The 144,179-nt window shown below is 44.2% G+C and overlaps 2 protein-coding genes across 3 annotated transcripts; one reads left to right on the forward strand and one right to left on the reverse strand.

The window, feature by feature from the left end:
• Window positions 1-7,387: 7,387 nt before the first annotated feature.
• On the reverse strand, window positions 7,388-93,037 carry LOC135555423 (alpha-1,6-mannosylglycoprotein 6-beta-N-acetylglucosaminyltransferase B-like). Of its 2 annotated transcripts, XM_064987833.1 has the most exons (18): window positions 92,991-93,037; window positions 92,527-92,870; window positions 90,715-90,827; window positions 68,595-68,742; window positions 65,688-65,842; window positions 63,027-63,100; window positions 62,531-62,698; window positions 61,329-61,493; window positions 55,479-55,648; window positions 31,819-31,950; window positions 21,455-21,588; window positions 19,132-19,262; window positions 16,904-17,059; window positions 16,653-16,799; window positions 16,346-16,462; window positions 11,995-12,069; window positions 8,648-8,919; window positions 7,388-8,335 (listed from the first exon to the last, which is right to left on the reverse strand). In XM_064987833.1, the coding sequence occupies exons 2-18, from the start codon at window positions 92,592-92,594 to the stop codon at window positions 8,137-8,139; spliced, it is 2,424 nt and encodes an 807-aa protein (XP_064843905.1). In that variant the 5' UTR covers window positions 92,595-92,870; window positions 92,991-93,037; the 3' UTR covers window positions 7,388-8,136. The 2 variants fall into 2 exon arrangements, with proteins under 2 accessions (XP_064843905.1, XP_064843906.1); XM_064987834.1 differs by having other exon boundaries at window positions 65,733-65,842; window positions 92,527-93,029.
• Window positions 93,038-139,233: 46,196 nt separating this feature from the next.
• Window positions 139,234-143,636, forward strand: LOC135555424 (uncharacterized). Its single transcript, XM_064987835.1, has 4 exons — window positions 139,234-139,426; window positions 139,557-139,635; window positions 142,342-142,650; window positions 142,858-143,636. Exons 1-4 carry the CDS (start codon window positions 139,346-139,348, stop codon window positions 143,208-143,210), a joined length of 822 nt encoding a protein of 273 aa, XP_064843907.1. The 5' UTR covers window positions 139,234-139,345; the 3' UTR covers window positions 143,211-143,636.
• Window positions 143,637-144,179: the final 543 nt, after the last annotated feature.

The raw sequence follows: 144,179 nt of genomic DNA on the forward strand, positions 1-144,179 counted from the left end.
TAACTGTTCGTTTGAAACTTCCTCCAATTGGTTTCCATGGCCGTGCAGCCGCACACATGCCTGAGATCACCATGCGCAATACCAAGCGTCGGCTGGAGTGGTGTAAAGCTTGCCGCCATTGAACTCTGGAGCAGTGGAAACGTATTCTCTGGAGTGATGAATCAGGTGTGACGAGGGTGGCACGTGTGTTTTTGTTCTGTCTAGGGTTTTTTGTATATCTATGGAGTTTTGGTATTGTCTAGGTAAATGTAGGTCTATGGTGGCCTGAACTGGTCCCCAATCAGAGACAGCTGTTTATCGTTGTCTCTGATTGGGGATCCTATTCCTCCAATGGGTTTGCATGGCCGAGCAGCCGCACACAAGCCTGAGATCACCATGCGCAATGCCAAGCGTCGGCTGGAGTGGTGTAAAGCTTGCCGCCATTGAACTCTGGAGCAGTGGAAACGTATTCTCTGAAGTGATGAATCAGGTGTGACGAGGGTGGTATGTGTGTTTTTGTCCTGTCTAGGGTTTTTTTGTATATCTATGGAGTTTTGGTATTGTCTAGGTAAATAGGTCTATGGTGGCCTGAATTGGTTCCCAATCAGAGACAGCTGTTTATCGTTGTCTCTGATTGGGGATCCTATTTATGTTGCCATTTTCCATGTTGGTTTTGTGGGTTATTGTCTATGTATAGTTTCCTGTGTCAGCACTAGTGTTTATAGCCTCAATGTCCTTTTGTTAGTTTGTTTAAGTGTTCTTCCTTTAATGAAGAGGAATGTATTCGTATCACACTACGCCTTGGTCTCCTTGTTACAACGAATGTGACATGTGGCAAGGCTTGCAGACAATTACAGATTACAAAGGAAGACCCAACCATGAGTTGCCCAATGATGCCTCCTTCCCAGACGAGCTAAGTGCCTTATGGCTTGTGTTGTTTACCTCAAAGCGAACATAGGTGTGAGGGTTCCCACTGTTCCCGGGCGACTATGCCATCTAGCTCTCTATGGCTCAAGGGGGGTAAGACATTTAGAAGGGTTAACATTTGCAAGGCCAGGGACCAGACGCAATACCAGGGCATGTGCTCAGAGCATCCACGTCACACGCCCATCGGGGCTGTAGTGGAAGTTCCTTGGTGTACACATATCTTAGTGAATATGGTCCATACACACCCACACAGTCGTGAAGAGGGCACAAGAACACATTTTCTCCCTCCAGAGGCTGAAAAGGTTTGTCATTGGCCACCAGATCCCCAAGAGGACTTACAGCTGCACCACCGCTAGGCTCTATAGAGAGTGGAGCAGACGGCCCAGTTCATCACTGGGGCCGAGCTCCCTGCCATCCAGGACCTTTATACCAGGCAGTGTCTGAGGAAGAAATTTGCAAAAGACTTCAGCCACACAAGCCATGGACTGTTCTCTCTGCTACCTTCTGGCATGCAAGTGGTACCATAGCATGTTCCGAGACAGCTTCTGTCTCCAAGCAATAAGATTGCTGAACAGCCAATCAATGGCTATCCAGACTATCTGCACGGATTCAATGCGCACACTCACACTGACACACATGACACACACATATTGACACCACACACATAACACACACATAACACACACACACGATCACACATCATACACGCTGCTGCTACTTTTTACTCTTATTATTATCTATCCTGATGCCCAGTTACTTTACCCCTGCCTACATGTCCAAATCTACCTTAACTACCATGTATGCCTGCACATTTAAATGTTATTGGTACTCTTTGTACAGTGCATTTGGAAAGTATTCAGACTCCTTGACTTTTTCCACATTTAGTTACGTTACAGACGTATTAAAAAAAAGTCCCAATCTACACACAATATCCCATAATGACAAGCAAAAACAGTTTTTTAGACATTTGTGCAAATGTATTAAAAATAAAAACAGAAATAACTAACTTATTTGCTATGAGAATTGAAATTGAACTCAGGTGCATCCTGTTTCCATTGGTCATCCTTGAGATGTTTCTACAACTTGAGTCCACCTGTGGTAAATTAAGTTGATTGGACATGATTTGGAAAGGCACACACCTGTCTATATAAGGTCTGTTGAAAGTGCAGGTCAGAGCAAAAACCAAGCAATGAAGTCGAGGGAATCGTCCATCGAGCTCCGAGACTGGATTGTGTCGAGGCACAGATCTGAGGAAGGGTACCAAAACATTTCTGCAGCATTGAAGGTCCCCAACAACACAGTGGTCTCCATCATTCTTAAATTGAAGAAGTTTGGAACCACCGACACTCTTCCAAGAGCTGGCCACCCGGCCAAACTGAGCAATCGGGGAGAAGGGCCTTGGTCAGGGAGGTGACCAAGAACCTGGTGGTCACTCTGACAGAGCTCCAGAGTTCCTCTGTGGAGATGGGAGAATCTTCCAGAAGGACAACCATTTCTGCAGCACTCCACCAATTAAGACTTTCTGGTAGGGTGGCCAGATGGAAGGCACCTAACGACTCTCAGACCATGAGAAACCACATTCTTTGGTCTTATGAAACCAACATTGAACTATTTGGCCTGAATGCCAAACGTCACGTCTGGAGGAAACCTGGCACCATCCCTACGATAAAGCATACCACCATGCTTTATCGTAGTAGAATGGTAGATGGGGATGTTTTTCAGTGGCAGGACTGGGAGACTAGTCAGGATCGAGGGAATGATGAACAGAGCAAAGTACAGACAGATCCTTGATGAAAACCTGCTCCAGAGCACTCCACCCCAGTCTGAGGTCCTAAGGTTCACCTTCCAACAGGACAACAACCCTAAGCACACAGCCAAGACAACGCAGGTGTCACAATCATTGTTGTAAGAATTGGACCAAAATGCAGCGTGGTTTGGGTTCATCATCATCATTTAACGTGAACCTGCAAAAAACAATAAAGAAGAAAGAAACGAACGTGAAGCAATGTAGTGCTAACCAGCAACTACACACAAAACAAGATCCCACAACCAACAGGTGGGAAAAGGCTGCCTAAGTATGATCCCCAATCAGAGACAATGAAAGACAGCTGCATCTGACTGGGAACCATACCAGGCCAACCTAGAAATAAAGAAACTAGAATGCCCACCCTAGTCACACCCCGACCTAACCCAAAATAGAGAATAAAGGATCTCTAAGGTCAGGGCGTGACAGCAGGAGTGGTTTCGGGATACGTCTCTGAATGTCTTTGAGTGGCCCAGCCAGGCCCGGACCTGAACCCGATCTAACATCTCTGGAGAAACCTGAAAATAGTTGTGCAGCGACATTCCCCATCCAACCTGACAGAGCTTGAGAGGATCTGCAGAGAAGAACGTGAAAAACTCCCCAAATACAGGTGTGCCAAGCTTGTAGCGTCATACCCATGACGACTTGAGACTATAATCGCTGCCAAAGTTGCTTCAACAAAGTACTGAGTAAAGGGTCTGTATATTTATGTAAATGTGATATTTCAGTTTCTTGCATTATAAATTTGCAAACAATTCTAAAAACCTGTTTTGCTTTGTCATTTTGAGGCAATGTGTTTAGATTGACAAGGGGGAAAACTATTTAATCCATTTTAGATTAAGGCTGAACATTTAAAAAAAGTCAAGGGGTCTGAATACTTTCTGAATGCACTGTACAGTGGTAAGAAAAAGTATGTGAACCCTTTGGAATTACCTGAATTTCTGCATAAATTGGTCAGACAATTTGATCTGATCTTCATCTAGGTCACAACAATAGACAAAATATAGTGTGCTTAAACTAATACCACACATTGTATTGTATTTTTATTCACTATACTGAATACATCATTTAAATATTCAGTGTAGGTTGGAAAAAGTATGTGAACCCCTGGGCCAGTGACTTCTCCAAAAGCTAATTGGAGTCAGCTAACATGGAGTCCAATCAATGAGATGAGATTGGAGATGTTGGTTAGAACTGCCTTGCCCTATAAAAAACACTCACAGAATTTGAGTTTGCTATTTGCAAGAAGCATTGCCTGATGTGAACCATGCCTCAAACAAAGAGACTTCAGAAGACCTAAGATTAAACATTTTGACTTGCATAAAGCTGGAAACGGTTACAAAAGTATCTCTAAAAGTCTTGATGTTCATCAGTCCAGAGTAACACAAATTATCTATACATGGAGAAAGTTCAGCACTGTTGCTACTCTCCCTAGGAATGGCCTTCCTGCAAAGATGACTGCAAGAGCACAGAGCAGAATGCTCAATGAGGTTAAGAAGAATCCTAGAGTGTCAGTTAAAGACTTACAAAAATCTCTGGAACATGCTAACATCTCTGTTGACGAGTCTACGATACGTAAAACACTGAACAATAATGGTGTTCATGGGAGGACACCACAGAAGAAGCCCCTGCTGTCCAAAAAAACATTGCTGCACATCTGAAGTTTGCTAAAGTGCACCTGGATGTTCCACAGTCCTACTAGGAAAATATTCTGTGGACAGATGAAACTACAGTTGAGTTGTTTGGAAGGAACACAACACTGTGTGTAGAGGAAAAAAAGGCTTCAACAGAAGAAAATATGCCTTCTGGAGTGGTCCAACCTCAACACAATTGCGATGCTGTGGAATGACCTCAAGAGAGCAATTCACACCAGACATCCCAAGGATATTGCTGAACTGAAACAGTTTTGTGAAGAGAAATAATCCAAAATTCCTCCTGACCGCTGTGAAGGTCTGATCTGCAACTACTGAAAACTTTTGGTTGAGATTATTGGTTGAGATTATTGCTCCCAAAGGAGGGTCAAGTTCAAACCCTCGAGCTTGCAAGTTCAAACCCCCGAGCTGACAAGGTACAAATCTGTCGTTCTGCCCCTGAACAGGCAGTTAACCCACTGTTCCAAGGCCGTCATTGAAAATAAGAATGTGTTCTTAACTGACTTGCCTGGTTAAATAAAGGTAAAAAAAAAAAAAAAAAAAATAAGTTATTAAATCCAAGTGTTCACATACTTTTCCCACCCTGCACTGTGAGTTTACATGGTGTATTCAATAAAGACATGAAAAAGTATAATTGTGTGTTATTAGTTTTAGCAGACTGTGTTTGGTTACAGCAGACTGTGTTTGTCTATTGTTGTGACCTAAATGAAGATCAGATACATTTTTATGATCAATTTATGCAGAAATCCAGGTATTTCCAAAGGGTTCACATACTTTTTCTTGCCATTGTATGAAGCTTCATTCTTGTGTGTTTAATTTCTCATGTGTTTTTATTTTCTGTATTGTTGAGGAAGAGCTTGTAAGCATTTCACTGTGAGGTCTACCTGTTGTATTCAGTGCATATGACAAATACAATTTGTTTTGATAAGACCTGTACAGTAAGCTGAAGGAGTGAGTTAGGTGAGCCAGAACTACTGCATGGCATTTAAATGACCCTTTCTACGTTTGGTTCTTGACCATGACAGTTGAACACTCTCCAGAAAACAACACACGTATAAATTCAAAGACAGCCTCTTGAGAGTCAAGATGCTCCAACCTGTGCTGTTGGCTTTCTACAGTCTAATCCTCTTATCTCCTGACCAGCAGAGATGCACTGTAGCTTATGAGATAATAATACATTATAGACTCCTGCTTCTTCAGTCCACTTTCACCTCGCAAAGTCAGTTATACCGCTGCCTAACACATGGTGGAGTTACACCAGCTGGGGAATGTGAACTGGCTATTACCTGCAGCATTAGAGAAACACATATTGTCTGTAATATAGTTATGTCATTGGCAAAGGTAGTGTGAGAGGATGGGCTTTTTCTTTAGTGACTACAGTCAGGACCTCGGATTAACATTTCAATCAAAAGGACGGTTGGGCGAAGGGAGAGCCTCCCCACTGGGCACAGACGTCAGTCAGTCTAGTTGGGATTTACATTTGGTTAAACTAACACGAATTCAACGTGAACTCAACAAAAAATATCACCATGTCATTGAATTTAGGTTCAAAGTTAGGAACAGGAAAAGCTCATCGGCTCCCTCGCCCCTTTCCCATCTCTATCCTCTCCTCCTCGCCATCCGCCATCCTTCAGTTCTCACTCCTGTCTGTGCTTTTTCAAGCTAAAGTTCAACTTGAGTTCACAGACAGGAAAATGATGATTAGAATGGGCTTAAATGTGTCTCTCCATTAAACTCAGGTGACAATGGAGTATAAGCACCTTCATTAAGCTGGCAAATTCCAATCATCTTCTCTCAACATATCTCATTAAAACCTCTCTTATCTTGGCTAAGAGTGTTCAGCATTTCTGGAGCAGGTATGATGAGAATGTCTTTCACGTCATCTCAGCCATTCTGTGCATGTCAGGCTAGTGTGGAAGAAAAAGTTGCTGGATTAATTCTGGCACTATAAAATGTTGTCATTAAATCCCATTTCACCTAAATCATGTAACAAAAACATACCGTACAATATGCCACTCCAAGTCAACAAAGCAGTGTACTGTAGTTGTGATTCAAGTCAGTAATAGATATATCTACTGGACAAAACATTAAAGGAAGAAAGACCCAATTCGAAAAAGTTTCTCATTGCAGATTGAAATGCACTTCAGAATGCATATATTTCACCATTCCATTAAAAAATGTACACTGTTGGACAGAATGAGCCATTTTCCTTTTTAATATCTGGACGGACTGCCACAAAACACTTGTGCAGACATGACGTTGGCGATAAAAGTTATAAGCTCTCAGGACTATGGCCTGGTTCCCAACTCTGTATGGTAGACACCTGTTTGAAGTTAGAGCTTGCAGGTTTGCCAACCCTGTTGATTGCAAAGGGATAATTGAATGATTGTCTACAGTATATGGGCTTTCTCAACATCTACCTCCAGCTCAATCTCCCTCAGACAGACTGGGGCATGGACCGGCTCCCCTGCAAACTCACTTTACCGGGTCTCATCATGGTATTGGGGTATGTCAACTGTGGAGTATAAGTTTGTGTTTGATGGTTACTTCAGTAAATCATTGGTGTCTTCAAGACTGAAAATACTGAAGTCAGACAGACAAAAATAGCAAAGAACTGTAGAGCTGCTGGTTGTGGTGAGATGAGTGAGAGGTGGGATCTATTGCACCAAGAGCCATGGATAAGCCAACACTACTCTCCGTCCCAACAGAACTCACTAAGATCTGCACCATCTAAATGCAGCCTTCCACCCACTGGCAACCTTCTCACAAATTGTCTGTGGGTATTTAGGCACCACTCCATGAACTGAATGAGTCCAAGCCAACAGTGCCTGCAGAGAAATCACCAACTCTGAAAGAAGTCATTAGAACATTCTTTTCCATTTGGCTTTGTGAAATTGACCAAAAAAGATGGATGACAGCTTTACACTCAATTGCTTTTCTAAATCTACAGATTCATTTATGTCTCAAGACGTAACCTGGCTCTGTTTTAGAGTTGTACCAGAGAAGAGTTGTACCAGAATGTTTCAATTGTCTTTTTTATTAATCAACATGTATGTACAAATATACTAATGTATGAGACATGGAAAATATTACATCTAGTAGTGCATCTACTGTACAAATATCCCTACTGCATTATGATCATTTCACAGAACATTACATTCCATACAGTATCTGCATGTCACTTGAAGCAATGCAGATATTAGCAACTATAGCATTGCAGTACAATTATCAGGGATATCTTTTTGAATCCCCTCATTTCTGTGTTTCTCATAACTCCACCCCCTAACATTCCTGTTGTTGGACCCAATGTAGTCCATAAAGACTATTGTAAAACGTTCACCTTATAGCAGCGTCATCACTTTAGCAGGGTACAGTACAATCATGCATTTCCCTGAGATGCATTATGTCAGCCACATGTCTTGTTTGGCAGCCATTTTGTGGGTTTGGTGACCGGGTATTCTAGTAATTTCAGAATTGCCAATGCACTGAGCCTCCGGTCAGAGCAGCAGATAGGGAGTCTCATTGTAACATTATCCAGCTGTCCAGTTCCGTGAAGCATTCCCCCCTGTGCTATAATGATACCAGCAGTGATCTTTTGTACAGCTGCTCCTCTACCCCATGGCGACCGACCCTACTGGTACCTCTGTGTCACCCACAGTGACCTCCAGCAGGACCATCCTCCTCAGTGTCCCTCCCACCTATAAAAAGGGCCCCTGGGATGGCCAAGGCTGAGGGAGTGGTGGCAGGTCATCTTCCCCCAGGTGCTGGTCACAGTCATAAGCAGTCCCTGCATAGCGCCACCTGGCCCTTACGGTAGTCCCTGCAGGGACAGAGGCGGTGGTACTTGGTGTTGGCCCCGGCACAGCTGAACAGCAGAGGGTCTTTCTGGAGGCCACACTCACTACTCTCCTCTGAGAAGGCTGGGAAGATGTGGTTGATCTCAGCCTCCACCCCCTCACAGTGCACCTCCAGCCTGGGCGGAGACACCAGAGAGATATTTCTTTATATATCATTATTCATATTAGGTCATGTGATTTACATTATAATCAATGCTTTTTTAAAAAGGCTTCATAAATGACTATCAATATTCATTACACCAAAGCACATTGGGTAGTGCATTAGAATGAGAGAGAATATTCAGAAGAATTTAAGATGCTCATATTCATTGTTTGTTTCCTCAGTGATTGTGCTGTATAATATGCTGAATGTTAAATAACAAGATGAATGTTGTGTAACAGATGGTGGTGTGATCACATGGTGGTGGAGGGAGGCAGCAGCAGCTCACCCACTGAAGGCCTCTTTGATATTGACGAAGCGGTAGAAGGCGGGCTCACAGATCAGGCCTGCGCTCTGGCACGCATCTATACATGACTGGCCCTCCAGGGATGCCAGCAGCCTCAGGGCACTAAGCGGGGGCCAGGAGGAGGGAGTGCTGATGTTGGAGGCCCAGGCCAGGGCACTGGAGTTGGGTAGCAGGACAAAGGGGCTGGGGGGGCTGCCTGGCCAACTGCTGGAGGTATTCGCTGAGGGAAATGGAGCTTCGGGTGTACAGAATTCCTGCCGAGTACAATACAACAGAATAACTACACAATCTGGCTATTGTGTAGTTAGTTAATCTGGCTATTCAGCATTACATTCATCAATCAATTCTACTGTAGCCTACATTCAGCATTGAAGCGGCAGGTAGCCTCGTGGTTAGAGCATTGAGCCAGTAACCAAAATACCCAAGCCGACAAGGTGAAAAATCTGTCGGTGCCGTTGAGCAAAGCTTAACCCTAATTTGCTCCAGGTGGGCTGTACTAATATGACTGACCCTGTAAAACAACACATTTCACTGCACCTGTCCTGTGTGTAATTCAGCTGTGAACTATACATTAATTTATTTGCTATACACATTGCCTTCCAGCCTCCTGGAATAATATGAATATACAGTACCAGTCAAAAGTTTAGACACACCTACTCATTCAAAGGTTTCTTTATTTTTACTATTTTCTACACAAGTAAAATAATAGTGAAGACATCAAAACCAGGAAATAACACATATGGAATCATGCAGTAAACAAATCAAAATATATTTTATATTTGAGATTCTTCAAAGTAGCCACGCTTTGCCTTGACAGCTTTGAAAACTATTGGCATTCTCTCAACCAGCTCATGAGGTAGACACCTGGAATACATTTCAATTAACATGTGTGTTGTTAATTTGTGGAATTTCTTTCCTTCTTAATGAGTCAATCAGTTGTGTTGTGACAAGGTAGGGGTGGTATACAGAAGATGGCCTAATTTGGTAAAAGACCAAATCCATATTATGGCAAGAACAGCTCAAATAAGCAAAGAGAAATGACAGTCCATCATTACTTTAAGACATGAAGGTCAGTCAATACGTAAAATTAATAACTTTTAAAGTTTCTTTAGTGTAGTCGCAAAAACCATCAAGCACTATGATGAAACTGGCTCTCATGAGGACCGCCACAGGAAAGGAAGACCCAGAGTTACCTCTGCTGCATTAGAGTTAACTGCACCTCAGATTGCAGCCCAAATAAATGCTTCAGAGTTCAAGTAACAGACACATCTCAACAACTGTTCAGATGAGACTGCGTGAATCAGGCCATTGTCGAATTGCTGCAAAGAAACGACTACTAAAGGACACCAATAAGAAAAAGCGGCTTGCTTTGGCCAAGAAACCCTAGGTAGAGCATGGGTGAAAAAGGCAATGTGGTGCTCATGGGAATTTCCTTTATTTTTTCAGCTTTCAGACCAATGCCTATTCTCAATTAAAACCTTGTTTTTAAATTCCAGGGTTTTTACACTGGAAGGTGATTATGCAACATTATTATACAACATAATTAAGCAATAAAGCCCGGGAGGGTGTGGTATATGGCCAATATACCACAGCTAAGGGCTGTTCAACATCTCATCCACTATTTGTATCAGTTTGAATCAATATCAATGGGGGCATTTATTTTGAAGGTGAACCGCAAATTCCACTATTGTGGCTAGCTTCACACAGGTGTCCGAAACAGAGTTGAAAAATATCTAACACTTGGCAGAGTTGTTAGTTTGGCACTGTGTAAGAGTGTCCTGGAATGTATTATGGATATTAAAATGATGCGTTTCTCTGATGCTAGCAAACATGGATTTGCACCGCTTACATATTCTTTCAGAAATGCTACAAAAAGGTAGCATCTTTGGCACTTAACGGACAGAAATGAGCACATGAGAGCGATAAATGATAAATTGACAAAACACTGTTACACCTACAAAATGTAGACAATCTGGCATTTTTTAAATCCCGATGGTCGCTTTATGGACGCTATAGTCCCGTTTTAATCCGACGTCTAGAATTTTAGCTAGGTAGGCACAAGACATACTCTGTTATGTGGTTCTCAGTAACGGCTCATGACAAGAGGCGGGGAGTGTGTTGAGTGCCTCCAATCAAGTTGATTTGCGAATTTTCATTGAGATTGGTGTCATATTGGCTTAGATATGATGGTTGGGAGATTTGAATTTAACACTGAACTATCGTCATGTCTATAATACAGTTATGCCACCAATAATCAAATGAGTTTCAGGCAGGAATCAACCCTGGGAGAGCACCTCCCCCAGTCTGTCCTATTCATAAGGAACAGGTAATAATATTTCTGCGACATCTTCCTCTGACCTCCAGTCCAGTTCATTAAACAGGCTCCCAGCGCCCTGCTGCAATAACCAGACCTCCTCCACTCCACCACACCACAGCCCCCCCAGCCCTGGGCTACTGCTCAACAGGAAAACAGGGCGAGCGATCAGACACCTCATCCGGAATCTGTGTGTGTGTGTGTGTGTGTGTGTGTGTGTGTGTGTGTGTGTGTGTGTGTGTGTCATGAGAAAGCAGTATAAAAATTCTCAATAAAGAATCCGTGAGGATCATAGGGGTCAGTGCTGCCCACGGAGGAGGATAGAAGGGTTGTCGCTGATTGGGAGTCTGGTCTCGTACATGCCAGGCGGGCAGTCTCAGTCAGTCACAGCCCACTGAGCACACTACTCTGTGTGTGATGGACAGATGGGGGAGTGGATCAGAGCTGGGCATAGGCCACCCTATTTCCCCTTTTCTCCCACTGCCTTAACCAGACTGGCAGACAAGCCCCTCGGTGCACCGCACAAATCATCTCAGCATGATGAACGTACTGGAGCATGACAATGTGTGTAATTGTTCAAAAGAAATATTAAAAAGGCTTTTAGTGTGTGCGTGGTTGTGTGTGTGGACGTGTTTAACTATACTTGTGGGAAGCAGAAGTCCCCACAAGATTAATAAACAAAAACATTTGACCGACTGGGGACATTTTGTTCACAAGGTCAAATGCTATTTCTAGGTGGTTTGGGTTTAAGGTTAGAATTAGTGTTAGGTTTAGAATTAGGTTCAGGGTTTGGAGCTAGGGTTAGTTTTAGGGTTAGGGAAAATAACATTTTGAATTAACTGAATTATGTGTCCCCACAAGGTTAGTTAAACAGGACTGTGTGTGTGTACGGTCGCTCTTTTATATGTATACAGTACAGTGTGACTTCATCTTGCCTGTGCATAAATAAAGGTGGATGAGGTTGGCTGCACCATCTCCGGGGTAATGAAGGCTGGTGTATGCAACACAAACCCACCTGGTTCTGGATGTAAGCATGCACTCTCTCCAGCATCCCCTCACAGGTGTACTCATGGGGCAGATATGGCTCCACCTGCAGAAAGGAAATCACACACCATCGGCTTTAGACCTCCATCAACACCACAGCCATAATAGTACTGCAACGGTTTACCGTTAATCAAAGCTGACGTATTCATTAAGGTCACTGTGAACGGCTTCATTATGAGCTGCTTCATATTAGAATCAATGACCTCATACATCACAGGTGACAGCCTTTGACTTGATTTCATTACTCTATTAACATGGACTACATCAATATGACAAACAATGGATTAAGCTGACAATCGACCACAGGTTATGTACGAGCTGCTAAACCGAATGTTTGAATCTTTTTAACAACTCACTGGGAGGATGTGAGGATGTGATGACCATCCCACTTTTAACCTTTACCAGATGATGTGAAAACTTTCTCCAGAGCACAGTTCATAGAGTTACAGGTTAGAACGCATGTTACATACACGACAACTGCTGTGACACTGCAGTGAAAACAGCACAGAGAAGCATCTCTTTTCAATGCAGCAGTAAACACACGTTAGTCATCAGTGTCAAAGGATGAAGTCTGCAGGTCAATGCGTTCTATTTTGCTGTTATCCAAAGCCTATTTGGGTTAGATTACATAAATAAGTATGATGCATGTTGGAGTGGGAAATGTTCAATCAGTGTGATGGTACTGTAGTCCCATTCCACATCACCTAACCTAAGATGTCTGTGCCATTTAAAAGAGATCTCATTGTTTACCATCAGGCCTCTCAGAGGCACTTGGGCTTTTAAACTGATAAATGGTTCCTTTTAGCATTCACTTCCTTTTAGCGCTCACTTACTCGTTTATTTCATCTGAGTTTAATGAAATGTATCTGGCACCTCATCATCTATTCCAGAATGCAATTTGCCTTTTGGGCATCTTTATATAATGGAAAGAAAGGAACAGGAAAAAAACTGCTCTCCATGGAGTCTGAATTGAATTCAGCTTTAAAATACATTAACATCTCTAAACCGACCGCATTTACTGCATGCATACTCATCATGTCTGACCAGTACACCTGATTACAATATCACCAGTGGTGTAAAGTACTTAAGTAAAAATAATAGAAAGTATTACTTAAGTAGTTTTTTATGGGGTATCTGTACTTTAATTTACTATTTAAAGAAAATAAAATAATGTACTTTTTACTCCATACATTTTCCCTGATATTTTCCCTGACACCCGAAAGTACGAGTTACATTTCAAATGCTTAGCAGGACAGACATATTTGCCAATTCACACACTTATCATGAGAACAACCCTGGTTATCCCTACTGCTTCTGCCTCAGTAAACACAAATGCTTGGTTTATGAATTATGTCTGAGTGTTGAGGTGTGCCTCTGGCTATCTGTAAAATAATAAAACAAGAAAATCATGCCATTTGGTTTGCTTAATATAAGGAATGTGAAATGATATATAAGTATAATTAAAACCAAATCCTTTTAGACTTTTACTGGGTGACTTTCACTTTTACTAGTCATTTTCTATTTAAGTCTCTTTACTTTTACTCAAGTATGACAATTGGGTACTTTTTACACCAGTGAATACCACAGGGATTAGTATAGTTGTTCACCCGCATTGGATCAAAGAGGGGACATGTTTTTATCACCTTCAGTGTGTACTGTATAGCACAGTGGATTTGGAAAGTATTCAGACCCCTAGATTTTTTCCTCATTTTGATACAACCTTATTCTAAAATGTATTACATTAATTTTCCCCTAATCAATCTACACACAATACCCCATAATTTTTAGACATTTTTGCAAATATATAAAAAAAATTTGGGGGGGGGGAATATCACATTTACATAAGTATTCAGACCCTGTTTTACTCAGTACTTTGTTGAAGCATCTTTGGCAGTGATTACAGCCTTCTGTCTTCTTAGGTATGATGCTATAAGCTTGGCACACAAGTATTTGGGGAGTTTCTACCACTTCTCTGCAGATTCTCTCAAGCTCTGTCAGGTTGGTTGGGGAGCATCGCTGCATAGCTATTTTCAGGTCTCTCCAAAGATGTTTGATCGGGTTCATGTCCGGGCTCTGGCTGGGCCACTCAAGGACATTCAGAGACGTGTCCCGAAGCCACTCCTGCGTTGTCTTGGCTGTGTGCTTAGGGTCGTTGTACTGTTGGAAGGTGAACCTTCACCCCCAGTCTGAAGGTCCTGAGGGCTTTGGAGCAGGTCTTTGGAGCAAGGATCTCTCTGTACTTTTCTCTGTTCATCTTTCCCTCGATCCTGACTAGTCTCCCAGTCCCTGCTGCTGAAAAACATCCCCACAGCATGATGCTGCCATCACCGTGCTTCACCGTAGGGATGGTGCCAGGTTTCCTCCAGACTTGGCATTCAGGCCAAAGAATTCAATCTTGGTCTCATCAGACTAGAGAATCTTGTTTCCCATGGTCTGAGAGTCCTTTAGGTGCCTTTTGGCAGACTCTAAGCCAGCTGTCATTTGTCTTTTACTGAGGAGTGGCTTCCGTCTGACCACTCTACCACAAAGGCCTAATTGGCGGAGCACTCCAGAGATGGTTGGCCACTGTGTTCTTGGGGACCTTCAGTGCTACATCATTTTTTTGGTATCCTTCCCCAGATCTGTGCCTCGACACAATCCAGTCTTGGAGCTCTACAGACAATTCCTTTGACCTCAGGGCTTGATATTTGCTCTGACTTGCACTGTCAACTGTGGGACCTTACTGTATATAAACAGGTTTGTGCCTTTCCAAATCATGTCCAATCAATTTAATTTGCCACAGGTAGACTCCAATCACGTTGTAGAAACATCTCAAGGATGATCAATGGAAACAGGATGCACCTGAGTTCAAATTCAAGTCTCATAGCAAAGGGTCTGAATACTTGTAAATGTAAAATGTGACATGTTTTTATTTGTAATAAACTTGCTAACATAAAAAACTATTTTCACTTTGCCATTATGGGGTATTGTCTGTAGATTGATGAGGAAACTAATTTATTTAATACATTTTAGAATAAGGCTGTAATGTAACAAAATGTGGAAAAAGTCAAGGGGTCTGGAGCCTCCCAGGAGGCGCAAAGGTTACCCAAGGCGTCACTACCGACCCGGGTTCGATTCTAGGCTGTATCACAACCAGCCGTAAACGGGAGTCCCATAGGGCGGCGCACAATTGGCCCAGCGTTGTCCAGGTTAGGGAGGGTTTGACCGGGGGGAGTCTTACTTTGCTCATTGCACTCTAGTGACTTCTTGTGGCGGGCCATGTGCCTACAGCCTGACCTCGGTCATCAGTTGAACGGTGTTTCCTCCAACACATTGGTGTGGATGGCGTCCGGGTTTAGTGGGTGGGTGTTAAGGAGCGTGGTTTGGCGGCTCATGATTTGCCTCTCCCGAGCTCGTGGAGGAGTTGCAGCGATGAGACAAGATCGTAATGGGATATGACGAAAAAAGCGGGGTAAAAAATTCATATTACAAAAAATGTCAAAGTCAAGGGGTCTAAATACTTTCTGAATGCACTGTACATCAACATAATGAGAAGTGCTTGTGTCCTGTATTATTTTGTTGTTTTGTTTTCCTCCTGCCCCTCTCCTCCACTCCTAACCCATTACATGCACGTGTTCTACCACAGCATTACGTCAAGTAGATGCTCCGTTTTGGTTCCCTCAGCAGCAAGTCTGGGCTATATTTAACCTGCCATTATTCCCCGCGTGGTGGGGGATCGATTGGACGTACCTTGCATGTTGGCCTGGCGACAGATTGAGCACAGCATGATAGATTAATATCATCTCCAGTAGACAATGGTTAGTGCCTGGAGAAGACAGTATGGGTCCTCTGGAAGACTGCCATACTAACCCAGGTGTCTGCTGCCCAGTTTACCTACTAAGCAACTCCATCTCGGAGGCAATTAGGACTAAAGTCCTTGGAAAGAGCCAGCTATGCAGTTTGCAGTTACACTGGATCCTGTGACTAACAGTTCAATTAGCAATGTGAGAGAGAAGTGGGTCACAACTGGAAATACAGTCTGTGGGAGAGGAGATTATATACCTCCATGGCACCATTAATCATATGCGTAGGCAATGTTAATACTCAAGACTTTCTTTAACATGAGATGCAGTGAAGGTAATACATCTGAAAGGTCATTTGTCTCTAACAGCCACACTTATCTCTGTGGAAATCATGTGGTCCTCTGTAGCCAGAATAGTGGGTTTGATTCCCGGGACCATCCATACTTAAAATGTATACACACGACTAAGTCGCTTTGGATAAAAGCGTCTGCTAAATGGCATATATTATATTATCATCTCAAGTGAAATTAGCATACTAACTTTGGTCCTCATGATGTCCCGTATGGCAGACTCAAACTCTTGGGAGTTGTTGAAATCCACCGTGATGACATGTGGCCTGCCTATATAATGCTCAGCATATGGATGCTGTGAGGAGACCTGATGGAGGAATTAACACAATACTATATCAGTCAATACAGTCTCCATCCAGACAATACCTGGACACAGCCACGAGCAGAGAAGCACACGAGTCAGGTTGAGGCCTACCTTGCACTAATTCACAGACTAACATTCATTTTCTCGACAGTATGGAGACAGTCCACTGCCACCACAGAGACAACCTGCTCACCTGTCTGGAAGTGGGCTTCCCTTTGAAGAACTCATGGTTGAGGGAACTGTGAGACGGCTTAAACATGGGCTGCAGGAAGATGCAGCCGTTGGCTATGGCCTCTAAAGGGGCCGGCCCTTCGTATGGGAAGCCAAACCCAATGAAGAGCTTGTTTGAAAGAGGAAAAGAAAAAGATGAACCAAACTGCTGCTGTTTACTGGCAACATGTACTTGAAGTATATTATATAAAAAGATATTGAAACCCTCCATACCTTGGCCTTTCTGAGCAGCTGTTGCAGCTCTTGTTGGGGCAGCAGGCCGTGGTTTTTGACAAAAGCAGGCACCTCTGGAGGGCGCTGTGTCTCATAATAGACAGTCCCATGGATATCCATGTAGCGGTGCAGAATGGCCAGGAACCTTTCCTTACCCTATGAGTCAATGGAACAAATGGTTAGGACGGACTGGGCACACAGTATAACCTACCTGTTCCCCCCAAATTTGTAGAATGTAACTCCCCTTTTTAACCAATTCTGTAAGAGTTCAAAGTTCTTCTCAAACATAAAGTTATGTTCAGTGTGTTGGTTGCAGGCATAACTAAGACAGGGGCAGACATGTTATTCATGACATTGGCTGTCAGCCTCTTCTGCTTAGAGATTCCTCCATATTATCTGTGTCACCCTCCTGGGACTGAAAAGCAAGGAGAATGTGCTCAACCTGTGAAGACTACAGTAGCATGGAGGTCATCTCTCTAAAGAGTTTTTAAAAACCTTGACTGATAGGCCTCTCACCCTGGAGAGATTCTGATTGGTGCAGGCAGTGTGGACAGAAGCCTGTATGACTGACTGTTACTAGGATTAGTGGGGTGGCTACTGGGGCCTCTATAGACTGGCATAGCCAAGTAGAGGGGTGATCTGATTTCCTACACCAAGCTACAGCAGCACCAGGGGCAAATGACACGAGAATGGCCATAGAGTGTGAAGAGTAAGCATGGGTTTCACCTTGGCTACAGCAGCACACTGGTCGCTAATCATAGAGATGTATTGGGTGAGCATGATTTACATATAGTGGTGAGAATGTTGTACGTTTCAAATCTTCAGTGGCATACTTAGCCTAACATAGAACATTTGTACGGAACACAATAGAAATAAATATGCATGAGCTTTCCCTCTGTAGACTAAGAACCCTTCCACCAACAGTTGTAAATAGAACCACTGATGTCATTGCAGATGCTCCATATAAAAGAGCACACAACGTAAAACTATCATTAGTAGAGAGCTGACATTCTGAGTATTGATTAAAACTCCACCTTTTGTATTTTCCTAAACCTGTTATAGGGCAGCAGTTTATTGATCTGACAGGGGGTGACAGAAGATGCAGATAGACCAGGATGAACACATAACAAACCTCAGGCCTTTTTATAAAAACCCTTGTATCTTTATGGTAGATAAAGATGATTCACCTGAAACATCTTTCTGTGTCTGAAGAGCTAAAGCTGCTGACTCATTCCAAAATAATTGTAGTTAACTGTCTGGCACATTTACGCATTCATTGTGCATAAACAATATCAATCTCTATAATAGGAATCTGCAAGGAAACCAAACACCAGGGACAGTCCATACTACGGTTCAATGTAAAACAAAGTTTCAGAGGGTGTTCAAAATGTCAATCATTGACAGCAAGTGCAGGTATCCTTACTTGGAGCTGGAGATGATCCATCAACATGACATGAGCAGAATAGGAGGAAACCATGTGGGAAGGAGAAAAGACAAGAGAGAGTGAGTGGGAGAGATAAAATGATAGTCATTTTCTTTCTCCTTGTGGACATACAGCTGTAGTACAACACATAGCTGACAAGCATGTGAACCGGAGAGCTGAGGATGATGCCAGAAGCAGTGAGGGGTAGTCAGTGTCGAGGGAGAGCCAGACACAGATGGCATTCACACTCATAAATATTATACCTCGCATGCCGTACCTCAAACTGTTCAGATTGAGGGGAATTCAATAAGCATAGAGAGTGAGAGAACAAATGCAGCTGATTCAACTACGGGGAGGCGGCCAGACACATGAATAAGTGATGCCTTTTTCCTGTAGCTTGGAGGGAGAATTTACGCTAAACAAAAACAATTGCCGCTTCCACAACACTCACACCTCTCTGGGTGTACATACATATACCTAGTGGATTGAAGTGTCATGCTTGGCAGATAGGAGAGAATAACTTAGGCACGTTTCAGCTTGTCTCTGGAAGTGGGGTGCACTCCATTTATCACATCATGACAGAATACACTGCAGCGTATAACAGACTGCTGACTGTTGTGTAAATATGTTGAGACGCCACCTCAACTGGACTGCACATCTTAGTAGGGAAAAAGTCATTTGTTTGTTGATATCTTGTAGACAGGAGCAGGTGATACGCCCATTGGGGTGTCAGTCAAATGCACTGTCAGCAATATGGTTTTCTTTAGAGGTTGTAGAAATGGAACATTTATATCCATATGATCACCTTCCACATGCTGGCCTCTTTGCCGTACACCACTGCCATGCTGTCCACCTTGTTCCTCTGGATGCTCAGCCTCTCTGTGTCGTTCAGCTCCTCAGCCACAAAACCCATGAAGGAGTTGTCGGGAGTGTGTGCTGTGAGGGACAAACATAGCAAAGTGTCAAGCTCAATAAGTCAAAGTCAATGTAACGACGTGCTCTGAGAGTCGAGGAAGCAAGTGCAGGGAGTGAGTGTTTTAATAAAATAAACAGAACATAATACAAATACAAAACAAGAAAAACTAACCGCACACAGACATGAAACAGAAACAATAACGCCTGAAGAAAGTAACCAAAGGAAGTGACATACAGTTGAAGTCGGAAGTTTACATACACTTAGTTTGGAGTCATTAAAACTCAAACCACCCCACAAATGTCTTGTTAACAAACTATAGTTTTGGCAAGTCAGTTAGGACATCTTACTTTGACATGACACAAGTAATTTTTCCAACAATTGTTACAGACAGATTATTTCACTGTATCACAATTCCAGTGGGTCAGAAGTTTACATACACTAAGTTGACTGTGCCTTTAAACAGATTGGAAAACTCCAGAAAATTATATAATGACTTTAGAAGCTTCTGATAGGCTAATTGACATCATTTGAGTCAATTGGAGGTGTACCCGTGGATGTATTTCAAGGCCTACCTTCAAACTCAGTGCCTGTTTGCATGACACATGGGAAAATCAAAAGAACTCGGCCAAAAAAATTGTAGACCTCCACAATTCTGGTTCATCCTTGGGAGCAATTTCCAAACGCCTGAAGGTACCAAGTTCATCTGTGCAAACAATTATACCAAGTATAAACACCATGGGACCACGCAGCCGTCACATCACTTACGAAGGAGACGCGTTCTGTCTCCTAGAGATGAACATACTTTTGTGCGAAAAGTGCAAATCAATCCCAGAACAATAGTAAAGGACCTTGTGAAGATGCTGGAGGAAACAGGTACAAAAGTATTTATATTCACAGTAAAACGAGTCCTATATCGACACCTGAAAGTCCACTCAGCAAGGAAGAAGCCGCTGCTCCAAAACCGCCATTAAAAAGCCAGACAACGGTTTGCAACTGCACATGGGGACAAAGATCGTACTTTTTTGGAAAAATGTCCTCTGGTCTGATGAATCAAAAATAGGCCTGTTTGGCCATAATGACCATCGTTATGTTTGGAGGAAAAAGGGGGATGCTTGCAAGCTCAATAACACCGTCCCAACCGTGAAGCACGGGGGTGGCAGCATCATGTTGTGGGGTTGCTTTGCTGCAGGAGGGACTGGTGCACTTCACAAAATAGATGGCATCATGAGGCAGGAAAATTATGTGGATATATTGAAGCAACATCTCAAGACATCAGTCAGGAAGTTAAAGCTTGGTCACAAATGGGTCAAGCATACTTCCAAAGTTGTGGCAAAACTTCAACTGTATATAGGGCAGTTAATCAAGAAAGCGATGGAGTCCAGGTGAGTCTGAAGACCCGCAGGTGCGCGTAACGATGGTGACAGGTGTGCACCATAACGAGCAGCCTGGTGACCTAGAGGCCGGAAAGGGAGCACACGTGACAGCTAAACCCTAAACTAAATATTGACATTCAGTTTCAGATGAAAGTCAGAGGCATGTTGAGTAAGTTATAGGAATAAAGAGACAGTGGTTAAAGGAATTGATTGGGCCAGCTGGGACCACATCACCTAAGAGAAGGACAGTGGTCACTCTATAAACCAGGAAACAAAGCAGGGCCTGTGTATTCCCAGTAAACATAAAAAACTAAATAGCCATGAGAATTATATATATATATATATATAAAACGTGTTCCTATTTCAAACCCAATAGGAGTGTGGCTTGCAATTACAATGTGTATTTCCAAAACAGCAGTACTTCCACAGAAGCTATGCTCACTGAGTTAATTGGAAGACCACAAACACAGCTGAAGTCTCCTCTCCTTCCACTGATCCCAGCTGGATGTTTGAGCTCTGTGTGTGTGCCAGTGAGAGCCTATGGTGCTAAGTTTTAGTGTCTAGCTCTTGGCATCTGTTTGGCCACAACTGCTGTTACCCTCCCAGGCCCCTTCTCGTCTCTCTGACCCTGAGCTTCCACTATGAGAGGCCAGAGGCCCACACAAGTGCCCCACAACATCTGTGCCCACACACACACTCCAAAAGCCAAACCTCCACTAAAATCCCTATTACCCTTTCCCACTTTCTCTCTTTCTGAGGTTGATACCTGATAAACAAGCTCAACACCATTCCCCTCACATCCAGTGTCCGAAGAGAGATTATGCTTAGAGTTCACTCACGGAACATGGTCATGTACTGCCTGCAGTTGAGGTTCCAGTAGCCCCAGTTGGTCCTGTAGCCGTGCAGGGTGGCGTAGTCCTCATGGTTGTATGCCGGCTCTGTGCCAAATGTGTCAATCACACGGATGTGGCACCTGAGAGACAGAGGAAAGAGGTGGGAGAATGAATGGGTTCTGTATGTCAAAATAGCAGAACATAGATAGACATTGCCTCCTGTTGCGATGATAGAATATTTATCTGGTAAAAGCCCATAACAAGCAGTGGTATGGGAACCAAGCCCAGGAGACTTGAACCGTAAAGTAGTCAAAGGTGATGGATGTCACCGTGCCTCTCCTCTCCCTCAGTGTGCTGGGCTCAGCCTGCCCTCCAGGTGGGGGGAAATTGACTTCAAATCACAATCTGCTAGGCTACTATACACCACAGGGGAGATAAATGGAGAGCTCTTACTCACAGCAATGCAACCACCTCCAAACACCGTATATACCTCCCTTCTTTGGTGGGTCTCTGACATTGCTGGGGCATAATGTGTGAGGGGCTGCTTCCTAATAGTCAGCTCTTAATAATGGCTGGAACAGAGCAAATGGAATGGCATCAAACACTTTGGAAACTGCTCCAGCCATTATCATGTGGTCATCCTCCCCTATTAAGGTGCCACCATCTCCTGTGTTGGACAATGGATGAACATACTCCAAACTTTTAACATTTTTAAAATCCATCAGATATTGACTGAATTATAGCTCATAAAACAGTATAGCTTCCGTCCCTCTCCTCACTCCTCCCTGGGCTCGAACCAGGAACAGATCGACAACAGCCACCCTCGAAGCAGCGTTACCCATGCAGAGCAAGGGGAACAACTACTCAAACTCTCAGAGCGAATGACGTTTGAAACGCTATTAGTGCGCACCATTTCACATCGGTTACACCAGCCATTAGGCTGATAGGCTTGAAGTCATAAACAGCGCTGTGATTGCGAAGAAAGTGCTGTTTGAATGAACGCTTACGAGCCTGCTGCTGCCTACCATCGCTCAGTCAGACTGCTCTATCAAATCATAGACTTAGTTATAATATAATAACACACACAAATACGAGCCTTTGGTCATTAATATGGTCGAATCCAGAAACTATCATTTCGAAAACAAAACTTATTATTTCAGTGAAATACGGAACCCTTACGTATTTTATCTAAGGGTTGGCATCCATTAGTCTAAATATTCCTGTGACATTGCACAACCTTCAATGTTATGTCATAATTACGTAAAATTCTGGCAAATTAGTTCGCAATGAGCCAGGCTGCCCAAACTGTTGCATATACCCTGACTCTGCGTGCAATGAACGCAAGAGAAGTGACACAATTTCACCTGGTTTATATTGCCTGCTAACCTTTCTTTCAGCTAAATATGCAGGTTTAAAAATATATACTTCTGTGTATTGATCTGTGTAAGAAAGGCATTGTGGTTAGGTAAAGTCATACAATGATTGTGCTTTTTTCGCAAATGCGCTTTTGTTAAATCATCCCCCTGCGTTGCATCGATTATATGCAACGCAGGACACGCTAGATAAACTAGTAATATCATCAACCATGTGTAGTTAATTAACTAGTGATTATGATTGATTGATTGTTTTTTATAAGATACGTTTAAATGCTAGCTTGCAACTTACCTTGGCTTCTACTGCATTCGCATAACAGGCAGGCTCCTCATGAAGTGCAATGATAGGCAGGTGGTTAGAGCGTTGGACTAGTTAACTGTAAGGTTGCAAGATTGAGTCCCCCGAGCTGACAAGGTAAACATCTGCTGTTCTGCCCCTGAACAAGGCAGTTAAACCCACCGTTCCTAGGCCGTCATTGAAAATAAGAATGTGTTCTTAATGGACTTGCCTAGTTAAATAAAGGTGTAAAAAAAAAAAGAAAAAAATACAGATTTCGATTGTTATGAAAACTTGAAATCGGCCCTAATTAAAATCGGCCATTCCGATTAATCGGTCAACCTCTAATCCAGAGCATCCCAAACATGCTCAATTTGGTGACATGTCTGGTGAGTATGCAGGCCATGGAAGAACTGGGACATTTTCTTGGAAATGTGTAAAGATCCTTGTAACATGGGGCTGTGCATCATCATGCTGAAACATGAGAGGTGGATGAATGGCATGACAATGGGCCTCAGGATCTCGTCACGGTATCTCTGTCCATTCAAATTACAATTGATAAAATGCAATTGTGTTCTTTGTCCGTAGCTTATGCCTGCCCATACCATAACCCCATCGCCACCATGGGGCCCTCTGTTCACAATGTGAGCAGCAAACCGCTCGCCCTCATAACGCCATACACGTGGTCTGCGGTTGTGAAGCCGATTGGATGTGCTGCCAAATTCTCAAAAATGACTTTACATTTACATTTTACATTTAAGTCATTTAGCAGACGCTCTTATCCAGAGCGACTTACAAATTGGTGAATTCACCTTCTGACATCCAGTGGAACAGCCACTTTACAATAGTGCATCTAAATCATTAAGGGGGGGGGTGAGAAGGATTACTTATCCTATCCTAGGTATTCCTTGAAGAGGTGGGGTTTCAGGTGTCTCCGGAAGGTGGTGATTGACTCCGCTGTCCTGGCGTCGTGAGGGAGTTTGTTCCACCATTGGGGGGCCAGAGCAGCGAACAGTTTTGACTGGGCTGAGCGGGAACTGTACTTCCTCAGTGGTAGGGAGGCGAGCAGGCCAGAGGTGGATGAACGCAGTGCCCTTGTTTGGGTGTAGGGCCTGATCAGAGCCTGGAGGTACTGCGGTGCCGTTCCCCTCACAGCTCCGTAGGCAAGCACCATGGTCTTGTAGCGGATGCGAGCTTCAACTGGAAGCCAGTGGAGAGAGCGGAGGAGCGGGGTGACGTGAGAGAACTTGGGAAGGTTGAACACCAGACGGGCTGCGGCGTTCTGGATGAGTTGTAGGGGTTTAATGGCACAGGCAGGGAGCCCAGCCAACAGCGAGTTGCAGTAATCCAGACGGGAGATGACAAGTGCCTGGATTAGGACCTGCGCCGCTTCCTGTGTGAGGCAGGGTCGTACTCTGCGGATGTTGTAGAGCATGAACCTACAGGAACGGGCCACCGCCATGATGTTGGTTGAGAACGACAGGGTGTTGTCCAGGATCACGCCAAGGTTCTTAGCGCTCTGGGAGGAGGACACAATGGAGTTGTCAACCGTGATGGCGAGATCATGGAACGGGCAGTCCTTCCCCGGGAGGAAGAGCAGCTCCGTCTTGCCGAGGTTCAGCTTGAGGTGGTGATCCGTCATCCACACTGATATGTCTGCCAGACATGCAGAGATGCGATTCGCCACCTGGTCATCAGAAGGGGGAAAGGAGAAGATTAATTGTGTGTCGTCTGCATAGCAATGATAGGAGAGACCATGTGAGGTTATGACAGAGCCAAGTGACTTGGTGTATAGCGAGAATAGGAGAGGGCCTAGAACAGAGCCCTGGGGGACACCAGTGGTGAGAGCGCGTGGCGAGGAGACAGATTCTCGCCACGCCACCTGGTAGGAGCGACCTGTCAGGTAGGACGCAATCCAAGCGTGGGCCGCGCCGGAGATGCCCAACTCGGAGAGGGTGGAGAGGAGGATCTGATGGTTCACAGTATCAAAGGCAGCCGATAGGTCTAGAAGGATGAGAGCAGAGGAGAGAGAGTTAGCTTTAGCAGTGCGGAGCGCCTCCGTGATACAGAGAAGAGCAGTCTCAGTTGAATGACTAGTCTTGAAACCTGACTGATTTGGATCAAGAAGGTCATTCTGAGAGAGATAGCGGGAGAGCTGGCCAAGGACGGCACGTTCAAGAGTTTTGGAGAGAAAAGAAAGAAGGGATACTGGTCTGTAGTTGTTGACATCGGAGGGATCGAGTGTAGGTTTTTTCAGTAGGGGTGCAACTCTCGCTCTCTTGAAGATGGAAGGGACGTAGCCAGCGGTCAGGGATGAGTTGATGAGCGAGGTGAGGTAAGGGAGAAGGTCTCCGGAAATGGTCTGGAGAAGAGAGGAGGGGATAGGGTCAAGCAGGCAGGTTGTTGGGCGGCCGGCCGTCACAAGAAGCGAGATTTCATCTGGAGAGAGAGGAGAAAGAGGTCAGAGCACAGGGTAGGGCAGTGTGAGCAGAACCAGCGGTGTCGTTTGACTTAGCAAACGAGGATCGGATGTCGTCGACCTTCTTTTCAAAATGGTTGACGAAGTCATCTGCAGAGAGGAAGGGGGGGGGGGGGGAGGATTCAGGAGGGAGGAGAAGGTGGCAAAGAGCTTCCTAGGGTTAGAGGCAGATGCTTGGAATTTAGAGTGGTAGAAAGTGGCTTTAGCAGCAGAGACAGAGGAGGAAAATGTAGAGAGGAGGGAGTGAAAGGATGCCAGGTCCGCAGGGAGGCAGGTTTTCCTCCATTTCCGCTCGGCTGCCCGGAGCTCTGTTCTGTGAGCTCGCAATGAATCGTCGAGCCACGGAGCGGGAGGGGAGGACCGAGCCGGCCTGGAGGATAGGGGACATAGAGAGTCAAAGGATGCAGAAAGGGAAGAGAGGAGGGTTGAGGAGGCAGAATCAGGAGATAGGTTGGAGAAGGTATGAGCAGAGGGAAGAGATGATAGGATGGAAGAGGAGAGAGTAGCGGGGGAGAGAGAGCGAAGGTTGGGACGGCGCAATACCATCCGAGTAGGGGCAGTGTGGGAAGTGTTGGATGAGAGCGAGAGGGAAAAGGATACAAGGTAGTGGTCGGAGACTTGGAGGGGAGTTGCAATGAGATTAGTGGAAGAACAGCATCTAGTAAAGATGAGGTCGAGCGTATTGCCTGCCTTGTGAGTAGGGGGAAGGTGAGAGGGTGAGGTCAAAAGAGGAGAGGAGTGGAAAGAAGGAGGCAGAGAGGAATGAGTCAAAGGTAGACGTGGGGAGGTTAAAGTCGCCCAGGACTGTGAGAGGTGAGCCGTCCTCAGGAAAGGAGCTTATCAAGGCATCAAGCTCATTGATGAACTCTCCGAGGGAACCTGGAGGGCGATAAATGATAAGGATGTTAAGCTTGAAAGGGCTAGTAACTGTGACAGCATGGAATTCAAAGGAGGCGATAGACAGATGGGTAAGGGGAGAGAGAGAGAATGACCACTTGGGAGAGATGAGGAACCCGGTGCCACCACCCCGCTGACCAGAAGCTCTCGGGGTGTGCGAGAACACGTGGGCGGACGAAGAGAGAGCAGTAGGAGTAGCAGTGTTATCTGTGGTGATCCATGTTTCCGTCAGTGCCAAGAAGTCGAGGAACTGGAGGGAGGCATAGGCTGAGATGAACTCTGCCTTGTTGGCCGCAGATCGGCAGTTCCAGAGGCTACCGGAGACCTGGAACTCCACGTGGGTCGTGCGCGCTGGGACCACCAGGTTAGGGTGGCCGCGGCCACGCGGTGTGGAGCGTTTGTATGGTCTGTGCAGAGAGGAGAGAACAGGGATAGATAGACACATAGTTGGCAGGCTACAGAAGAGGCTACGCTAATGCAAAGGAGATTGGAATGACAAGTGGACTACACGTCTCGAATGTTCAGAAAGTTAAGCTTACGTAGCAAGAATCTTATTGACTAAAATGATTGAATTGATACAGTACTGCTGGAGTAGGCTAGCTGGTAGTGGCTGCGATGTTGACACTACACTAATCAAGTCATTCCATCGAGTGTAATAGTTTCTACAGTGCTGCTATTCGGGGGCTAGCTGGCTAGCTAGCAGTGTTGATTGCGTTACGTTACGTTAAAAGAACGACAATAGCTGGCTAGCTAACCTAGAAAATCGCTCTAGACTACACAATTGTCTTAGATACAAAGACGGCTATGTAGCTAGCTAGCTACGATCGAACAAATCAAACCGTTGTACTGTAATAGTTTCTACAGTGCTGCTATTCGGGGGCTAGCTGGCTAGCTAGCAGTGTTGATTGCAGTGTTGGAGGCAGCTTATGGTAGATAACATAAAAATGTATTCGGCAACAGCTCTGGTGGATATTCCTGCAGTCATTGCACGGTCCCTCAAAACTTGAGACACCTATGGCATGGCATTGTGTGACAAAACTGCACATTTTAGTGTGGCCTTTTATTGTCCCTAGCACAAGGTACACCCTGTGTAATGATCATGATATTTAATCAGCTTCGTAATATACCATAGCTGTCAGGTGGATGGAGTATATTTGCAAAGGAGAAATGCTAACTAACAGGGATTTAAACAAATTTGTGCAAAACATTTCAGAGAAATAAGCTTTTTGTGCGTATGGAAAATGTATGGGATCTTTAATTTCAGCTCATGAAACATTGGACCAACACTTTATATTTTTCTTCAGTGTATGAAGACATTAACATAAAAGGTGAGGAACAGGGCTGCAACCAAACACTTGCTCCGTCTACCCTACCTGCACTCACCTGCTCCGTCTACCCGACCTGCACTCACCTGCTCCGTCTACCCGACCTGCACTCACCTGCTCCGTCTACCCGACCTGCACTCACCTGCTCCGTCTACCCGACCTGCACTCAACTGCTCCGTCTACCCGACCTGCACTCACCTGCTCCGTCTACCCGACCTGCACTCACCTGCTCCGTCTACCCGACCTGCACTCACCTGCTCCGTCTACCCGACCTGCACTCACCTGCTCCGTCTACCCGACCTGCACTCACCTGCTCCGTCTACCGACCTGCACTCACCTGCTCCGTCTACCCGACCTGCACTCACCTGCCCCGCCTACCCTACCTGCACTCACCTGCCCCGCCTACCCTACCTGCACTCACCTGCCCCGCCTACCCTACCTGCACTCACCTGCCCCGCCTACCCTACCTGCACTCACCTGCCCCGTCTACCCTACCTGCACTCACCTGCTCCGTCTACGCTACCTGCACTCACCTGCTCAGTCTACCCTACCTGCACTCACCTGCTCCGTCTACCCTACCTGCACTCACCTGCTCCGTCTACCCTACCTGCACTCACCTGCTCCGTCTACCCTACCTGCACTCACCTGCGCTGTCTAGACTGCCTGATTAATAACGGTTGTTGTCACATTCTCTTGCATAATTCAGCAAGTGTGTCAATAGCAGGTTACTCTCGGATAAAAGGGTATCAACACGATTACACCTATCTAAACATCCTAGAAATTAAAAAATCCCTGTCTTCGGTCAATTAGGATGACCACTTTATTTTAAGAATGTGAAATGTCAGAATAATAAACTATTCTGACATTTCACATTCTTAAAATAAAGTGGTCATCCTAATTGACCGAAGACAGGGATTTTTTAATTTCTGTTTGCGAGATCAGACATAATATCACTATAATCCGAGTTCATTTTCAGAAATTGCATTCATTTCAGTGCATCTAATTTGTAAACATTTCAACTGTATTAAATTATAACTTTTTTCAATTCCACAAAAAAATGTACACCTATCAAAATAAAGTTATCTTCTCTTTCTTGTGAGACGAGTGTCAAGACGATACGTTCAATTCCAGATTAAGCTTTAGTGTTCTTCAACTAACAGCCAATGTATCCCATTGAGCCCATTTCAACCATTACCGGGGTGTGTTTGACATGTCTTTACAAACATTTCCGTTGTCGTAACATTAACGGGGAAAAAACGACAGGTGCAAGCAAGAGTATGAACAGTCACAAAAAGCAATCAGTCCACGGAGATTTATGTAACAAGTGGATTTTGCAGCCCTCAAACACAGGAAATAGATGGCTGAAAAAAAACAGATCCTCAGATGGGTGGGGCATGCTCTTCAATACTTTAGATTAGATGAAAAATATGAAAATAGGAAGGATAGGGAAAGGAAGGATAGGGAAAGGAAGAAGGGGGATAGGGAAAGGAAGGATAGGGAAAGGAAGAAGGGGGATAGGGAAAGGAAGAGGAAGGATAGGGAGAGGAAGGATAGGGAAAGGAAGGATAGGGAAAGGAAGAAGGGGGATAGGGAAAGGAAGAGGAAGGATAGGGAGAGGAAGGATAGGGAAAGGAAGAGGAAGGATAGGGAAAGGAAGAAGGGGGATAGGGAAAGGAAGGATAGGGAAAGGAAGAAGGGGGATAGGGAAAGGAAGGATAGGGAAAGGAAGAAGGGGGATAGGGAAAGGAAGGATAGGGAAAGGAAGAGGAAGGATAGGGAAAGGAAGGATAGGGAAAGGAAGAAGAGGGATAGGGAAAGGAAGGATAGGGAAAGGAAGGATAGGGAAAGGAAGAAGGGGGATAGGGAAAGGAAGGATAGGGAAAGGAAGAGGAAGGATAGGGAAAGGAAGGATAGGGAAAGGAAGAGGAAGGATAGGGAATGGAAGCCATTTGAGAATACTGAGAGGGTGAGTTGATCATGGAGCATTGTTTTATCTCCCAGCTTCCTCAGCTCTGCATATCCAGACTGAAGGAATCAAGGGATATTATCAGATCTGGTTGATTTATCAGTGTCCTGCATCTCTAAGCAGTCTGGGGGCCTGCAGGGGAAATTAAAGTATTAGCCTGGACAGTTGATACACATCGGCTAATCAAGTGACCTTGCGTGATCGCAAACAATAGTGTGCACACTACAAATATTGTGCTGTGTTTGCATGTCTCTATCACAGGAGGCTGCTGAGGGGAGAACGGCTCATAACAATGGCCGGGAAAAGGAGCAGATGGTTAGCAGGTGTATGATGCCATTCCATGTGTTTGATGCATTTGACACCATTCCACTCATTCCGCGCCAGTCATTACCACGAGCCCGTCCTCCCCAGTTAAGGTGCCACCAATCTCATGTGGTCTCTATAATAATATTAGTGTGTTTGCGTGTGTGTGTGTGTGTGGATGCAAATAGGGTAGGGCAGTACCCAGATTTGCACACCTTCATACCGTTCCTGTACCATACCGGGGTATACTGTGATACAGGCAGTGCACACAGTAGATGGAGCCCTGAGCTGGAGAAAATGTATTTGGCTCATCTTAGATAGTTAAAGGTAGACTGAGTGAAATTATGTTGCCACGAGCAGCATCGCAGATAATGCGATGAGCGAGATGCACGATTTTGCTTTCACACAGTCACACAACATGTGCACAGGTTCGCTTCCCACTTTTGTAATGTGGTAGCCACAGGACAAAAAAGGAGAAGTTGAGACTCACGCTTCAAAGCTCTTAGTTGTCATGGAAATTGACCACTATTCTGTATTCTTTCTGCATCTATGACATATTAATGTCTACTTTTAACTTATAGTTAGTTATAAGCAGTGGGGTAGCTTTAGGGTGCACATGCAAGTGTGCTGATGTTTGAGTGCATGCATGTGTATAATGAGCTAAATGGAGGTTGTGGAACAGGAAATTGAACATGCAGCTAGGGACAAAACAGACTGGAACACTACTCCACAGTATAACGTAACACTACTCCACAGTATAATGTAATAGAACAACAGATTTATCACACCCCTGACATATTAGTTTCTCTCCAACCAAGAAATGGAAACATTATCAGTTTCACTTTTACAATCCTATCACTTAAAATTGTCCTGCAATAACTAGGACCAATAATTACATGTTTTATTTGCTTAGTCGACACTTTGCAGGCCTCGGGCAAATTCCTGTACATTGCAAAGTTCAAAATGTATACAGAGAACTCAGGGGCTTTAAGCGGTGCCATTTCTCCACTGTGCTACTAAGCATTTCTATTACTCAATCTGGGACTCATTATTTACCCAAATGATCACTCTGTGTGGGCTGCTCTCATGCAGATTCCCCCTGGAAGTGCTATGGTGACTCACAGGGGACCAACCAGCTGACCAAATACCAGCCAATAAGGGCAGCAGGCCATTAAGCCTGTTTATTAACCAGCACAACAGAAATGCCAGCAACAAAGAAACACACAGACAGTTTAACTTACGCATCACATGGACAAGTCTGTTCCTCCCCCAGAAGAGGAGGGAGGAACATTCCATGCCTACACTCACAGTAAGCACACACCCACAAACACACATACAGTTGTGGTCAAATATTTTGGCACCCTTGCACGATTCACTAATTCTTCTAAAATAAGACACTTAAAAAAACGTTGGTGTTCACACGTGTATTTCTTTGATTTAGAACTGCACAGGACCAAGAAAGAAAAAAATCTAAACTGAAATTGAGATTTTTCTCTTCAAGTAAAAAAAATAAAATGGCCTGGACTAACTTATAAAATATTCTAATTAATTTTGTTGGAGGCGAGTGATTCTCGTTTTTGTGTAATCTATCTCACCTGTGGTGAGTTACAGGTGCCTACAGGGTAAAAATTGCCATTCAACCAGTTTTGAAAAGAGAAATCAGAACATTCTGCTCCATTGCACTGCATTGTAAAGTGCAGATTTTTGACCGCAACTGCATATAAAAAACATATTATAAAAACCCACTGACTTGTGCTTCCTCAGAGAGAGACCCATGTGCTGCCTCATCTGCTGCAGGCCATGGTAGTCTGTGTAGATGAGGTCAAAGGGCAGAGGTCCTGTCAGGGGGCAGCTTCCTCTTCCAGGGGGGACCCCAAGAAACCTGCACACACACACACAGAAGCTCGGCTTAGATACCGCAAACATGTCACAACACAACTTCATCACTGTACATACAGTACCAGTCAAAAGTTTGGACACACCTACTCATTCAAGGGTTTTTCTTTATTTTTACAATTTTCTCCATTGTATTATAATAGTGAAGACATCACAACTATGAAATAACACATATGGAATCATGTAGTAACCAAAAAATTGTTTAAAAAAAAAATCAAAATATATTTTATATTTGAGATTCTTCAAAGTAGCCACCCTTGGCCTTGATGACAGCTTTGCACACTCTTGGCATGTGTTACTTCATAGGTTTGATGTCTTCACATTTATTCTACAATGTAGAAAATAGTAAAAAGAAAGAAAACCCCTTGAATGAGTAGGTGTGTCCAAACATTTGACTGGTACTGTATATCCACTGTCAATATGGGAGGAATGTATATTAACAATCGACACGGAGAATAACAACAGACCTGGAAAATAAATACTACACATTGTCCAGTTCCCTATAATATAAGTAAGACTGTTTATCCACACAATGAAGGGAACAAGACACAGTAAAAAAAGCAGGGGACTCTGCTCCCGTAAAAAGCAGGGGACATACTCTGCTCCCGTAAAAAGCAGGGGACATACTCTGCTCCCGTAAAAAGCAGGGGACGTCCCGTAAAAAGCAGGGGACAAAAAGCAGGGGACGTACTCTCTGCTCCTCTGCTCCCGTAAAAAAAGCAGGGACACACTCTCTGCTCCCGGGACACAAAAAGCAGGGGGACACACTCTGCTCCCGTAAAAAGCACTCTGCTCCCGTAAAAAGCAGGGAGCAAAAAGGGACACACTCTGCTCCCGTAAAAAGCAGGGACACACTCTCTGCTCCCGTAAAAAGCAGGGACACACTCTGCGTACAAAAAGCAGGGACACACTCTGCTCCCGTAAAAAGCAGGGACACACTCTGCTCCCGTAAAAAGCTCTGCTCCCGTAAAAAGCAGGGACACACTCTGCTCCCGTAAAAAGCAGGGACACACTCTGCTCCCGTAAAAGCAGGGACACACTCTGCTCCCGTAAAAAGGGACACACTCTGCTCCCGTAAAAAGCAGGGACAGGGACACACTCTGCCAGGGACACACTCCCGTAAAAAGCAGGGACACACTCTGCTCCCGTAAAAAGGGACACACTCTGGGACACACTCTGCTCCCGTAAAAAGCAGGGACACACTCTGCTCCCGTAAAAAGCAGGGACACACTCTGCTCCCAGGGACACACTAAAAAGCACACTCTGGGACACACTCTGCTCCCGTAAAAAGCAGGGACACACTCTGCTCCCGGACACACTCTGCTCCCGTAAAAGCAGGGACACACTCTGCTCCCGTAAAAAGCAGGGACACACTCTGCTCCCGGAGGGACACACTCTGCTCCCGTAAAAAGCTCTGCTCCCGTAAAAAGCAGGGACACACTCTGCTCCCGTAAAAAGCAGGGACACACTCTGCTCCCGTAAAAAGCAGGGACACACTCTGCTCCCGGGACACACTCTGCTCCCGTAAAAAAGCAGGGACAGGGACACACTCTGCTCCCGTAAAAAGCAGGGACACACTCTGCTCCCGTAAAAAGCAGGGACACACTCTGCTCCCCCGTAAAAAGCAGGGACACACTCTGCTCCCGTAAAAAGGGACACACTCTGGGACACACTCTGCTCCCGTAAAAAGGGACACACTCTGGGAGGGACACACTCTGCTCCCGTAAAAAGCAGGGACACACTCTGGGACACACTCTGCTCCCGTAAAAAGCAGGACACACTCTGGGACACACTCTGCTCCCGTAAAAAGCAGGGACACACTCTGCTCCCGTAAAACACACTCTGCAGCAGGGACACACTCTGCTCCCGTAAAAGCAGGGACACACTCTGCTCCCGTAAAAGGGACACACTCTGGGGGACACACTCTGCTCCCGTAAAAAGCAGGGACACACACTCTGCTCCCGTAAAAAGCAGGGACACACTAAAAAGCAGGGACACACTCTGCTCCCGTAAAAAGCAGGGACACACTCTGCTCCCGTAAAAAGCAGGGACACAGGGACACACTCTGCTCTGCTCCCGTAAAAAGCAGGGACACACTCTGCTCCCGTAAAAAGCAGGGACACACTCTGCTCCCGTAAAAAGCAGGGACACACTCTGCTCCCGTAAAAAGCAGGGACACACTCTGCTCCCGTAAAAAGCAGGGACACACTCTGCTCCCGTAAAAAGCAGGGACACACTCTGCTCCCGTAAAACACACTCTGCAGGGGACACACTCTGCTCCCGTAAAAAGGGACAGGGACACACTCTCTGGGACACACTCCCGTAAAAAGCAGGGACACACTCTGCTCCCGTAAAAAGCAGGGACACACTCTGCAAAAAGGGACACACTCTGCTCCCGTAAAAAGCAGGGACACACTCTGCTCCCGTAAAAAGCAGGGACATACTCTGCTCCCGTAAAAAGCAGGGACACACTCTGGGACACACTCTGCTCCCGTACTCTGCTCCCGTAAAAGCAGGGACACACTCTGCTCCCGTAAAAAGCAGGGACACACTCTGCTCCCGTAAAAAGCAGGGACACACTCTGCTCCCGTAAAAAGCAGGGACACACTCTGCTCCCGTAAAAAGCAGGGACACACTCTGCTCCCGTAAAAAGGGGACGTACTCTGCTCCCGTAAAAAGCAGGGACATACTCTGCTCCCCCGTAAAAAGCAGGGACATCTGCTCTGCTCCCGTAAAAAGCAAAGCAAAAAGGGACATACTCTGCTCCCGTAAAAAGCAGGGACACACTCTGCTCCCGTAAAAGCAGGGACACACTCTGCTCCCGTAAAAAGCAGGGACACACTCCCCCGTAAAAAGCAGGGACATACTCTGCTCCCGTAAAAAGCAGGGACATACTCTGCTCCCGTAAAAAGCAGGGACATACTCTGCTCCCGTAAAAAGCAGGGACATACTCTGCTCCCGTAAAAAGCAGGGACATACTCTGCTCCCGTAAAAAGCAGGGACATCTGCTCCCGTGCATACTCTGCTCCCGTAAAAAGCAGGGACATACTCTGCTCCCGTAAAAAGCAGGGACATACTCTGCTCCCGCAGGGACATACTCTGCTCCTGTAAAAAGCAGGGACATACTCTGCTCCTGTAAAAAGCAGGGACATACTCTGCTCCTGTAAAAAGCAGGGACATACTCTGCTCCCGTAAAAAGCAGGGACATACTCTGCTCCCGTAAAAGTAACATACTCTGCCCCGTAAAAAGCAGGGACATACTCTGCTCCCGTAAAAAGCAGGGACATACTCTGCTCCCGTAAAAAGCAGGGACATACTCTGCTCCTATAAAAAGCAGGGACATACTCTGCTCCTATAAAAAGCAGGGACATACTCTGCTCCTATAAAAAGCAGGGACATACTATGTTGCTGTAAAAAGCAGGGACATACTCTGCTCCTATAAAAAGCAGGGACATACTCTGCTCCTATAAAAAGCAGGGACATACTCTGCTCCCGTAAAAAGCAGGGACATACTCTGCAAAAAGGGGACATACTCTGCTCCCGTAAAAAGCAGGGACATACTCTGCTCCTAGGGGACATACTCTGCTCCCGTAAAAAGCAGGGACATACTCTGCTCCCGTAAAAAGCAGGGACATACTAAAAAGCAGGGACATACTTGCTGTAAAAAGCAGGGACTGAAATGCCTTAAGGGGACATACTCTGCTCCTATAAAAAGCAACATTCTAATAAAAAGCTCTGAAATGGCCTGGAAGTTTCCATAAATGTTGTGTGCCATCTCCCAAGTGGTGTGTGTGAGAGAGATGAGGAGCCCCCGCCATCAGAGCTCCCAGGTCTAGTCACGTCAACTAAATGTGTCGGGTGTAAGGGGAATGATACCAGAAGTCTGATAGGTGGAGGTGCAGAAATTGTCCTAATTCAGCCACTGCTTTGCTACTCGCTCTATGTGCAATTAGTAGAGAAATTAAAAGGTGTACGTGTTGCCGTGAGCAATAAAACAAGCAATGCATCTCAGCTCACCTCAAGAGGTCTAAGCTTTTTAGACTTTCCACACTAAAACTGTGTCTTCATGAAAACAATCACTTGCTTGCCAAAATGCAAACAAACACATTTTAATTTATTTCCCTTTGTAAAACCTTCTCTACACCAGCCACCTGGCTCGGAAAAACACCTGCAGTCTTTGTAAAATGGCCAAAAGGGATTCTAAATAAATGTTTCAAAACAGAGGGTGGACCCTGCCTGTTATTCACATATTCTGATGTCTGTCAACACAATATTACCTGACTCTCTCATAGGAGTGACTCACTCTCAATAACCATTGATGTTGTTGATTATTAAGCCATATCAGTGACCCACAATCACCCCAGAGAGATAACGGATAGGCAGGCAGTATGTACAGGGATATCTAAACACTTGATTTACCATATCATTGCTGTCCGTAATGCATGGCTGAGTAGGGGGAAGCTTCCAAATGACACCCTGTGGAAGAGGTACTGATGCATTGGAATGAAAATGACAGCTATATGCCTCCTATCCAGACTTTTATCTCTCTGGCTGTCAGAAATGCACACAGTTCTGCAGCTACAACTTATGCTAATGTAACACCAAGAATTGGAGTCCAGGAAATTGGCCACTCGTTACAATTTCCAGAAATAGCTGGGGGGAAACAATAATGACAGAGTCTTCGTGTTCTCTGCCTGACTGTGAAACAGTCTAAGTTTTGCTATTCAGCTCAGGAGCCTCAAATCAAGCACCACACACACTGACATTAGTCCAGGATACAAGGTAAACATGTTAATTGCAGGTCTTAATTAATTCCTCCAGATTCCACTTTACAGAATGGCTAGGTTGCTAATGTTGGAGTGTTCTTCAGATGCAGTGAGATTGCACTAGTCAGCAGCCAGAGTAATTGCTTCCCTTTGCTAGAGCCGAAGTTTCAGGAGGCTGTCAGACACAAAATGGCCCCTGCAATCAAACGGTTTTCAGCTGAATTATGTCTGCTTCTAAATTATACGATTTTTTTTGTGATTGCACAGCAGACGGGAATATTGTCAACACATTGCCTTTTTAAAGCGAGATGGACAGCCTCTGGGAGAGGAAATGTAATTGCAGGGGGAGACAGGGAGAGCAGTTCTGTAAATGACATGGTATAAGCAGAGGTAGAGATAATGGTAGCTAAAAGATGAGATGTTATCCACCTCAAAATTCAATGCAACTTATTTTTATACTATCAAGCTAGTTGAGTTTGTTGAATAGTTGAATTTGACCCAGATCTGGTCCATATAGCACAACACGTGCATTCTGTAGACACAATCTTGTTGATAACATATTAACCTGATTGCACAACTTCCAGGCTAAGTTGTATAGATCTATGTAGATGAAGGATGACAGTGTTTGTGTGGTTGATTTAGATGCTTTGCTGTGTGGTCTTCTGAATGTGTTCATGCTCACAGCTGTTCTAGCGGGGCTTTGCGATAACAGCAGATAGACTGCTATTGTATAAACAGTGTGAATAAACAAACAGTCAACACACACACACACACACACACACACACACACACACACCTGCAAATAAAAGCTATCGATTTTGCTTTTGTTTGCTCAACTGATTTAGTCGGAATTGCAAACTGGTGGAAACAGGCACGGTAGAATGTTACTCTGCAGTAGATTTGATAATGAGCAGAGTCTTTGTCATCCATCCCTGCTTTAGACTAGAGCTTCATCAGTCAATTGTATTGTCATGACGTTGTCCTCTTTGGACACAGTGAGCACCATCCCCCTACCTCTGCACCATCTCTCTCTGTCTCCTTACACCCAGGCTGCTGTGGTCAGAGAGGTCGTAAATTCCTGGAGGAGACTATCTCCTCATGGCCACCGTATAGAGAGTGAGTTTTCATATAGAGAATAAAGGAATTTCTTCCACCTCACAGAACTGGAGGTCCAAACAACAAAAAAATAAATATATTTATGTTCTGGAGAAGGTATAAAAGATCGGTGAAGAATCCAGCTACGAACTGGTCTGTTTGGTACAATTTTGTGAAACTCATGAGAGACAATACCGCCACATTACCATAACGCTGTTTATACAATAGCCTCAGTTATGAGGCTTACATCTAGTTGTTGTACAAAATGAATGAGTAAAGATGATACTATTTGTGAAATGACGGGTGCTATGTAATGATGTCAATGTGAGAGAATTGTATTTCTGTTTAAAGTTTCACTAAGTCATTGGCACACCCCCAGGGGCACAGACAGGACCTGGCGTCATGAGACAGCCCTTTTCGATGTTCCGAATAAAAACCCCAACTGGGTTTTCTATCACTAGACCTGTAACGGTTTTCATGCGGTGAAAGAGAGTCGGACCAAAATGCAGCGTGTAGATTGCGATCCATGTTTAATGAACAAAACGTAACACGAATCTAAATACAAACACTACAAAACAAAGAACGTAACGAAAACCGAAACAGCCTATACTAGTGTAAACTAACACAGATACAGGAACAAGGACACTAAGGACAATCACCCAAGAAACACACAAAGAATATGGCTGCCTAAATATGGTTCCCAATAAGAGACAACGAAAATCACCTGACTCTGATTGAGAACCGCCTCAGGCAGCCATAGACTAACGCTAGACATCCCACAAAACCCCAAGACAAAAACACACCACAATAACCCATGTCACACCCTGGCATGACCGAATAAATGAAGAATAAACAGAATATATTTCGACCAGGGCGTGACAGAACCCCCCCCTCCCCTAAGGTGCGGACTCCCGGACGCACATCAAAAAAAACAATAGGGAGGGTCCGGGTGGGCGTCTGTCCATGGTGGCGGCTCCGGCTCCGGCGGGGACGTGGAACCCACTCTATAAATGTCTTAGTCCCCCCTCCTCGCGTCCTAGGATAGTCCACCTTCGCCGCCGACCATGGCCTAGTAGTCCTCACCCAGAACCCCACTGGACAGAGGGGCAGCTCGGGACAGAGGGGCAGCTCGGGACAGAGGGGCAGCTCGGGACAGAGGGGAAGCTCGGGACTGAGAGGAAGCTCGGGACTGAGAGGAAGCTTCGGGACTGAGAGGAAGCCCGGGACTGAGAGGAAGCTCAGGCAAGTAGTTGGCTCCGGCAGATCCTGGCTGGCTGGCGGATCCGGAAGAGTCTGGTTGAATGGCGGATCCGGAAGAGTCTGGCTGAATGGCGGATCCGGAAGAGTCTGGCTGACTGGCGGATCCGGAAGAGTCTGGCTGACTGGCGGATCCGGAAGAGTCTGGCTGACTGGCGGATCCGGAAGAGTCTGGCTGACTGGCGGATCTGGAAGAGTCTGGCTGACTGGCGGATCTGGAAGAGTCTGGCTGACTGGCGGATCTGGAAGAGTCTGGCTGACTGGCGGATCTGGAAGAGTCTGGCTGACTGGCGGATCTGGAAGAGTCTGGCTGACTGGCGGATCTGGAAGAGTCTGACTGACTGGCGGATCCTGGCAGACTGACGGATCTGGCTGCTCCACGCTGACTGGCGTCTCTGGCTGCTCCATGTAGGCTGACAGCTCTGGCGGCTTCTTACAAACTGGCAGCTCTGGCGGCTCCGTGCAGACTGGCAGCTCCGTGCAGACTGGCAGCTCCGTGCAGACTGGCAGCTCCTTGCAGACTGGCAGCTCCTTGCAGACTGACAGCTCCTTGCAGACTTACAGCTCCTTGCAGACTGACAGCTCCTTGCAGACTGACAGCTCCATGCAGACTGGCAGCTCCGGCTGCTCCATGCAGACTGACAGCTCCGGCTGCTCCATGCAGACTGACAGCTCTGGCTGCTCCTTGTAGACTGACAGCTCTGGCTGCTCCATGCATACTGACAGCCCGGGCTGCTCCATGTAGACTGACAGCTCTGGCTGCTCCATGTAGACTGACAGCTCTGGCTGCTCCATGTAGACTGACAGCTCTGGCTGCTCCATGTAGACTGACAGCTCTGGCTGCTCCATGTAGACTGACATCTCTGGCTGCTCCATGTAGACTGACAGCTCTGGCTGCTCCATGCAGACTGACAGCTCGGGCTGCACTAAACAGGCGGGAGACTCCAGCAGCGCAGGAGAGGAGAAAGGCTCCGACAGCACTGAACATGCAGGAGACTCCGGCAGCGCAGGAGAGGAGGAAGGCTCGGGCAGCGCTAAACAGGCGGGAGACTCCGGCAGCGCTGGAGAGGAGAAAGGCTCCGGTAGCGCTGAACAGGCTGGAGGATCCGGCAGCGCAGGAGAGGAGGCAGGCTCTGGCTGCGCTAAACAGACGGGAGACTCCGGCAGCGCAGGAGAGGAGAAAAGGCTCCGACAGCGCTAAACAGGCGGGAGACTCCGGCAGCGCTGGAGAGGAGAAAGGCTCCGACAGCGCTAAACAGGCGGGAGACTCCGGCAGCGCTGGAGAGGAGAAAGGCTCCGGTAGCGCTGAACAGGCTGGAGGATCCGGCAGCGCAGGAGAGGAGGCAGGCTCTGGCTGCGCTAAACAGACGGGAGACTCCGGCAGCGCAGGAGAGGAGAAAGGCTCCGACAGCGCTAAACAGGCGGGAGACTCCGGCAGCGCTGGAGAGGAGAAAGGCTCCGACAGCGCTAAACAGGCGGGAGACTCCGGCAGCGCTGGAGAGGAGAAAGGCTCCGGTAGCGCTGAACAGGCTGGAGGATCCGGCAGCGCAGGAGAGGAGGCAGGCTCTGGCTGCGCTAAACAGACGGGAGACTCCGGCAGCGCAGGAGAGGAGAAAGGCTCCGGTAGCGCTGGAGGGCGAGGCGCACTGTAGGCCTGATGCGTGGTGCTGGCACTGGTGGTACTGGGCCGAGGACACACACAGGAAGACTGGTGCGGGGAGCTGCCACCGGAGGGCTGGTGTGTGGAGGTGGCACAGGATGGGCTAGACCGTGAAGGCGTACTGGAGATTTTGAGAGCAGTGTTGGCACAGGACGTGCAAGGCTAGGGATGTGCACAGGAGGCCTGGTGCGTGAGGCTGGTACCAACTTCACCAGCCGACTAACACGCACCTCAGGACGAGTATGAAGCGCTGACCCAGGTGCCATCAAATCCCTGACACGTTCTGTCGGGCGAATTCCATGCAAAAAGCACCAACACAGCAACTCCCTCATTTCTCTCTCCTCCAATTTACCCATTAACTCCTTCACAGTCTCTGCTTCGCTCACCTCCAACACCGGTTCTGGTTCTGGTCTCCTCCTTGGCTCCTCACGATAAACAGGGAGAGTGGGCTCAGGTCTGACTCCTGACTCTGCCACACTCTCCCTGAGCCCCCCCCCCCCAAGAAATGTTTGGGGCTGACTCTCGGGCTTCCATCCGCGTCGCCGCGCTGCCTCCTCATACCAGCGCCTCTCAGCTCTCTCCGCCTCCAGTTCTTCTTTGGGACGGCGATATTCTCCAGGCTGATCCCAAGGTCCTCCTCCGAATAATTCCACCTCCCATGTCAATACCTCCTTTTGTTGCTCCTTGGGCGGATACACTCCCTGGTTTAGCCCAGGGTCCTCTCCCGTCGAGGATTTCCTCCCAAGTCCAAAGTCCTTTTTACACTGCTGCCTTTGCTGTTTCTCCTGTGGCTCCTGCCTGTTGACACGCTGCTTGGTCCGTTTGTGGTGGGTGATTCTGTAACGGTTTTCATGCGGTGAAAGAGAGTCGGACCAAAATGCAGCGTGTAGATTGCGTTCCCTGTTTAATGAACAAAACGTAACACGAATCTAAATACAAACACTACAAAACAAAGAACGTAACGAAAACCGAAACAGCCTATACTAGTGTAAACTAACACAGATACAGGAACAAGGACACTAAGGACAATCACCCACGAAACACACAAAGAATATGGCTGCCTAAATATGGTTCCCAATCAGAGACAACGAAAATCACCTGACTCTGATTGAGAACCGCCTCAGGCAGCCATAGACTAACGCTAGACATCCCACAAAACCCCAAGACAAAAACACACCACAATAACCCATGTCACACCCTGGCCTGACCGAATAAATGAAGAATAAACATAATATATTTCGACCAGGGCGTGACAAGACCAGCTTACTTCGATAAAGAGAGGGCCAAGGTTTGAGACCATAACAGTACCTCTATCACAGGGAAATAAGGGTTTGAATAGATTGCTGAATCTTTTAACCATCCCACATGGTTAAACTCTTAGACTATCGATAGCGACAGAATAAGGATATTTGATATTATTTGATATTTGATATTAATTACTAGTCTGCAGCTAGGAATTCGGTAGCACTGAACGCGAAGACCGACAACCGCCGAAACATCCCTTCTATAACGACATGAATGAATGTCACTCTGAACTAGCCATTATAACCAGGGGAGAGAGAGAGAGAGAGAGAGAGAGAGAGAGAGAGAAGAGCGACAAACTCTCCAACAGAAACAAATTTTTCAACAGAGATCCCGACGACACACTGAGCGTAAATATATATATTGATTGCAATTATTCCCGAATGAGTGAGCGATCATGTGCAAAGGATTCGCATTTCAATTGTTATAATTATCACGTTGTGTTGTCTCATCTCAGTTGACCCCACATCCCTTTGTGTCCACCAAGCCGCGATACCGGTTTATACCACTAGGGAAACTCTGTTATCATTTCCTTGTAACTATCTACGGTTTGTTTATGCATTTCTGTGAATTACTTAGTAAATAAATGATTTAAGACAATTGATGTATTGATGACTCATAGTGAAGACTGGGTTCATGCAGATAACCAACAATTTACAACGTTTGGAATGAGACTAGCGAGAGGTAAAGAATAATTCATTAATTCGAGGACGAATTGATCAGATAATAAATATCTTAAAGTTATTAGGAAAATTATAACTTTGTAATCTGAATATTTTTCTTGGTGCCCAGATTCCAAGTTAATTACAGTTACATGATTAATCAGCTTAATCGTGTAACAATAATTACAGAGAGTTATTTGATAAATAGTTTTAATGATGGCAAAGACACGACAGTATAAAGGCATACAAAAACAAAAAGGGGTCTTGTTGTGGAAATAATCAGCATTTGTTGGTAACATAGGTAAGATGTTTTATATTCATCATATTCATCATATGTTTGTAAGTTACTTCTCATCAGAATGGTATTTTGTATAATACTGTGGCGGGGTTGCAGTTATCTGTTCTATTAAACGTGTTAACCCTCGCAAGGCTGCAGGCCCAGACGGCATCCCCAGCCGCGCCCTCAGAGCATGCGCAGACCAGCTGGCTGGTGTGTTTACGGACATATTCAATCAATCCCTATACCAGTCTGCTGTTCCCACATGCTTCAAGAGGACCACCATCGTTCCTGTTCCCAAGAAAGCTAAGGTAACTGAGCTAAACAACTACCGCCCGTAGCACTCACTTCCGTCATCATGAAGTGCTTTGAGAGACTAGTCAAGGACCATATCACCTCCACCCTACCTGACTCCCTAGACCCACTCCAATTTGCTTACCGCTCAAATAGGTCCACAGACGATGCAATCTCAATCACACTGCACACTGCACACTGCCCTAACCCATCTGGACAAGAGGAATACCTATGTGAGAATGCTGTTCATCGACTACAGCTCGGCATTCAACTCCATAGTACCCTCCAAGCTCGTCATCAAGCTCGAGACCCTGGGTCTCGACTCCGCCTGTGCAACTGGCTACTGGACTTCCTGACGGGCCGCCCCCAGGTGGTGAGGGTAGGTAACAACATCTCCTCCCGCTGATCCTCAACACTGGGGCCCCACAAGGGTGCGTTCTGAGCCCTCTCCTGTACTCCCTGTTCACCCACGACTGCGTGGCCACGCACGCCTCCAACTCAATCATCAAGTTTGCGGACGACACAACAGTGGTAGGCTTGATTACCAACAACGACGAGACGGCCTACAGGGAGGAGGTGAGGGCCCTCGGAGTGTGGTGTCAGGAAAATAACCTCACACTCAACGTCAACAAAACTAAGGAAATGATTGTGGACTTCAGGAAACAGCAGAGGGAACACCCCCCTATCCACATCGATGGAACAGTAGTGGAGAGAGTAGCAAGTTTTAAGTTCCTCGGCATACACATCACAGACAAACTGAATTGGTCCACTCACACAGACAGCATCGTGAAGAAGGCGCAGCAGCGCCTCTTCAACCTCAGGAGGCTGAAGAAATTCGGCTTGTCACCAAAAGCACTCACAAACTTCTACAGATGCACAATCGAGAGCATCCTTGCGGGCTGTATCACCGCCTGGTACGGCAACTGCTCCGCCCTCAACCGTAATGCTCTCCAGAGGGTAGTGAGGTCTGCTCAACGCATCACCGGGGGCAAACTACCTGCCCTCCAGGACACCTACACCACCCGATGTTACAGGAAGGCCATAAAGATCATCAAGGACATCAACCACCCGAGCCACTGCCTGTTCACCCCGCTATCATCCAGAAGGCGAGGTCAGTACAGGTTCATCTCATATGCATACCTATATACTGTACTCTATATCATCGACTGCATCCTTATGTAATACATGTATCACTAGCCACTTTAACTATGCCACTTTGTTTACATACTCATCTCACATGTATATACTGTACTACGATACCATCTACTGTATCTTGCCTATGCTGCTCTGTACCATCACTCATTCATATATCCTTATGTACATATTCTTTATCCCCTTACACTGTGTATAAGTCAGTAGATTAGGAATTGTTAGTTAGATTACTTGTTGGTTATTACTGCATTGTCGGAACTAGAAGCACAAGCATTTCGCTACACTCGCATTAACATCTGCTAACCATGTGTATGTGACAAATAAAATTTGATTTGATTTGATTTGATTTATGTCAAGACTAAGTTGCATGGGCCGCAGAGAGGGGAGAGGTCAAAGTGTCATCATGTGTAAACATATCTTTTGCTCCACTGTGTGTGTGTGCCAGTCACTCCCTACTTTTCCCATCGGGGAAAAGGAGGATGGCAGTGTCTGGAATCATTCTCATGCTCCCTTTTATCTTAACCTATAGCCTCACTCTCCTCTCCGTGAGCTTGTCCAGGATTGGTTGTATTTAGAATTGGTTGTATCTAAAGGACAATTTGATATATGCCTGTTGATATGGAGGATTGGTTTATGGTTCTGGGGTTTGAGTAAGGAGACAAAGCTGAACGATTTATTATGTCTATGCTGTCTGACTATGTGTGTTCTTTGCTATTAAAGGATCGCAGTTGCAATGCAGAAGGGGCTCTCAGAGGATTCACTGAGAGACACTGAATTACCAGAGAGTCACAGGATTGTGATAGAGCTCATATAATTAAAGATGGACTTTGATAACTAACTCTGACTTGTGTGTGTGGTTTGCTCCCATGATTTGGTAAATAGAGGAAATTTCCACAACAGTCTTCACTCAAGAGTGGATTTAATTCTCTTTGCCTGCACCTCACTCAAGAATACAGAGCACTAGTCAAGCCACTTGTATGGATGTATGCCTGTGTGTGCATCCAAACAGCACCCAAACACAAGCCTTGTACACTTCACCTGACTGAAATTAATCTTATACAGTGTGGGCCTGCATAGTAACCCAAAGACCTACAATAAAATCATACCCTGTGTCTGGCATTCAAATAACTCAACTTGGACAGTTTGCATTTTTGTCGGGTAGTGTCATGTTTTACTATTGGAAATGAACACGCCAGGCTTAATTTCAAGCATGACTGCTCCTAAATGGGGTGATTTGCCCCCACTATGGTCTACTGTGGCAAACTTTCACTCCCAAAATGGCATTAGCATGCCTCACCCTTCTCTGTGTGTGTGTGTGTGTGTGTGTGTGTGTGTGTGTGTGTGTGTGTGTGTGTGTGTGTGTGTGTGTGTGTGTGTGTGTGTGTGTGTGTGTGTGTGTGTGTGTGTGGAGGGATTTGCTCTGTATTTTATTAAGGACCGATATACTGTAGCAAAGTCAGAATGGTCAATCTAATACACCCCCACAAGGGAAGTGAAGGAGCTGTGAGACATTCTCTCACCTTGAAAAGCTAGAGAAGTAATTTAACCTCACCATGGCTCAAGCAGTGGCATACCTACCTTCCCTGGGGCAACAGTAGATTTAACAATATACAGCTTTCTATTTTATATTATGACACATGTAGTGTATCTGACAGCAACATGCTGTTCTAAATACTGTGGCTTCACTTGTGTATTGGGCCTTGTGTCATGTAAAAATCTTCCCTGCGTGAAAAAGTTCCCAACCGTTCCGATTGTGACATCATGTTGTAAAATTCCGTACAGCGTCAAAATGTTCCCAGTTTAAGAATTAAAAGGTTGAGCTCGTTCGGATGTCTCTCTAACACACCCATGACACCTCGCAGCAGTTCAGACAGGTGGAACACATCTAACCCACTGAAAAGTGGCATTTATAACCTTAAATATCACATTTAATTTAATTGTATTAGTCACATGCTTTGTAAACAACAGGTGTGGACAACAGTGAAATGCTTACCTTCCCAACAATGCAGAGAGAAAGAAAATAGTGAAATAATAGAAAAGTTAAACACGTAATAATAAATACATAATGAGTGACAACTTGGCAATATACACAGTACCAGTACCAAGTCGATGTGCAGTGGTATGAGGTAATTGAGGTAGATATTTAAATATAACTAGGAATAAAAAACATATAAAACAGTAGCAGAAGCATATGTGATAAGTCAAAGTTCAATGCAGATAGTTAAATAGTTAACCACATCGCTACCCGGACTAACTATTTAGCAGTCTTATGGCTTGGGGGGTAGAAGCTATTCAGGTGTTGTTTCCAAACTTGGTGCATCAGCACAGCTTGCAGTGCGGTGGCACAGAGAACAGTCTATGACTTGGATGTCTTGAGTCTGACAATTTTTAGGGCTTTCCACTGACACCGCCTGGTATAGTGGTCCTGGATGGCAGCTAGCTCGGGTCCAGTGATGTACTGGCCTGTAAGCACTACCCTCTGTAGCGCCTTATAGTCAGGTGCCAAGCAGTTGCAATACCAAGTGGTGATGCAGCTCTAGAACTTTCTAAGAATCTGAGGACCCGTACCAAATCTTTTCAGCGTCCTGAGGGGGAAGAGGTATTGTTGTGCCCTCATCATGACTGAGTTGGTGTGTACATCCTTAGCTATGTGGACACCGAGGAACTTGAAGTTCTCGACGCACTCTACTACAAGCCCCGTTGATGTGAATGGGGGCGTGTTCGGCCCTCCATTCCCTGTAGTCCACAATCAGGTCTTTTGTCTTGCTGACATTGAGGGAGAGGTTTTTCTCCTGGCACCCCACTGCCAAGTCTCTGACCTCCTCCCTATAGGTTCTCATCGTCGTCAGTGATCAGGCCTACCACCGTTGTGTCACCAAAAACATAATGATGGTGTTGGAGTTGTGTGCAGCCACACAGTCGTGGGTGAACAGGGAGTACAGGAGTGGACTAAGCACGCATCCATGAGGGGCCCCCGTGTTGAGGGTCTGCGTGGCGGATGTGATGTTGCCTACCCTCACCGCCTAGGGAGGCCTGTTAGGAAGTCCAGGATCCAGTTGCAGAGAGAGGTGTTCAATCCCAGTGTCCTTAGCGATGAGCTTGGAGGGCACTTTGGTCTTGAACGCTAAGCTGTAGTCAATGAACAGCATTCTCACATAGGTGTTCCTCTTGCACAGGTGAGAAAGGGCAGTGTGGAGGGCAGTGTGGAGTGCAATAGAGATCCCTTCATCTGTGGATCTGTTGGAGCGGTATGCAAATTGGAGTAGCTCCAAGGTGTCTAGGATGATGGTGTTGATGTGAGCCATGGACCAGCCAAGCATTTCATGCCTACAGATGTGAGTGCTACAGGGCGATAGTCATTTAGACAGGTAACCTTGGTGTTCTTGGGCACAGGTATGGTGGTCTGCTTGAACGTACATTACAGACTTACAGACTTATTACAGACTGGGTCAGAGAGTGGTTGAAAATGTCAATGAAGACACTTGCCAGCTGGTCAGCACATGCTCTGAGTATGCATCCTGGTACTCCATTTGGCCCTGCGGCCTTGTGAATGTTAACCTGTTTAAAGGTCTTACTCACATTGGCTACGGAGAGAGTGATCACACAGTCGTCCAGAACAGCTTGTGCTCTCATGCATGGTTCAGTGTTGTTTGCCTCGAAGCAAGCATAGAAGGCATTCTGGTAGGCTTGTATCACAGAGCAGCCCTTGGCTGGGTTTCCCTTTGTACTCTGTTATAGTTTGCAAGCCCGGCCACATCCGACAAGCATCAGAGCCTATTCGATCTGTTGTATTGACGCATTTCCTGTTTGATGGTTCATCGGAGGGCATAGCGGGATTTCTCAAGCGTCCGGATTAGTGTCCCGCTCCTTGAAAGCGTCAGCTCTAGCTTTTAGCACATTGCGGAGATTGCCTTTCATCCCTCTTCTGGTTGGGATATGTGCCTACGTACATACGGTCACTGTGGGGATGTCATTGTGCACTTATTAATGAAGCTGGTGACTGATGTGGTAAAATTCTCAATGCCATCAGATAAATTCCGGAATATATTCCAGTCTGTGCTCGCAAAACAGTCCTGTAGCTTAGCAGCCGCTTCACGGACCACTGGTACTTCCTGTTTGAGTTTTTATTTAAAGCATGAATCAGGAGGATTAAGTTATGGTCAGATTAGCCAAATGGGGGTGAGGGACAGCTTAGTATGTGTTTCTGTGTGTGGAGTAAAGGTGATCTAGATTTTTTGCCTCTAGTTGCACAAGTGACATGCTGGTAGAAATTAGGTAAGAGGGATTTCAGTTTTCCTGCATTAAAATAACTTGCCACTAGGAGCGCCGTTTCTGGATGAGCATTTTCTTGTTTGCTTATGGCCATATACAGCTTGTTAAGTGTGGTCTTAATGCCAGCATTGGTTTGATGTGGTAAATAGACAGCTATGAAAAATATAGGTGAAAACTCTTGCTAAATAGAGTTTACAGCTGATCATTAGGTATTCTTACTCAGGAGAGCAGAATCTTTAATATTACAGATCGCGCGCCAACTGTTGTTAACGAAGAGACACGCACCTCCCCCTCTGAGTTTACCTGACACTGCCGTTCTGTCCTGCCGATGCATAGAAAAAACAGCTAGATGTATATTGTCCATGTCCTAGTTCAGCCACAACTCAGAGAAAGACATATTACAGTTCTTCAGGTCCCGTTGAACGTATAGTCTCGAATGGAACTCATCCAGTTTGTTCTCCAGCGATTGTACGTTCGCCTATAGAACGGAGTTACTGTATTTATTAGAACATATAAAACAATGGTTTAAGGGATAGATCAGATAAAAGATGTGGTTTGATAATGTGAGAACAAATGTATAATAATTGCATTATGTGACCCCATGAGGCAGTATTGCACACAAATGCACTAAATCTGCTGTGTTCAGGGCTTTAATTGGATATATGCAAATCCTTGCACACTTGGAGAGAACAGGGGGATTACATTTGCAGTTATGGAGCTGAAAATGAGCAGCAGTTGAATAAAAAGCAACACATGAACGCACGTGTACACGAACAAACACACACACACTAGAGGAAAGACATCTGGGGCTGACTGTACTGCTGTGAGTTCGGCAGGAGTGGGAGAGAGTAGGTGAAGAAAGGGGGAGGGAAGGAGAGAGAAGGAGCGGAAGAAGAGAGGAGAGGAGGATGGACTGGCACCCCATGAGAAAAGAACCAGCTACATGTACCAGGCCATCTTGGTGTATCCCACTGAGTGGACTGGCCACCTGCACCGTGCTGCCAGATATCAGAGTGAGAACCTTATACTGTAGCTGAGCAGAAGTCTATCTAACAGAGAGGAGGAAGTCAGGCGGTGAGGAGAATTGGCTGTGGCAGATGCCGTGCCACATTCACAGGAAGGAGGCCGGGGTGGGGCCATGGGGTGCAGAGGGCTCAGTGTGGAAGAAAAGAAACAGGCAGAGAGAGGGTAGTGGCAGCGTGGAGACCTGCATGGCAGAGCAGAGCCAGGCATAGTAATGAGCCAGTTGAGAGAGTTGGGCATAAGAGACTGAGAAGCTGCCTCCTTCAACAACAAAAGCACAGCTTCCTCTTAATGTGGAACACCCACTTGTTATGCTATTTCTGCACTTTTATTCACTGATTGCTTATTATTCACTGATTGCTTATTATTGCTTAGTGTTGAATGTCGACCGCCCACTTTTTGGCTCTGTACAGTCAGTCCTGTGAGTCAAAACCTCAATGTGGAGAAGACTGAGTGGAGCTAGCAGACACTACTGCAGCTGCTGTGAACTGTGTTTGAGCTCCCCTGCTCCATGTCGACTGCAGGATATATACAGTATACAACGGCTGTTCATATTTGGTCCTATTTTTCAAAATACAGGGTGTGTCCAATTAAATGTCACAATGTTCAAGTGGAACAAATCAAAGAGCAATGTTACAATGTAAACTCAGCAAAAAATAAATGTCAACTGCGTTCATTTTCAGCAAACTTAACATGTGTAAATATTTGTATGAACATAACAAGATTCAACAACTGAGACATAAACTGAACAAGTTCCACAGACATGTGACTACCAGAAATGGAATAATGTGTCCCTGAACAAGGGGGGGGGGGGGGGTAAAATCAGTATCTGGTGTGGCCACCAGCTGCATTAAGTACTGCAGTGCATCTCCACCTCATGGACTGTACCAGATTTGCCAGTTCTTGCTGTGAGATGTTACCCCACTCTTCCACCAAGGGACCTGCAAGTTCCCGGACATTTCTGGGGGGAATGACCCTAGCCCTCACCCCACGATCCAACATGTCCCAGACGTGCTCAATGGGATTGAGATCTGGGCTCTTTGCTGGCCATGGTAGAACACTGACATTCTTGTCTTGCAGGAAATCACACACAGAACGAGCAGTATGGCTGGTGGCATTGTCATGCTGGAGGGTCATGTCAGAATGGGCCTGCAGGAAGGGTACCACATGAGCAAGGAGGATGTCTACCCTGTAACGCACAGCGTTGAGATTGTCTGCAATGACAACAAGCTCAGTCCGATGATGCTGTGACACACCACCCCAGACCATGACGGACCCTCCACCTCCAAATCGATCCCGCTCCAGGGTACAGGCCTCGGTGTAATGTCTCCTTGCAGCATGCCATAAGGTATGTTCACGCAGATTAGCAGGGACCCTGGGCACCTTTCTTTTGCTGTTTTTCAGAGTCAGTAGAAATGCCTCTTTTAGTGTCCTACATTTTCATAACTGTGACCTTAATTGCCTACAGTCTGTAAGCTGTTAATGACCGTTCCACAGGTGCATGTTGATTAATTGTTTATGGTTCAGTGAACATGCATGGGAAACAGTGTTTAAACCCTTTACAATTAAGATATGTGAAGTTGGATTTATACAAATTATCCTGAAAAGGGGACGTTTCTTTTTTTGCCGAGTTTACAATACAGCATTAAGTAGAGGGAACTAGCAGCGATTGCAATATCTTGCATCCATATGTTGCTTACTGTAGCGATTCAAACTGGATGAAAACTGACATGCAACACTCAAAAACACACCATGTAGTCCTTTGCTCTCGTCGAATCCCTCTCGCTGCAGCTAAATCAAGTCACATGATTCTATCATGTTATCGTGCCGTGACCCAAATGCTTTGATCACTGCGAACGATAAAACTCTGCCCTCAACTCTGATTCTGTAAAAGTGCTGCGCACTGCAACATATTGTAAACAGACAGCAATCTGTTTTTAACAGGGATGCTTTAGATTGGCTTTTCAAAGCCGAGAAACAAAAGCACATTGTTGGAAAGGCTGGAGGGAGAGAGAGCGCAGTAGCACTTGCAGGCACACACAGCAGCCCCCATTCTGGACGCCTAATCAGCCTCAAATGGTGATTTGATAGGGGTAAAATGACATGGAGAGTTATGTTTCTTAGTGCCTCCTTCCCAAACACATAGTGGCTGTGCTCTTATCGATGCTATTTCTGATTCCAGATCAGTTTGAACTCACTCGTCATTTATTGCACGGCTCTATCATGCTTCTGATTGGACTCGTGCTGATGGTTCAAATGATGTATGTTCCTCATATTGTGGAATCACCCCCTCCCTTTCCCTCTCTCCTACTGGTCTCAGAGGGTGGAGGACAGAGTCTGTGAAGGTGGAGACAGACAGAGCTGCTGTAGCAGGGGGGTTCTCAGTATTCTCCTGGCCCTGTCGTCACTGCAGAGTCAGCCAGCCAGCCAGCCAGCTCTGTCAGGCTGTTATCCCCTCCCTCTCTCCTCTCCCTTTCTCCTCCTCGGGTGTTGATAAGCCATGCTCTGGTGCTGGCTAATTACTCACGTCGCACTGGGAGGAACAGGGGGGAGATCCCCTAGAGGAAGTGACAGCTGTCTGTACTGCTTGGCTAACCGCCGCCGGGCACCTTTTAGCTCATGTGATGCTGTTCCCGACAAATATGATGTCACCACCACTGAGGCTCCCCCTTCAATTAACCTCACCTCCCTTGACAGAGACTGGAGCGTCATCACTTCCTCCCATCCCCACTCTCAGCCTAGTGACTCATCTGCCCGTCAAGGTGACACAGCAGAGGAAGAGGGTGACCAATAATGGGATGTTTCCATTTTTTAAATGTTAGTCATTTAGCAGAAGCTCTTATCTAGAGTGACTTACACTGTAACATAGAAAAACACACTGCACCATCCTCAACTACTAACACACAAACCTACCGCAACAGAAAAATGGGCTTACACTAATCATGAAAATGTACAGATGAAACAGTCCTTGGAGAATGTCTTTTCAAGCTGTTTTTCTGTGCGAAGGCGGACTTGATGAATCTGGCTGCATGCAGAGGAGCGTCCTCCTCTCGGTCCAAAAATATCACTAAAAATATACCAAAGCAGCTTAGTTAAGCATCTGCAAGCGACGTGAGCCAGAAACTTATACCGATAAAAAAGACCCTCAGCTGAAGTAGCGAGTGGAACGGAGACGTCTGAATAAAAAAAGAGAGCCAGATGACTAGTCCATAAAGCTGGCAGGGAAGTGACAACCACTCAAGCAAACTGCTGGTTTCATTCAAACCACCAGGTACTGTAGCTACTACTAATCTATATCTAACTTAGAGTAGTAGTAGTTACAGTATCTGGTGGTTTGGATGAAACCAAGCAACCCATGATCTGCAAAACAACAATATCAACCATCGTCCTCTCATAACAGCCGCTGCAGATCATGGGCTATTAGGATGACATGTTTCCCAGGCTGAGTGGGGGAGATAGGAGGATGAAATCTAAATAGATACAACCCTGGGGGAATCTGTGGGAGCTCAACCCATATAGCAATCTGTCAACTTAATAGTCAGAGAGAGAGAGAGAGAGAGAGGGGGGGGTAGAAATGGAGAGAAATGTCCGATTTTCCTATTCATTAATGATCCTGGAAAGAAATGTATTGGACATTCAGCATCTCTTCTATTGGCCAATTTGAGAAGATAGGATCATAAAAAGAGTGGGAAATGTACTGCGTCTCTTTTCTCTGCGAGAAAAAGGGGGAAATGGTCTGTCTGATAAATCCAATAGGCTCCAATTTCAACCTTCTATTATATTTTCTCTAAGGCTGCACATTCCATTTCCTGACAAATAGAGAGCTGCATGGGCCTTACAGTAGACCATCACATTCACATATACCAATAAACAAACACACTAGAACACACACACACACACACACACACACACACACTTTCAACCTTTGGAAACAGAGCCTCTTGGCTTTAGCACAGCTCCAATTTGTTTCTGATTGACAATTACTGTCAGTCTCATGCGGTTTCATCAACATTCACAAGACACATTCCCTGTGGTGACTGAATGCAGTAATTCAATACTCCATGACACCAATTAGTGAGGTAAATAATAGCGTGGGCAGAAGAGGCAGAATCCCATCCGCTCTCACTGATCTCCAGTCTACCCTTATCAAAGCCGCTTTCTTCAAAACTCCAATTTGAGATCACAGGGAAGCTCTAAGTCTTCAGTGCAGCTCTAACTCTGACGCTTCCCCACAGTGAGGAATATGTGTTCAATAACAGAAGCCACACCATATGCTGCTGCCTGTCCAATTTCTCTCAGCCTCACGTCTGCACTGGCAGGAATCGACAATATCCAATATCTCCAGTCCGACTTAAACACTGCAATTTAGACCAGGCCGGGTGAAACTGGGAAAGGGTAAATGATAAAAGGAGAGGCAGGGACTGGGTCCTTCAAGACGTTTATGGCATTTACTCCCAGATTGAACCATCTGCTCTCTTAACTCCAGCAGTCACACCTGGCCGACTTGAAAATCAATAGCGTTATCTTTTCAGATGGATAAATAAAGCCTTGGTTAGACCGGATGTTGCTCCGTGGCCCAGCCAGCCACTGCTATCAGTCTGGGGTCAGTAAGCTGGGAGAGGAACACATAAACGCTGTCTGTCTGGGGTCAGTGAGCTGGGAGAGGAACACATAAACGCTGTCTGTCTGGGGTCAGTGAGCTGGGAGAGGAACACATAAACGCTGTCTGTCTGGGGTCAGTGAGCTGGGAGAGGAACACATAAACGCTGTCTGTCTGGGGTCAGTGAGCTGGGAGAGGAACACATAAACGCTGTCTGTCTGGGGTCAGTGAGCTGGGAGAGGAACACATAAACGCTGTCTGTCTGGGGTCAGTGAGCTGGGAGAGGAACACATAAACGCTGTCTGTCTGGGGTCAGTGAGCTGGGAGAGGAACACATAAACGCTGTCTGTCTGGGGTCAGTGAGCTGGGAGAGGAACACATAAACGCTGTCTGTCTGGGGTCAGTGAGCTGGGAGAGGAACACATAAACGCTGTCTGTCTGGGGTCAGAGCTGGGAGCTGGGTCTGGGGTCAGTGAGCTGGGAACACATAAACGCTGTCTGTCTGGGGTCAGTGAGCTGGGAGAGGAACACATAAACGCTGTCTGTCTGGGGTCAGTGAGCTGGGAGAGGAACACATAAACGCTGTCTGTCTGGGGTCAGTGAGCTGGGAGAGGAACACAAACGCTGTCTGTCTGGCTGGAACTCCAGTCCACAGGGAGACAGGTGGCTTATCAGGGTGAGACCAAACACACTGTGTGGGAATGAACCTTAAGATGGCTGCCTTATACATGGTTACACATCACCTAAAAAGGTAAGACGGTATAAATAGAGATGGGTTTATAAGATATGTATGACATGAGTGCCAGAGAATTTAAGCTTGTTTGTTCATCCAAATGTGTGTGCAAAAAAACATCTCAAAGTGGGAAAAATATCATGATGTCACAACAAATCACATGACTCTCAATAAATATATGTCACAGGACTAGAGCATTCGTGAGGGGATTAAGAATTGACAGAACAGTTCGAATGGCCACAGTACGGTTCTTCCTGGAGCTATCCATGGTGCTGAAAAAGTCCTCTCTCATGCATGACTTTATATAATTTGAGCCAGAAGAAGAAGTTCTGAACCACTAGACTCAGTCTGAATACTGTGATAGGTCCCATCCTTACATATTGATATAGACATAAATAGAACATGACATCATCTGACTCACCCCTGCAGCTCCTTGAGCGAGACAGAGATCTTGAGGTTGTGTCCCAGGATGTGCAGGGCTGTGAGGATGTCGGCCCACTGGACCATCTCCCCCAGAGGACCTCCCTTCAGGACCTTGGGGCTGAACACGTCCCCTGACTCCTCTGTCAGGAAGCCCACGTGCACCAGGATCTGAGAAAAAAAACAGAGGGTTGAGGGGTTGGAACCATAAGATTGAATTGTTTTCAGTCTCATTCTGATGAGCTCCCAACTAATAGGACTGATCCATGGTTCTTATCCATAGCTATCTATATTAGCTTCATTCAGGTCTGTACATCTCAGATCCCCCCCAAAACCACTGGTCTTGGAATAGAGATAAGAGAGATGAAATGCAACAAACTGAATATTTACGCTAAAAGACAAGAGCCATGAAACATTCATCCCCAAGCAAATCTTGAAAAACACAATTTCTGAATCTGGAATCTGAATAGTGATTGATCTGCTGAAGATAATTAATATGCCTAATGGTACAAGACTGTTTTAATTGCTGATGGGAGAGGATGGGACTTCCAGCCTGTTAACAGTGTAATGAAATCAGACTGTGTGATTTCTCAACAGATGGCAGTCTTTAATTCTTCCCCAGTTACTTTTGACTCACAAAACTTTCTCATCTTACTTCTAAAGAGTAAAGTAGCTAACCACTCTGGGGTTCGTGCTCCAAACTAGTTTAACCATTCTCACTAAAGATGGAAGAAAACGAAGGACTCAGTGAAGGCAGCCAACACAGACCCATTGAATATTGCACAATGCAGGGAAATTGCTAGAGGACAAGATGACTGCACAGTGCACGCTCAATACAAAGAGGGAAATCGATGACAATCATTTGCGATTTATTGCTCTGCTTTCGTTAAGAGTGGACGCAACACAAACGCCTCACTATGACCAGGCAGAAGTACTGCAACAGGCCCCCTGCATCTATGATGCCAGTGAATCCTCATGTCACTGCAGTGCCATGGTACTCATGCCAGCCACACAATACTTGTCACATCACCATAACTACATGAAATAATTCATTTTCAAATTACTACAAAAGGAATTGGAAGTTTAAAAAGTTGTCTACAGCAATTTTGCCTTTATGAAAGTACAGTTCAGTGTAGAGAGAAAAAGACAGAAAAATCAAGGTTGCAGACAGAGAGGAGAGAGACAGGTGGGGTAGACGGCTGCTGTCTAGTTCCACTCCTCTGTGAAGTCTCCCTTCAACGAGTCTATTTCCATCGGCAGATTATCGTTCTCTCATCTGCGTTTTCACAGCAGCGCAGCAGTTCCTCCTCGTCTGTTTTCTGAACACTGTTCTGTCAGAGACGCTGCATCCAAGCCCAGAGGGGCCAGTTAATGGACAGAAACTATTACTGTTGAACACACCGTTAAAAAAAAGAACAAAGAGACTCTTCTTTTTGGAGGCTGATCAAGGAACAGGCTTGGGAAGGATGCTGTGTGTTGACAGCGCTGCTGCTGGCTTATCCAAGCTAATAGTTCTCTAAAGAGAGACTGATGAAAAGAAGAATCCTATATGTTCTAAAAGCATCTCTTGGCCAAAGACCAGACTGTCCTGCATTCCCAAAGCAAAGCAAACACCTATCAATCACTGCGTCTCATGTTCACTCAGGCGTTTGAAGTTATGAGCCTCTTTTTAACTAGAGAAGGATTAAAGGAGTGGGGTTTGCACAAAGAGAATGCTCGGAGTGGTAAACTCAAAGAATACTGCAGTCAATCTATACCTTTCCCAGCCTTGGTTTTGTGAATAATTCAAGCTTCAAGTTTTTAACGTCATGTGCACAAGTACAGTGAAATGCCTTTCTTGCAAATCCCGCAATATAGTAATCAATATCATTATAGCACTAAAAATAACAAGGTAGAACAGAAACACATGAGAAATAAAAATAGAAAGAACACAGTTTATAAAGGGTCAGTTCCAATAGCATATTTCCAATGTGCAGAGATACTGGAGTGAAATAGGTAGATATAGAGGTAAGATTAATAGACATCAGGATGATAGAGTAGCAGCAGCACAAATCACAAAAACAAAAACCTTTTCAACCTCCTCCCTTCTCTCAGCACACATCCAAGCTGCAGGTTAAGGTTAAATCTAGACTTGGTTTCCTCTATCGTAATCGCTCCTCTTTCACCCCAGCTGCAAAACTAACCCTGATTCAGATTACCATGCTACCCATGGTAGATTACAGAGATGTCATTTATAGATTGGCAGGCAAGGGTGCTCTCGAGCAGCTAGATGTTCTTCAGCCATCAGATTTTCCACCAATGCTCCTTATAGGACACATCACTGCATTCTATACTCCTCTGTAAACTGGCCATCTTCTGTATACCCGGCACAAGATCCACTGGTTGATGCTTATTTATAAAACCCTGTTAGGCCTCACTCCCCCCTGTCTGAGATACCAACTGCAACCCTCATCTTCCACATACAACACCCGTTCTGCCAGTCACATTCTGTTAACGGTCCCTAAAGCACACTCATCCCTGGGTCACTCCTCTTTTCAGTTTGCTCAAGCTAGCGACTGGAAAGAGCTGCAACAAACACTCAAACTGAACAGTTTTATCTCAATATCTTCTTTAAAGATGCAATCATGGACACTCTTACTAACACTTGTGGCTGCTTTGTCTTCTATGCCTAACAAAGTTTGTGCTGCTGCTATGTTGTTGCTATGTTGTGTTGTTTTATTTTTTTACCTTTTACCTTTATTTAACTATTTAAATAGGCAAGTCAGTTAAGAACAAATTCAGTCTACCGGAGAACAGTGGGTTTTTACAACCTTGTTCAGGAGCAGAACAACATATTTTTACCTTGTCAGCTCTGGGATTCGATCCAGCAACCTTTTGGGTACTGGCCCAACGCTCTAACCACTAGGCTCCCTGCCAGCCCTGCTGTGTTGTTACCATGTTGTGTTGTCACAGTGTGTTGTCACCATGTGTTGTCACCATGTGTTGTCACCATGTGTTGCTGCCATGTTGTGTTGCTGCCATGTTGTGTTGCTGCCATGTTGTGTTGCTGCCATGTTGTGTTGCTGCCATGTTGTGTTGTCTTAGGTCTCTCTTTATGTAGTGTTGTGGTGTCTCTCTTGTCGTGATGTGTGTTTTGTCCCTGCAGGAGACATTTTGGCTCTTGGTAATCGGTCATTGTAAATAGGAATTTGTTCTTAATTGACTTGCCTAGTTAAATAAAGATTCAATAAAAATATGTAAATAAAAGGTGGAAGAGGCAATGTTGGGCCTTCTTCACGACTGTGCATGTGTGAATGGACAATTTTAAAGTCCTTAGTGAGTTGGACACAGAGGAACCTGAAGCTCTCGACCCGCTCCACTGCAGCCCCATCGATGTGTTGATCAGCTCCTTGGTCTTACTGTCGTTGAGGGAGAGATTGTTGTCCCGGCAACACACTGCCAGGTCACTGACCTCCTCCCTGTAGGCTGTCTCATCGACGCCAGTGATCAGGCTTACCAACGTTGTGTCGTCAGCAAACTTCATGGTGTTGGAGTCGTGCATGGCCACACAGTCGTGGGTGAACAGGTAGTACAGGAGGGGACAAAGCACACACCCATATGGGGCCCCCATGTTGAGGGTCAGCATGGCAGAGGTAACGTTGCCTACCCTCACCACCTGGGGGAGGCCTGTCAGGTGTTCAGTCCCAGGGTCCTTAGCTTGGTGACAAACTTTTAGTGGACAATTTTGAACGCTGAGCTGTAGTCAGTGAACAGCATTCTCACATAGGTATTCCTCTTATCTCGGTGGGTGAGGGCAGTGTGGAGTGCAATTGAGATTAAGTTGTCTTTGGATCTGTTGGGGCGGAATGCAAATTGGGGTGTGTCTAGGGTGTCTGGGAAGATGGAGTTGATGTATGCCATAACTAGCCTTTCAAAGCACTTCAGGGCGGTAGTCATTATGGCTTGAAGCCTTAGAGTTCTTGGGAACAGGAATGATGATAGTGAATATGCCTGCCAGCTGGTCTGCGCATGCTCTGAGAACATGCCCTTGAGTACTGTCTGGCCCCACGTCCTTGAGAGTGTTGACCTGATTGAAGATCTTACTCACGTTGGCCTCGGAGAGTGAGATAACCCAGTTCTCTGGGATGGTGGGGGCCCTCGCGCATGAAACGGTGTTGTTATGGTCGAAGCGTGCATAATATGCAATGAGTTCATCTGGAAGAGAGGCATGGTTGGACAGAGCACGTCTTCCTTTGGAATCCGTAATGGACTGTAGCTCCTGGTGTCGGAGCCTGTGTAGTATTATTCCACCTTATAGTCCTTTTGATATTTTGTGTAGCGGGACTTCTTGTAATTGTTCCTTTCCTCAGCTGTAGCCTCAGGGTTGTCTGCGATAGCCCTGTGTGCGGTATCCTTTGTCCCTCATCCTTTATCTTAGCGCCAACCTCCGTGTTAATCCAGGTCTTTTGTTTGGGGAAGCAGTGACCCTTCACTACGGGGACAACGTCGTGACCCTTCACTACGGGGACAACGTCGTGACCCTTCACTACGGGGACAACGTCGTGACCCTTCACTTCACGGGGACAACGACCCTTCACTACGGGGACAACGTCGTGACCCTTCACTACGGGGACAACGTCGTGACCCTTCACTACGGGGACAACGTCGTGACCCTTCACTACGGGGACAACGTCGTGACCCTTCACTACGGGGACAACGTCGTGACCCTTCACTACGGGGACAACGTCGTGACCCTTCACTACGGGGACAACGTCGTGACCCTTCACTACGGGGACACTACGGGGACAACGTCGTGACCCTTCACTACGGGGACAACGTCGTGACCCTTCACTACGGGGACAACGTCGTGACCCTTCACTACGGGGACAACGTCGTGACCCTTCACTACGGGGACAACGGGGACGTGACCCTTCACTACGGGGACAACGTCGTGACCCTTCACTACGGGGACAACGTCGTGACCCTTCACTACGGGGACAACGTCGTGACCCTTCACTACGGGGACAACGTCGTGACCCTTCACTACGGGGACAACGTCGTGACCCTTCACTACGGGGACAACGTCGTGACCCTTCACTATGGGGACAACGTCGTGACCCTTCACTACGGGGACAACGTCGCCGATGCATGTCCTTATGAAGCCGGTGACGGAGGTGGTTCGCTTGTCAATCTAATGTTATTCACTTCACTGTTAAAGGAAAATCAGCACAGGTACTGTTTAATCCATCTAGTGCACTGCAGACAAGCACAGACATGTAAACACACATGCCAATATTATTCTGAGGTTGATTTATAACCTTTTATGACATTACGAAAAAGGTTTTCGATACAAAGGGCAGGCTTGGGGAGATTCTACAGTCATTGTCATTTCATCAGTGATGGTAAAGCAGTGTTCCTCTATTCAGGCTCCTCCACCACTCTTTGAAAATGTCCCTATGAATGTTAGGCTGGTTAAAGAGCACTAAAGACAATACATCCCAGGCCTGCTCTCCTGATAACGGCTGGTAAAGTCTCCTACTTACACATCTACTTCTCTCAGCCATTCACAGTAACACCACTCACAGAAAATGGGTCCGTAATCGCTAGTGGAGAAAAACGTCACCACTGTAATGTTCATGAAGGCCACCTCGTCTTGATCCATCTTTTGTCAACCTTCCATCTTGTTGTTGTCAGTTGTGTGTCTGCCTACTGTTTCGGGAATCAAATATAGCAAACCAAAATGGGCACCTACCTGTACAACATATTACTGGCTTGCACTGTCATGGGAAGAGATATGAGTTAACTGTCAACCTTTTGACTCATAGCAGAGACACAGAAACTCTCTCTCCCTCCACAGTCACAACACACTCACCCTCTTCTGCTCCCTCCATTGACTCCTCAGACTGTCATCTAGCCTGCGTGCAGCCGAGGTCCACTGTGCAGCCAGCCTGCGCATCCTTCTCTTCATGAAACTCAGAGACTCCTTCCCCGTACCCACCTGCTCCAGGAGGGCCCCGATGTCTGACCGGAATGCCGCCTGGAGGACAGGAAAATCCAAAAAAAAATGTCTCCCCTTACTATGTTAATCACTTTGAGCACATAGAAAAAGCTATGTATTAGTCCAATACATTAAACATTTAATACATTAAACACCTCCCCAAACCTGTACAAAACAGCCACATGGTAACCACTAATATCCAGCAGCCCTACATGGAGTTGAGTGGAGATGGGTGTTATAGGAGTACAGCTCTCCCTGTCATACCCATTCCCCTGGAGGCAGGGCTCCTAGATAGTGTTGCCTGAGGGACTCCTGCCTCATGCTCATAAACAGGCTGCCTTCATTTCACTCCGGGCATTTCCCAGCCTTTTATAGTCGCTGGATCACAGTGCAATCCGAGCAGCCAAGTGCTAATTAATGTTGTAACTGCATAAGGGAGCACAGATGACTTATAAATGGCACACATAGACAGTCACACAAACCTCTCTGTCGCTCTCTCTCACACACACAGTGGGGACACACAATCCCTCTTTCCTTCCACACACATTCTCTTGCTTATGCACCCATACAAAATCAATATGAGACGCATTACTTTCGCACTACAAGTTAATTATTGTTTGGAAAGCAACTTGTAGGTGCTTCTGTGAACGCAGAGGAACACCTGAGAGAAGTCACAGGATTAGCCCAGCTGGATCCAGGCAGGTAATTAGAATCCATGATTAAGCTGCACAGATAATTGAAATGAGCAGCCGACCCATTGGTGTGTAGTGTACAGCGCTCCGGGGAGCAGCAACGAACTAGAACACCTGGCCCTGGTGGACCCAGAAATAACTGGAATGCTGCTCTCACAAGAAAAACAGCAACAGCCATGATTCAAGGCAGAGGGAGACTAGACTAGACCCAGAGTGACTGTATATCCACACTCCCCTCCCAGGAGACTGTGTGCCAGTCGGATACAGGGAAATTAGAGTGGAGATTAAATACAAAGACTAGTATCATAGACACAAACTCTGTACACACACACATACACACTATAGCAGCCCTGTAAACAGCCCATGCCAACCCAGCTATCCCACCTGTCTCTTGGGGAAAGGTTTGTGCGTGGGTGTGGTTGTCTGGTTCCTCCAGGTCAGAGGGGGGCAGAACCACTCCACCTCACTCAGGTAGATGAGGAAGGAGCAGTCGGAGCCGTCCACCCCATAGAAGGCATAGCAGGGGTCTGAGGTCCAGCGGGCACGCATCCACTGAGGGAAAAGGTCAAGGCAGACTCAAGTAATGATAAATATATACAGTATCTCTATGTATCAAAGGAGGTCAAAGGGGGTCAAATGTCAGTGTAGAAATTAATGTATTATAGCTAAGGAACCCATGAAATCTGACTTGGACTTGGTCAAGGTCCTTTCATTGATCTGAACACAGCACTAGACATTGATCCTTGTGAAACAAGGCAGGGTTGATTGAAGCTGATCGTAAAGCTGGAGTTGCAGGGTAATAAACAGTCCAAGAGCAAAAGGACATAGTGACTGTGGGATCAGGAAAACCACTGTGAAATTGCATGACATGCAGACTTACATCCACCTTGCTGGGGCAGTCTGGGTATTGAGGGTCTTTGGGCACCTCACACTGTCCTGTTGCGCCATCCTTAACTGTGGGACAAAAACACATGTATTAACAACAAACACGTCCCTATGGGCAGAATCCTTAAAATACCTGCTCATAACTTTGCTATTCAGCCCTATGAGGATAGTGTGGACCAGTTGGGGCAGAAACCAGACAAGCTTTTCAACGGGTCATATATTGGCTTTAGCACGAGTCTCTTGTATTAGAACAGAACTCTACTGGCCATGGGGATAGAAAAGAGCGTTAGACAGACTGTTGGGTTAGTTAACTCTACTGGCCATGGGGATAGAACAGAGCATTCGACAGACTGTTGGGTTAGTTAACTCTCCTGGCCATGGGGATAGAACAGAGCATTCGACAGACTGTTGGGTTAGTTAACTCTCCTGGCCATGGGGATAGAACAGAGCGTTAGACAGACTGTTGGGTTAGTTAACTCTACTGGCCATGGGGATAGAACAGAGCGTTAGACAGACTGTTGGGTTAGTTAACTCTACTGGCCATGGGGATAGAACAGAGCGTTAGACAGACTGTTGGGTTAGTTAACTCTACTGGCCATGGGGATAGAACAGAGCGTTAGACAGACTGTTGGGTTAGTTAACTCTACTGGCCATGGGGATAGAACAGAGCGTTAGACAGACTGTTGGGTTAGTTAACTCTACTGGCCATGGGGATAGAACAGAGCGTTAGACAGGTTGGGTTAGTTAACTCTCCTGGCCATGGGGATAGAACAGAGCGTTAGACAGACTGTTGGGTTAGTTAACTCTACTGGCCATGGGGATAGAACAGAGCGTTAGACAGACTGTTGGGTTAGTTAACAGAGTGTTAGACAGACTGTTGGGTTAGTTAACTCTACTGGCCATGGGGATAGAACAGAGCGTTAGACAGACTGTTGGGTTAGTTAATAGCCACTGGCCATCTCCCCCATGTTCTCACTCCTTGCTGATCTCTGATGCTCTACTGGCCATGGAACAGTGGATTAGACAACACTGTGGGGATCACTTGATTTGATTAAACTCCCCATCTCTCCCCAGTTAACTCACTCCTTAGAACGAGCGTCCCTGTCTCCTGGCCATGGGGATCAGAGCTTCGTTCCCTCTCCCCCAGTCTCACTCAGACTTTGGGTTAGTTCCCTCTCCATCCCCAGTCTCACTGGCCTTCGTTCCAGACTCTCTCCCCAGTCTCACACCTTCGTTCCCTCTCTCCCCAGTCTCACTCCTTCAGTTCCCTCTCTCCCCAGTCTCACTCCTTTGGGTTAGTTAACTCTACTGGCCATGGGGATAGAACAGAGCGTTAGACAGACTGTTCCCTCTCTCCCCAGTCTCACTCCTTCGTTCCCTCTCTCCCCAGTCTCACTCCTTAGTTAACTCTAGTTCCCTCTCTCCCCAGTCTCACTCCTTGGTTCCCCCTCTCCCCCAGTCTCACTCCTTCGTTCCCTCTCTCCCCAGTCTCACTCCTTCTTGTTCCCTCTCTCCCCAGTCTCACTCCTTCGTTCCCTCTCTCCCCAGTCTCACTCCTTCGTTCCCTCTCTCCCCAGTCTCACTCCTTCGTTCCCTCTCTCCCCAGTCTCACTCCTTCGTTCCCTCTCTCCCCAGTCTCACTCCTTCGTTCCCTCTCTCCCCAGTCTCACTCCTTCGTTCCCTCTCTCCCCAGTCTCACTCCTTCGTTCCCTCTCTCCCCAGTCTCACTCCTTCGTTCCCCCTCTCCCCAGTCTCACTCCTTCGTTCCCTCTCTCCCCAGTCTCACTCCTTCGTTCCCTCTCTCCCCAGTCTCACTCCTTCGTTCCCTCTCTCTCCCCAGTCTCACTCCTTCGTTCCCTCTCTCCCCAGTCTCACTCCTTCGTTCCCTCTCTCCCCAGTCTCACTCCTTCGTTCCCTCTCTCCCCAGTCTCACTCCTTCGTTCCCTCTCTACCCAGTCTCACTCCTTCGTTCCCTCTCTCCCCAGTCTCACTCTTTCATTCCCTCTCTCCCCTGCCTCCCTACTTGTCGGCAGCCAGCTCCAATTAGCCTAATTAAAGAGAGCAGAAGCTATTCCTCTACCAGCGTGCTGCCAAGCCTGGGTGAGCGCAATCACAGACAAAGGATTAGCAGCCATTCTGTTTGATTACCATTATAACTACAGCAGTCACAGTGTGGAGCACTAACACTAGCGGTGTCACTAAATTAGCCAGGGGATTAGGTTCTGGTAGCAAAAACAGTCTCTACAGAATAGGACATGTCTGCTTTACTCAATGACAAGGCAAATAATGACAATATGCAAAGTCTATAATTGGCTTTCTAATGTGTCGGCTAGTGGAGTTAGTCTCGCTTTGCATGTAAGTAGCCTACTGTATCTCTTGCTCAAACAGAACAGGAGCACAATGAACTGAGCAGAGGACAGCTAATAGAAGAAAGCTGACAGTCTCAGATCTTCTTAACTAGAGGGGAATTCATCAGCATACACTGAACATCATGTAGTGTTATTTATAATTATGCTAAGACAGGGAGATAGAGCCCTCCTGCAGCGTAGCTCTCTTCACAAAGACATGAATGGAGACTCATCATTTGAAGTACTGTCATAAATGCTGCCTGTCATGTTCAATAGGGTATTATAGTGTGGCAGACATATACAACTACCTTTTAAATGTGAAGAGTGGTCAGATGTGTGTGTGTCTCTTGTACCTCTGTTGGTGGCCATGCTGCGCTGTAGGATCTGCTCCACTTTCACAGCCATGTCAGACATGTTCTGGGCGATAGCCTGGATCCTCTCCACCAGACCAATCGGCTGGATCCTGCCAACACACACACACACACACACACACACACACACACACACACACACACACACACACACACACACACACACACACACACACACACACACACAGGGGAATGGCCATCAATAGGGCAGGCACAGGTGAATTAAGTGTTAGGCATGTCTTCTCTTTCTTGCTGATCATTTCTGCCATCTCTTTCCCCATGGCAACCCACCGGGCACACACTGGTTGAATGAATCGTTTTTTCTAGTAATTTCAATGAAACTATTTTGAAATAGATGTGAATTGATGTCTGTGCCCAGTGGGAATGCACATTCAATCTTTATCCTTTATCTCAATCCTTAAACTCCCTGGACACATCTAGAAAAAGAAACATAGAAGGCTACTTCTTTCATCTAAGTCCACCCTCCTACAGTATACGCTTACTGTTTCCTCCCAGCAGAGAATTAATTAATTAATTTTACCTTTATTTAACTAGGCAAGTCAGTTAAGAACAAATTCTTATTTTCAATGACTGCCTAGGAACAGTGGGTTAACTGCCTTGTTCAGGGGCAGAACGACAGAGTTTTACCTTTTCAGCTCAGGGATTCGATCTTTCAACCTTTCGGTTACTAGTCCAACCCTCTAACCACTAGGCTACCTGCTAATTGAGCTTCAACAAGTAGAGGAAATGCTGATTGTGTGGAACTTGGTTGGAGCGTGAAATAAAAAAGCTTTTAAACTCTGACACAATTTATTTGTTGAGGTGAAAAAGTGACTCAGCACATTAAAGCCAGTCCCTGGGAGACTGAGAACAGAGCACAATTAGGTTGTTAGGTTGTTAGCAAATGCCTTTTATGGCAGCTGACTGCCATGGCTTGTTGTTGCCATGTTAGTGTTGGCAAAACATGCAGAAAAAAAGAGAGTGAGAAAGAAAGAGAAAAGGAGACAGCAATAAAAAGAGGGAGTTAGCCCTGAACTCACAGCTATCTCAGGCACTAGCAGTGAAAACTGGAAGGTGCCCAGGGAACTCCAAGCTGAAGCATTATGGCAGTGTGAACATCGTGAACTTGCTTTGGCTCCCTTGCGATAAAGACAGAAATCTCAGCCCTCGTTGATGTAGCATAAAGGTCCAAAGAGGCGCTGAGATATCCAGCTGTCTTTATGGAGTCATGATGATTGTGTATAATCTCAATGCAGTCGGTCAGCCGCCTGGGCCCCACAGTATAAAAGAACAGTGCTCCTGTGTGTGCTGTAGAGAACTGAGGACTAAACGTTCTCACGGGCATAGCCATGGTTAAGCAAGGCCTCCGAGACAGAATCATCACCAGTCCATTCAGCCTCTATCTGTTACTTCTACACTGGGTCTTCCCAAGGCTGCTGTGACCTGGTCAGGGAAGCTGAGGACCCTCCAATAGGAAGGATGCTGGTCTTAAGGAGTACTACTGTACTACAGATGGACTCTGCAGAGCTGAAGACACTTTATCAGGGAGTATCAACCAGAGCCAAATCAATAGCTGGGGTCTAACAGCCCTGTCATATCAATGAGACACTGACTGTACACAGTGGTCAACACTGGCCTTTTGCTTTTGTTCAAACTGTACAGCTTTATCTAACATATCCATTTAAATGAATGGTTGGGAGTATTTTGTTGTTGAAGAAATGGGCAATGGTCTAGACCAGTGTTTCTGGAATAAGTGTATGAGCATGGGTGTGGTATGTGTGTCTAAAATGCTGCATTACTTTGCATAAAATCCCCCTCTAATATCACTTGACCCTACGGGCAACTGTTAGCCATCACTTCCTATTCCCTCCTATGAGGCAGCATGTCAGAACAGATGAGAGCCAGACACAGACAGAGTGGTCCTCTGCACAGCACCAGACTGCAACACAGACTGATCAGTATAGGAAACATTCCTGTGGCCAGACAGAGAATCCTGCCCTCCCTCTATAGAACACCACTAATACATTTACAATGGGTGTCTGGCCCTGGAGAACCATATACAGCATTAGAGAGAGAGAGACGGCTGATTCCTTTTTAAAGACCTAACAGTGGACTCTGAATGGCTCTGGGTTCTTTGTTTGTATCTGTTAAACTGCACCTTGGCTGAATTCTGAGCAGGTCACCAAGCAGACTAGACTTTATTACCAGAGGCAAACTACTGAAGCCTAGAGATGCTCCCCCTTTTTCATAATCACTTACAGTTAGGCTTACTTGATAAGCAATGAATGGCCTCTTTCCGGCAACATTTAGGAAGAAAATACTCATCATTTCTATAGTACCTTTCAAGGAATGTGAATAGTGAGATTAATTTATGTTCTAACAATACTGTCTACTCTGGTGTTTAGAATCCATATCAAACATCCACAACTCTACATTCTGGCAGTTAGCGCAACTCTCAGGCATAGTTTGAGCCGGGATTATTTTCCTGGTGTGAGACAGTGAGTGTAGGATCAGGGATGTCCAGAAGGGATGATCAGAGTGTCAGACACGGGCAAACCTCGGCAGGAGGGAGCCTCTCAACCCCCTGTACGAGAGAGGTCCGTTGCCATGGAGACAGAAGAGCAAACTCCAGGTTGTTAGCCTCTGCATGTCTGGCAGCACAGCATCCCTGTCTGACTGTCCATGTCCACCCAATAACAGGGCAAATCGATAGGAAAATGTTGAGACTAATGAGACAACGTCTAGTTTAAATATCCCCCAATTATTTGTTTATATGCAAACAAATATATGCATACACCATACATTATGTAATAGCAGGCCTGCTACCAAACTCCAGAACCCTACCTGTCCAGTGCTGAGCTGAGCTCAACCAGTCTGTGGGAGTCTGTGGTGGTGTTGCCCAGTTTGGACAAAGTGTCCATCCTCTTCATGATGACCTCCAGCATATCACTGATCTTCCTCAGCACCCCGCGAGACTCTGGACCTCCCAGCACTGCCAACACACAGACACATACAGTAGGTCAGATTATAAGAGCACAAGGGCAGGGGTCAATTCAATTTGAAGGCTGTCAATTCAGGAAGTAAACTTAAATAACAATTCAAAATGTGGAAAAACTGCATCTATTTTTAATGACTTCTCAAACTGAGGACAAGAAGCTAGTTTTTTCAAAAATGTTTCAATGTTTTTATTTTTTAAATTATTAAAATCACTTCCTGAATTGACTGCCTTCAATTCAACCCTGAAGAGCAAAATACAGTTAAATTGAGTACAGGCGTAACTGAATGACAACAGAGACAGAATAGAATATGGAATTTTATTGAATATTTTTGGGTAGGATAGTTTGGGGTAGGCCTCGTCTCAGAGGAATGTTCCTCAGAACCAGATGCTGATGACAGGTTGCCCTATGCTGGGCAGCTAGCATCAAACCCCCTCACCCACTGAGAGAACGTGGATCCGATGACGGGCCTTCAGTTGGTGGTGGGGAGGTCGTTGGAAGACTGTTGCTGCAAAACAGCAAGTGGAAGACGAGATTCATGCCCATAGACCCTTTTCCAGTACACGACACACCGACTTCACGCACAGACACACAAGACGCTTGGCTGCAATAAGAAAGCCATCGCCATCTGCGCCTATTCAAGATTTTTTTTATTACTTCCAAACAAACAAAAAAAAACATTTTGGGGTTCTCATGTGCTTACAATGATGTTTTGATTCTTGCTTGAACAGTCGCCAAGATTATATTTGGTTGTGATTTTTGCAAAATAACTATTTTGGATGCAACAGTTGTTAGCTAGAATGCTAACGCCCATTGATATAGTCTGTAGCAAAAGCTAACCAGTTGTACTGGTTAAGGTTGAAGTGTTTTCTAAGTATAATGCAGTTGATTTGCGATGATGACACAAACATTATATTAAACATGAACATTCATACAAGCCTTAAAATCCAATTATAATCCAAAAGTAGTGTGAAATGCACTCATAAGCAACATGTAAATATAGGCTTTTTTTTGCTGGCTTTCTATAAGAACCCCGTGTTCTGCAACCAACTTACTCACATCGCCCTCGTGCGGCAACGTTTGCAAACACAGAAAGAGGTCTACTGGTTGAAAGAGATTAAAGTAATTATTGCACGAGTGAGTCCATAGGTTAATCAGCAACCGTGGTGGAATTGCCTTAGTGTACCATGATCATAGGGTGAAGTTAATAGGTGAATGACATTCCACATGCTTGCTCATAGTAAAGGAGAAGGAGAGACCTGACGCTATGCTGAGGAGGTAAAATTGACACTACCCTATAAATACCGGCTATACTGATGAGGAAATGTTTACGCACTACCCTATTAATACCGGCTATACTGATGAGGAAATGTTATAGGCACTACCCTATAAATACCGGCTATACTGATGAGGTAATGTTATAGGCACTACCCTATTAATACCGGCTATACTGATGAGGTAATGTTATAGGCACTACCCTATTAATACCGGCTATACTGATGAGGAAATGTTATAGGCACTACCCTATTAATACCGGCTATACTGATGAGGAAATGTTTACGCACTACCCTATTAATACCGGCTATACTGATGAGGAAATGTTATAGGCACTACCCTATAAATACCGGCTATACTGATGAGGAAATGTTTACGCACTACCCTAGAAATATCAGCTATACTGATGAGGTAATGTTTACGCACTACCCTATAAATACCGGCTATACTGATGAGGAAATGTTTACGCACTACCCTATTAATACCGGCTATACTGATGAGGTAATGTTATAGGCACTACACTATTAATACCGGCTATACTGATGAGGTAATGTTATAGGCACTACCCTATTAATACCGGCTATACTGATGAGGTAATGTTATAGGCACTACCCTATAAATACCGGCTATACTGATGAGGAAATGTTATAGGCACTACCCTATTAATACCGGCTATAATGATGAGGAAATAATTTATAGGCACTACCCTATTAATACCGGCTATAATGATGAGGTAATGTTATAGGCTATAATGATGAGGAAATGTTATAGGCACTACCCTATTAATACCGGCTATACTGATGAGGTAATGTTATAGGCACTACCCTATTAATACCGGCTATACTGATGAGGTAATGTTATAGGCACTACCCTATTAATACCGGCTATACTGATGAGGTAATGTTATAGGCACTACACTATTAATACCGGCTATACTGATGAGGTAATGTTATAGGCACTACCCTATTAATACCGGCTATACTGATGAGGAAATGTTATAGGCACTACCCTATTAATACCGGCTATACTGATGAGGAAATGTTATAGGCACTACCCTATTAATACCGGCTATAATGATGAGGTAATGTTATAGGCACTACCCTATTAATACCGGCTATACTGATGAGGAAATGTTATAGGCACTACCCTATTAATACCGGCTATAATGATGAGGTAATGTTATAGGCACTACCCTATTAATACCGGCTATACTGATGAGGAAATGTTATACGCACTACCCTATTAATACCGGCTATTCTGATGAGGAAATGTTATACGCACTACCCTATTAATACCGGCTATACTGATGAGGTAATGTTATACGCACTACCCTATAAATACCGGCTACACTGATGAGGCAATGTTATACGCACTACCCTATTAATACCAGCTATTCTGATGAGGAAATGTTATACGCACTACCCTATTAATACCGGCTATAATGATGAGGTAATGTTATAGGCACTACCCTATAAATACCGGCTTTAATGATGAGGTAATGTTATACGCACTACCCTATTAATACCGGCTATAATGATGAGGAAATGTTTTAGGCACTACCCTATTAATACCGGCTATAATGATGAGGTAATGTTATACGCACTACCCTATAAATACCGGCTTTAATGATGAGGTAATGTTATACGCACTACCCTATTAATACCGGCTATACTGATGAGGAAATGTTATAGGCACTATATTATGATAATGATGAGGAAATGTTATAGGCACTACCCTATTAATACCGGCTATAATGATGAGGTAATGTTATACCGGCTACACTGATGAGGTAATGTTATAGGCACTACCCTATAATACCGATGATGAGGTAATGTTATACGCACTACCCTATTAATACCAGCTATACTGATGAGGTAATGTTATACTACCCTATTACTACCCTATAAATACCGGCTACACTGATGAGGTAATGTTATAGGCACTACCCTATTAATACCGGCTATACTGAAGAGGTAATGTTATACGCACTACCCTATAAATACCGGCTATACTAATAAGGTAATGTTATACACACTACCCTATAAATACCGGCAATAATGATGAGGTAATGTTATACGCACTACCCTATGAATACCGGCTATAATGATGAGGAAATGTTATAGGCACTACCCTATTAATACCGGCTATAATGATGAGGAAATGTTTTAGGCACTACCCTATAAATACCAGCTATACTGATGAGGTAATGTTATAGGCACTACCCTATTAATACTGGCTATCCAGGACCCCGGCCTGATTGGTGTCACAGTTTTCCCCCCATCCCTAGCAAACACACCTGATTAAAACTAATTGCATTTTTAACTGAAGATGATTATTGGAGTCAGGTGTGTTAGCTGGGGCAAAAGTGTGACACCAATCAGGCCCCCGAGGACTGGAGTTGCCCTGGGCTATGCTGATGAGTGAGATAGTGATGTGAATTATGTGAGTTTACTCGATGAATGAAAAGTGACAATCCATTCAGTCCAGCCTTACTGATTGAATGTTCGTAAACTACATTACTTTACACACACACACACAGACACACAGACACACAGACACACAGACAGACAAGTGATAGAGATCTGTTGTGTGGTTAACTGCTATATTGACAAAGAGAACTGCCAGTTAAATCAGACACGTTGGAAGTACAAGCACCATTGCCTCTCATCCATACTGTCAGAATATCAGCATCATCCAAAATAAGTTAAACTAAACAATCAATCCCTGGGCTAAGTACAACACAGAACCTGGGGGACAAACCTCCTGCTTCCCAACTCCCACGGCCCATCCATTCTCCAATATGAAAATTAAATCTAGAATCGGCTTCCTATATCGCAACAAAGCATCCTTCACTCATGCTGCCAAACATACCCTCGTAAAACTGACCATCCTACCGATCCTCGACTTCGGCAATGTCATTTACAAAATAGCCTCCAACACTATACTCAATAAATTGGATGCAGTCCATCACAGTGCCATCCGTTTTGTCACCAAAGCCCCATATACTACCCACCACTGCGACCTGTACGCTCTCGTTGGCTGGTCCTGGCTTCATACTCGTCGCCAAACCTACTGGCTCCAGGTCATCTACAAGTCTTTGCTAGGTGAAGCCCCGCCTTATCTCAGCTCACTAGTCACCATAGCAGCACACACCCGTAGCACACGCTCCAGCAGGTATATTTCACTGGTCACCCCAAAGCCAATTCCTCCTTTGGCCACCTTTCCTTTCAGTTCTCTGCTGCCAATGACTGGAACAAACTGCAAAAATCACTGTAGCTGGAGACTCCTATCTCCCTCACTAATTTTAAGCACCAGATGTCAGAGCAGCTCACAAATCACTGCACCTGTACATAGCCCATCCAACTACCTCATCCCCATACTGTATTTATTTATTTTGCTCTTTTTTGCACCCCAGTATCTCTACTTGCACATTCATCTGCTGCACATCTATCACTCCAGTGTTTAATTGCTATATTGTAATTACTTCACAAGTATGGCCTATTTATTGCCTTACCTCCCTTATCTTACCTCATTTGCACACACTGTATATAGACTTTTTCTACTGTATTATTGACTATGTTTGTTTGTTTATTCCATGTGTAACTCTGTGTTGTTGTATGTGTCAAACTGCTTTGCTTTATCTTGGCCAGGTCGCAGTTGTAAATGAGAACTTGTTCTCAACTAGCCTACCTGGTTAAATAAAGGTGAAATAAAAAATAAATAAAAATGAAGCTCAATGCCTTTTCAAAGGCTGCGTCACAATACAGATTCACTCAAGATTGAATCAAGATTGAATTATGAATGCAATGTATTGCAGACAGATGTTTCATGAATATCTCAGCCAGGCCCCAGGTATTTTCGGTGCACCTTGACAAAACAACATGCAGGAGTTTCTCTATTTTTTTATTTTACCTTTATTTTACTAGGCAAGTCAGTTAAGAACAAATTATTATTTTCAATGACGGCCTAGGAACAGTGGGTTAACTGCCTGTTCAGTGGCAGAATGACAGATTTGTACCTTGTCAGTTTGGGGATTCGAACTTGCAACCTTTCGGTTACTAGTCCAACGCTCTAACCACTAGGCTACCCTGCTGCCCCTACCAAAAGGCCTCCTGAAGGGGACGCGGGCTGGGATTAAAACATTTAAAAAACACCTTCATTTGACCTTCATTACTGAGGCAGAGAACACAGGGACCAACAGAAAGGGAACAAATTAGGCTAACATTTTTGTTTTTTCCTTCTTTCTCAGCTCCAATTACCCATGACCCAGAGAGAGCAAGGGAACCAGAATGATGCTGTTAGCCCTAACCTGGTCAATGAGAGAGCCCGTAGCTATTAGACCAGGGTCAACTCAGTTCTCCACCACACCACACTCACATGTTACAGCCATGCTCTCCCTTATGTTTACCTAATTACTCTGCTCTAACTCCACAATGGAGATTTTACAGTGAGGGAAAAAAGTATTTGATCCCCTGCTGATTTTGTACGTTTGCCCACTGACAAAGAAATGATCAGTCTATATTATTTTCTTTTTCAATTTAAAGTTAAGTGTTCTTGTTTTTCAATCAACCAACAAAACACATTCCACATTCACAAATGTGACAGGCTTAAAAAAAAATAAAAAAAATAAGTTAAAATATATAATAATAATAAATTAAAAAAACAATTAAAATATAAGATTAAGAAAAGTGTTTTTTGTGTGTGTGTGTGTATATATATATATATATATACACACACATACACACAACGGCGCAAAAAAGTATTTAGTCAGCCACCAATTGTGCAAGTTCTTCCACTTAAAAAGATGAGAGAGGCATGTAATTTTCATCATAGGTACACTTCAACTATGAGGGAAAAAATCCAGAAAATCACATTGGAGGATTTTTTATGAATTTATTTGCAAATTATGGTGGAAAATAAGTATTTGGTCAATAACAAAAGTTTCTCAATACTTTGTTATATACCCTTGGTCTACCCATTTCGATGAGCGTTACATGAGAATAGTACAGCTTCTGGTTAACAAGCTGTTGAAAGAGGAGTGTTCCTTTTAGGTTGTTGTACCAGAAGTCTAGATACAAAACTAAATAACAGCCTTATCCTTACCCATGTCTGACAGTCTGAGTCGTTAAGAACACTGACACTGACCGACAACAGCCCCAAAATGTTGTGATTATGGTGTGAATGAAATAGAGCTTAAACTTTATGTGGTCATTCATCAAGCATATTAGGCTCTTAAAAATGCATTGTGTGCAGACTCACTTGCTTTCACTGTCAGACTTCATTTGTCACCGTCTACGAGAAAGTCACCTTCGCCAGAAAAAAATAAACTGACCATAAATTAAACCACACAACAAAACACTTAATCAGGGAGGGGGACTGATTAGAATGGAATTGATCGTCCTGCACTGGAGATCTACTGTGTATGTGTGTGTGCACAAGTGTGTGTGCACAAGTGTGCCCGTGTGACGTGTGTAAATATACAGACACGCTTTTGTCTAAAATGTCTTCCTTTCATTCTGTCATGGTTCCATCTTCCATACCAGTCTAGAGTGAATAAATAAAACAGGCTAGATAGGCTTCTCTTCATTCACTAAAGCTGACAGCAGGGGCTGTTCATACAGTTGAAGTCGGAAGTGTACATATACCTCAGCCAAATGCAATTAAACACCGTTTTTCACAATTCCTGACATTTTATCAGAGACAAAATTCCCTGTCTGAGGTCAGTTAGGATCACCACTTTATTTTCAGAATGTGAAATTTCGGAATAATAGCAGAGAGAATCATTTTTTTAGCTTTTATTTCTTTCATCGCATTCCCAGTGGGTCAGAAGATTACATACACTCAATTCGTATTTGGTAGCATTGCCTTGAAAATTGTTTAACTTGGGTCAAACGTTTCAGGTAGCCTTCCTTCCACAAGCTTCCCAAAAATAAGTTGGGTGAATTCTGGCCCATTCCTCCTGACAGAGCTGAGTCAGGTTTGTAAGCCTCCTTGCTCGCACACGCTTTTTCAGTTCTGCCCAAACATTTTCTATAGGATTGAGGTCAGGGCTTTGTAATGGCCACTCCAATACCTTGACTTTGTTGTCCTTCAGCCATTTTGCCACAACTTTGGAAGTATGCTTGGGGTCATTGTCCATATAGGAAGACCCATTTGCGACCAAGCTTTAACTTCCTGCCTGATGTCTTGGGATGTTGCTTCAATATATCCACATCATTTTACTTCCCCATGATGTCATCTATTTTGTGAAGTGCACAAGTCCCTCCTGCAGCAAAGCACCCCAACAACATGATGCAGCCACCCCCGTACTTCACGGTTGGGATGGTGTGTTCTTTGGCTTGCAAGCCTCCCACTTTTTCCTCCAAACATAACGATGGTGATTATGGCCAAACCGTTATATTTTTGTTTAATCAGACCAGAGGACATTTCTCCATAAAGTAAGATCTTTGTCCCCATGTGCAGTTGCAAACCGTAGTCTGGCTTTTAATGGCGGTTTTGGGGCAGTGGCTTCTTCCTTGCTGAGCGGCTTTTCAGATTATGTCAATATAGGACTCATTTTACTGTGGATATAGATACTTTTGTACCCGTTTCCTCCAGCACCTTCACAAGGTCTTTTGCTCTTGTTCTGGGATTGATTTGCACTTTTCGCACCAAAGTACATTAATCTCTAGGAGACAGAACGAGTCTCCTTCCTGAGCGGTATGACGGCTGCGTGGTTCCATGGTGTTTATACTTGCGTACTATTGTTTGTACAGATGAACGTGGTACCTTCAGGCGTTTGGAAATTGCTCCAAAGGATGAACCAGACTTGTGGAGGTCTACAATTTTGTCTGAGTTCTTTTGATTTTCCCATGATGTCAAACAAAGAGGCACTGAGTTTGAAGGTAGGCCTTGAAATACATCCACATGTACACCTCCAATTGATTCAAATTATATCAATTAACCTATCAGAAGCTTCTAAAGCCATGACATAATTTTCCGAAATTTTCCAAGCTGTTTAAAGGCACAGTCAACTTAGTGTAAGTAAACTTCTGACCCACTGGAATTATGATACAGTGAATTATTAGTGAAATAATCTGTAAACAATTGTTGGAAAAATTACTTGTCATGCACAAAGTAGATGTCCTAAACAACTTGCTAAAACTATAGTTTCACAAACCAAAATTTGTGGAGTGGTTGAGAGTATTAATGACTCCAACCTAAGTGTATGTAAACTTCCGACTTCAACTGTACATGATTAGAATGCACATCAATTTAAATGAAATTCCCAGACTGGACCAGTTTGGCAACAACATGCCTCAAAGGAGAGGGAGGGAGATCTGTAATGTACAGAAACACTTCAAAGAACATCTCCCTTGTTTTCCTGGCCCTACAGTAATGCTGGGGATTGAAATAATTCAACAATAGGAAAGAATTACTATGTAGAAGTCATTCATAATTTTCAATATCAAGAGTAATTCTATTGATGCATTTGTTCAACAGGGGAGCATGAGGCGTACAGAGACGGTCTCTCAACCAGAGTCGAGGCTATAAAGCAGGTGCCACGTTCCAGGGAGGCTCTCCCTGCCGCATTGAGGCTAAACACTGCCCCTGGGCTATGAGTCGAGGTGGAACTGGAACGTAGCTTCACAATAACGACGTTTCTCACACGTCTCGCCCATAAATCATCATTATGGAAACACCCCTCCCACGCAGTGCATTTTTGAATGATTTTATATATGTTCGCAATCTATTGTTCATCAGCTACCTCTATTTATTGCTCCAGCGACTAGCCTCCCCTGGAGGTGAACGGGCTAATGTGTTTTCACCAAGTCCTGCGCTGTTAGTGGTTTCAGCAGCCGGTTTGCCGATAGTATCTGTGTGCTAATGTGGGCCGTTGCCATGTCATTCCTCATCTACTGGTTAATAAAGGGCCCATTTAACAAGAACTAATCTCCTTTAACGACTCCATTTCGTAAGTGCCACAACACAATCGATTTTATGAACAAATTCTAATTAGATAGCCATACCGTAGCAAGCTGAGAGCGGAGCACTGGTCGGCTAGTCTCATTTCACAGTCACTGTGCCTCCTCCAATGGTTTGAAATAGCTCGCCCCAAATGGGGCTGGTCATATAGATGGACAGCAAACAGACTTACACTCTATTTTAGTTTTTTATGGCTCGCTGTATAATGGGTTGTTAGAAACGGGAAAAATAATTTGCTTACATTCATCACTTTTTCTCATAACACTGTGTTGTGTTTCTTGCCAGCTAGGATGAGAAACATCTGTTCATAGGAAGAATTAATTAGATCAGTGTAGTACCTTCCTGAGCAGCTTTGCATGAACAGTTACTAATTGTCTGCTCTCTCAATGACTTTTAGTAGGGACACATTAACGTTATAGGTCCTGAGAGTATGGCGTCTGAACTACAACGGTTTCCTGCAGCCCGTCATCAGAGCCTCTGAGGTGAGGACAGATAATAAGTTCAGGAACCAGAAGGGCTCTCAGTGGGTTAATAAGGCATGTATGACTCAATGGTGTGAAGTGAATATTGCCCTGGTTGGCAATATAACGTCATAGTTCTAATCAAATTCCAACTTGGTTTATTGATCACTCCAGCTAAGATTCATTTAGCTGAGAGAGCATACTGCCTGGACACTGTTAGTTCTGAATCTGAGCCGAATGTAATTTAGATTGAAATACAATTGTTCAGATATGTGGGAGTGCCCTTTGGCAAGGCTTTCATCTAAGTTATTATTTTGCATTTCATCCAGACCTTTTCAGAAAAGAACATGTCCCTCTCTGCGAAGCATTGTAAGAGCCTGTGTACTTCTTTCTGAAAATAATATTAACCTTTTACTGCAGTGGGCTAAATCAGGGTCACACAGAGTGTTTCTTGGTAGTCTTAAAGAAATATACTTTGAAACAAAAGTATACACCTCACACAGATGGTTATGGGCTTAAAAAAAAGAAGACATCTGTATGTACCATGTCAGATGTAGAGTTGAGATGTGTAACATTTTGAGTTTACATCCCAATATTATATACAGAAGACTGAAATATAGCAACAATTTTTTTTTTAAATGTTTATTAATTATGGAATTATGACAAATATTAATAACATTCCACTTGTGAGGCCACTAGAGGGCAATTTGGTCATTTGACTGCAGGAAACTACAATTGCATGAGACATGCTATGCGTCATTGCGAGCTAACATAACAATCATGAGCAGTCATCCTCCTAGTTTTTGGGCAGTAATGCTCATCAATGGAAAATTGGCAAAAGATAGAAAAACACGGCCACCATTGTGGAGTAGACAACAGTAAAGCATCATCCATGCCCTGTGTGTGCATACAGTACGCTGTAATCCAGTAAGGCTTCAGACACACAAACATGATACAGTTTAATGCTTGTGTTTGCCAAGCCATGCTTTGCCTAATGTCAACCTCTGTGTTGCCTTTGGTACTGTGGCTGTCTGTGGGCATCCTTTCCTCAGCCTCCTGTAGTGGGTGTGGACTTGGGCTGACACTCCAGCAGCATCACAGAGGGATGGCTCTGTATTGTGTCTCATCACACTGAGCTAATCCTGCAGACACACTCGCTCCAACATCCGGATGATGGTTTTATTAGCCTTGTGAAAATCACTCATTTGTTATTTAAACCGCGGGTATTAGTTTGGACTGATTAAGTAAATTCATGACTTAATCGTGAGACGAAATCAATACCTGCAAAGTATGTGTACTAGATGGCTAAGTGTGTGTGTGTGTGATGAGAGGGGGGGTAGACGAAAAGGACTGCTGCTGAGGAGAGAGAGAGTAGGATGAGAAAAACAAAGTGCTAGTTTAGGGTTGGGAACTGCCAGGGACTTCATGGTATGATATTATCACCATACTTAGGTGCCAATAAGACATGTATTGTAATTATCACGATTCTACAGTATATGTACTGTGTGAGAGCAAAATTACAAGATTATGTTATAATACTGTTATTGCATCAAATGGTTGTTTTACACAACAGAATAGAGTTCTTAGAACTCTATTGTGTCTGTGAACTAAGAGTGGGCCTCCAGGGCTTAGTGCTGACAGTAGATTTATGATGCCTTAGGTGATAAACCTAACCAAAATCTTTCTATTTACTTCGGATCTGGAATTCCTCAACTGAAGCTAGCCAGCTAACTACCTACAAGCTATCAGTTAGGAAACCATTGCTAGCGGTCATCAGCTAACCTTTAGCTCGGAAAGCTCTCGCCAGTTCGAACAACGTGACTCAAAGCAGAGCATAACGGACCTATTTCTCTCCATATCCCCGGATTCCTACCGCAAACTCTGAATATTTTCATCTGGATCTTCGCAACTAGCTAACTGCAATCCCGGTTGACCACTCCTGGCTAGCATTTCCATCCCGGAGCAAGCACCAATTAGCCTGAAGCTAGCCCAGCCAGGGCTCCTGTGCTACCACCGAAGCCCACTCCTGGGCTACAATATCCGGACCCCTTCTACTGCCGGTACGGGGCACTGAACTCAACTGATCCTCTACGACTGGAATACCGACATAATCTGCCCGAGGATTCCTACAGGCCCCTCAGGCGCGACGCCCGCTGAAGGCCCATTCTGCTAACCTGCTAGGCCTGCTAGCTACCTAGAGCTACTTGGTACCATACTAACTCCACGACTGGTCTATCAACGTCACCGCACAAAGAGGCAAAAACAAACATACCCCATCGCGACGTCCCCCAAAGGCTAACTTGCTAGCCCTGGTCTACAAACTGCTAGCTTGCCTGCTCTGGTCTGCTAACTGCTAGCCTCTGCTAACTGCTTGCCTCGTCCATTACGGTCTTGGTTAGTGGTTACGGCAGGGTACCCTAGTGGTTAGAGCGTTGGACTAGTAACCGGAAGGTTGCAAGTTCAAATCCCCAAGCTGACAAGGTAGAAATCTGTCGTTCTGCCCCTGAACAGGCAGTTTTACCCACTGTTCCTAGGCCGTCATTGAAAATAAGAATTTGTTCTTAACTGACTTGCCTAGATAAATAAAGGTAAAATTAAAAAAATTCCTGTAGAGCCTCTAGCCTTGCTCAATATGCCTTAACCAACCATGTTGTCCCACCTCCTACATATGCGATGACATCACCTGGTTTAAATGTCTCTAGAGACTATATCTCTCCCATCATTACTCAATGCCTCGGTTTACCTCCAATGTACTCACATCCTACCTTACCTTTGTCTGTTCACTATGCCTTGAATCTATGCTATCGTGCCCAGAAATCTGCTCCTTTTACTCTCTGTTCCGAACGTGCTAGACGGCCAGTTCGTATAGTCTTTAGCCGTACCCTTATCCTACTACTCCTCTGTTCCTCTGGTGATGTAGAGGTTAATCCAGGTCCTGCAGTGCCTAGCTCCACTCTCACTCCACCGGTGCTCTCATTTGTTGACTTCTGTAACCGTAAAAGCCTTGGTTTCATGCATGTTAACATTAGAAACCTACTCCCTAAGTTTGTTTTACTCACTGCTTTAGCACACTCTCCCAACCCGGAAGTCTGAATCCTGGATTAGGAAAACCACCAAAAATGCTGAAATATCCATCGCTAACTATTTTCCGCCAAGATAGAACTGCCAAGGGGAGCGGAGTTGCAATCTACTGCAAAGATAGCCTGCAGAGTTCTGTATTACTATCCAAGTCTGTACCCAAACAATTTGAGCTTCTACTTCTAAAAATTCACCTTTCCAGAAACAAGTCTCTCACTGTTGCCGTTTGCTATAGACCTCCCTCTGCCCCCAGCTGTGCCCTCGATACCATATGTGAATTGATTGCCCCCCCATCTATCTTCTGAGCTCGTGCTACTAGGTGACCTAAACTGGAACATGCTTAACATCTCGGCCATCCTACAATCCAAGCTTGATGCCCTCAATCTCACACAAATTATCAATGAACCTACCAGGTACAACTCCAAATCCGTAAACACGGGTACCCTCAGATGTCATCCTAACTAACTCGCCCTCCAAATACACCTCTGCTGTTTTCAATCAAGATCTCAGCGATCACTGCCTCATCGCCTGCATCCGTAATGGGTCTGCAACCAAACGACCACCCCTCATCACTGTCAAACGCTCCGTAAAACACTTCTGCGAGCAGGCCTTTCTAATTGACCTGGCCAGGGTATCCTGGAATGACATTGACCTCATCCCGTCAGGAGATGATGCCTGGCTATTCTTTAAAAGTGCCTTCCTCACCATCTTAAATAAGAATGCCCCATTCAAAAAATGTAGAACTAGGAATATATATAGTCCTTGGTTCACTCCAGTAAATGAGAACTTGTTCTCAACTAGCCTACCTGGTTAAATAAAAGTGAAATAAAAAAATAAATTAATAACAAGCCACATTCCATTCATGTGAGGGAGATTGCTCTGGTCTGACTGGAAGGTACCAGTGAGAGATGGCTCTCCGGTATGGATAATGATGAGGTGAACCTTGTTTTGGTGGCAAGACCCTGGTTTACACACAATCAGAAGTCTTTACAGCAGATACTGTGAATTATTAATTTATTTCATACGAATCCTAACCTTGTGACCCATTGCACACATATGTTGTCATGTAGACTCAGGGGGAGTATCTTTACTATAGAAGATAGTTGTATCTTTTGTGTCGGGGCTCTCAACAAACCATCTAGGGGTGGTTCGTCGACCAGGCATCGTTATTGCAGATCACTTACTTGTGTGTGTGTGACATGCTTTCCTTATTAATAAGTGAATAAAGACTAAGTAGAACTCTGACTTGTGTGATAAGTTTGTCTCTCCTCATTTGATAATAAATAAATAACCACCACAATTGTGATTTGATACTTGCGATTTTATTGCGATTTCATGTTCCAAACATAATGCCCATTATATGTCTACAGCAGAGGAGGCTGGTGGGAGTAGCATCAGGAGGACCGGCTCATTGTAATGGAACCGAGTCCAACATGTGGTTTCCATATGTTTTATGTGTTTGATACCATTCCAATAATTCCATCCTAGTCTTTACAATGAGCCTGTCCTCCTATAGCTCCTCCCACCAGCCTCCTCTGGTCTGCTGCAGAGAGACAAAAGAGAGCATGAGAAAATTAGTTTTGATCAGTCAGGGAAATAAAAGTGCTGAAGGCATGTTGGCTCACTATTTAAAAAGGAGTGAACAAGCTATAAGATGAAAAATATAGGTTTTAGCATAGGTACTGCCAACTAATGCTACCTACAGTAGCAAAAAAGAGACAAATATTGATCAAATCTATTCAATGTCTTGGCTATAACATGCATAGGCAGACACACATACCTGACCCTGCACATACCATACTGTATTGAATTGTTGGTGGTTTCCGCATAAAACATTACATTTATGCATGTCCTTATTGACAATTAGCCTTCAGTTTTTCATAGGGTTTTGTACAAGATTGTGTACAACTGAGAAATGTTGGTACATATAACTCGAGAGTACTGTGTGTGTGTGTGTGTGTGTGTGTACGTGTGTGTGTTGTTTTCCTGGTTGAGGACCCTTGGGGTGTCAGACCCTCCCCCTTCCCCTCTCACCTGCTAGATTGGTAGATTCACACTCCCCCTATCCCTGCTGCTCTCACTCCTCATACGAATATTCATTAACAGGAGGACTGATTGAGATTGAGTTGCTCTAGTGTACCCGGCAGCCATGGGGGAGCTGACAGAACCAGAACCTATTAGAGCCGACAACCTCTGTCACTTATCCTCTCTCTCATTGCACCTGACAGCCCAGAAAGAGGAAACTATCTGTCTATGCTTCTCCACAGCTTCAATTAAAAACCTGCCTCCTCCTCCTATTAACCCTCCCTCTCCCTACAGACAATATACAAAGACACAAACAAACCCAAAACACATTTTAGGAGAACCACAAGCAAGTTGAAGGCCAGTCTTCTTCATTGGTACGAATGGCAGACATAAGGTGGAAATAGATGGGAAGCTTTTATGTAGATACTAACTATGTTTACACTCAGCATTCAGTTCACATTTGACCTCCCACCACCACCATTCTTATGTTCTGCAAGAACGTGTGGCCCGGTGCCCGTTATCTTCAGGGTAAATAAGAAATCGGACCCCACCAACAACACAAAGAGGGGAACCGCTGAGTCAGGGACTCTGCACAAGGACCACTGATAGGTTTCTGATTCAATGTAATGTACACACATCCAGTTCTCTCTCACACACACACACACACACACTCCTTCAAACAATACAATACATACTGACTACTGTGTTCAGCAATAGGCATTCATGTTTGCCATTCAGAGGGTGAATGGGCTAGACAAAAGATTTAAGTGCCTTTGAACGGGGTATGGTAGTAGGTGCCAGGCGCACTGGTTTGAGTGTGTCAAGAACTGCAACGCTGCTGGGTTTTCACGCTTAACAGTTTCCCCTGTGTGTAGCAAGAGTGGTCCACCACCCAAAGGACATCCAGCCAACTTGACACTTGGGAAGCATTGGAGTCAACATTGGCCAGCATCCCTGTGGAATGATTTCAACACCTTGTAGAGTCCATGCCCTAACAAATTGAGGTTGTTCAGAGGGCAAAAGGGGATGCAACTCAATATTAGGAAGGTGTTCTTTGCATACTTGAACACTCCAGAGAACTAATTCATCATTTAAATTTGACATTTTAGTCATTTAGCAGGCACTCTTATCCAGATTGACTTCCAGTTAGTTGTACAACTTTAAAAAGGTTTGCACTGTAATTTTACATATTAGTTTCTATTCTGGAAAGAATGTTTGTGAGAACACAAGGAAAATCCCTTAATGACTGTGACAGTGTTTTCATTGGATGAAGGTTCGATCAATCAACACAGAGTCAAGATGACTGTAAATCCTTTCAGCTGCTCAAGATGAGGAATCTTTGAGGTTTCTCTCCTCTCTCCTCTCCTCTCTCCTCTGCAGAACCCCATGCCTTCTTACCCTGGTGGATGCCATCAGATCCGCTAGGTATCAAAAACATTTGTGCAGCCTCCCTACCCGTAGAAACATGGTATTTTCCTTCAGCAAAATGTCACTGCCTATCATGGAAAATAGAGTGAGAAAGATATGTACAACATGGCTGTCGTGAGCTTTTCAAAATCTAACAGAAAAGCATCTGTCTCTTTGTCTGGCCACCCTGATGGAAGCTCATGTATTCTTTAGTCACAGCAGCTCACCTCAGTGCAGCCTGCTGGACCTCCTGCAGTGTCTCTCTGTCCGTGGGGACTACACAGCCTGCTGGACCTCCTGCAGTGTCTCTCTGTCCGTGGGGACTACACAGCCTGCTGGACCTCCTGCAGTGTCTCTCTGTCCGTGGGGACTACACAGCCTGCTGGACCTCCTGCAGTGTCTCTCTGTCCGTGGGGACTACACAGCCTGCTGGACCTCCTGCAGTGTCCTTTGATGGATTTAACTGCATTATTAGCATTTCATTGAACACATTGTGACAAGTTTGCCATGACATTGAATGGAGGTCAAATTAGATTTTCACTCGTGTACATCCTACAAAATAGTTCATGAGCTCTCTCTGTTTCATCCTCACCTTAGTGGCTCCTGCCCAACCACTATGTTTTCTGACGCAATACGTGACCTACTATGGTTTAAAAGATGTAGGGGAAAACAACATATGTGGTGAGAGTTCATGAGTTATTACCCCTCACTTGGCCTCCGGGCCGAATACGTGTGTGAGCCAGTCTACTTCCCTGGCCCCATATTAGCGCCAGACTCCTCCTGTTAATTAGATGTGTACCAACATCCATCAGTGGCATTTTGCTGAGAGAACACCTTAGGCCTAGTACACAAACACACTGTTACAGTGACTGAGTGAATAGACACACAGAAGCTTCATAATGGGTGGTTCCTTAAAGGATGCTACAGTGCTGTAACCTAGCTCTGATTGAGTGCGTCTAGCGAGTCTGATAGAATAGCAACTCAGATTGAGTCTGTGGAACAGCACAATGGAACTTCTGCCTCTCATCTCTCAGCCGTACAGGTGGGACAGACAAAATGTTTACATCCAAACTACTGTATATCAACCATTTAAACAGCATCAGCCTGCCAAGGGAAAATCTTGGAGCTCATGAACTTTACCCTTCCTCCATCTACCCAACAGCCAGGCAGGGCCACGTTAATAGCCCCTATGGAAAGAGGGGTGTCCGTGAGGGAGGGCTTCAAAGACATAATTAGAAGCCCCTGGAACACCTCTGCAGCATTTAAGATTGATCCTCTCTAACGTTTCCCTCTTTTACACCTTCGTCCTTTCCAGGAAATAGTCCCCCACCACATCATTAGTTTCATGTTCCATGAAAGACCACCTGCATAATGCAGGAGAGCATTTATTGGGATGACTCATGTGCTGGAGGCAGCTCTGCTCAGTGGTCACTAGCTGGCCCAGCCACAAAGTCATACAACCCCAACCACACTGCTAACCCTAATGCCTAACACTAACCTACATTTTGTTTTCATTCTTTTTTACAATATAGCTAATTTTGACTTTGCAGCTGGCACATCTAGTGGATATCACTCAGTTCTGCATCACAGACAAGACTCATCCTCAAAAATGTTAACCTGCACCAATAATGGGGTAAACGTTTGTACAGACATTATTTCAGTGGCCTACTGGGTGTAACCAGGTAAAGCAACGGGACAGAAGAAGCAAATAGTACAATATTGCTCTATCAATAAGAATTGAGCAACAGCAGTCACTGAGAACAGGCTACAATATATTGAGTGGTATTGATGTTGACTCAGACAGGTCTGAATTGAGACATATCAATAAGTGGAGGGAACTGAAATGCAATATTCAAACACGGTCTGTATGAAACCTTAGGAATCTATTCTATTTCATTGTTGGGTATTAATTCTGTATAGCATTGTGTATATCCCCAGTGTGGTCACTAATCCAACCAGGGAGAATCCTACAACAGAGCCGGTATGCCTGCTAATTATCTCCCTGTCCACACAACAAGCCCATAAAGCCCTAGACAAACAGATCATCCAATGTGAATAGCATCAAAGCTTGCATAGTTGGATACTATACAGACAGGATCTGGGAAGAATCTACAAACGATTCATTGATTTGTAGTCCTCCCACTAGCCTACAGCAGCATCATTTATTGTATAGTAGTATACCGTATCTACTCAAATTTAATTTAGACTTCTCTGAAAGAACATTATGGACAACATGTTATGATAGGCTCAGGCTGCCTCTGATGCCTGTATTGTCTATAATGAACAGAAAATAGTGGACTGTCCTAACACAGTTTTGTTGAGGCTTTATCTTGTGGTTGCATTGAAAGTGAGTTCCATTATAAAAACAAACTGCTGAGGGAGAGTGAACTGTTCACTGGGGAACGCCTTTCATCAAGCAACCTTCTCTTCCCTACGTTAGAAACCAGTCTGTTGGTTTTCCTCATTTCTATACTTCCTCTCCCTTCCATCGACAGTCGTGGCCAAAAGTTTTGAGAATGACACAAATATTAATTTTCACAGTCTGCTGCCTCCGTTTGTATGATGGCAATTTGCATGTACTCCAGAATGTTATGAAGAGTGAACAGATGAATTGCAATTAATTTCAAAGTCCCTCTTTGCTATGCAAATTAACTGAACCCCCTAAAAACATTTACACTGCATTTCAGCCCTGCCACAAAAGGACCAGCTGACATCATGTCAGTCATTATCTCGTTAACACAGGTGTGAGTGTTGACAAGGACAAGGCTGGAGATCACTCTGTCATGCTGATTGAGTTCAAATAACAGACTGGAAACTTCAAAAGGAGGGTGGTGCTTGGAATCATTGTTCTTGCTCTGTCAATCATGGTTACCTGCAAGGAAACACATGCCGTCATCATTGCTTTGCACAAAAAGGGCTTCACAGGCAAGGATATTGCTGCCAGTAAGATTGCACCTAAATCAACTATTTATCGGATCATCAAGAACTTCAAGGAGAGCAGTTCGATTGTTGTGAAGAAGGCTTCAGGGCGCCCAAGAAAGTCCAGCAAGCGCCAGGACCATCTCCTAAAGTTGATTCAGCTGCGGGAGCAGGGCACCACCAGTACAGAGCTTGCTCAGGAATGGCAGCAGGCAGGTGTGCGTGCATCTGCACGCACAGTGAGTCAAAGACTTTTGGAGGATGGCCTGGTGTCAACAAGGGCAGCAAAAAAGCCACTTCTCTCCAGGAAAAACATCAGGCACAAACTGATATTCCACAAAAGGTACAGGGATTGGACTGTTGAGGACTAGGGTAAAGTCATTTTCTCTGATGAATTCCCTTTCCGATTGGTTGGGGCATCCGGAAAAAAAGCTTGTCCGGGGAAGACAAGGTGAGCGCTACCATCAGTCCTGTGTCAAGCCAACAGTAAAGTATCCTGAGACCATTCATGTGTGGGGTTGCTTCTCAGCCAAGGGAGTGGGCTCACTCACAATTTTGCATAAGAACACAGCCATGAATAAAGAATGGTACCAAAACATCCTCCGAGAGCAACTTCTCCCAACCATCCAAGAACAGTTTGGTGACAAACAATGCCTTTTCCAGCATGATGGAGCACCTTGCCATAAGGCAAAAGTGATAACTAAGTGGCTTGGGGAACAAAACATACAGATATTTTGGGTCCATGGCCAGGAAACTCCCCAGACCTTAATCCCATTGAGAACTTGTGGTCAATCCTCAAGAGACGGGTGGACAAACATAAACCCACAAATTCTGACAAACTCCAAGCATTGATTATGCAAGAATGGGCTGCCATCAGTCAGGATATGGCCCAGAAGTTAATTGACAGCATGCTAGGGCGGATTGCAGAGGTCTTGGAAAAAGAAGGGTCAACACTGCAAATATTGACTCTTTGCATCAACTTCATGTAATTGTCAATAAAAGCCTTTGACACTTATGTATTGCTTGTAATTATACTTCAGTATTTCCTAGTAACATCTGACAAAAATATCTAAAGACACTGAAGCAGCAAAGTTTGTGACACAAATATTAATTTCCAATCTCAAAACTTTTGGCCACGACTGTATGTCACGCCCTGGCTTTAGTTTTCTTTGTTATTTTGGTTAGGCCAGGGTGTGATATGGGGGATTTGTGTGTTTTGTCTTGTCTCGGGGTTTTTGTAGATTTATGGGGTTGTGTTCAGTTTAGGTGTCTAGGTAAGTCTATGGTTGCCTAGATTGAGAACAGAGGCAGGTGTTTATTGTTGTCTCTGATTGGGAACCATATTTAGGCAGACGTATTCTTTGGGTATTTTGTGGGTGATTGTTCCCTGTCTTTGTGTTTTATGCACCAGTTAGGACTGTTTCGGTTTTCACATTTATTGTTTTGTATCCTGTTCATGTTTGAGTTACCTTATTAAATTAACACGAACTCTAACCACGCTGCGTTTTGGTCCGCCTCTCCTTCCCAGGAAGAAAGCTGTGACACTGTAGATCTAAACTCCTCCTCTATCAACTATGGGTCCATTCATGAGCTCTACTAAAAGACTTATTACCATCACAGTCAATCTGGGATATATTTCTATGCTCAGTTGGTCTAATACGTAAAACGATCCCACATTTACTTGGCCCCTAGCCTTTTTCCTCCCGCTTGCAAAACACAAATTGTGTGTGTGCGTGGGTGCACTAAAAGACCCTCATCACTAAAGCAGATCACACAGTCAACAGGCTCTCTGTGTCACTCCTGGGGCCAGAAGTAGCTGACTTGGTGTCTACTATCCTGGTGCTGCTCCAATGAACACTGACCTCCATCCTGCCCATTCATTACACACACACAGGCTCAGGGTTTACTTAGCCTGGCTTTCCCTGGTTGGGTAACAGGCAGTGTTTAATGAGCTGAGGGCCAAATGCCTTCCCTAGACTGCAGCCTGTGAGTGGTTAATTTATCAGGCAGCGTTCCAGCCTTCCTCTGCCTGCCCACATCCCTCTCCCTATCTCTGCTGGAGTTGGCGTGCAGCACGGAGGATTACATTGTATGAAGATTATCCATCACTTATGGATTTTAACCACGGTTTGGAGGACAGAGAGGGATTCTGCTTTAGATCAGGCTTTCACACAGACAAACAAACAGTCACTAGAGATTCCTACTGTACTGTGTATTATCACTGCACTGCAGCAGCATTTTAGTCTACAAGCATGCATCACTGCTGAACAAACCATAAAGCAAATCATCTGTAAAACAACAAGGCACAGGAATAATTCTGAGTTCTCTTGACTTTCTATTGTTCTTTTGGGTGGTTGTGTCCACCTGATAATGCCCACATTGCCCAATGAGGATGATACAGTGTCAGAGTGTCAGGCTGTAATACAGCTGAGAGGCAACTGCGCCCAAACTAACATTGACTCTTCTAAATGATCTGTGCACTGTGATATAAATGCAGGGGCACATAGAACAAACACAGATAACGTGCTCTGAAATTTAAGAGCCTGCTTTCCCAGAGCACGGAACACTGACCAGGGTGAATTTTAAAGACCTAGAGGTGGTGACATCTTAGCAAGACTACAGGAAGGTGAGGGGAGGGTAACAAGACCCAAGCCCCCTAACCCCCACCTGGTGAGCAGCAGACTGATGAGTTCTGTCAGCCGGCTGCCTGCAGTCAAGGGCTTCTGCTGCACGGAGCGTGTTCTTCCGTGTTTATTGTGTGCAGAGAACGTATGTAGTCAGAGGCTGCCAGGCTTTACAGAGAGAGAGACGCTGTAATGTCTGTATTCTGGAGCTTACCTTCGGCCCGCATGGTGAAGGGAGTGTCTCCGGGTCGCTTGGCCGAGAACTGCCCCCCCAGGGAGGTCATTAGGAAGCACAGGCTGAAGAAGCCGATCCCCGCCACAAAGATCCTGCAGGGACAGGGACCAGGGCAACCAGGAAACAGAGAGCAAGACTCAGGGTTAGAACTCAGGGGGAACAATAAGAGAAAAACGAGGGAGTTAAGGCAGGGGAGAAGAGAAGAGGGGGGTCAACTGTCAGAATGAAAGCAAAAGAGCTGTACAGTACAAAAGGAATGGGGCACAGGAAGATGTTGCAAAATAACAAAGAAACTTAAAGATGACAAGTTTGAATTTGATGGTCATTGGTCTAATGCGTTGCAATTCTTTTCATGGGGTAGTCAGGTGCACCTCGTATAGCTCGGCAAATGGGAGCTGACGGCATCATGAAAACAAATGCTTTTACTTTGTTTTTTTGAGTCCACTTAGGTTTCACTTAGTGTTTTGATCCCATCACTGCATTTCTTGCCATTTAACAGAGTGCAGAGAATCCAATTGTCAAGACTAGAGATGGATGAATTATCAATCAATCATCATTCTTAACTAATCTACCTACGGCAATGCTGGGGATCTGGTTGTGGACAAAGGTAAATGGCATATTACATACAGTACATGGGTCTTGTGTACAACACAATGTATGAAAAGTCAACTGAAAAAGTATAACATTAAGGATTACAGTTGCATATGTGTGACTGCAACCACAATCACTGTAGACATTTTCAAATGTTCAGAATGGTGGGTGGAAATTAATGCTCATAACAGATGCCTTTCAAACTGTAGATGACATCCTTGCATGAGAAAAGTGATCCACTGAGAAATGCTCATGCAAATGTTGAAATATTTGAAACCATTCCAGTCCATTCCTCCAGAGGAGAGCTGCTGGATGGAGAGCTAGATTTACATATTACACACCACAGCTCACATCACTTGCTGCTCATTTAACACGGGTTATGATATTGCTTTCCTTCTTCTCATCCTGTGATGTAAGGGTAGCCCTTTAAAAGAGAGCTTCATGTAATTCAGAGGTAATATTACACTCTTACTGTCTAAGAGCAATGTCATACTCCATCACTGTCCAATATTTGGGCTAATGGTGAAGAGCTGAGTGTTGTGCTCATGAAAGCTAAAACCAGTGTGTTCAGAAATACACAAAACTAGTTGATATCACCTACTGTCAGCTGATCTGTACCTTTGTGTGTTTGCATGCCACTGAACACATTCTACACACCAATGAATTCATTCACAGTAGACACTAGGCACAAGTCTAACTGCCTTTAGAGTGCTGGCAGAGTTCAGGTGTACCATAGTGATCAGAGTATGCCCAAGAGCTCTGAAACAATGCACTGATCTATATTGACTCAAGTGTCAAGTGCATAGGCCTTCTGTATAGATATGTGCATGTCATTCTGTGTACAGGGGAAAATACATGCAAACTACTGTAGAAATATGTAGTTCATATTCAGTCTTCTTGTGCACTATCTGCAATGCACCTTCACCCGTTATGCAGTTAGCCTACTCCTTGCTTTTATGAGGTTGTCATAACATATTTCTGACATGACAGATCCATTTTCACACCTCTATGACATCACAGGTGTGTACTTCTGTCAAGGCAACCTGACCACTGTGAGTTTGTTGTAGTCTACTCATGACGTTCCCATTTTCATGTGAACTCATTTTTTTTCAACTCAATTTGAGACTTAGCCTACACAGAGAGAGAACACTGCCTGTACATCGAGACCACGAGAACAGTAGCCTACATGTAAATGCTTACCTGAATGGTTTGAACGTCAGAAAACATCTTCTCACCATAGTTGAATAGTCTGTGTTCACAGCACTCATTTTCCGGAGAAGGAGAAAACGCAAAGAGCCCACAACATTGTGTATATTTCACAAAGTGTCCTAAGCGCAAACATAAATAGTAATTATGAATGAATAGAGCTTTAAAAATATCGATACATCGACTTCGGAATCGGATAACCAATACTGCACGTGCTTGGTTTAGTAAAGTTCGGACGGACGGAATACACTCCACTTGCCCAGCTGCATACAATAGTTTGCTTCCGCTGAGTTTAAATTAGTCCGTAAATTAACCCCGACTCCGGAGTCCTAGCCGTTCTGTTGGAAAAACACAAATAATATTGTTCACTCCTCTCATTGTTAACATGGTAAACGTGTATGTGTTTCAAGTTGGGAAAAGGGTAGCAGAGTTATCGAGCATAAAAGTCCATTGCTCACCAGTGAGCACACAACGCGTGCTAGGCTCCATTCGCTTTCTGGCTGTGTATTTCCAGATTGTGCAAGTAGCCTAGATCCGTCTTCAGTGCAGCGCCATCTAACGAGTGATACATAGAATCAAAAGTTTCAGTATTGCAGGACAAATGACTCCTGTTTTCATAAAAAATGTCCCAGTCAGCTCTGCACAGAAGCCTAAATCAAAATAGCAGTGAATTAGTCTCAATAATAGAAAGCCAACATCATAGATAGCCTAGTTCCGACAGTTTTCATTTAAAAGCCCACAAGCTATTCAATAAAAAAATACATGTTTAGTCTTTGGACAGTGTAATTTACTTTAACCTTTCATACCAGATTTTTTCACATCCGTTGACACATTGGCCTACTTTTTTACTTTCAGCACCATGGCCAGTTCCCTTTGCCGTCAGCAGCTGAGCAGACATAAACTCAGCAAAAAAAGAAACGTCCCTTTTTCAGGACCCTGTCTTTCAAAGATAATTCGTAAAAAATTCAAATAACTTCACAGATTGTAATAATAACTTCACATCATTGTAATAAACGCAGTTGACAGTGAGAGGACATTTTTTTTTTGCTGAGTTTATCAACAGCAGCACTCAATGGTCTGAATGGGAGGGCACTCAAACCAAGTCTCTTATCGACAGCTGTAGTGTGACTGGTAGGACTAGGACCTCTTCACTGACTAGGATCAGTGAAGAGTTTGCACCTGTTAGACTAGCCTGCTTTGGCCCATTCTATGAATCCAATTGCTAAGAATCTACTCTACTATTCTAATATATTTGCAAGGTAACTATGGGCAGAAGTTACTCACAAAGTTGAACAATCTCACCTTTCCACAATGTATCCTCTATCCTCCCTCTGGCTTTTTGTAACCGAGTGAAAATGTTTTATATAAAATATGATAACTAATGATATGAGACCTGAAAACTGGAGGAGAGATAAATGAAACCGATTGTCACAATCCCTAGATTTCATTCAGACACCCATGAAAATCAACATGTCTGTGACCAGCCTGACCACTTGTGCTCCTGCACCTGCAGGACTAGTCAGAGGGGAGAGAGAGAGGAGTATGTCATTGGGTTAAGGCAATAAATCACAGAGAAGAGACAGAAAGACAGAGAGGAGGCAGCCATTCTTGAGGTCACCCAGGGCCATCCCTACTATGACAGAGAGCAATCTACATCCCTGCTGCTATGGAAACCATTTTCATGCAGTCCTGTGAGCCCTGAATCAGACTGACACGACAGGGCTCTCTGGCAGGCCTGGTGCGGTCATGGTGTGGAGAATGGCATTATACCCAAGCTCTGGCTTCAAAGGCATTGACAGTCAGCTCACATGCATTTAAGATGACAAGTTCAACCCTTCACATTATTTTGTGAAAAGAGGAGGAAGGGAGGCGCTGCTAAGGTTCACAATAATAGGTTTTCATAGACAGAAGCTGCTAAGGTTCACAATAATAGGTTTTCATAGACAGAAGCTGCTAAGGTTCACAATAATAGGTTTTCATAGACAGAAACTGCTAAGGTTCACAATAATAGGTTTTCATAGACAGAAGCTGCTAAGGTACACAATAATAGGTTTTCATAGACAGAAGCTGCTAAGGTTCACAATAATAGGTTTTCATAGACAGAAGCTGCTAAGGTACACAATAATAGGTTTTAAGGTTCATAGACAGAAGCTGCTAAGGTTCACAATAATAGGTTTTGGTTTTCAGACAGAAGCTGCTAAGGTTCACAATAATAGGTTTTCATAGACAGAAGCTGCTAAGGTACACAATAATAGGTTTTGGTAGACAGAAGCTGCTAAGGTTCACAATAATAGGTTTTCATAGACAGAAGCTGCTAAGGTTCACAATAATAGGTTTTCATAGACAGAAGCTGCTAAGGTTCACAATAATAGGTTTTGGTAGACAGAAGCTGCAAGGTTCAAGGTTTTCTAGACAGAAGCTAAGGTTCAATAATAGGTTTTGGTAGACAGAAGCTGCTAAGGTTCACAATAATAGGTTTTCATAGACAGAAGCTGCTAAGGTTCACAATAATAGGTTTTGGTAGACAGAAGCTGCTAAGGTTCACAATAATAGGTTTTCATAGACAGAAGCTGCTAAGGTACACAATAATAGGTTTTGGTAGACAGAAGCTGCTAAGGTTCACAATAATAGGTTTTGGTAGACAGAAGCTGCTAAGGTACACAGTAATAGGTTTTGGTAGACAGAAGCTGCTAAGGTTCACAATAATAGGTTTTGGTAGACAGAAGCTGCTAAGGTTCACAATAATAGGTTTTGGTAGACAGAAGCTGCTAAGGTTCACAATAATAGGTTTTCATAGACAGAAGCTGCTAAGGTTCACAATAATAGGTTTTGGTAGACAGAAGCTGCTAAGGTTCACAATAATAGGTTTTCATAGACAGAAGCTGCTAAGGTTCACAATAATAGGTTTTCATAGACAGAAGCTGCTAAGGTTCACAATAATAGGTTTTCATAGACAGAAGCTGCTAAGGTTCACAATAATAGGTTTTCAGACAGAAGCTGCTAAGGTTCACAGAAGCTGCTAAGGTTCACAATAATAGGTTTTCATAGACAGAAGCTGCTAAGGTTCACAATAATAGGTTTTCATAGACAGAAGCTGCTAAGGTGCTAAGGTTCACAATAATAGGTTTTCATAGACAGAAGCTGCTAAGGTTCACAATAATAGGTTTTGGTAGACAGAAGCTGCTAAGGTACACAATAATAGGTTTTCATAGACAGAAGCTGCTAAGGTTCACAATAATAGGTTTTGGTAGACAGAAGCTGCTAAGGTTCACAATAATAGGTTTTCATAGACAGAAGCTGCTAAGGTTCACAATAATAGGTTTTCATAGACAGAAGCTGCTAAGGTTCACAATAATAGGTTTTGGTAGACAGAAGCTGCTAAGGTTCACAATAATAGGTTTTCATAGACAGAAGCTGCTAAGGTTCACAATAATAGGTTTTGGTAGACAGAAGCTGCTAAGGTTCACAATAATAGGTTTTCAGTAGACAGAAGCTGCTAAGGTTCACAATAATAGGTTTTCATAGACAGAAGCTGCTAAGGTACACAATAATAGGTTTTGGTAGACAGAAGCTGCTAAGGTTCACAATAATAGGTTTTGGTAGACAGAAGCTGCTAAGGTACACAGTAATAGGTTTTGGTAGACAGAAGCTGCTAAGGTTCACAATAATAGGTTTTGGTAGACAGAAGCTGCTAAGGTTCACAATAATAGGTTTTCATAGACAGAAGCTGCTAAGGTTCACAATAATAGGTTTTCATAGACAGAAGCTGCTAAGGTTCACAATAATAGGTTTTGGTAGACAGAAGCTGCTAAGGTTCACAATAATAGGTTTTCATAGACAGAAGCTGCTAAGGTTCACAATAATAGGTTTTGGTAGACAGAAGCTGCTAAGGTTCACAATAATAGGTTTTCATAGACAGAAGCTGCTAAGGTTCACAATAATAGGTTTTGGTAGACAGAAGCTGCTAAGGTTCACAATAATAGGTTTTGGTAGACAGAAGCTGCTAAGGTTCACACAGAAGCTAATAGGTTTTGGTAGACAGAAGCTGCTAAGGTTCACAATAATAGGTTTTGGTAGACAGAAGCTGCTAAGGTTCACAATAATAGGTTTTCATAGACAGAAGCTGCTAAGGTTCACAATAATAGGTTTTCATAGACAGAAGCTAGGTTTTCATAGACAGAAGCTTCTAAGGTTCACAATAATAGGTTTTGGTAGACAGAAGCTGCTAAGGTTCACAATAATAGGTTTTCATAGACAGAAGCTGCTAAGGTTCACAATAATAGGTTTTGGTAGACAGAAGCTGCTAAGGTTCACAATAATAGGTTTTCATAGACAGAAGCTGCTAAGGTTCACAATAATAGGTTTTGGTAGACAGAAGCTGCTAAGGTTCACAATAATAGGTTTTCATAGACAGAAGCTGCTAAGACAATAATAGGTTTTGGTAGACAGAAGCTGCTAAGGTTCACAATAATAGGTTTTGGTAGACAGAAGCTGCTAAGGTTCACAATAATAGACAGTTTTCACAATAATAGGTAGACAGAAGCTGCTAAGGTTCACAATAATAGGTTTTGGTAGACAGAAGCTGCTAAGGTTCACAATAATAGGTTTTGGTAGACAGAAGCTGCTAAGGTTCACAATAATAGGTTTTGGTAGACAGAAGCTGCTAAGGTTCACAATAATAGGTTTTCATAGACAGAAGCTGCTAAGGTTCACAATAATAGGTTTTCATAGACAGAAGCTGCTAAGGTTCACAATAATAGGTTTTCATAGACAGAAGCTGCTAAGGTTCACAATAATAGGTTTTCATAGACAGAAGCTGCTAAGGTTCACAATAATAGGTTTTGGTAGACAGAAGCTGCTAAGGTTCACAATAATAGGTTTTCATAGACAGAAGCTGCTAAGGTTCACAATAATAGGTTTTGGACAGAGACAGAAGCTGCTAAGGTTCACAATAATAGGTTTTCATAGACAGAAGCTGCTAAGGTTCACAATAATAGGTTTTGGTAGACAGAAGCTGCTAAGGTTCACAATAATAGGTTTTGGTAGACAGAAGCTGCTAAGGTTCACAATAATAGGTTTTCACAGAAGCTGCTAAGGTTCACAATAATAGGTTTTGGTAGACAGAAGCTGCTAAGGTTCACAATAATAGGTTTTCATAGACAGAAGCTGCTAGACAGAAGCTGCTAAGGTTCACAATAATAGGTTTTCATAGACAGAAGCTGCTAAGGTTCACAATAATAGGTTTTGGTAGACAGAAGCTGCTAAGGTTCACAATAATAGGTTTTCATAGACAGAAGCTAAGGTTCAGAATAGGTTTTGGTAGACTGCTAAGGTTCACAATAATAGGTTTTGGTAGACAGAAGCTGCTAAGGTTCACAATAATAGGTTTTGGTAGACAGAAGCTGCTAAGGTTCACAATAATTTGGTAGACAGAAGCTTTTCACAATAATAGGTTTTCAGACAGAAGCTGCTAAGGTTCACAATAATAGGTTTTCATAGACAGAAGCTGCTAAGGTTCACAATAATAGGTTTTGGTAGACAGAAGCTGCTAAGGTTCACAATAATAGGTTTTGGTAGACAGAAGCTGCTAAGGTTCACAATAATAGGTTTTCATAGACAGAAGCTGCTAAGGTTCACAATAATAGGTTTTGGTAGACAGAAGCTGCTAAGGTTCACAATAATAGGTTTTCATAGACAGAAGCTGCTAAGGTTCACAATAATAGGTTTTGGTAGACAGAAGCTGCTAAGGTTCACAATAATAGGTTTTCATAGACAGAAGCTGCTAAGGTTCACAATAATAGGTTTTGGTAGACAGAAGCTGCTAAGGTTCACAATAATAGGTTTTCATAGACAGAAGCTGCTAAGGTTCACAATAATAGGTTTTGGTAGACAGAAGCTGCTAAGGTTCACAATAATAGGTTTTGGTAGACAGAAGCTGCTAAGGTTCACAATAATAGGTTTTCATAGACAGAAGCTGCTAAGGTTCACAATAATAGGTTTTGGTAGACAGAAGCTGCTAAGGTTCACAATAATAGGTTTTGGTAGACAGAAGCTGCTAAGGTTCACAATAATAGGTTTTCATAGACAGAAGCTGCTAAGGTTCACAATAATAGGTTTTCATAGACAGAAGCTGCTAAGGTTCACAATAATAGGTTTTGGTAGACAGAAGCTGCTAAGGTTCACAATAATAGGTTTTCATAGACAGAAGCTGCTAAGGTTCACAATAATAGGTTTTGGTACAAAGCTAATTCAGGTTTTCATAGACAGAAGCTGCTAAGGTTCACAATAATAGGTTTTGGTAGACAGAAGCTGCTAAGGTTTTCACAGACAGAAGCTAGGTTTTAGGTTTTGGTAGACAGAAGCTGCTAAGGTTCACAATAATAGGTTTTCATAGACAGAAGCTGCTAAGGTTCACAATAATAGGTTTTCATAGACAGAAGCTGCTAAGGTTCACAATAATAGGTTTTCATACAGAAGCTGCTAAGGTTCACAATAATAGGTTTTCATAGACAGAAGCTGCTAAGACAGAAGACAGAAGCTGCTAAGGTTCACAATAATAGGTTTTCATAGACAGAAGCTGCTAAGGTTCACAATAATAGGTTTTCATAGACAGAAGCTGCTAAGGTTCACAATAATAGGTTTTGGGTTCACAATAATAGGTTTTCATAGGTTCACAGAAGACAGAAGCTGCTAAGGTTCACAATAATAGGTTTTCATAGACAGAAGCTGCTAAGGTTCACAATAATAGGTTTTGGTAGACAGAAGCTGCTAAGGTTCACAATAATAGGTTTTCATAGACAGAAGCTGCTAAGGTTCACAATAATAGGTTTTGGTAGACAGAAGCTGCTAAGGTTCACAATAATAGGTTTTCATAGACAGAAGCTGCTAAGGTTCACAATAATAGGTTTTGGTAGACAGAAGCTGCTAAGGTTCACAATAATAGGTTTTGGTAGACAGAAGCTGCTAAGGTTCACAATAATAGACAGAAGCTTTTCACAATAATAGACAGAAGCTGCTAAGGTTCACAATAATAGGTTTTCATAGACAGAAGCTGCTAAGGTTCACAATAATAGGTTTTGGTAGACAGAAGCTGCTAAGGTTCACAATAATAGGTTTTCATAGACAGAAGCTGCTAAGGTTCACAATAATAGGTTTTGGTAGACAGAAGCTGCTAAGGTTCACAATAATAGGTTTTCATAGACAGAAGCTGCTAAGGTTCACAATAATAGGTTTTGGTAGACAGAAGCTGCTAAGGTTCACAATAATAGGTTTTGGTAGACAGAAGCTGCTAAGGTTCACAATAATAGGTTTTGGTAGACAGAAGCTGCTAAGGTTCACAATAATAGGTTTTCATAGACAGAAGCTGCTAAGGTTCACAATAATAGGTTTTGGTAGACAGAAGCTGCTAAGGTTCACAATAATAGGTTTTCATAGACAGAAGCTGCTAAGGTTCACAATAATAGGTTTTCATAGACAGAAGCTGCTAAGGTTCACAATAATAGGTTTTCATAGACAGAAGCTGCTAAGGTTCACAATAATAGGTTTTGGTAGACAGAAGCTGCTAAGGTTCACAATAATAGGTTTTGGTAGACAGAAGCTGCTAAGGTTCACAATAATAGGTTTTGGTAGACAGAAGCTGCTAAGGTTCACAATAATAGGTTTTCATAGACAGAAGCTGCTAAGGTTCACAATAATAGGTTTTGGTAGACAGAAGCTGCTAAGGTTCACAATAATAGGTTTTGGTAGACAGAAGCTGCTAAGGTTCACAATAATAGGTTTTGGTAGACAGAAGCTGCTAAGGTTCACAATAATAGGTTTTGGTAGACAGAAGCTGCTAAGGTTCACAATAATAGGTTTTCATAGACAGAAGCTGCTAAGGTTCACAATAATAGGTTTTCATAGACAGAAGCTGCTAAGGTTCACAATAATAGGTTTTGGTAGACAGAAGCTGCTAAGGTTCACAATAATAGGTTTTCATAGACAGAAGCTGCTAAGGTTCACAATAATAGGTTTTGGTAGACAGAAGCTGCTAAGGTTCACAATAATAGGTTTTCATAGACAGAAGCTGCTAAGGTTCACAATAATAGGTTTTCATAGAAGACAGAAGCTGCTAAGGTTCACAATAATAGGTTCACAATAATAGGTTTTCATAGACAGAAGCTGCTAAGGTTCACAATAATAGGTTTTGGTAGACAGAAGCTGCTAAGGTTCACAATAATAGGTTTTCATAGACAGAAGCTGCTAAGGTTCACAATAATAGGTTTTCATAGACAGAAGCTGCTAAGGTTCACAATAATAGGTTTTCATAGACAGAAGCTGCTAAGGTTCACAATAATAGGTTTTGGTAGACAGAAGCTGCTAAGGTTCACAATAATAGGTTTTCATAGACAGAAGCTGCTAAGGTTCACAATAATAGGTTTTGGTAGACAGAAGCTGCTAAGGTTCACAATAATAGGTTTTCATAGACAGAAGCTGCTAAGGTTCACAATAATAGGTTTTGTAGACAGAAGCTGCTAAGGTTCACAATAATAGGTTTTCATAGACAGAAGCTGCTAAGGTTCACAATAATAGGTTTTGGTAGACAGAAGCTGCTAAGGTTCACAATAATAGGTTTTGGTAGACAGAAGCTGCTAAGGTTCACAATAATAGGTTTTGGACAGAAGCTGCTAAGGTTCACAGGTTTTCATAGACAGAAGCTGCTAAGGTTCACAATAATAGGTTTTGGTAGACAGAAGCTGCTAAGGTTCACAATAATAGGTTTTCATAGACAGAAGCTGCTAAGGTTCACAATAATAGGTTTTGGTAGACAGAAGCTGCTAAGGTTCACAATAATAGGTTTTCATAGACAGAAGCTGCTAAGGTTCACAATAATAGGTTTTGGTAGACAGAAGCTGCTAAGGTTCACAATAATAGGTTTTCATAGACAGAAGCTGCTAAGGTTCACAATAATAGGTTTTGGTAGACAGAAGCTGCTAAGGTTCACAATAATAGGTTTTCATAGACAGAAGCTGCTAAGGTTCACAATAATAGGTTTTGGTAGACAGAAGCTGCTAAGGTTCACAATAATAGGTTTTCAGACAGAAGCTGCTAAGGTTCACAATAATAGGTTTTGGTAGACAGAAGCTGCTAAGGTTCACAATAATAGGTTTTGGTAGACAGAAGCTGCTAAGGTTCACAATAATAGGTTTTGGTAGACAGAAGCTGCTAAGGTTCACAATAATAGGTTTTCATAGACAGAAGCTGCTAAGGTTCACAATAATAGGTTTTGGTAGACAGAAGCTGCTAAGGTTCACAATAATAGGTTTTGGTAGACAGAAGCTGCTAAGGTTCACAATAATAGGTTTTCATAGACAGAAGCTGCTAAGGTTCACAATAATAGGTTTTGGTAGACAGAAGCTGCTAAGGTTCACAATAATAGGTTTTCATAGACAGAAGCTGCTAAGGTTCACAATAATAGGTTTTGGTAGACAGAAGCTGGTTCACAATAATAGGTTTTCACAGAAGCTGCTAAGGTTCACAGGGTTTTCATAGACAGAAGCTGCTAAGGTTCACAATAATAGGTTTTGGTAGACAGAAGCTGCTAAGGTTCACAATAATAGGTTTTGGTAGACAGAAGCTGCTAAGGTTCACAATAATAGGTTTTCATAGACAGAAGCTGCTAAGGTTCACAATAATAGGTTTTCATAGACAGAAGCTGCTAAGGTTCACAATAATAGGTTTTGGTAGACAGAAGCTGCTAAGGTTCACAATAATAGGTTTTCATAGACAGAAGCTGCACAAATAATAGGTTTTGGTAGACAGAAGCTGCTAAGGTTCACAATAATAGGTTTTGGTAGACAGAAGCTGCTAAGGTTCACAATAATAGGTTTTGGTAGACAGAAGCTGCTAAGGTTCACAATAATAGGTTTTGGTAGACAGAAGCTGCTAAGGTTCACAATAATAGGTTTTGGTAGACAGAAGCTGCTAAGGTTCACAATAATAGGTTTTGGTAGACAGAAGCTGCTAAGGTTCACAATAATAGGTTTTCATAGACAGAAGCTGCTAAGGTTCACAATAATAGGTTTTGGTAGACAGAAGCTGCTAAGGTTCACAATAATAGGTTTTGGTAGACAGAAGCTGCTAAGGTTCACAATAATAGGTTTTGGTAGACAGAAGCTGCTAAGGTTCACAATAATAGGTTTTGGTAGACAGAAGCTGCTAAGGTTCACAATAATAGGTTTTGGTAGACAGAAGCTGCTAAGGTTCACAATAATAGGTTTTCATAGACAGAAGCTGCTAAGGTTCACAATAATAGGTTTTGGTAGACAGAAGCTGCTAAGGTTCACAATAATAGGTTTTCATAGACAGAAGCTGCTAAGGTAGACAGAAGCTGCTAAGGTTCACAATAATAGGTTTTGGTAGACAGAAGCTGCTAAGGTTCACAATAATAGGTTTTCATAGACAGAAGCTGCTAAGGTACACAATAATAGGTTTTGGTAGACAGAAGCTGCTAAGGTTCACAATAATAGGTTTTGGTAGACAGAAGCTGCTAAGGTTCACAATAATAGGTTTTGGTAGACAGAAGCTGCTAAGGTTCACAATAATAGGTTTTGGTAGACAGAAGCTGCTAAGGTACACAATAATAGGTTTTGGTAGACAGAAGCTGCTAAGGTTCACAATAATAGGTTTTCATAGACAGAAGCTGCTAAGGTTCACAATAATAGGTTTTCATAGACAGAAGCTGCTAAGGTTCACAATAATAGGTTTTCATAGACAGAAGCTGCTAAGGTTCACAATAATAGGTTTTGGTAGACAGAAGCTGCTAAGGTTCACAATAATAGGTTTTCATAGACAGAAGCTGCTAAGGTTCACAATAATAGGTTTTGGTAGACAGAAGCTGCTAAGGTTCACAATAATAGGTTTTCATAGACAGAAGCTGCTAAGGTTCACAATAATAGGTTTTGGTAGACAGAAGCTGCTAAGGTTCACAATAATAGGTTTTCATAGACAGAAGCTGCTAAGGTTCACAATAATAGGTTTTGGTAGACAGAAGCTGCTAAGGTTCACAATAATAGGTTTTGGTAGACAGAAGCTGCTAAGGTTCACAATAATAGGTTTTGGTAGACAGAAGCTGCTAAGGTTCACAATAATAGGTTTTGGTAGACAGAAGCTGCTAAGGTTCACAATAATAGGTTTTCATAGACAGAAGCTGCTAAGGTTCACAATAATAGGTTTTCATAGACAGAAGCTGCTAAGGTTCACAATAATAGGTTTTGGTAGACAGAAGCTGCTAAGGTTCACAATAATAGGTTTTCATAGACAGAAGCTGCTAAGGTTCACAATAATAGGTTTTGGTAGACAGAAGCTGCTAAGGTTCACAATAATAGGTTTTCATAGACAGAAGCTGCTAAGGTTCACAATAATAGGTTTTGGTAGACAGAAGCTGCTAAGGTTCACAATAATAGGTTTTCATAGACAGAAGCTGCTAAGGTTCACAATAATAGGTTTTGGTAGACAGAAGCTGCTAAGGTTCACAATAATAGGTTTTCATAGACAGAAGCTGCTAAGGTTCACAATAATAGGTTTTGGTAGACAGAAGCTGCTAAGGTTCACAATAATAGGTTTTCATAGACAGAAGCTGCTAAGGTTCACAATAATAGGTTTTGGTAGACAGAAGCTGCTAAGGTTCACAATAATAGGTTTTGGTAGACAGAAGCTGCTAAGGTTCACAATAATAGGTTTTCATAGACAGAAGCTGCTAAGGTTCACAATAATAGGTTTTGGTAGACAGAAGCTGCTAAGGTTCACAATAATAGGTTTTCATAGACAGAAGCTGCTAAGGTTCACAATAATAGGTTTTGGTAGACAGAAGCTGCTAAGGTTCACAATAATAGGTTTTCATAGACAGAAGCTGCTAAGGTACACAATAATAGGTTTTGGTAGACAGAAGCTGCTAAGGTTCACAATAATAGGTTTTGGTAGACAGAAGCTGCTAAGGTTCGCAATAATAGGTTTTGGTAGACAGAAGCTGCTAAGGTTCACAATAATAGGTTTTGGTAGACAGAAGCTGCTAAGGTTCAATAGGTTTTCATAGACAGAAGCTGCTAAGGTTCACAATAATAGGTTTTCAAGACAGAAGCTGCTAAGGTTCACAATAATAGGTTTTGGTAGACAGAAGCTGCTAAGGTTCACAATAATAGGTTTTCATAGACAGAAGCTGCTAAGGTTCACAATAATAGGTTTTGGTAGACAGAAGCTGCTAAGGTTCACAATAATAGGTTTTGGTAGACAGAAGCTGCTAAGGTTCACAATAATAGGTTTTGGTAGACAGAAGCTGCTAAGGTTCACAATAATAGGTTTTGGTAGACAGAAGCTGCTAAGGTTCACAATAATAGGTTTTGGTAGACAGAAGCTGCTAAGGTTCACAATAATAGGTTTTCATAGACAGAAGCTGCTAAGGTTCACAATAATAGGTTTTGGTAGACAGAAGCTGCTAAGGTTCACAATAATAGGTTTTCATAACAGAAGCTGCTAAGGTTCACAATAATAGGTTTTGGTAGACAGAAGCTGCTAAGGTTCACAATAATAGGTTTTCATAGACAGAAGCTGCTAAGGTTCACAATAATAGGTTTTGGTAGACAGAAGCTGCTAAGGTTCACAATAATAGGTTTTGGTAGACAGAAGCTGCTAAGGTAGGTTTTAAGGTTCACAATAGACAGAAGCTGCTAACAGGTGCTAAGGTACACAATAATAGGTTTTGGTAGACAGAAGCTGCTAAGGTTCACAATAATAGGTTTTGGTAGACAGAAGCTGCTAAGGTTCGCAATAATAGGTTTTGGTAGACAGAAGCTGCTAAGGTTCACAATAATAGGTTTTGGTAGACAGAAGCTGCTAAGGTACACAATAATAGGTTTTGGTAGACAGAAGCTGCTAAGGTTCACAATAATAGGTTTTCATAGACAGAAGCTGCTAAGGTTCACAATAATAGGTTTTCATAGACAGAAGCTGCTAAGGTTCACAATAATAGGTTTTCATAGACAGAAGCTGCTAAGGTTCACAATAATAGGTTTTCATAGACAGAAGCTGCTAAGGTTCACAATAATAGGTTTTCATAGACAGAAGCTGCTAAGGTTCACAATAATAGGTTTTGGTAGACAGAAGCTGCTAAGGTTCACAATAATAGGTTTTCATAGACAGAAGCTGCTAAGGTTCACAATAATAGGTTTTGGTAGACAGAAGCTGCTAAGACACAATAATAGAAGACAGAAGCTGCTAAGGTTCACAATAATAGGTTTTGGAAGCTGCTAAGGTTCACAATAATAGGTTTTGGTAGACAGAAGCTGCTAAGGTTCACAATAATAGGTTTTCATAGACAGAAGCTGCTAAGGTTCACAATAATAGGTTTTGGTAGACAGAAGCTGCTAAGGTTCACAATAATAGGTTTTCATAGACAGAAGCTGCTAAGGTTCACAATAATAGGTTTTGGTAGACAGAAGCTGCTAAGGTTCACAATAATAGGTTTTGGTAGACAGAAGCTGCTAAGGTACACAGTAATAGGTTTTGGTAGACAGAAGCTGCTAAGGTTCACAATAATAGGTTTTGGTAGACAGAAGCTGCTAAGGTTCACAATAATAGGTTTTCATAGACAGAAGCTGCTAAGGTTCACAATAATAGGTTTTCATAGACAGAAGCTGCTAAGGTTCACAATAATAGGTTTTGGTAGACAGAAGCTGCTAAGGTTCACAATAATAGGTTTTCATAGACAGAAGCTGCTAAGGTTCACAATAATAGGTTTTGGTAGACAGAAGCTGCTAAGGTTCACAATAATAGGTTTTCATAGACAGAAGCTGCTAAGGTTCACAATAATAGGTTTTGGTAGACAGAAGCTGCTAAGGTTCACAATAATAGGTTTTCATAGACAGAAGCTGCTAAGGTACACAATAATAGGTTTTGCTAGACAGAAGCTGCTAAGGTTCACAATAATAGGTTTTCAAGACAGAAGCTGCTAAGGTTCACAATAATAGGTTTTGGTAGACAGAAGCTGCTAAGGTTCGCAATAATAGGTTTTGGTAGACAGAAGCTGCTAAGGTTCACAATAATAGGTTTTGGTAGACAGAAGCTGCTAAGGTACACAATAATAGGTTTTGGTAGACAGAAGCTGCTAAGGTTCACAATAATAGGTTTTCATAGACAGAAGCTGCTAAGGTTCACAATAATAGGTTTTCATAGACAGAAGCTGCTAAGGTTCACAATAATAGGTTTTCATAGACAGAAGCTGCTAAGGTTCACAATAATAGGTTTTCATAGACAGAAGCTGCTAAGGTTCACAATAATAGGTTTTGGTAGACAGAAGCTGCTAAGGTTCACAATAATAGGTTTTGGTAGACAGAAGCTGCTAAGGTTCACAATAATAGGTTTTCATAGACAGAAGCTGCTAAGGTTCACAATAATAGGTTTTGGTAGACAGAAGCTGCTAAGGTTCACAATAATAGGTTTTGGTAGACAGAAGGATAACATTAATTTTCTCGACCTTGACATCAGTAAAAATGACAAAGTTTGTTTGCACACATCAATCTTAAGGAAGCCTACCGATGGGAATACCATTCTGAGGGCAGACAGCTTTCACCCCAGAAGGCTAAAAGAGAACATTCCATATGGCCAATTCCAAAGAGTCCGCAGAATCAGGAAAAAGACTACAGCTGAATTGGAGAATCGCTTCTTGAACCAGGGTTACAGCACTCAGGTCCTGAAAGATCCATGTATAATGGCCAGGCGACTTGAAAGAGAGAACTTGTTGCAAAGGGGAGCGCCTTGTGATGCACCAGAGAGTGTACTTTGGTATAAAATATAGCACTGAAGCAGAGAACATTAAAAGAAACATAAAAAATAATTGCGGAATCATCCAAAGTGATACGCTACTATGCAAAGTCTTCCCAGAGCCACCAGTCATAAGCTTTAAGAGATGTCCTACCCTAAATGACAAACACAAGTGCGCCATACGGGTAGGTAATGTAGACTACCCCATGGCAAGGCACTACAAGTCATTACACCATGGCAACCCTGCCTCCCTACAAGCTATAGGTATTGATCATATTCCGGACTCTATTAGAAAAGGGGACCATCTTAAACAGCTAAACCAAAGGGAACGTCTTTGGATTTACAAACTACAGGCCACTAAATACCCTGGTTTAAATGAAGATATGGATTTACAAACTACAGGCCACTAAATACCCTGGTTTAAATGAAGATATGGATTTACAAACTACAGGTCACTAAATACCCTGGTTTAAATGAAGATATGGATTTACAAACTACAGGCAACTAAGCACCCTGGTTTAAATGAAGATATGGATTTACAAACTACAGGCCACTAAATACCCTGGTTTAAATGAAGATATGGATTTACAAACTACAGGCCACTAAGTACCCTGGTTTAAATGAAGATATGGATTTACAAACTACAGGCCACTAAATACCCTGGTTTAAATGAAGATATGGATTTACAAACTACAGGCCACTAAATACCCTGGTTTAAATGAAGATATGGATTTACAAACTACAGGCCACTAAATACCTTGGTTTAAATGAAGATATGGATTTACAACTACAGGCCATTAGGTACCCTGTTTTAAATGAAGATATGGATTTACAACTACAGGCCATTAGGTACCCTGTTTTAAATGAAGATATGGATTTACAACTACAGGCCACTAAGTACCCTGTTTTAAATGAAGATATGGATTTACAACTACAGGCCATTAGGTACCCTGTTTTAAATGAAGATATGGATTTACAACTACAGGCCATTAGGTACCCTGTTTTAAATGAAGATATGGATTTACAACTACAGGCCACTAAATACCCTGGTTTAAATGAAGATATGGATTTACAACTACAGGCCATTAGGTACCCTGTTTTAAATGAAGACATGGATTTACAACTACAGGCCACTAAATACCCTGGTTTAAATGAAGATATGGATTTACAACTACAGGCCATTAGGTACCCTGTTTTAAATGAAGATATGGATTTACAACTACAGGCCATTAGGTACCCTGTTTTAAATGAAGATATGGATTTCCAACTACAGGCCACTAAATACCCTGGTTTAAATGAAGATATGGATTTACAACTACAGGCCATTAGGTACCCTGTTTTAAATGAAGATATGGATTTACAAACTACAGGCCATTAGGTCCCCTGTTTTAAATGAAGATATGGAGTTACAAACTACAGGCCATTAGGTTCCTTGTTTTAAATGAAGATATGGATTTACAACTACAGGCCATTAGGTACCCTGTTTTAAATGAAGATATGGATTTACAACTACAGGCCACTAAATACCCTGGTTTAAATGAAGATATGGATTTACAACTACAGGCCATTAGGTACCCTGTTTTAAATGAAGACATGGATTTACAACTACAGGCCACTAAATACCCTGGTTTAAATGAAGATATGGATTTACAACTACAGGCCATTAGGTACCCTGTTTTAAATGAAGATATGGATTTACAAACTATAGGCCACTAAGTACCCTGGTTTAAATGAAGGTACAGACCACTAAGTACCCTGGTTTAAATGAAGATATGGATTTCTCACCTTTCCTGTAGGGTCGTAGGAGGTCCCTTTGCTGTCATCTAGTGGACATATTGGTCTATTTCCCACAGCTATGTTTAGACTGAGGTGGTCCATGTCTGCTGTGATCTAGTGATCTAGTGCCATCCTCCTATTCTTACCACTTTGCCCAGTCATATTCAAGGTTAGAACTACTTATCTAGAGGTTCTGATGCTTCTAGCTGTGATTTGCATTTTGATAACATATCTACAGTACTTCACTTTTTTATGTGTATGTTATTGCTTACTAGGTGTTGTCCCATGAATTCTGTAACCACTCCCTCTTCAAATCAGGGTTTATTGGGAAAAGCTGTTCAAAAGAGGACATTGCATTATCATATTTTTGTACGCCCTGACGAAGGCCATGCAGCCAAAACATGTCCGAATTTTTTCTTTGTTTGCATTGAACATGCCATACAATAAATACATTTTAATTCATTACATGAGCAGTGCATTGGTCCCGCTTTTAATTTATGATGACCTTCACATTATTTGTTTGGACAGGAAGGAAACTCATTGCAGAGCAGACTGACATTTGTAGGAGGATATGTCAGGACGAGATACTGTGTGTGTATGTGTGTGTGTGTGTGTGTGTGTGTGTGTGTGTGTGTGTGTGTGTGTGTGTGTGTGTGTGTGTGTGTGTGTGTGTGTGTGTGTGTGTGTGTGTGTGTGTGTGTGTGTGTGTGTGTGTGTGTGTGTGTGTGTGTGTATGCATCAAAATTGGCTTTAAGGCATAACATGTTAGTACTGCACAACCTTCAGGACCTGGTGTGCTCAGTCACAGCGCTCAGCACAAGCCATATAGTAGAAACAATAGAGCCCGAGCTAACTCTCTTTGTTCTATCTGCTTCTGTTGCTCACTACTCTGTAGTTTTATCTCAGTCTGCTTTTCATGTGAGTTCACAGAGTGAAAACCCCTCTGGGAGGGCAATAGAACTCTTAAAATGGATTACTTTATGTTGAGCTGTGACTGTGTTAACTAGAAAAGATACTATGTTTGTGTTGTTTCACATTCCCCGATCATGTATCATCAAACTCCTTAGTTTCACTGTCATTAACAAAGATGAAAAATCAATAGCTCTCTTTCACTGAGACTTTCTAGCTCTGATCAGAATGGAATAAAACACAGTTTAGTGGTGAGTGGCCTACATACACACTGTAGCTCTGATCAGAATGGAATAAAACACAGTTTAGTGGTGAGTGGCCTACATACACACTGTAGCTCTGATCAGAATGGAATAAAACACAGTTTAGTGGTGAGTGGCCTACATACAGACTGTAGCTCTGATCAGAATGGAATAAATCACAGTTTAGTGGTGAGTGGCCTACATACACACTGTAGCTCTGATCAGAATGGAATAAATCACAGTTTAGTGGTGAGTGGCCTACATAGACTGTAGCTCTGATCAGAATGGATTTAAACACAGTTTAGTGGTGAGTGGCCTACATACAGACTGTAGCTCTGATCAGAATGGATTTAAACACAGTTTAGTGGTGAGTGGCCTACATAGACTGTAGCTCTGATCAGAATGGATTTAATCACAGTTTAGTGGTGAGTGGCCTACATACACACTGTAGCTCTGATCAGAATGGAATAAAACACAGTTTAGTGGTGAGTGGCCTACATAGACTGTAGCTCTGATCAGAATGGAATTAAACACAGTTTAGTGGTGAGTGGCCTACATACAGACTGTAGCTCTGATCAGAATGGAATAAATCACAGTTTAGTGGTGAGTGGCCTACATACAGACTGTAGCTCTGATCAGAATGGAATAAATCACAGTTTAGTGGTGAGTGGCCTACATACAGACTGTAGCTCTGATCAGAATGGAATAAATCACAGTTTAGTGGTGAGTGGCCTACATACAGACTGTAGCTCTGATCAGAATGGAATAAATCACAGTTTAGTGGTGAGTGGCCTACATACAGACTGTAGCTCTGATCAGAATGGAATAAAACACAGTTTAGTGGTGAGTGGCCTACATAGACTGTAGCTCTGATCAGAATGGAATAAAACACAGTTTAGTGGTGAGTGGCCTACATACAGACTGTAGCTCTGATCAGAATGGAATAAAACACAGTTTAGTGGTGAGTGGCCTACATACACACTGTAGCTCTGATCAGAATGGAATAAAACACAGTTTAGTGGTGAGTGGCCTAGATACAGACTGTAGCTCTGATCAGAATGGATTTAAAACACAGTTTAGTGGTGAGTGGCCTACATACAGACTGTAGCTCTGATCAGAATGGAATTAAACACAGTTTAGTGGTGAGTGGCCTAGATACAGACTGTAGCTCTGATCAGAATGGATTAAAACAGTTTAGTGGTGAGTGGCCTACATACAGACTGTAGCTCTGATCAGAATGGAATAAAACACAGTTTAGTGGTGAGTGGCCTACATACAGACTGTAGCTCTGATCAGAATGGAATAAAACACAGTTTAGTGGTGAGTGGCCTACATACAGACTGTAGCTCTGATCAGAATGGAATTAAACACAGTTTAGTGGTGAGTGGCCTACATACAGACTGTAGCTCTGATCAGAATGGATTTAAACACAGTTTAGTGGTGAGTGGCCTACATACAGACTGTAGCTCTGATCAGAATGGATTTAGTAAACACAGTTTAGTGGTGAGTGGCCTACATACACACTGTAGCTCTGATCAGAATGGAATAAAACAGTTTAGTGGTGAGTGGCCTACATAGACTGTAGCTCTGATCAGAATGGAATAAAACAGTTTAGTGGTGAGTGGCCTACATAGACTGTAGCTCTGATCAGAATGGAATAAAACAGTTTAGTGGTGAGTGGCCTACATAGACTGTAGCTCTGATCAGAATGGATTTAAACACAGTTTAGTGGTGAGTGGCCTACATACAGACTGTAGCTCTGATCAGAACGGAATAAAACACAGTTTAGTGGTGAGTGGCCTAGATACACACTGTAGCTCTGATCAGAATGGAATAAAACACAGTTTAGTGGTGAGTGGCCTAGATACACACTGTAGCTCTGATCAGAATGGAATAAAACACAGTTTAGTGGTGAGTGGCCTACATACAGACTGTAGCTCTGATCAGAATGGAATAAAACAGTTTAGTGGTGAGTGGCCTACATACAGACTGTAGCTCTGATCAGAATGGAATAAAACAGTTTAGTGGTGAGTGGCCTACATACAGACTGTAGCTCTGATCAGAATGGAATAAAACAGTTTAGTGGTGAGTGGCCTACATAGACTGCAGCTCTGATCAGAATGGAATAAAACAGTTTAGTGGTGAGTGGCCTACATACAGACTGTAGCTCTGATCAGAATGGAATAAAACAGTTTAGTGGTGAGTGGCCTACATACAGACTGTAGCTCTGATCAAAATGGAATAAAACAGTTTAGTGGTGAGTGAGTGGCCTACATACAGACTGTAGCTCTGATCAGAATGGAATAAAACAGTTTAGTGGTGAGTGGCCTACATACAGACTGTAGCTCTGATCAGAATGGAATAAAACAGTTTAGTGGTGAGTGGCCTACATACAGACTGTAGCTCTGATCAGAATGGAATAAAACAGTTTAGTGGTGAGTGGCCTACATACAGACTGTAGCTCTGATCAGAATGGAATAAAACAGTTTAGTGGTGAGTGGCCTACATACAGACTGTAGCTCTGATCAGAATGGAATAAAACAGTTTAGTGGTGAGTGGCCTACATACAGACTGTAGCTCTGATCAGAATGGAATAAAACAGTTTAGTGGTGAGTGGCCTACATACAGACTGTAGCTCTGATCAGAATGGAATAAAACAGTTTAGTGGTGAGTGGCCTACATAGACTGCAGCTCTGATCAGAATGGAATAAAACAGTTTAGTGGTGGCCTACATACACACTGTAGCTCTGATCAGAATGGAATAAAACACAGTTTAGTGGTGGCCTAGATACACATTATCTGGTCTCCGTCCAGCATTTTCCCCCACAGCTCTTCTGCCAGACATCTGGAAGAAGAGGGGAGCAAGATTGGAGAGTTGCAGGGCATCCTGTCCTATAGGGAAACAAAAGCTGTGACTAACCACTGTGACACAAGAGGGAACCAAACCTCTAGGGAACCAAGAGGGAACCAAACCTCTAGGGAACCAAGAGGGAACCAAACCTCTAGGGAACCAAGAGGGAACCAAACCTCTAGGGAACCAAGAGGGACCCAAACCTCTAGGGAACCAAGAGGGAACCAAACCTCTAGGGAACCAAGAGGGAACCAAAACCAAGAGGGAACCTAAAATCAGGAACCAAGAGGGAACCTCTAGGGAACCAAGAGGGAACCAAACCTCTAGGGAACCAAACCTCTAGGGAACCAAGGGAACCAAACCTCTAGGGAACCAAGAGGGAACCCAGGGAACCAAGAGGGAACCAAACCTCTAGGGAACCAAGAGGGAACCAAACCTCTAGGGAACCAAGAGGGAACCAAACCTCTAGGGAACCAAGAGGGAACCAAACCTCTAGGGAACCAAGAGGGAACCATACCTCTAGGGAACCAAGAGGGAACCAAACCTCAACAGACTCAGCCTCATTATGAGTAGAATGTCTTATTGAGAAAGGCTGAGTCTTTTTGACAAGGTTTGTTGTTTCACAGTAGTGGAGTTCATTTCACCCTCCACTGTGAATAATTCTCAGATAAATGTCTGGTATAGTATGAGACATCATTAAATTCATTTTCCAAACACTTACATATTTCCACTTGTCTCAAAAGCTATTCAAGTCAACCTTCTTTGTGACCGACACTAAAACCAATTGATTGAAATGAAAAAACTGCTAAAGCACTTTTGAAATGGACCGGCAAATCTTCACTCTGGTTCTCAAGTGCCATCCTCAGGGTTTTCCATTTCCTGGTGATTCTATACTTTTAAAGTCAAATTACACCCCCTGACTTGATATCTCAGACAATTACATTTCCTCAGTGGGAGAGTTGAGAGTAACAGAGCGTGACAAGGAACTATGATGTTCTAGGTGCAATGACAACAGAAGTGGCAGTCAGACATTTGCATATGGTATAAACACCCTGGGACAGGCTGAAGCTAATTCAACTGAGACAGATTGGAAGAAAAATACCTCTGATGTCCTAATGGCATCGTAATGATGACTAACCTCGCTGGTGAGGGCAGATGATGAAAATTACATCTCCTGTCAACATATAGTCAACACCAAATATATAATTTCACCAACAACAATTAGGCTATAGAAAGCCCATCACAGCTAATGTTTGTAACTTACTTCCATTAAAGTTGGAAAATAAGTAGAAATTACGAGATGAAGTGAAGAGTCAACACATTGACCTACTGTAATTAATTCTGGGTTTGATTCCTTAAGGGAACTTACTAATACAAGCTAATGACACTGATAGACAGCCAACACAGTGATGTGCTGCCAGTAGCGTGATGACTCATGCTGACAGTCAGAGGGAGGCCTTTATTCCCAGGGGCTCTATCGCCTCCATCACCTCTATGGGCTGATTCATCATGTACACAGTGGTCGATATGGCCACACGCAACTGGACAGACAGCACTCTGTCTGCAGTGGCTCAATGAAGACAATATGTTTCAGTGTAACATCCCACTGAGCACACTACGTCATTTCAACGTGGATAACTGATTGGGTCCTATTTGGTTGAGACATTGATAAATGAGATTACAAACTATTTTCACCCACTAAAAGAAGACAGACAAAAGTTAGTTGAATTTCCAATGTGTTATCACTATGCTTTTAACCATCTTAAAGCACAGAAAAGTTCAAATGGGAATACAATGTCAGATATTTTGTATATATATATATCTAATAGCATAACCAAATGACCTGGGCCCAGTTTCCCAAAAGCATCTTAAGGCTAAGTTTGTAGTTAGAACCTTCGTAGGAGCATCGTCCCAATACCATCGTTACTAAACTTGCAATTGAAATATACCAACTGCCTCAGACCACTCAATTTACCAACTGCCTCAGACCACTCATACTGCCTCAGACCACTCATAGAACAGCTAAGTCTGTCGTTAGACGCGTTTTTCCCTACCTTGTCACTTTATACACAGAAGATCTCCGCTAAACATATAAACCAAGATGTTTATCTGAAGCTCTGTGACCACTGATAACTTCACAACGAAGTTGACCACAAGTATAAAGTTGCCAATGTCTTTGCAATTGTTACAAACAAGCGAAGGATAAAAATCAGCTTAAAATGAAAACCGAGATGACTGCATTAAAATACAAACAGCCTACTTACTGTAGGCTACATAGACCCAGTGACGTGTATTCATGGATGCCAAGGAAAGCCAGGCTTCCCCCAAAACACTTACAACAACAACAAAAAACATACAAAATAATTTATCTTTCGTCTATCTATCTTTCGTCTGTCTCAGTATGTGTAGGGTATCTATCTGATGCTGTCTGGTCAGAAAGGGTATGACATTGTTGCCGCCAGGAGCATTGAATGCAAGGGAAGCCAGCGAGCATTTCGCATCCCTTGATATAAAACAAATCAAATAATAACCAATCAGCTTTGAGCTAAACTGAGTGAGATCAGCTGTGTATGGTGCTGGCGCACAAAAAAACGTGTCAAGGCAAGCCAGTTTGGATTTGCCCAATCCAAACTTCATTATTGAAGCCAAACTTTATTATTGCAGAAAAAAAGTGTATGGTTGTGTTGTTTTCCTCTGGTGGCTAGCTAACTAGCTAGCTAAAATCGGCCCTATCCTAAATTAGCCATCGATGGAGATATGGATTTGGACTTGTGGTTTTACTTAGAGTTGCATACAAAAGTATGTGGACAACCCTTCAAATTAGTGGATTCGGCTATTTCAGCCACACAAAATCATGTTCACAGCCATGCAATCTCCATACACTAACATTGGCAGTAGAATGGCCTTACTTGTTACATCTGCTCCTGCCATGCCCTCTACTGCTCATCCTGTGTCTCAGTGCTCTTTCCATCTGTGTGTGTGTGTGTGATTGTGTGTCGGAGACAGGTGTGCTGGAGTCAGAGCAGATCCCCACTAGCTGCAACCTGTTCCATAATCAAGACCTCTACAAATACTCAGTCCTGCCACTTCCACACTGCCAGATCGTAATATCTGCTCAGTCAGTCTACGGTTCTAGCTGTTTGTCACTATTTAGATCATGGTGTGCATGGTTTCCTTGCCTGACATAGCTTTCCTCTCTGCTACAGTTCTGCCCACTCTGACTCTGGTCCCTGTCTCCTCGTCCTGCTACTCTGTCCTGGATTCCCCACTCTACTGTTCCCTTGGATTCCCCTCCGGACCTACTTACCCTGTCCCAACTCCTCTCACTCCAGCCTCAGCCTCCACACCTGGTTTCCTGCAACCCGCCCAAGCTTCCCCTGGCCTACACTCTGTCTTCCATGTGTTTCAATAAATACCTTGGTTACTTCATCCCAGTCTCTTCATCTGAGTCCTCTCTTGGGTTTCCCTGTTCCACTCCGCGTAACAGTACTGAAGAGCTCAGTGACTTTCAACGTGGCACCGTCATAGGATGCCACCTTTCCAACAAGTCGGTTCATGAAATTTCTGCCCTGCTAGCGCTGCCCCGGTCAGCTGTAAGTGCTGTTATCGTGAAGTGGAAAAGTCTAGGAGCAACAACGGCTCAGCTGCGAAGTGGTAGGACACACAAGCACACAGAACAGGACCGCTGAAGCATGTAGCTCATAAAAAATTGTCTCTCCTCGGATGCAACACTCACTAACGAGTTCCAAACTGCCTCTGGAAGCAACATCAGCACAAGAACTGTTCGTCAGGAGCTTCATGAAATGGGTTTCTATGACTGAGCAGCCGCACACAAGCCTGAGAACACCATGCGCAAAGCCAAACATGAGCAGGAGTGGTGTAAAGCTCGCTGCCATTGGACTCTGGCGCAGTGGAAACATGTTCTCTGGAGTGATCAATCACACTTCACCATCTGGCAGTCAGACAAACAAATCTGGGAACCCTACCTTCCCCAATGCATAGTGCCAAATGTAAAGTTTGGTGGAGGAGAAATAATGGTCTGGGGCTGTTAATGTTTCGGGATAGACCACTTAGTTCCAGTGAAGGGAAATCTCACCTCAACAGGATACAAGGACATTCTAGACAATTCTGTGCTTCCAACTTTGTGGCAACAGTTTCTAGGAAGGCCCTTTCCTGTTTCAGTGCCCCCGTGCACAAAGCGTGGTCCATACAGAAATGGTTTGTTGAGATCGTTGTGGAAGAACTTGACTAGCCTGCACAGAACCCTGACCTCAACCCCATATTTTTGTTCAGTGTACATCTTCGGCCATTGTAAGAAATATATATAGATAAAACACTCGTAAGCCTAAATTCCATCGCTATTGGGAAACCAGGCCCTGGATTTCAGTTGAGATTACAATAAAAGTACATGGTGCAAGTGATCAATGCCGGTTGAGATTCTGCACAGATTATTACAGCAATTGTGAAGATCTCCAAAGACCTGTAATGACCTATGCATGCTGTCTTGAACATGCACGCTTATATGATTACATAAGAAATGTATAGTTACAGTAAATTCCAAATGTGGCCATGGATGTGTTACTAATTTTAAGGTTGAATGTTACATTCATTTCTAAGATAACTTTAGACTAAGGTTATTTACTGTAATACGAAAGTAATATTGAATTGTATTTGGTTGACCCAAATATCAACATTTACAGTAGATTTATCTACTGCTTGGATAGTTCCATCTGAGCCACTGGCTTAATCCCATTCTTGTCACGTTTTATTTTTGGTTCAGTTGGAGACATATCCAAAATATCATTTGTTAACCCCCTAGAGTTTATTGATGCACAGGTGCGTCCATCTAAGTAACATAATAAAGAAATACCCATGAAAATCAGTCAATTTAAGGTAGAGATCCATTGCATGGGCTTGTCGTGGAAATTTCCTCTATTTACCAAATCATGAGCGCAAACCACACACACAAGTCAGAGTTAGTTATCAAAGTCCATCTTTAATTATATAAGCTCTATAGCATTTTGACTTTCAACAGTTCAGTATATCTAATGAAAAGTTGAGAGTCATGGCAAATGGGATCCTTTATAGCAAAGATACACAGGATAAGACAGCATCGGCATAATTCATTGTTCAGCTTTGTCTCCTTTCTCAAACTCAGAACCATAAACCAATCCTCCATATCAACAGGCATATATCAAATCCATCCTATCTTGACAAGATCACAGAGACACACTGACTGGCACACAGACATTGTGGAGCCAAGAGATACACGCTTGATGATCCCTTGACCTCTCCCCTCTCTGCGGCCCATGCAACTTAGTCTTGACATAGAACAGATACTGCAAACCCTGCCACAGTATTATTTAAAAATAACATTCTTGATGAGAAGTAACTTACAAACATATGATGAATATAAAACATCTTACCTATGTTACCAACAAATTCTGATTATTTCCACAACAGGCTGCATTTTAATCCACTGCATCTGCCTATGGCGGCCTTCTACGGTGGAAGGTGGCCAAGCTACAGCGCTGTTTGTCAGACCATGAAACATTCCATAAATTGGTCTTCTCGTGAAAACATCTGTAGCGTCCGAACAGTTTGGCCTACAAACTAATATGGAAAGAGGAGACTCTCACGATGGTAGTCTTCGTTTTTCTCTACAAAGTTGAGTACCAACTTCTGTTTGTAGTGTCCGAACCATTTGTGCTACAAACGAATGTGACCCCACTGTGGAAAGGGGAGATTCCCACGAACAGGATGGTGTTCTCGGTTTTGCTCTATGACCTCCACAAGTGTCACAGGACTCATCTGAAGGTAACCAGTAGCGGTTAAAGACATTAATGGAAGTATGGAGGTAGTTTTGTGCCAACCACAAAAAAAGGGGTTAAATATGTGTAACAATATATATATTTCCTGAGATGTCTTATATCAACTAGATATACACGTAGGACAGACACTTCAAAACATTATTCTTTATGATTTACCTTTTGACTGTCATTTTTGCCATTATTTCAATGCGTTTCTATGGGCTTTTTTTTGTTGCCTAAATGGGTCTTAAAATTCTAAATTAAATAGCTAAAATGATCCATGGTATGACCATCTTAAAACAATTCCATATGTCAGCTTAGACTCACAATGTTTTAACTTGTCAACTAGTTAATATGCTATTCATTGTATTTCTAAAGTGATTTAATTCCACTTTGTCTACAAAATAATCATTGATATGTTGGATTCACATCTCCATCTCAACCAACAATAAAAGTTATAGAATAGGAATAAATTAAATTAAACTTTAAATGTATTTTATGTCAAGATTTAGCCATATTCTTTAACTCTGACTTTTGGAGGAAAATATACATTTTTTATTTGTAGACCAACTGGAATTAAAGCCAGTGGCAGAGATGGAACTATCCAAGCAGAAGATACATCTCCTTCAAATGTTGATATTTGGTTGCATTGACAACAAAACACAATTCAATATCACTATCATTACATTTCAAATCAACCAGAGCTTGAAACCCTAGGTATATTGTATTGTCTATTTTTAGTTGAATTCTGGGTTGAATTCAACCAATTGTTGTTGATGACTTTGCAAATCTATACAGGCGTAAATAACATCCTTGATGATTGATTAAGTATGGTCACATTTCATTTTCTCTGTTAGACCTTCCCTGTGGAATAACTTCAATAGCAACAGTGAATCTATTTAGTTTTTAAGTAGAGATCTCTCAACAATCATTCTCACGATAGCACATTGGTAATAGTCTGTGAAACATATCATAGCTGGGCTTGGGTATAACCTTGGATGGTAGACCAAAAGGTAGCTGTAGATACATTCATTCTCCAGCAGGAGGTGCTACACAGCCTACCTGCCCAGGTACAAATTCAACATATTTTACACACGGTATGTTTGTTTAAATTTGGTTACCATGATAACATAATCCTGTGGTTGAAATTTCACCGTCAATTTTTTTTTTAATCCAACGAATTTTCCACATAGATTCATCACACCTCATTGACAAATTAAGTTGAAATAATCAAAATATATTAGTCACATGCGCTGAATACAACAGGTGTGGACCTTACAATGAAATGCTTACTTAACAAACAATGTAGTATAAAAAGATACGGATAACAAATAAAAGTAACAAGTGTTAAAGAGCAGCAATAAAATAACAATAGCGAGACTATATACATGGGGGTACTGGTACAGAGTCAATGTGCGGGGGCACCGGTTAGTTGAGGTAATATGTACATGTGCAGTAGGTAGAGTTATTAAAGAGTAGCAGCGGTGTAAAAGGGGGAGGGGGCAATGAAAATAGACTGGGTAGCCATTTGATGAGGTGTTCAGGAGTCTTATGGCTTGGTGGTAGAAGCTGTTTAGAAGCCTCTTGGACCTAGACTTTGCGCTCTGGTACCGCTTGCCGTGTAGTAGCAGAGAGAACAGTCTATGACCAGTGTGGCTGAAGTCTTTGACAGTTTTTAGGGCCTTCCTCTGACACCGCCTGGTATAGAGGTCCTGAATGGCAGGAAGCTTGGCCCCAGTGATGTACTGGAATGTTCGCACTACCCTCTGGAATGCCTTGCGGTCAGAGGCCTAGCAGTTGCCATACCAGGCAGTGATGCAACCAGTCAGGATGCTCTCGGTGGTACAGCTGTAGAACCACTTGAGGATCTGAAGACCCATGCCAAATCTTTTCAGTCTCCTGAGGGGGAAAAGGTTTTTGTGCCCTCTTCACGACTGTCTTGGTGTGATTGGACCATGTTAGTTTGTTGGTGATGTGGACACCAAGAAACTTGAAGCTCTCAACCTGCTCCACTGCAGCCCCATCGATGAGAATGGGGGCATGCTAGATCCTCTTTTTCCTACAGGGAGACAAAAATCATGTGTGAAAACCTTGTGAAGACTTACAGAAAACATTTGACCTCTGTCATTGCCAACAAAGGGTATATAACAAAGTATTGAGATAAACTTTTGTTATTGACCAAATACTTATTTTCCACCATAATTTCCAAATAAATTCATTAAAAATCCTACAATGTGATTTTCTGGATTTTTTTTGTTGTAATTTTGTCTGTCATAGTTGAAGTGTACCTATAAAGAAAATTACAGGCCTCTCATCTTTTTAAGTGGGAGAACTTGCACAATTGGTGGCTGACTAAATACCTTTTTGCCCCACTGTATATATATATATATATGTATATATATACAGTGGGGAGAATAAGTATTTGATACACTGCTGATTTTGCAGGTTTTCCCACTTACAAAGCATGTAGAGGTCTGTAATTATTTTCATGGGTACACTTCAACTGTGAGAGGGAATCTAAAACAAAAATCCAGAAATCACATTGTATGAATTTTAAGTAATTCATTTGTATTTTATTGCATGACATAAGTATTTGATACATCAGAAAAGCTTAACTTAATATTTGGTACTGAAACCTCTGTTTGCAATTAAAGAGATCATACGTTTCCTGTAGTTCTTGACCAGGTTTGCACACACTGCAGCAGGGATTTTGTTCCACTCCTCCATACAGACCTTCTCCAGATCCTTCAGATTTTGGGGATGTCGCTGGGCAATACGGACTTTCAACTCCCTCCAAAGATGTTCTATTGGGTTCAGGTCTGGAGACTGGGTAGGCCACTCCAGGACCTTGAGATGCTTCTTACGGAGCCACTCCTTAGTTGCCCTGACTGTGTGTTTCGGGTCATTGTCATGGTGGAAGACCCAGCCACGACCCATCTTCAATGCTCTTACTGAGGGAAGGAGGTTGTTGGCCAAGATCTCGCGATACATGGCCCCATCCATCCTCCCATCAATACGGTGCAGTCGTCCTGTCGCCTTTGCAGAAAACCATCCCCAAAGAATGATGTTTCCACCTCCATGCTTCACAGTTGGGATGGTGTTCTTGGGGTTGTACTCATCCTTCTTCTTGCTCCAAACACAGCGAGTGGAGTTTAGACCAAAAAGCTCTATTTTTGACTCACCAGACCACGTGACCTTCTCCCATTCCTCCTCTGGATCATCCAGATGGTCATTGGCAAACTTCAGACGGGCCTGGACATGCGCTGGCTTGAGCAGGGGGACCTTGCGTGCGCTGCAGGATTTTAATCCATGACGGCGTAGTGTGTTACTAATGGTTTTCTTTGAGACTGTGGTCCCAGCTCTCTTCAGGTCATTGACCAGGTCCTGCCGTGTAGTTCTGGGCTGATCCCTCACCTTCCTTCAGGATCATTGATGCCCCACGAGGTGAGATCTTGCACGGTGATTGACCGTCATCTTGAACTTCTTCCATTTTCTAATAATTGCGCCAACAGTTGTTGCCTTCTCACCAAGCTGCTTGCGTATTGTCCTGTAGCCCATCCCAGCCTTGTGCAGGTCTACAATTTTATCCCTGATGTCCTTACACAGCCTTCTGGTCTTGGCCTTTGTGGAGAGGTTGTAGTCTATTTGATTGAGTGTGTGGACAGGTGTCTTTTATACAGGTAACGAGTTCAAACAGGTGTAGTTAATACAGGTAATAGGTGGAGAACAGTAGGGCTTCTTAAAGAAAAACTAACAGGTCTGTGAGAGCTGGAATTCTTACTGGTTGGTAGGTGATCAAATACTTACTGTATGTCATGCAATAAAATGCAAGTTAATTACTTAAAATCATACAATGTGATTTTCTTGATTTTTGTTTTAGATTCCATCTCTCACGGTTGAAGTGTACCTATGATAAAAATATGACAGACCTCTACATGCTTTGTAAGTAGGAAAACCTGCAAAATCAGCAGTGTATCAAATACTTGTTCTCCCCACTGTATATATACGTTTGGCCTGAGGGTTTATTTTGTCAAGCCTCCTCACTGATAAGAAAAGGGCATCTTTCTGCACCTCAGCACTGTTTGCTGCTTTATTGTGGCTCCAGGCGGTGAGGGGGAGATGAACAAAGCCGTTTCCAGAGATGGAATGCTCTTCCTCCCCTTAGACCAGGTTAAGGGGACCCGGGAACACTTCTACCCATCAGCGATAATACCTGCAGGCAGGGAGAGAAGAAACTCACTGAACTGTGTACTCAAAATGCCAATCCTCATTTTCAAGTTTGATCTCAATTCTATAGTTATGAATCATAATTCAAACAAAGGGGGAAAGGTTTTTTCTTCATTCCATAATGATATGATGGTGCTGTGATTTGCTGCACCAAAAATATTATCATGCAATATGATATGAGTATTCTTTATGTTGTTGATCAAATTACTCAATGGTTATTGGCATTACAATACATTTCTGACCAAAACATAATGATCAGGTTATTCCTAGGTCATACTGTAAGTATCATACTTCTGCCTTCCTAGAATATATTGTACTGTGCTATATATGAATCCCTGTATAAAGGAAATGCAGATCAATCAGCCAGGCTTCTGCTTCATCTATCATGCTTTGGACTATGGCTGGTGGATGGGGATTTGTTCACTACTCAGGTACAGATGTAGGATCTTAATTTGAGCGAGATAGCTAGAGAAGGAAAATAATCCTGCAGCAACAGTTATGTGAATTGTTATGTTGATTATATGGACATTTTCTTTGTAGGGGTTGATACATTGTTCATTAGGGCAAATCAAGTCTGACATTTTAAAGTGGAAATATGAAATTTAGAAACATTTTTAAAACTCAAACACACTACACGTTTACAAATTCTCAGCAACAAAAAAGTGATCAAATGAAGATCCTACATCTGTACACTGCTCGGCACAGTGACACATGAAAGGGAAATGGCTCTGAAGGTTTGGAGTCTCTTTCCTTCCTCTTTTTCCTTTGTATTCCACCTGTGAGGAACAGGCTGGTTTATACCCCAGAAGAATACCTACTGAATGCGGTGCTGACGTCTGTATAGACTACACTAAATAAGAAGCACTGTGCTGTACTCTGACACATATATTGAAAAACAGAGATGTCTGAGATCTGACAGCACTACTTTAACACAAGTAACTTCTTTATTTACACCAACTTGTCTCTCAAGAGAGTGTAGGACTGGATAGAAATGTGACATTGCTAACTGAACCTCTCCACTCCTCCTCACCAAAAGCACTCAGAGTGTAAGATTCCTCAATATTCAACCAATACACACTTGTCCTCATTTGCACCTGGTTCTGGTTCCTCTGGTGTGGCTATGTTGCATTGATTCACACCAGTCTAGAGATGTCAGTTTGCTTCACCTTGTGAGGAAAATCTTTAATGCTGTGATAGAGCCTGTGCCAGGACCAAGCTGTTTAACCCCAGAGTAGTCTTAACATGCTGTGATAGAGCCTGTGCCAGGACCAAGCTGTTTTACCCGTGTCGTCTTAACATGCTGTGATAGAGCCCGTGCCAGGACCAAGCTGTTTAACCCCAGTGTAGTCTTAACATGCTGTGATAGAGCCTGTGCCAGGACCAAGCTGTTTAACCCCAGTGTAGTCTTAACATGCTGTGATAGAGCCTGTGCCAGGACCAAGCTGTTTAACCCCAGAGTAGTCTTAACATGCTGTGATAGAGCCTGTGCCAGGACCAAGCTGTTTAACCCCAGAGTAGTCTTAACATGCTGTGATAGAGCCTGTGCCAGGACCAAGCTGTTTAACCCCAGAGTAGTCTTAACATGCTGTGATAGAGCCCGTGCCAGGACCAAGCTGTTTAACCCCAGTGTAGTCTTAACATGCTGTGATAGAGCCCGTGCCAGGACCAAGCTGTTTAACCCCAGTGTAGTCTTAACATGCTGTGATAGAGCCTGTGCCAGGACCAAGCTGTTTAACCCCAGTGTAGTCTTAACATGCTGTGATAGAGCCTGTGCCAGGACCAAGCTGTTTAACCCCAGTGTAGTCTTAACATGCTGTGATAGAGCCTGTGCCAGGACCAAGCTGTTTAACCCCAGAGTAGTCTTAACATGCTGTGATAGAGCCCGTGCCAGGACCAAGCTGTTTAACCCCAGTGTAGTCTTAACATGCTGTGATAGAGCCTGTGCCAGGACCAAGCTGTTTAACCCCAGAGTAGTCTTAACATGCTGTGATAGAGCCTGTGCCAGGACCAAGCTGTTTAACCCCAGTAGTCTTAACATGCTGTGATAGAGCCTGTGCCAGGACCAAGCTGTTTAACCCCAGTGTAGTCTTAACATGCTGTGATAGAGCCTGTGCCAGGACCAAGCTGTTTAACCCCAGTGTAGTCTTAACATGCTGTGATAGAGCCTGTGCCAGGACCAAGCTGTTTAACCCCAGTGTAGTCTTAACATGCTGTGATAGAGCCTGTGCCAGGACCAAGCTGTTTAACCCCAGAGTAGTCTTAACATGCTGTGATAGAGCCTGTGCCAGGACCAAGCTGTTTAACCCCAGTGTAGTCTTAACATGCTGTGATAGAGCCTGTGCCAGGACCAAGCTGTTTAACCCCAGTGTAGTCTTAACATGCTGTGATAGAGCCTGTGCCAGGACCAAGCTGTTTAACCCCAGTGTAGTCTTAACATGCTGTGATAGAGCCCCAGGACCAAGCTGTGTAGTCTTAACAGGATAGAGCCAACCAAGCTGTTTAACCCCAGTGTAGTCTTAACATGCTGTGATAGAGCCTGTGCCAGGACCAAGCTGTTTAACCCCAGTGTAGTCTTAACATGCTGTGATAGAGCCTGTGCCAGGACCAAGTGTTTAACCCCAGTCTTAACATGCTGTGATAGAGCCTGTGCCAGGACCAAGCTGTTTAACCCCAGTGTAGTCTTAACATGCTGTGATAGAGCCTGTGCCAGGACCAAGCTGTTTAACCCCAGTGTAGTCTTAACATGCTGTGATAGAGCCTGTGCCAGGACCAAGCTGTTTAACCAGGACCAAGCTGTTTAACCCCAGAGTAGTCTTAACATGCTGTGATAGAGCCCGTGCCAGGACCAAGCTGTTTAACCCCAGTGTAGTCTTAACATGCTGTGATAGAGCCTGATAACATGCTGTGATAGAGCCTGTGCCAGGACCAAGAGCTTAACATGCTGCCAGGACCAAGCTGTTTAACCCCAGAGTAGTCTTAACATGCTGTGATAGAGCCTGTGCCAGGACCAAGCTGTTTAACCCCAGAGTAGTCTTAACATGCTGTGATAGAGCCTGTGCCAGGACCAAGCTGTTTAACCCCAGTGTAGTCTTAACATGCTGTGATAGAGCCTGTGCCAGGACCAAGCTGTTTAACCCCTTAACATGATAGTAGTCTTAACATGCTGTGATAGAGCCTGTGCCAGGACCAAGCTGTTTAACCCCAGTGTAGTCTTAACATGCTGTGATAGAGCCCGTGCCAGGACCAAGCTGTTTAACCCCAGTGTAGTCTTAACATGCTGTGATAGAGCCTGTGCCAGGACCAAGCTGTTTAACCCCAGAGTAGTCTTAACATGCTGTGATAGAGCCTGTGCCAGGACCAAGCTGTTTAACCCCAGTGTAGTCTTAACATGCTGTGATAGAGCCTGTGCCAGGACCAAGCTGTTTAACCCCAGTGTAGTCTTAACATGCTGTGATAGAGCCTGTGCCAGGACCAAGCTGTTTAACCCCAGTCTTAACATGCTGTGATAGTAGTCTTAACATGCTGTGATAGAGCCTGTGCCAGGACCAAGCTGTTTAACCCCAGTGTAGTCTTAACATGCTGTGATAGAGCCTGTGCCAGGACCAAGCTGTTTAACCCCAGTGTAGTCTTAACATGCTGTGATAGAGCCTGTGCCAGGACCAAGCTGTTTAACCCCAGAGTAGTCTTAACATGCTGTGATAGAGCCCGTGCCAGGACCAAGCTGTTTAACCCCAGTGTAGTCTTAACATGCTGTGATAGAGCCTGTGCCAGGACCAAGCTGTTTAACCCCAGTGTAGTCTTAACATGCTGTGATAGAGCCTGTGCCAGGACCAAGCTGTTTAACCCCAGAGTAGTCTTAACATGCTGTGATAGAGCCTGTGCCAGGACCAAGCTGTTTAACCCCAGAGTAGTCTTAACATGCTGTGATAGAGCCTGTGCCAGGACCAAGCTGTTTAACCCCAGTGTAGTCTTAACATGCTGTGATAGAGCCTGTGCCAGGACCAAGCTGTTTAACCCCAGTGTAGTCTTAACATGCTGTGATAGAGCCTGTGCCAGGACCAAGCTGTTTAACCCCAGAGTAGTCTTAACATGCTGTGATAGAGCCTGTGCCAGGACCAAGCTGTTTAACCCCAGAGTAGTCTTAACATGCTGTGATAGAGCCTGTGCCAGGACCAAGCTGTTTAACCCCAGTGTAGTCTTAACATGCTGTGATAGAGCCTGTGCCAGGACCAAGCTGTTTAACCCCAGAGTAGTCTTAACATGCTGTGATAGAGCCTGTGCCAGGACCAAGCTGTTTAACCCCAGTGTAGTCTTAACATGCTGTGATAGAGCCCGTGCCAGGACCAAGCTGTTTAACCCCAGTGTAGTCTTAACATGCTGTGATAGAGCCTGTGCCAGGACCAAGCTGTTTAACCCCAGTGTAGTCTTAACATGCTGTGATAGAGCCCGTGCCAGGACCAAGCTGTTTAACCCCAGTGTAGTCTTAACATGCTGTGATAGAGCCCGTGCCAGGACCAAGCTGTTTAACCCCAGTGTAGTCTTAACATGCTGTGATAGAGCCTGTGCCAGGACCAAGCTGTTTAACCCCAGAGTAGTCTTAACATGCTGTGATAGAGCCTGTGCCAGGACCAAGCTGTTTAACCCCAGTGTAGTCTTAACATGCTGTGATAGAGCCCGTGCCAGGACCAAGCTGTTTAACCCCAGTGTAGTCTTAACATGCTGTATACTCCCCTTGTTCTAAGGTTAAAAAAAGACCCGCCTTCACTAAAACCCTAAAATAAAGCAGCTTAATTGAATTTTAAACCCCAAATCTATTTTGCATGGAGAAACAACCTGTCATTCATCACAATCTTTGTGAATATGTGGGTTTTCCCTCTTCACAATGCAGAAAGGCTGCATTTAATCAGTGGACACCACTCGTCATAATTGTTTTCTTTACTAAAGTAGAGGTTCATTATTATTATTATTATTATTGCTAAAGGTATTGCATAGGTGTAAACATACATTTTTTTAGCATGAAATAGCACTTGTTTAGCCCAAGAAAGCAGAAATGTGCAGAAAGTAGTTTTGAAAGCATTTTATTGAAAGGAAACAATAATATTCCTGAACTTTTATGTCAACATAGTGATATTTAATTTATTTAACCTTTATTTAACTAGGCAAGTCAATTATGGCCTAGAAACAGTGGGTTAACTGCCTTTTTCAGGGGCAGAATGACAGAGTTTTACTTTGTCAGCTCGGGGATTCGATCTAGCGAATCCTTTCGGTTAATGGCTCAACGCTCTAACCACTAGACTAGTGGTTAGAGCATTGGACTAGTAACCGAAAGGTTGCAAGTTCAAATCCCCGAGCTGACAAGGTACAAAATCTGTTGTTCTGCCCCTGAACAGGCAGTTAACCCACTGTTCCTAGGCCGTCATTGAAAATAAGAATTTGTTCTTAACTGACTTGCCTAGTAAAATAAAAAATATATATTTACTTATATACTGTACAATGACGAATTCAACTACAAAATACTTGTCTTCTCACATTTGTTTAACCATTGCCCCCACCCACAAGGTGTATAAACAACAACAAATAATAGATACAAAACAAAAACGTGAAGAGCATAAATCAAATCAACTCTAATTAGTACATGTAGGACAGTATGCAAGTGTGTGTGCATGGACTTGGCAGATGTATTTCTCACATGATCAGCACATACTATTTGTTCTACAGTCCTTCTTTGGGGGGCAGAATTGACATCTCCTCCTCTTGCCTGCCCCAGCTGCAGCCTCAGGTGGATCAGGATCAGGACAAGCTGCAGAGGCTGCTGTGCGGGGGAGGCGCTCATTTATTTGAATGTGTGGGGTTACAAGTTCCTTTCCCGGCTGCTCCAGGAACACCCTCCTCTTGTTCAGCTTATCAGGCATCCAGGTAGGGTTGATCTTGTTCCATATCATGAAGGCATTGTATGAGGACACATCAATGATGTTATGGAAGATGACCAGGGGCCAGCGGGCAGTCATCCTCCTACAGCTGTAAGTTCCAATCACCTTGTCTAGGTTGTCCGCGCCTCCTTTGTTGTGGGTGTAGTCCAGGATGATGGCTGGCTTCCTGTCCTCATGATCACTGAGCTCAGACGTTTTGTGCAGTGTGCTCAGGAGGACCACATTCTTGTTCCTCTTTGGGAGGTAAGAAACTAGAGTGGTGGTGGGGGTGAAGGCAAACTTTGATGAGAAGGCCTGTCTCCCCCTTGTTTGCGAAGAATGCAGGGGGGAGGTCAGGAATGTTCTTTGTAACTGTGCCAACCATGGTGATCTTCTTCTTCTTCAGGAGCTGCTGGTTGAGTTCAACCAGTAGCACATACAGTGGGGAGAACAAGTATTTGATACACTGCCGATTTTGCAGGTCTTCCTACTTACTTACAGCTCCCGCAGCCTCAGGGACGACCCGGGTGTCACGGCTTTCGTTGTGGGAAGGAGGAGCGGACCAAAATGCAGCGTAGTTGTGACTCATTTTATTTAATACGGAAACTATACACGATAAACTAACAAAATAACAAACGTACGAAAACCGAAAACAGCCCTATCTGGTGCAAAACACAGAGACAGGAACAATCACCCACAAACACACAGTGAAACCCAGGCTACCTAAATATGGTTCCCAATCAGAGACAATGACGAACACCTGCCCCTGATTGAGAACCATATCAGGCTAAACACAGAAATAGACAAACAAGACATCCAACATAGAATGCCCACTCATATCACACCATGACCAATCAAAACATAGAAACATACAAAGTAAACTATGGCCAGGGCGTGACAGTACCCCCCCTCCCCCCAAGGTGCGGACTCCGACCGCAAAACCTGAACCTATCAGGGAGGGTCTGGGTGGGCATCTGTCCGCGGTGGCGGCTCTGGTGCTGGACATGGCCCCCACTTCACCGCAGTCTTCCCCCACCTTGTCTGCTTCCGTGACCTCCCAGCCACAGCAACCCTACTTAACAACAACACGGGACAGAGGGGCAGCTCGGGACAGAGGGGCAGCTCGGGACAGAGAGGCAGCTCGGGACAGAGGGGCAGCGCCGGACAGGCGGGAGACTCCGGCGGCTGCGCCGGACAGGTGGGAGACTCCGGCGGCAGCGCCGGACAGGCGGGAGACTCCGGCAGCAGCGCCGGACAGGCGGGAGACTCCGGCAGCAGCGCCGGACAGGCGGGAGACTCCGGCAGCAGCGCCGGACAGGCGGGAGACTCCGGCAGCGCAGGAGAGGAGAAAGGCTCTGGCAGATCCTGGCTGACTGGCGGATCTGGAAGAGTCTGGCAGACTGATGGTTCCGGCAGATCCTGGCTGACTGGCGGATCTGGAAGAGTCTGGCTGACTGGCGGATCTGGAAGAGTCTGGCTGACTGGCGGATCTGGAAGAGTCTGGTTGACTGGCAGATCTGGAAGAGTCTGGCTGACTGGCGGATCTGGAAGAGTCTGGCTGACTGGCGGATCTGGAAGAGTCTGGCTGACTGGCGGATCCTGGCAGACTGACGGCTCTGGCTGCTCCATGCTGACTGGCAGCTCTGGCTGCTTCATGCTGACTGGCGGCTCTGACTGCTCCATGCAGATTTGCAGCTCTGGCGGCTTCTTGCAGACTGGCAGCTCTGGCAGCTCCTTGCAGACTGGCAGCTCCTTGCAGACTGGCAGCTCCTTGCAGACTGACAGCTCCTTGCAGACTGACAGCTCCTTGCAGACTGACAGCTCCTTGCAAACTGGCAGCTCCTTGCAGACTGGCAGCTCCATGCAGACTGGCAGCTCCGGCTGCTCCATGCAGACTGGCGGCTCTGGCTGTTCCATGAAGACTGACAGCTCTGGCTGCTCCATGCAGACTGACAGCTCTGGCTGCTCCATGCAGGCTGGCAGCTCTGGCTGCTCCATGCAGGCTGGCAGCTCTGGCTGCGCTAAACAGGCAGGAGACTCCGGCAACGCTGTAGAGGCGGAAGGCTCTGGCAGCGCTAAACAGGCGGGGAAGACTCCAGCAGCGCAGGAGAGGAGGAAGGCTCTGACTGCGCTGAACAGGCGGGAGACTCCGGCAGCGCAGGAGAGGAGAAAGGCTCGGGCAGCGCTGAACAGGCGGGAGACTCTGGCAGCGCAGGAGAGGAGGAAGGCTCCGGCAGCGCTGGAGAGGCGAGGCGCACTGTAGACCTGATGCGTGGTGCTGGCACTGGTGGTACTGTGCCGAGGACACGCACAGGAAGCCTGGTGCGGGGAGCTGCCATCGGAGGGCTGGTGTGTGGAGGTGGCACAGGATGGGCTAGACCGTGAAGGCGTACTGGAGATCTTGAGAGCAGTGCTGGCACAGGACATGCAAGGCTAGGGAGGTGCACAGGAGGCCTGGTGCGTGAGACTGGCACCAACTTCACCAGCCAACTAGCACGTACCTCAGGACGAGTATGGAGCGCTGACCCAGGTGCCATCAAATCCCTGACATGCTCCGTCGGGCGAATTCCATATTTAAAGCACCAACAAAGCAACTCCCTCATTACTCTCTCCTCCAATTTCCCCATTAACTCCTTCACAGTCTCTGTTTCGCTCACCTCCAACACCGGCTCTGGTTCTGGTCTCCTCCTTGGCTCCTCACGATAAACAGGGAGAGTGGGCTCAGGTCTGACTCCGCCACACTCTCCCTGAGCCACCCCCCCAAGAAATTTTAGGGGCTGACTCTCGGGCTTCCATCCGCTTCGCCGTGCTGCCTCCTCATACCGGCGCCTCTCCGCTTTCTTCGCCTCCAGTTCTTCCTTGGGACGGCGATATTCTCCAGGCTGAGCCCAGGGTCCTTCTCCGTCTAATTCGTCCTCCCATGTCCATTCCTTCTTTTGTTGCTCCTGCTGTTGCTTTTGCCTGTTACCACGCCAATTGGTCCTGTTGTTTTGGGTGATTCTGTCACAGCTTTTGTTGTGGGAAGGAGGAGCGGACCAAAATGCAGCGTAGTTATGATTCATTTTATTTAATATGGAAACTATACACGATAAACTAACAAAATAACAAACGTACAAAAACCGAAAACAGCCCTATCTGGTGCTAAACACAGAGACAGGAACAATCACCCACAAACACACAGTGAAACCCAGGCTACCTAAATATGGTTCCCAATCCGAGACAATGACTAACACCTGCCCCTGATTGAGAACCATATCAGGCTAAACACAGAAATAGACAAACAAGACATCCAACATAGAATGCCCACTCAGATCTCACCCTGACCAATCAAAACATAGAAACATACAAAGTAAACTATGGCCAGGGCGTGACACCAGGGGCCGAGGTGCAGGGCGATCCGGATGGAGGCGATGGAACTCTCTCAACATAGATGTATCCAGAATATCCCCCACTGGGACCCAGCACCTCTCCTCCGGATCATACCCCTCCCAGTCAACAAGGTACTGCAGGCCCCTCACCCGGCGTCTTGAGTCCAGAATAGCTCGTATCGTGTACGCCGGGGACCCCTCGATGTCCAGAGGGGGCGGAGGGACCTCCGGAACCTCACCTTCCTGCATGGGATCAGCTACCACCGGCTTGAAGAGAGACACATATGAAACGAGTGGTTAATGCGATAATACAAAGGAAGTAATAATCGATAACAAACCTTGTTTATTCTCCTCAGGACTTTAAATGGCCCTACACACTGCGGACCCAGCTTCCGGCAGGGCAAGCGGAGGGGCAGGTTTCAGGTCGAGAGCCAGACCCTGTCCCCCGGTGCAAACACAGGGGCCTCACTGTGGTGACGGTCAGCGTTCTTCTTCTGCCGTCCACTCGCCTGACGTAATGACTCCTGGACGGCCCTTCAGGTCTCCTTAGAGCGCTGCACCCACTCCTCCACCGCAGGAGCCTCAGTCTGGCTATGATTCCATGGTGCCAGGACCGGCTGGTACCCCAACACGAACTGAAATGGTGACATGTTGGTAGAGGATTGGCTTAGTGAATTCTGGGCCATTTCAGCCCAGGGGATGTATCTCGCCCACTCCCCTGGTCGGTCCTGGCAATACGACCGCAGAAACCTAACCACCTCCTGGTTCACTCTCTCCACCTGCCCATTACTCTCCGGGTGATACCCTGAGGTCAGGCTGACCGAGACCCCCAGACTTTCCATAAATGCCCTCCACTCTGGTAAACTGGGGTAAACTGGGGACCCCGATCAGAAACAATATCCTCGGGCACCCCGTAGTACCGGAAGACATGGGTGAAAAGAGCCTCCGCAGTCTGCAGGGCCGTAGGGAGACCGGGCAACGGGATAAGACGGCAGGACTGAGAGAACCGATCCACAACGACCAGGATCGTCGTGTTTCCCTGAGAGGGGGGAAGGTCAGTAAGCAAATCCACCGATAGATGGGTCCACGGCCGTTGTGGAACGGGGAGGAGTTGTAACTTTCCTCGTGGCAGGTGCCTAGGAGCCTTACTCTGGGCGCACACCGAACAGGAGGAGACATAGAATCGCACTTCCTTCACCAAGGTGGGCCACCAGTACTTCCCCCTAAGACCTCGCACTGTCCTTGAAATACCCGGGTGACCCGACGAGGGTAGACTATGAGCCCAATCAATTTATCATGAACAGCGAGCGGCACGTACCTACGACCCTCCGGACACTGTGGAGGCGCAGGTTCCTACCTTAGCGCCCTCTCGATGTCCGCGTCCACCTCCCATACTACTAGTGCCACCAGCTTTGCCGCCGGAATGATGGGAGTAGGATCGATGGACCGGTCCTCAGTGTCATAGAAGCGGGACAGCGCGTTCGGCCTTAGTGTTGAGGGAACCTGGTCGATACGAGATCGTAAAACGAAATCTGGCGAAATACATGGCCCACCTTGCCTGACAAGGATTCAGTCTAGCTGATCGGATATACTCCAGGTTACGGTGGTCAGTCCAGATGAGGAAAGGGTGCTTAGCCCCCTCAAGCCAGTGTCTCCACACCTTCAGGGCCTTAACCATAGCCAACAACTCCCTGTCCCCCACATCATAATTCCGCTCTGCTGGCCCGAGCTTCTTCGAAAAAAAGCACAGGGGCGGAGCTTCGGTGGCGTACCCGAGCGCTGTGAGAGCACTGCTCCAACCCCAGCCTCGGATGCATCCACCTCTACAATGAACGCCAAAGAAGGGTCCGGATGCGCCAACACCGGCGCCTCGGTGAACAGCGCCTTCAACCTACGGAAAGCTACGTCCGCCTCTGCTGACCACTGCAAACGCATCGGCCACCCCTTCAGCAGTGAGGTAATAGGACATGCTACCTGACCAAAACCCCGGATAAACCTCCGGTAGTAATTGGCAAACTCTAAGAACCGCTGCACCTCCTTTAAAGTGGTCGGAGTCCGCCAATTACGCACGGCCTTGACGCGGTCACCCTCCATTACCACCCCCGAGCTGGAAATGCGATAACCCAGGAAGGAAACGGCTTGTTTGGAAAACTCACATTTCTCCGCCTTCACGTACAGGTCATGCTCCAGCAGTCGCCCAAGAACCTTGCGCACCAGAGACACATGCGCAGTGCGTGTAGCAGAGTAGATCAAAATATCGTCAATATACACCACCACACCCTGTCCGTGCAGGTCTCTGAGAATCTCGCCAACGAAGGATTGAAGGATAGCTGGAGCATTCTTTAACCCGTACGGCATGACGAGGTACTCATAATGGCCAGATGTGGTACTAAACGCGGTTTTCCACTCATCTCCCTCTCGAATACGCACCAGATTATACGCGCTCCTGAGATCCAGTTTTGTGAAGAACTGCGCTCCGTGAAATGATTCCACTGCCGTAGCAATGAGTGGTAGTGGGTAACTAAAACCCACCGTGATGGAATTGAGACCTCGATAATCAATACACGGACGCAAACCACCATCCTTTTTCTTCACAAAAAAGAAACTCGAGGAGATGGGTGACATGGAGGGCCGAATGTACCCCTGTCCCAGAGCTTCCGTGATATATGTCTCCATAGCCAACATCTCCTCCTGGGATAAAGGATACACATGACTCCTGGGGAGTGCAGCGTTTACCTGGAGGTTTATCCCGCAATCCCCCTGTCGATAGGGTGGTAATTGGGTCGCTTTCTTTTTACTGAAAGCGATAGCCATATCGGCATACTCAGTGGGAATGCGCACAGTGGAAACCTGGTCTGGACTCTCCACCGTTGTCGCACCGATGGAAACTCCTACACACCTGCCTGAACACTCATCAGACCACCCCTGGAGAGTTCCCTGTTTCCACGAAATCGTCGGATTGTGAATAGCCAGCCAGGGAATCCCCAGCACCACCAGAAACGCAGGTGAATCGATAAGGAACAGACTAATCCGCTCCTTATGATTCCCCTGCGTAATCATCTCCAAAGGAATTGTGGCCTCCCTGACCAGCCCTGACCCTAATGGTCGACTATCTAAAGAGTGCACGGGAAAAGGGGGTTCTACCTTAACTAACGGAATCCTCAACCTCTGAGCGAGTCCGCGATCTATAAAGTTCCCAGCTGCGCCTGAATCGACTAGCGCCTTATGCTGGAGAGAGGGAACAAATTTAAGGAAACAAATTAATAAAAACATGTGACCAACAGGAAACTCTGGGAGAGTGTGGTGCTGACTCACCTGGGGTAACCGAGGAGTGTTCTGCCTGCCCTCTCGACTCCCAGATGAACTCTTCCAGCACCGACTTGAAGTGTGCCCTCTCCGGCCACAACTGGTACAGGAGGAGCCTTCTCCTCCGATCTCCCTAGATGCGGCCCCTCCTTGCTCCATCGGGATAGGAGCGGGAGGGTCAGGAGGTGGAACTAACAGGACCCTTTCAGAACATCCGCGAGCAGCTAGCAGATGGTCTAACTGGATCGACAGGTCTATCAGTTCATCCAGGCTGAGCGTAGTGTCCCGACAAGCCAGCTCCCTGCGGACGTCCTCTCCCAGGCTACCTGTAATGGTCTATCAGGGCCCTGTCGTTCCACCCTGCTCCAGCGACCAAGATCCGTAAATCCAGCACAAAGTCCTGCGCGCTCCTCGTCCCCTGCCGGAAATGGAACAACCTCTCACCCGCCGCTCGGCCCACCGGAGGGTGATCGAACACGGCCTGGAAACGGCGGGTGAACTCCGGGTAGTTGCCCCTCGCTGAGTCAGGCCCGTTCCAGACAGCATTGGCCCACTCCAGGGCTCTACCCATCAGACAGGAGACGATGACACTCACTCTCTCCTCGTCCAAGGGAGCCTGGCCGAACAGTGGCCAGGTAGAGCTCTAGTTGTAACAGGAATCCCTGGCACCCCGCCGCCGCTCCATCGTACTCCCTCGGAGGCGTGATACGCAGAGCGCTGACACCGGATCCCACTGGAGGAGATGGTAGAGTTGCTGGTGGGAGGGTAGATGGGGTAGTAGGGAGACCACTCCTCTCCCAACGGTCCATCCTCTCCATCATTTGATCCATCGCTGATCCGATGCTCCATAAGAATGGTGCGGGCTTCTGTAACGCTCAATGAGTGAATGGGTGTGGAGTCAGGCCCAGAGAGCAACGGATGCGGGAAAAAACACACTTTCATGTCCAAAATCAAAAGAACAAAATAGTATTACCCAACACAGGTGTAACTATTAAAACAAATAGTACCCTTAGGTAAATTACCAGGACAGCGAGAAAACCCAACAAAACACTAACAGCTCTCACAAATACAGAAGAACAAGCCCGCACAAACAGAAGCGGGCTAAACGAACTTAAATAACTCCACCCTAACAACCAAACAATGAACAGGTGAAACCAATTAGACAAAACCAAACGAACATGGAACAAAGGATCGGTGGCAGCTAGTAGACCGGCGACGACGACAGCCGAGCGCCACCCGAACAAGAAGGGGAGCCACCTTCGGTAATATTCGTGACAAGGTGATGTTTCACTTTTTCTAATGTTGGGGTCACTCTAGGAAAAGTAAATTCAAATTTCAAGTTGAAAGAAATATAATTTAGGGTTTTTTCTCTGCTGTTAAACATAGTGGCAGGTCATTTTTGACCCTTAAGAAAACACAAGGGTTAGGACAGATTCTGTTTGTCTGTTATCTTAGCTAGAATTCAGAACCAACTTCACAGTACCCTGACTGACAAACATTGTCTGTTTCACAAGACAACTAAAAGGGCAGGTGAGATATGCTGGGTGTGTACAGACACTGCCAAAATACATTTGTTAAAGAAGGTTGCAGTGGTGTAAAAACTGCAAAGTCCAAGATATGCTGCAACCCACTGCCCATTATGTTCATTCAGATGTTGACAGATATGTTATATAATATCCCATCTGTATCCAGTTGGCAAATATGGAAATTTGCCCAGGTAGCTGTGGTCTTAAGCAAACAGTAGTACTAGAATTGTACTTGCCAATAGTCGTACATTCTTGGGCAAGTTATGACACTGGTAGACTCCTGTTACAATTACATATAACTGGGTTTTTAATTTAATGTATACATTTCTCCATATTGATGTTCACTCATTTGGAAAAAGGCAACTTATAACTACTACCACTGTGATGTCACATGGTCAATGTGTAACACCCATATGAATGAGTCAGGGAGTGGGTAATTAAGGGGTGTGCCATGCGAATCTCCCTCAGGGCACTGACAAGGCTCTACAAGCCTTAGTTCCCTCTTCACACAGGTAGGAAAGAGGACAGTGTTTCACAACCCTGACCTGTGATGATCACTATGAAATCTGAGCACATTAATGATTATCTTCCACATAGAGATTCTCATTGACAGAGTCACCACCACAGTCAATAACATTTATGAGGAAGGCCATGTTCTAATTACCTCCCAAATCACTAAAGGGCCATCATGATGATATCGTCCCATTTCTTTTGAAGGGTAATACTTTTATTTGTGCTGCTATCAATGAAGTTAAAGATTTGAATGCAGCCACTAAGTGGAAGTTGACTTTCTGCCTTTCATACACCAGCAGTCCAATTGTAATGCTGCGAGGATTTGACATAGTCTATAATTACAGCTGAAAGCCTATGTGACTGTTGGAGGTTGATGCATTCTCTGGCAAGACCCAGGAGACATTTGATTATATCTGTGTCATTAAACAGCAAAGTGCTTAAAAATCAAATAAACATGGCAATAAAAGTGGTTGGGTTTTCTTTCAGATTTTTTTTTTAGGTTCATGAAACAAAAGGAAGTGTGATAGTTGAATAATAGCTGTGAAAGAATTCAATGTGAAGGTAAACTTGAGATTTTAGAAGCAGTAAAACTCTCAATCTGAGAGGGATACAGTATGTAATTCAACTGTAGGAATAGATTGTTACTCAATCGCTCTTCACTCAGACAACAGCATGTCTTTCAGTGAGTCAAGGACAATTAAAATACCCTTAGTTTGTCAAGATGTGTCGGAGGAACTACATTTCAATCTATTTTCAATACAAGTGGGTGGACAGATTATATAGAGTCTATTTCTCTGAGAGGGGGTGTATTGCATGGTGACAGAAGAGCCAGAGACAAGAAGAAATTATGGATAAGTGAGAGTTAAGCAACTTTGACCTTCAAGACTTCAACTAACATTGTTTTTGTCTGGTCCAAACTCAGTATCCTATAATTCCATTTGAAGATACTAGGGGAATCTGAGGAAAATGTTTACGGGGAAATAAAAGGCAAGTTTGAGGATTGGGTACGTGGGTGTTCTAGTATCACTCCAGATGTTATTCTTGGACGAAATGAAAGTCTGAAGAAATATACAAGAGATGGAAGATTATAAGCAAGGTTGTAAAAAACACAAAAGTATGAAATGTATGGAATTCAAGGGCAACATTTTACAATAAGATTCCCTTTATGTCATGATTAGTTTGATAAGAAGGGGGGGAACGCAGTACTAATTATTGTCCCTGTTAACTGAAATAAACAAGAAATAGAACATCATTTCCATATAAGGGAATAAATCAAACATGGAGTTTATAAAAAATAACTAGAGGCCTTTCGAGATGACTGACAAAAGGGAAACTGAAAAGTAATCTGAAGCTGCTTGCAAATTGCCTGAACAATCAGCATAGTTCCTCACTCAAACCAGAGCAAAAAGGCCAGTCTGGACATGTTATAGTGCAAACCTGACACTACATGACATTAGGTATGAAAACAAACCCAGAGGAATGATCCATGTTCTCGTATAATTGAGATGAGACACTCTCTGGCTCAGAAATGTGCAAGACCTAAACACAGCTTGAGGTTAGTTCAAGTGCTTTAAATCTGTATGAGTAAACCACTCACAGGAAAAGAGAGGCAGGAAGTCATAAACAGCGAAGACTGTGGTTTTAAGACCTTTAACAAGATGGTGAGTAGTACTGCTATAATACATATCAGAAAGTAACCCTGTGCTTTGGATTGGATGCTCTCTCTTTAGAGACATGTGTTTGAGCTGTGAACTGTTCTGTCTAAAGTAACTCATGTCAATTTAAATGCAGATGAAACAACAGAGAAAAACAGAGGTCATTTTTGTCTGGGTCTTAGCCATCTGGCTCTCTTCAGTTGTCAACAGTGAAAGTAAGTGATTTTAACATTGTGAGACAGTGCACAAAAACATATTTTGGCTGTTTTTTACCAGACAAAAAAGCTGCTTGAGGTAGCAATCTTTTGTCTTTTAGTAAGGATGTGTCACATCCAGCAAATACAGAAAGTACAGCCATATTTCAAATCATTTTGGGTAAGATTCTGCTATAAAAGAACTATAAAGTAAAAAACATTTTTGGTTCAAAAGATCCATGCTGTCTGGCTAGGAACTTGATAAAGTGAAAGATGGAATCTGTAGTACTAACTTGAGAAGACCTGAGTAAAGATGATCTGCTTTCTACAGAAACAAACTTTCTTCAAGTTCTCACAACTCATTCTTTCCTAGCTGAACTGGCTATGGGCACAATATGCACTTAACAAAAATATAAACACAACATGTGTGTTGATCCCATGTTTCATGAGCCGAAATCAAAGATCCCAGAAATGTTCCATACGCACAAATAGCTTATTTCTCTCAAAATCTGTGCACAAATTAGTTTACATCCCTGTTAGTGAGCATTTCTCCTTTGCCAAGATAATCCATCCATCTGACAGGTGTGTCATATCAAGAAGCTGGTTAAACAGCATGATCATTACACAGGTGCACCTTGTGCTGGAGACAATAAAATGGCATTCTAAAATGTGCAGTTTTGTCCCACACCATAATGCCACAGATGTCTCGAGTTTTGAGGGAGCCTGCAATTGGCATGCTGACTGCAGGAATGTCCACCATAGCTGTTGCCAGATCATTTAATGTTAATTTCTCTATTAAATCAAGTGCAATGTTGTTTTAGAGAATTTGGCAGTACTTCCAACTGGCCTCACAACCGCAGACCATGTGTAAACACGCCAGACCAGTACCTCCACATCTGGCTTCTTCGCCTGCGGGATCGTCTGAGACCAGCCACGTGGACAGCTGATGAAACTGCGGGTTTGAACAGCCAAAGAATTTCTGCACAAACTGTCAGAAACCATGTCAGGGAAGCTCATCTGCGTGCTTGTCGTCCTCACCAGGGTCTTGACCTGACTGCAGTTTGGCGTCGTAACCAACTTCAGTGGGAAAATGCTCACCTTCGATGACCAAGAAGGTGGAGAAGTGGGCTCTCCACTGTCACCTCATGTTTCAGCATGATAATGCACAGCCCCATGTCACAAGGATCTGTACACAAATCCTGGAAGCTGAAAATGTCCCAGTTCTTCCATGGCCTGCATGCTTACCAAACATGTCACCCATTGAGCATATTTGGGATGCTCTGGATCAGTGGTCGCCAACGAGTCGATCGTCAATGCATTCCTAGTCGAACACCAAATATTCTGTAGAAAAGCCAACGAACGATAAAGGCTTGTGTTCCTTTTTTTAAATCGTGTTGAGCGCACCGGGTAAGCAAAGTGTTTCCATGAGACAAACTCAGCCTACCGGCAGGACCGGCAAATCTGTGACTAAATCGAGTGCACCTATTGCGCTGCCCAATCGGATAGCTTAGATTACGGTGGTACAGAGCTTCCATGACCCTGGCCACAGCAAAGTTTGCGTACGTAAGATTTTATAACTTTTAAAACCATGACCACAGAGAGACTGCCAACGAATACAGCAAAGAGCTGCTGATTTTATGAGTGAGTTCATGTTTATATTCAGCACTGTCACTGTTTTTATTCAACACTATTACAAAACGTGCTTCTCCGTACTTCTGCTCGGGCTGCAATGAATGAGTAGCCAAGTATCGACAGCCCTGCGTTTTATTATTATTAGCAACTCGTCGTGTCGATTTTAATATTAAGGAATAATTTAACTTTCTCTGATCATAGGAACAACATGAATTTGTGCATGAGGCAGATGTGGTACGACTCGAGTTTCGCCATCAGGTGGAATACGGTGTCCACTCTCTCTGGTCAGTCTCACCGGAGGAAAGGAAGGAGAGAGCAGGGACCGTGAGTCTTTTGAACGGTCATCCAGCTTGGAATTCCAAGTCGGAAAACTCGGGCATCTTTCGAGAGCTCCGACTTTTCGACCTGGAGATCACTGACGTCGTGATGCAGGTACCACCAGTCCAGTAAAATAAAAAAACAAATTATTTGCCTCACAAGTGCTAAACCAATTGATCTATTTTGTTATCAAAGCTCGAGTTCGAAATATAATATGGTCTTCGGCAGGCCAATCATATAGCCAATATGCTGTGATAATGTATTAGTCCTACGGCCCAAACCTCCTTTCTACAACTGTGAGGTTAATGTAAAAAGCAGTAGATCTCTGCTTGCTTTTTGACTGCCAAAGTGATCTTGACTCAGAAAAGGTTGGTGACCACTGCTCTGGATGGACGTGTACGACAGCGTGTTCCCGACAATATCCAGCAACTTAGCACAGCCATTAAAGAGGAGTGAGGCAACATTCCACAGGCCACAATCAACAGCCTGATCAACTCTGCATGAGCCAAATGGTGGTCACACCAGATACTGACTGTTTTTCTGATTTACGCCCCTACTTTTTATTTTATTTTTTATCTGTGACCGACAGATACATATCTGTATTGTCAGTCATGTGAAATCCATAGATTAGGGTATAATGCATTTATTTAAATTGACTGATTTCCTTATATGAACTGTAACTCAGCAAAATCCTTTAAAGTGTTGCATTTGATTTATTTTTGGTCAGTGTAAATAGTGTGTGTAAGCATGGAAACCTCTTTATCCATTCATTCACAGGTAAAGTGGAGCTGAGAACCAGTACTGAGGTAAAGGCTCAGTGTGATCAGAATGTGTCCCTACCGTGTGACATTATGTCATCGAGCCCACTCAAGATCATTCTCTTTTCCTGGGTATGGAAAATGAAACAGCTGTGTGTGGTCAATGCCACTGGTGTATTCTCCTTTCCTGGCGTCCGGTGTGACATCACAAACAACACCCTCACACTCAATCTGACTCGGGTGATGCCGTCCAGTCAGGGTAACTACACCTGCAAACTGCGCTCCAACCTAACAATCACAGCTGCCAACACCACTGTGACAATGCAAGGTCTGTATACTGTATAGGAATAATGCTCCTATATAACTAATGAGGATGCTGTTGTAGGATGAGAGCAATTGCAACAATGACACATGTAGGCAAGTCAGACCAAATATTACACAACTATGGCAATGAACTTGTTAGACACACTCCAGCTATGTGAATGTTACTTGAGAACTACTCAATACTCACCCTATTTTTCTCACAACATTGCAGAGTGCTTAAAGAGATCTGAGCACAAAGTGTTCCAGAATGAGTCTCAGGTTGAGTGCCAGTTATTTGGAGTTTACCCAGAAGGCACAGTACACTGGTTCCTGGGCTCTGAGAATATAACAGAGTCCGCCAGCACCAAGAGCCAGCTGGATGAAGAGGGGCTGTTTGATATAAGGAGTACCCTGCCTACCCAGGCTGGGACTGAGCCTTACAACTGCTCCTTGTGGATACCTAGTAGTGGAACCTACAGCTCTCACAAACAGCTGCACTACTCCAGAGTGATCTCTTCAGGGACAAAGACTAGGAGCAGACTGCTGTTGGTCTTCATCCTGGTTGGACTCATAATCATAACATAGGACTACTCATGGGAAGGTCAGGAGGTTTTTTACTGAACATGGGACTTTGAACTACTGTAGGGAAAAGGGCTTTCCTGGTTAGGGCACATTTACACAGGATGGATCAGGGCCTTTCTCTTACTGAGTAAAGAGAAAGCAAACCTGGACTGCCATGGTCAAAGTGGATATATGTTTTCACTTTTTATACTGGGAAGCAAAATATCAAAGTAATTACAATAAATACAATTGAATTTTAAACTGAAAATCATTGTACATTGGGATTTGAGAATACTGTAAGAAGTGTTCATTGTTTGTCTTCAACGTTATACACTTGTTTAAATTGCATTGCTTATTACAGTAGTGGAATACTGCTTCCTGGTGGTGAAAGTGTTTACTGATGGAAATAGTATTGCTGTTAGATGCGTAATAAAGATATTCTAAATTGTATTGTTGAATTGTCTGTACTAGTTCTCAATTTAAAAATGCACCAGACCACTGAGGGAACTCATGACATTGACAGTTAATGAATGAGGACCCATGGTCATTCCAATTGCATTTCTAGTTCCTTCTCAGTGTACCACAAGGAGGCAGAGTCATCCCACCAGAGAGGACATTCAAACCAATCATACGCAACTCTTCTCCCTCTGCATACAAACACACACACACTCATGCTGTGCGATTTCCAATCCAACTGTTCTGTATAAATCAACACTTTGATGTGACACATTTCCTATCAATTTCCTCTATGCCAATGTGGGGTCTCCTGCAAAGTGAAGGAGTGGAGGGTCAAATGTCTCAAACCACTCAAATCAATCCACATGACTTCTGTGGTGTCAAACTCACATCTCTAATGCATTATCAGGTGCGAGGATATGTAAACTGTTTTAGATGGACTGACCTTGTTGCACATGTTGTGTGGGCTGCTGTGAGAGATCCCTGTTGAGTACACAGTATAACGACACATTGCATTCTTCTGATAAATAGATACAT

This window comes from Oncorhynchus masou, chromosome 15, assembly GCF_036934945.1.
Source record: "Oncorhynchus masou masou isolate Uvic2021 chromosome 15, UVic_Omas_1.1, whole genome shotgun sequence".
Lineage (NCBI taxonomy): Eukaryota > Metazoa > Chordata > Actinopteri > Salmoniformes > Salmonidae > Oncorhynchus > Oncorhynchus masou.

What these genes read in the sequence shown, in the direction of transcription:
- LOC135555424 (XM_064987835.1), top strand. Translation starts at nt 139,346, where the DNA reads ATGAGTAAACCACTCACAGGAAAAGAGAGGCAGGAAGTCATAAACAGC. An exon ending in TTAAGACCTTTAACAAGATG is followed by an intron (nt 139,427 to 139,556) that starts GTGAGTAGTACT and finishes ATTTAAATGCAG; the next exon opens with ATGAAACAACAGAGAAAAAC. An exon ending in TTCAGTTGTCAACAGTGAAA is followed by an intron (nt 139,636 to 142,341) that starts GTAAGTGATTTT and finishes ATTCATTCACAG; the next exon opens with GTAAAGTGGAGCTGAGAACC.
- LOC135555423 (XM_064987833.1), bottom strand. Translation starts at nt 92,594, where the DNA reads ATGAGTGCTGTGAACACAGACTATTCAACTATGGTGAGAAGATGTTTT. An exon ending in AATGGAGGGAGCAGAAGAGG is followed by an intron (nt 55,649 to 61,328) that starts GTGAGTGTGTTG and finishes TTTTTTTCTCAG; the next exon opens with ATCCTGGTGCACGTGGGCTT. An exon ending in AGCTGCTCAGAAAGGCCAAG is followed by an intron (nt 16,800 to 16,903) that starts GTATGGAGGGTT and finishes CTTTCAAACAAG; the next exon opens with CTCTTCATTGGGTTTGGCTT.